The sequence below is a fragment of the Stigmatopora nigra genome, chromosome 16, assembly GCF_051989575.1.
Source record: "Stigmatopora nigra isolate UIUO_SnigA chromosome 16, RoL_Snig_1.1, whole genome shotgun sequence".
Classification (NCBI taxonomy): domain Eukaryota; kingdom Metazoa; phylum Chordata; class Actinopteri; order Syngnathiformes; family Syngnathidae; genus Stigmatopora; species Stigmatopora nigra.
The window spans coordinates 1,399,488-1,543,666 of record NC_135523.1 but is presented as its reverse complement, the minus strand read 5'-3'; the positions used below and the strand labels follow the sequence as shown (position 1 = coordinate 1,543,666).

The following is a 144,179-nucleotide window of genomic DNA, read 5'->3' as shown; positions in this document are numbered from 1 at the left end:
CGCCATTTGTCGTGAAGGGTCGAACTAGACAGAGCGGGCTCGTGACCCGGCGCCCCCGCAAGCTGCTAGTACCGGACCGCAGCGTAGGGCCCGTCGCCATGGCTATTATCAATTTACTAATGAAATTACGGCGTGGCCTATTACGAGAGGAGCATCTGGTCCTTGTAATAATGCTCATTTTTAAGCCACGAAGCAATTAACATGTAGCAGAAAGGCTAGAAAAGGTCCTTTCGCTCGTGTTTTTGTTGTTTTTGTTCCTACAAAACCACTCTAAAATAACAAGAAGAGCGCTAAAGGAAACTAAGCTAAGCTTTTAAGCTTTTCTCAATGACAAAAATTGAAATTTTTACATTGCAAGCTCAATAAAAGACATTCAAAACAAACCATGAAAACGGCACCTCATGAAATTAATTGTTTTAACATTGCAAAAATAATGTGAAGTCACTTACCGTTAATTTGGGTTTTTGACGGTTTCCTTAGACTTTCTGAAGGTTTTAAGGCATTTCCAAGTCACTTTCTATACATTTTGGATCACTGTACCAATGCCAGATCCTGCAGAAAGACAAAAAACTAGCGTTAGCGGTAAGTATAATAAAGAGCAGTGTCCATGTTAGCCTAGAGCAGGAGTGGGCAAAGTTTTGGGCCAGGGGGAGGGGCCACATTGACTTTAAAAATGTGACAAATGGGTGGAGTCAGCACATGATAGGATACATATAAAAAAGTGCATCCGTTAACAGTACATATGAAATATAAAGAGATAAAAAGGACTAAAGTACTAACATACTCATCATTAAAGTCAAAAGTATAAAGTACAATGTACAGTAAGTACAGGAATGTATTACTAATATTAAAATGTCATTTAAAAAATAAATAAAAGGGCTGTAAAACACCAAAAACTAATAAGAGTGGACACAGCTACTGCCACTGGCTTCTGCGTGATGGCGCCATCTTGGGGAAATTAAAATAAAATCAAATAAATTTAAAAATAAATAAAAAAACATTATTTGTACAATGTCGGTGGGCCAGATTAAAAATCCTAACGGGCCATATGTGGCCCGCAGGCCGTAGTTTGGCTTAGCCCTACCCTTTAGCAATAACCTAACCAACCAGTAGTGGTACAGATCCCTCTTTCAATTTAGTTTAATTTTTTAAAAATACTCACAATATAAACTAAAACACAAGGAGAGCTGAGCTATGAATTTAAATGCATTTATAGTTCCTATTTTTATATAAAGTTGTTTTTATTTCCACTTTTCCATACAGACCGCCGTACGCACTTTTAAAAAAAATATTACCATCCATTATTTGTGTTGATTATCCTGACGTAACAGCCGCGGGTGAACGCCAGCGGCGTTTCATCGGGAAAAAAACGCGGCGTAAACAAAACAAAACGAAGCGGGAGAAACGGCGAGCGGCTCCAAAGATGCGTGGCTACAATTTGCCGTTCCCTAATTGGCTCAAATTGGAACGGAGATTAAGAGTCATTAACCAGGAGAGGCATCTGCCGGTGACATGTCGATGGGATTAACACAAAAAAAGGCCAGCGTAAATCTTCTTAGCGGACGTCAGGTCGAACGGCGTTCGCCAAAACGTGGCTTTCACTTCACCACGACTTATTTAGATCGTATCATTGTTCTCTAATTGGCCGCTTAAGAAAGACAAGAACATGGATTGCGTAGTTGTGGCGGGATAGTTTTTCTGTCCTTGATAAAATGATTTTCAAAGATAACCCAAGTGCGATTGTTTTTTCTTAACAGGATGCAAAATATGTCAGGGTTGTTGTTGTTTTGAAGGAATAAAAATACAGTCGGCGCCGCTTGTTATGACCGTGGAAAACAAAAACAACCGCTTATTATAAACTGGTAGGGTTTAGAATATGTCCATTGAAATGTTTTTGTTTGACATGACTAAATTAAGGAAAATATGGCTAATATTTACTACATATATTTTGCCCAAAAGACCATCAACTACCCCCATCTACCTGGTCCAGCATCTACAAATACGGGTTCAAACTACTACTATGAAGACCCGAATAATAGTAGGCACTGGAATAATAGTAGGGAGTGGAAAATTCCAATTAGTAAAAGTAGGCACCGGAATAATAGTACTACTACTACTACTACTACTATTATTCATTATTTTTGGAATTTTCCACTGCCTACTATTATTCCAGTGCCTACTAATATTTGGGTCTTCATAGTACTTATTTATTTTCGTTTGACATGACCAAACTTTGTTAAATATGACCATCATTTTCTTCATATCTCTAGCCCAAAAGACCATCAACTACCACCATCTACCCCATCCAGCATCTACAAATCGAGGTTCAAACTTCTACTGATTCATTTTTGTGTGAAATGACCAAACTTTGGAAAATATGACCAACATTTTCAACATATTTCTTCCAAAAATGATAATAAACTTCCCCCGACCTACCCTGTCCAGCATCGACAAATCCCAGGTCAAACTACTACTTCAAACTACTACTTAAATATTTCCGATTGAAATGACCAATATTTGGAAAATATGACCAACATTTTCAACATATTTCTTGCAAAAACGATCAACAGCCCCCTACCTACCCCGTCCAGCATCGACAAATCCCAGGTCAAACTACTACTTCAAACTACTACTTAAATATTTCCGATTGAAAACACCAACATTTGGAAAATATGACCAACATTTTTAACATATTTCTTCCAAAAATGATAATCAACTTCCCCCTTCTTACCCTGTCCAGCATCGACAAATCCCAGGTCAAACTACTACTTCAAACTACTACTTAAATATTTTTGTTTGAAATGACCAAAATTTGGAAAATATGACCAACATTTTCAACATATTTCTTCCAAAAATGACAATCAACTTCCCCAACAAACCGGTGTAACATTGCCGAGTATTTTTTGCACTTAAAAAAAAATACACAAACTTTACGCATAACATTGTGAATTTGTTTTGCAAGGCTTTGATATGTTACTTTGATTAAACTTACTTACCCCAACTGTTATTTACTCTCATTTCCGACGCGGTGACGGCAAATTCGGTTTTTATGAGCTGCACATATACGAACGGATATTATGACCCAAATAGTCTGTTCCCCAGTTGGTCATATTAAGCGGCTCCTACTGTTTATTGAGCGTATTGCAATAAGCAATAAAATTATTACAAGCAGTGACGCTTGTGAGGATAAATGCAATGGAAAATGAATGAAAAAATATTCTGATATTAAGATTCCAGGCATGTTTGAGGATCATAAAAGCTGGTTTGTGTTCCAAAAATCCAAATTCATCCAAAAAATATACGTGCTAAAAATGTTTAAACGTACTAATTGGTGTCAAAGTATGATAAAGTATGACCATGACTCTCCAAAGTGGACAGATGGTTTTTCAGCCCTAAAAAAAACGAGCAAAAATCAGGAGAACAAAAGCAGCCGCCCGCCATTTTTTGCGCAAATCGCTGATCCGCGACAGATCCACCGACAGATTGCATTTGCGTGAGCGGCTGAGCAACGCGCTAGCGGCGTTTGGACAGACCTTTGCTCGGGAGTTGAACCGAGGACGAGCATTTGCTGGCGCTGGGGCCAAGGCATTGCGTAGGTGCGACCGGTCCACTGGTCGCCAACTATTGAAAATATACGACAATTCAAAAAATGTAAGGATTGAAAGTTTTTCTGATTTTTTGAGGGCTAAAACTTCTATAAAAATATATATATTGGTACTTTTTTTTGAATTTTATTAGCCTTTTTAATCTAGGCTCTAAATAATATACATATATACATAGACATATGTACATATATATATATATATATATATATATATATATATATATATATATATATATATGTATATGTATATATATATATATATATATATATATATATATATATATATATATATATATATATATATATATATATATATATATATATATATATATATATATATATATATATATATATATATATATATATGTGTATATACATATATATAAATATATACGTATGTGTATATATATACATATATATTTGTGTATATATATACATATATATTTATGTGTATGTATATATACATATATAAATATATATGTATGTGTATATGTATGTATGTACGTACGTACGTACGTACGTACGTACGTACGTACGTACGTACGTACGTACATACATACATACATACATACATACATACATACATACATACATACATACATACATACATACATACATACATACATACATACATACATACATACATACATACATACATACATACATACATACATACATACATACATACATACATACATACATACATACATACATACATACATACATACATACATACATACATACATACATACATACATACATACATACATACATACACATATATATATATATATATATATATATATATATATATATATATATATATATATATATATAGTATTGGCCTGACTCCATTTGCCCAACCTACTATTCATTTTTCTCAAGTCTGTTAGAAATGGCGGAGCCTCTCATGAGATTGTTAAAAGCCCCCCGATCGACCACCTCCGATCTCCTCGCCGCCAAGCAGGGGGAGTTCAACCATTAGTAAAAATCCGCCGACGCTTTGAGTGGCCGGCCGTGGTTGGCCTAGCAACAAGGGCCCGGCGCCGAAGCCGGCCGGCTCCAAAAGTAATCCTCCCCGAAGATGCCCCGCGGGCACAGCCGTTACCCGGGGCGCCGTTGCCCAATGATAGCTTTGGAACCAATTTATGAAAGTTAGATGGATGGCAAAGGCAGGAAAAGGAGGTCAATTTATGTTATATTAGATTTAAAAAAAAGTCTGACCATGACAGATTCTTATTCACTATTGTCTGAATCAGGTTCAGTTTTTTGATATGAAGACATGGCATCTCATAAGACTAGGCTTTCATTTCAAACTATTCCACAAAATGCAGGTTTTCATGAGGAGAAAAACTTTCCACAATACTAAGTGTCCTGCGAGTGCAATCAGTGGATTGGCATCACCTGCTTCTTGCAGCCCAACCCCCATAGCTTCAACTTTGTAAGTCAACTCAGTCAGTCCATGCTGGTCAATGCTTGATCGGAAAAAAAATGCCCCCACCCACCCCACAACATCCCTCCACACCATCCCAACCCCCATCAATTCAACTCTTCTCAGCATTGACCAGCATTGGCCGACTGAGCTCCTGACAAACTTGAAATAACGGGGGTTGGGCCACTGTGGGTGAGGATGGGGGAGCTTTCAGTTTGAGAAATCCGGCCAGGACCGTCCGAGCTGACAAACTTGAAGCAATGGGGGTTGGGCTATGACAAGCAAGTGATGCCAATCCACTGATTGCACTCGCAGGACACTTAGTATTGTGGAAAGGGTTCCTCTTTATGAAATGCTACATTTTGTGGAATAGTTTAAAGGTCTTATAGGATGTTATGCCTCTATATTAAATGAAAATTCATTTTTGTCATCATTACACAGCTGTGTAGAATGAAATGGGTGAAATATCATTCATAAAAGGTGCTCTTAAATGGGTCAAAATGGTCCAAAGTTTGCACTTTGATGGCCCACGTTTAAAATAGGTCAAAAAAAGTCTTGAACTGGCTTATGACAGTTTATACCAGGCAGGGGATGGTTTTGCAGAGGTGACAAAGGCCCATATATAGGTGACAATGTTGAATATATTTCCTTTTTTCACCAAATAAAAGCAGGAACATCTCAAGCCTGCTCCTCGCATCCTTTGATTTATTATATTTTTTGAAGGCGGCCCTGGGAGCCAAAAGTTTAGACACCCCTGCTCTCTATTTATGTTATATCTCCGGTCTTATTGCCCCAGTAGGTCACCCTTTTTGTCGGCTCTGGCCCCGCTGGCGTGTTGAGAACATAATACCGTCTGACCGAGGCATCAAAAAACCATTTTTTTGCGGTTCCCTCAAGGCATCGGCGTGAGAAGAAGAAAAAAACCAACCCACATGTGAATGAATTATTGAATTATGACCCAAACTGTGGCGAAAAAGTGTGTTAAAATTGAACGGTGATATCAGCGACTCGACAATTAGGAGATAAATCGACTCCCAGTGGCGAGCCGGGAAAAAAAAACGCCAACGTTGTCAGCTGGCGTCTCGGGGACGCCGACGCGTGTCTCATCTGTTCGCGACGTTCGCCTTGACGGGCGTGGGGGGGGGGGGGGTGGCGTTGGGGGAGGAGTTTGAATGTAATGTAATCGAGCCCGGCGTGTCAGTCGCTTTGACGGCCGCATCCGTCATTGTCAACGGACATCGGCGGACAAACCGTGTTTGGTTGAGGCGGCGGAAGAGTATCTGAGTGAAAGTGGCGGGACAAAAAAATGCGGTGGCGAGTGACCGGAGAGCTGAAAAATCTTAAAGTGAGAATTGCTTGGGGTGAGGATGGCTGATGTTAGATGGAAGTTGTATTGGAGTTTGGTGGGATTTGGGGGATGGATGGTGATAGATGTCCAATTTGTATATATACTCAATATACAAATATATATATACACATACTCAAACATAAACTAGGTTTATTTTTTCTACTGTGTTATAGGTCCTGTAACATATACTCAAAAACAACCTAGGTTTTTTTTACTGTATGATAGGTCCAGTAACATATACTCAAGTACAACCTAGGTTTTTTTTTAATGTATGATAGGTCCAGTAACATATACTCAAGTACAACCTAGGTTTATTTTTACTGTATGATAGGACCTGGAATATACTCAAATAAAACCTAGTTTTTTTACTGTATGATAGGTCCTGTAACATATACTCAAGTACAACCTAGTTTTTTTTACTGTATGATAGGTTATGTAACATATACTCAAATACAACTTAGGTGTATTTTCTACTGTATGATATGTCCTGTAACATATACTCAAATACAACACAGGTTTATTTTTTTACTGTATAATAGGTCCTTTAACATATACTCAAGTACAACCTAGTTTTTTTACTGTATGATATGTCCTGTAACATATACTCAAATACAACACAGGTTTATTTTTTTACTGTAAAATAGGTCTTTTAACATATACTCAAGTACAACCTAGTTTTTTTTACTGTATGATAGGTCCTGTAATATACTCAAATAAAATCTAGGTTTTTTTGCTGTATTATAGGTCCTGTACCATGTACTCAAATAAAACTTAGATACTTTTTTACTGTATGATAGGTCCTGTAACATATACTCAAGTACAACCTAGTTTTTTTTACTGTATGATAGGTTATGTAACATATACTCAAATACAACTTAGGTGTATTTTTTACTGTATGATATGTCCTGTAACATATACTCAAATACAACACAGGTTTATTTTTTTACTGTAAAATAGGTCCTTTAACATATACTCAAGTACAACCTAGTTTTTTTTACTGTATGATAGGTCCTGTAATATACTCAAATAAAATCTAGGTTTTTTGCTGTATTATAGGTCCTGTACCATGTACTCAAATACAACTTAGGTACTTTTTTACTGTATGATAGGTCCTGTAACATATACTCAAATACAACCTACATTTTTTTACTGTATGATAGGTCCTGTCCTGTAACATGTACTCAAATACAACCATCCATTTCTTTACATAACTATAACCTAAAAAATCAAAAGTATACTATTTGTGGTCAGATATAAACAGGTCGTAGGCCCAGCCATTATCTTTAAAAAAGAGCGACTTATACACCAGAAAATACGATATACATAACTGTATCCAATGCAATTTCACCAAAATATTACATTTTCCTACTTTTACATTGAAACAACAATAACTTAACACAAAAAATAATCACTGAACAGCAACACAGTGAAAAGTTTCCCCAAAATTCCCAACGCCACTACATCAAAACTTCCAAAGAACACCGTCAAAACGCGCAAAAAAAACACCTTCACAGCCTCTGGGATTAAAAAATTATCGTATTTCTTGTTTTTGACTTATGAAAACGTTGAGTGTATCATTCCCAAAAATTGATGTGAAGATTTAAACCATCCCCCCAAAAAAAACTGAAAAATAAACGAAAAAAATGTTGTTTGTCAGCCATGCGGGTATTGTGTGGGTGTTTGAAAGGCTTCCCTTTCCTTTTCAACCTGGCAGGGAGTCTATTATCGCTTGCTTATTGTTGCATTAACATTTTAATGAATATGAATGAAATACCCCCCCAAAAGGCCGTAATGATGCGGGTTGGACTAAATTTCCCGTTGAATGACGGCAAAAAAATGAATCCGAAGCTGAAAACCATCCCCACAATGCATTTTTTTGGTTTGCCATGCTTGAGAAGTTCGTTTTTTTGCCGCATTGGACAGGAAATTCAACCCGATAAAAATATATTAAGGCAAACCTCTCATTCAAACAGCGCCCGCCTTAAATGTCAGCCGTAAACAAAACAAACATTTTTTTTCCCGGAGTGGTCGCCGGGCAGTTGACGTTCAATCACGATTTGACGGATTTTATTAGGTGGGATTCACGTATCATTGAGCATAATTTTTTTGGGGGGAAAAATTAACTCTATATTGACTTAGGAGTGGAAGGAAGTGCCTGGAAATTGATGGACTGGGACGTCGTAAAATAAGGCCGTTAGCTTGATAGCTTAGCGGTTTGGTTGAATTTTTTTATTTTGTTATGGGGTCATTTTAAATCCTTAAAAACTCTTGGGAGTAGTTTATCAAGCGTAGTAGTGGTAAATAAAATTTGGTCTCTATGGACAGGATGCAGTTGATGACCAATCTAACTTCAAAAAGATTGGACGTCCTTCCAACTCAATGGAAGTCAACGAGTTGGGAAAAATAATCATTAAAAAAATTTACTATGTTCTTACTCTGGACAAAATGCTGACCTAATCCAATCATTTTATTACTTGTAGATGTCCAATCCATTGGAACTGAAAGGTCGCCAGCTAGTAAATAAGCGCCAAGCCTCCCACTTCAAAAAGATTGGACATCTTTCCAACTCGGGTTAAAAAATAATCATTAAAAACATCAAATATGTACTTCCCCTGGCCAAAATACTCACCTAGTACGATTTTATGGCTTGTAGATGTCCAATCCATTGGAACTGAAAGGTCGGCATCAAGTAAACAAGCACCGAGTCTCCGACCTGAAAAAGATTGGACATCTTTTTAACTCAATGGCAGCCAACAAGTTCAAAACTAATCATCAAAAAACAAATATGTCCTTCCTAAATGCTCACCTACTCCAATGATTTTATCACTTGTAGATGTCCAATCCATTGCAACTGAAAGGCCGGCAGCAAATGAACAAGCGCCAAACCTCCAATTTTAAATAGATTGGACATCTATCCAACTCAATGCCAGTGTAATTGAAAACAAATGAAACCAGCAATTGTCTACATTATAATTTAAGGTTTACGATTGGACATTTTTGTTAGCTAGCCTAGCATTTAGCCGCCAATTTTCTTTTTTACATCCCTTTTTTTGCAGCCACCGCCTCAAATATCCTTCACATCGCCTCCCCACGCCGGAGCAAATCTCACGTTTGCCATCTGTCGTCCTCGCCGACTGATGTCAAGCCTTGATTTAAAAAAAAAACGCAAAAAACGCAAAAAAACGCAACAAAAAAAAATCCTTTCACCCAAAACTCAAAGCATACCACCCTTTAGATATATTTTTTTCACATTCCCTGCCAGTTTCTTGCTCCAAACGGTAAAATAAATAAATAAAGACGGGATGTAAACACGGCGTACGCTAACGACACGTAGCCCAATTAGCATGTTCGTCAATAAGCCGCAGGGCAAAACATCTTTGGGTAGATTTGTGTGGTGGACGGATTGTAAAGATATTGTTTGGGTTCCTATATTTAGCATTCAAGTGAGCGATGGGGCTAGATGAGAGGCTCTCATTGATGCTAAACGCCGCACAAACGCCGTCGTTTTCAGAGGAGAGCAAAGGACTCGCGTCGATTATATAAACATGATGGCGGAGGACTCAAAGGAGCGCCGTTGTTTGTTGTTTTTTATTCATTTTTTTGGCTTGGATTCCATCTGTTTCCGGATATGGAAAAACTCTACTAGTTCTTGTTCTTAGTGGTTTTTGTGGGTATTTCTTAAGGGAACAAAATACCTGTTCGTCATTAGACGGATTTTTTTTTGGGAGAAGTTTTCTGGTGATGGAGAAAATGTTCTTTTTTGGTTCTCCTGAGGGTTTGTGAAATGTTTTTGGGGATTTAATGACGTGTGTTGAAGTGGTTTCATTTGCGAACTGGTGTGTTTGAAAGGGAGTTGTAAAGGTATCACATGGAAATATTTACGATAAAAAATTGGGAGAAGATATGACGATCTGAAAAGAAATGGAGACGAGGCTGGCGGCCAGTCATTGGATTGACAACCTCTTCTCAGATGACAGACGGCGTGGGAGTGGCACGGAAAACTAAGTAGCATATTTTTAACCAACCTAGCTTTGTTTTTTTTACTGTATGATAGGTCCTGTAAAATATACTCAAATATCACCTGTTTTTTTACTGTATAAAAGGTCCTGTAATGTATACTCAAATACAACCTAGTTTTATTTTTTTACTGTATAATAGGTCCTGTAATGTATACTCAAATACAACCTAGGTTTATTTTTTTACTGTATGATAGGTTCTGGAACATATACTCAAATACAACCAAATAGTATTTTTTTACTGTATGATAGGTCTTGTAACATATACTCAAATACAACCTAGTTTTATTTTTTTACTGGATGATAGGTCCTGTAAAATATACTCAAATATCACCTGTTTTTTACTGTATAAAAGGTCCTGTAATGTATACTCAAATACAACCTAGTTTTATTTTTTTACTGTATAATAGGTCCTGTAATGTATACTCAAATACAACCTAGTTTTATTTTTTTACTGGATGACAGGTCCTGTAACATATACTCAAATATAGCCTGTTTTTTACTGTATAAAAGGTCCTGTAATGTAGACACAAATACAACCTAGTTTTATTTTTTTACTGCATGATAGGTCCTGTAATGTATACTCAAATACAACCTAGTTTTATTTTTTTACTGGATGATAGGTCCTGTAACATATACTCAAATATAGCCTGTTTTTTACTGTATAAAAGGTCCTGTAATGTAGACACAAATACAACCTAGTTTTATTTTTTTACTGTATAATAGGTCCTGTAATGTATACTCAAATACAACCTAGTTTTATTTTTTTACTGTATAATAGGTCCTGTAATGTATACTCAAATACAACCCAAGTTTATTTTTAACTGTATGATAGTTCCTGTAACATGTACTAAAATACAACCTAGTTTTTTACTGTATTATAGGTCCTGTAACATATACTCAAATATGCTACTTTAACAGGTCTGTCATTTCCCTATTTTACATATAATATTTATATTGTTTATATTCTCCTTTCGTTATGCATCCTTTGGCTGATGTGACCTTATGAGTCTATTTCACACAGCAAAAATTAAAAATGTGCAAAGGAATCTCCCTGGCAATGGAGCATTAGCGCGAGACCAGGCCGGCGGCGGCCAGTTAACGGATTGACAAGCTCTCCTCGGGTGACCCGCAACCAGAGACAGACCGCGTGGGAGTGGCTTCGGAAAACTAAGTAGAATTGCCAGGGGTGAAGATTACAATGACAAAGGATTGCTAGCCCAGCGCCGCCAGATAGAGATGCTAATAAAGGCACTCCGGTGGATACAATAAAGAAAAGGAAGGAAATAAAAAACGCCCGCCGCCCAGAGTCTAGCGGGCGGCGTCTAAACACTTTAACGGCAGGATGGAGGACGTGTTAGCCATTTAAGTTTAACTCCAGGGGTCAAAATTTCGCTAGAGAGTCTTTGGTGTGGCGTTAGCGGCAGAGCGGGTTAGCTTCAGCTTTTTCAGGGAGTCAAACTTAAGGCCTGGGGGCCAGATTTGGGCCTACAATGTCATTTTGTGTGGCCGACAAAAAGCAAATCATGTGCAATTAATTTAGTTTTTTTCGATTGTATGGTATTGAAATTGAAATTTTATTCATTTTTTGTTCTGTTTTTAAATAAAAAATCCAATTTAAAAACCAGCTTTCTACCAAAAAACCCAGAAACATTGTTTTTTTTTGTCCTATCAAGAAAAATGTCTAATGTTTTTACTTGAATTAAAAAACAAATACTAGAACAAACAAAAGATTAATATCAGCAAATTTTTATCTTGTTTGTTTACTGAAAAATCTAAATTATTAAATAAAAACCCTAATAAATATAAACCCTATTTTTGTCAAGTTTTGATCAATGGATTTTAAAATTGGAACCAAATAGCAGCTAACGACTTTTAGCAACTTTAAAGGTATCATAGAAGCTAAACAGACCAAAAAAAATTGATAAAACGCAGTAAAATGAACATCCTCCACAATTTGAACCTAAATTGATCCAAAAGACATTTTTATGCAAGTGTTCTCTTCCTTTCCGGGGTTTAAAAATGGATGTCGACGTTTTTTTTTATCGAGCCGCCAACTGCTCAGCTGTCACCTGCAGATCTCTAATTGAATTAAGATGATGAATATTTTAATCAACATCTGGCAACAAACAGCCCAGCGAACGAACCTCTTGAATTATTTATTCATTTTCATTATCTGGCTGCTAATCGACTAATCATGTTTGACGTTTTGATTGAATCACTTGGCAACAATTGGCAGGTAAAAACGCAAGTAAAACGCTTCAATGTTTCGGCTTTATTGATCATCACCAACACTAATCGCTCTATTTCACGTTCGTTGGGAATCAAACGGTGAGTGGAAATCACTTTATTCGTTGGCTGCCTTTCACTGCAAAAGGTGTCCAATCTATTTTAAATGCAATACCTGACAAAAGGCCATTAAAAAATATATAGTCTGACATACTTAAGATGTGTTTTTCAGCGATTTTAAAGTATAAAATGCTTTTTTATTATGTAAATGTACAATTCATAAGTGGGAGGGATTAGGTTAAATAAAAATAATAATAAATAAAATAAATTATTAGCCTTTATTGATTTAAAATACCATTTTGTTCATTTCTAACCATATTTTTTTTACTGTATAATAGGTCCTGTAACAAATACTCAAATACAACCTTGTTTGTTAATATGCTACTTTAACAGGTCTGTTGTTCCCTATTTTACTAATACTTTTTACATATAATATTCGTTATTTATATTTTCCTCCTTTCGTTGTGCAATCTATGGCTAATACGACTTATATTTAAAAAATTATGGAGAAATATTGGGATTAAAATGAAGCTTTTGCAATCACAATCTTTTCTTTCACATTTGGGTCACGAATATTACATATTTTTCATTTCTGATAAGCTAATTTTTACGTCAAGCGTAATGGTCTAATTTAGCAAATTACGCGTCCTGATTACATCGTTTTGGGAGCGGCGCTTAATTTAATATACAGGTGGAAATTCATTTAGCGTGTGCGTCGTGAATGTACTGCAGTTTGTTCAAAAAAAAACTGTGGAAAAACAAGATGGAGACTTCATCCATCAAATTTTGTCAGCTGGAAACCTGGCGTACAATCGGCTCACTTTCAGTTCCACACTGAATGGAATAAATGTAGTTTATGTGTGTGTATGTGTTGTTTTTTGTTGTATTTTTTTTTGTGTCGGCCCGCTCTGGCGGAAGTTAAACCAATCAAATCGTGAAAAAGAACTTTAAAAACATTGCTTGACTTAATTCAAGATGGCAAAGCGAAGAAATGGAATGACGTCAATCCTGCCGCGGTTATTTCCAGAAACACTTAAAAACCAGTCAATGTGACAATTTTTGATTGCATTGGAAAAAATAGAAGCCGTGTAATAAGTCTCTCAAATTATATTTCTTTCTTATGGTTAAGTGGTGAGTTGACATATTCTGAAGATCGTGTTTTTTAAAAGTATAATGTATAAACGAGACTTTTAAATACATAAATTGAGATATTTAAAGCAAAACTGGGCTAATTCCATAGTTTACATCTTTTATTTTGGTTCTACAGCGACCATTCACAAGGATAGACACCCAATCTGTTTTGACAGGGAGGCTTTGGAGTGACCATTCGCAAATTTAGGTTAGGGAGACTGGTCTAACTCCATGTTTTTGGTCATTTTTAGGTCTGTAGTAACCCTTCAGAAATCCATACATAAATTGAGCAAGTTAAAGCAAAACTGGGCTAATTCCATGGTTTAAATTTTTAATTTTTATTCTACAGCGACCATTCACAATGATAAACACCCAATCTGTTTTGACAGGGAGAGTTTGGAATGACCATTCACAAATTTAGGTAACTTAAACTGGTCTAACTCCATGTTTTTGGTCATTTTAGGTCTGTAGTAACCCTTCACAAATCCATACATAAATTGAGCTAGTAAAAGCAAAACTGGGCTAATTCCATTGTTTACATTTTTTATTTTGGTTCTACAGCGACCATTCACAATGATTAACACCCAATCTGTTTTGACAGGGAGAGTTTGAAGTGACCATTCACAAATTTGGGTTAGTGACACTGGTCTAATTCCATATTTTTGGTCATTTTAAGTCTGTAGTAACCCTTCAAAAATCCCAACTATTCAATACTTGGAGTAAAATTGGTCTTTTCAATCGTAGATACCGAAAAACGCTTCAAGTGGAAATCAATATAAATAGATTGGTTGGTTTTTCATGTCTATAAAAGTCAATAGAAAATGAACAAATCAGATATTACCCATTTCAGTCATACATTATCGACTATCGCTAGGCAGAATAGATTTACCATCCTGTCAGGATTTTCTCAAAAACCTCAATTCTCGTCAACTCATGTTCGAATTAACGGACCCACGCCGCACTCGATAATAAGACCACCCAAAAAAAACACCCTCCGTCACCCCCAACTCGCCATCAGCTATGTCGCCACCCCTCATCAAGTACTTTCCCCAACAAATCTGTCAATTACGTCCTGGAACTCAATTGCACATAGCCAATAAGACACCCTAATGAAGCCCACCACCACCATCACCATCCTCCATCTTGTCCTAACGACCTCTCCTGGCCTCGTATTTCATGACGAGCATTTAAATATCCGCCTCAACGGATGCGTACCGCGGGTATTTTAATCAAGGGACCTTTTGTTTGCGGATTTCTTGATCTATTGGCTTTCACTCCGGGTGGACAGAGTCCTGATTTAAAGTCCCGGGGCCGTTAAAATAAACAGAATTGCTCAAAAGAAACACCCCCGTCCTTTTCCTAGGGGGTCTACGGTCCACAAAGACAAAGTATTTACTGCCCGGTGTCTTTTCAAGTGGCAGATCTCGGTCTTCATTTTGTGGTTTTTCATTTCCCAAGTGTAAGATATACAAGTCTGGGCTATGACTATATAAGGATACCAATAAATAGATGGGTAGTGCGGGTGTTTCGGCAGGAAATGATGTTCCCCCTGTTTGCGCTTTTGCTCGGCGTCAGTTATTAGGTCGGACGGGCGGTGTAGTCGTCGCTTTTGGAAAACCAATCGGCTCGCAGGAGTGTCTTTTGCTGCCTGGCGGGGAGCTTCGGGAGTAAAATGAGAGCAGCGATTAAAACCATCTATCTGAGGATAAAGCGGGCTTTTCAAAGAGTGCTGGCGTTGCCATTAGATCGCTGTCAAGCCTCAAAAGTTCAAATGGATTGGACATCAATGGTACTTTAACATGGAGAAATGTATATGAATTAATTAAATTTAATTTAGAGCAGTGTGTGTCTGTGTAAGTATGCAAAAAGGTTTTTTTCTGGATTGGTTGACTATGGATATAAGGTTTTATTTTATTCGTATTTTTAATATTTTTAAGCAAAAAAATATTATTTTTCCGATAATGCTTTGAGCAGCATTGACTGACTGAGTTGACTTACAATCTTGAAGTGACGGGGGTTGGGCAAGAGAAGCAGGTGATGCCAATCCACTGATTGCACTCACAGGACACTTAGTATTGAGGGAACTTTTCCTCTCTATGAAAGCCAACATTTTGTGAAATAGTTTGAAAGTCTTATAGGATGTTATGCCTGTATATTAAATCAAAAGCCTCTATTGTCATCATGACACAGCTGTGTAGAATGAAATGGGTAAATATCATTCAACAAAGGTGCTCTTAAATGGGTCAAAATGGTCAAAAGTTTGCACTTTGATGGCCCACGTTTGAAATAGGTCAAAAGAAAAAGTATTGAGTTGAATGTGTATCAATGAAATCAATGACAGTCCCAACTTGACGTTCCTATTGGTGCGTTCACCACATGGCTCTCTCACCACTGCTTTCCATCTTTTAACTAAGAGCCATATACACCCATCATAAGAGCCACACGTAGCTCCCGAGCCATAGGTTCCCTACCCCTGCTTTAATCTTTTAATTTATTAACCATAAAGGTTTTGGGATTGGTCAGACGACATTGAGGTTTTTCCTGAAAATGGATCTGGTCTTGGCGACTTTGACCTTGTGGAGTCTCGTCATCAAAAGGAAGTCCCCCGAGGCGATGTCGCTAATGAAGCACGGCGAGTGAATGCTAATGAAACACCTTTTCGCTTCTCAAATGACGCCGCCATTATGTCTAATTAATGGTATGGAATACTTTTGTTGAAAAACATGAAGTCATACAAAAGTTCTCTCTGGGAAGGAACCTCCAAGCGTCGCATAAATGAATGCGTAATAACGTGAAATCTTTAATAGCGGTCACGACTTGGCCAATTATTCCAGAGATAATCTGGAAGCTCACCCTGACATAAATGTATTTTATGCGGTTTTAAAATATATATAAATATATATATAGAGGAATTCCTTACCACTCGCAAATACACCAAGTATCTATGAATAGTTTATAGTGTAGGAACAATAATACAAACATGTTATGAGGGTAATTAAAAAATAAAGATTATTATTACTGGTCAATAGAAGGCTTTCAGTAGTTAAATATTAGTATAAAAAGGCTTTTAAAAGTCTAAATAATATTATTTTATTATTAGATGAATGAGGTTTTACTGTAATTTGTTCAAAATATGGGAATAAACTCAAGATTTGTACATGATAGAGGTTTTGTAACCCCTAAAAAATACTTTTTGAAAATGATTTGTGAATAAACTCACCTCAGAAAGTTTCACTTGATGATTTCCATCTTCAAGTGGATTGGAAGTGACTCTCAGTGATGGCCAATCATTTTTCTGATCTGAAATGAATTAAGATTGACATGATTAGAAGTTCAAAAACAATGTTTCGGTTCCTTGTTATCTCATTGGCTTCTAATGTGACCGGACGTTTGGTCACCGGTCTTTTGGTCCTTTTTGGTCGCCAGTTTTTTGGTCGCCGGTCAAATGTATATAGATATTACACAGTACTTAGATATGAAACAGTACTTAAATATGAAACAGTGCTTAGATATTAAACAGTACTTAGATATTAAACAGTACTTGGATATTAAACAGTACTTGGATATTAAACAGTACTTGGATATTAAACTTCTCCCTTAGATATTAAACAGTACTTAGATATTAAACAGTACTTAGATATTAAACAGTACATGGATATTAAACAGTACTTCGATATTAAACAGTACTTAGATATGAAACAGTACTTAGATATTAAACAGTACTTAGATATGAAACAGTACTTAGATATTAAACATTACTTAGATATTAAACAGTACTTCGATATTAAACAGTACTTAGATATTAAACTCTCTATTTTAGATATTAAACTCTCTCTCATGAATATAATTTTGAGAGCTGGTTTCAACAGTAAAATTTCTCTCACCATTTGACCGGCGACCAAAAGACCGGCGACCAATCGTCCGAGCACTGCCTGCTGATGGTGCCGCCATTTTAATTACTGCAGGGTGACAGAACCATGCAAAATTTGGGTTTTACGGCGCCATTGCCGTAAAAATAAAACAAATTTGATTCTGTATAAGCCTGTCAGTTGGTTGTGATCCAATAAAAATAAAGAAAATTAAAAAATAAGCCTGCCAAAAATGAATCTCAAGCCCCAATGCGTCTTCTAGCCCAAAAAAATAATACAGTAAATTGATTCCAGGCGTGTAAGAAGAAGGAACCATCGATCCGGTTTTCAGTGACACGAGAACTCGGGGAAGTAAAAGCTGGAAAAGACACGATCCGTCTCCTCTCGGGTGCACGCCAGACAGCGGTTATTGGAATTTGTCGTTGGCCAATTCGGGACGCTTTTTTAGACGGCCAGCTTCGGTTTTCAAAGTCGGGCAAGGACGCGTGTAACTGATCGTCTCCGCCGGGCGTTCGTATGTGCGTCCCGGTGCGAGTTCATCACTCTCGTCTTTTCGCACCTTGGTCAGACAGGATTTACCCGCCGGCCGTTGATATTAGCGCCGCGTTTCGTGGCGTGGCGGCGGCTAGGTGACGAGTCCTGACACTTTGTACAAGCGCCTGGCAATTTACAACCGCGGGGTTAACATCTCGCCTGTTGGCGTTTCTCATGTTTGGGATTTTTCCGCACACCAATTTGGGCCATCTGATAGTTTGCTAAGATTTTAGACCAGCAAACTATGGCTAATGAGCCACATCTGGCCTGTTAGGCTTTTTAATCCGGCCCACCAAAGTTGCCCAATTTTTTTTAATCCCCAAGATGGCGTCGTCACAGTAGCTATATCCACTCTTATTTGTTTTTAGTGTTTTACAGCCCCTCTATTTTTTTAAAATGACATTTTAATAATTCTTAATACATTTCTTTACTTACTTGACTTTGTACTTTATACTTTTGACTTTAAGTGATAAATATGTTAATACTTTAGTCCTTTGTTTCTCTTTGTGTTTCATATGTACTGTTAACGGATGCACTTTTTTAGATGTATCCTATCTTGTGCTGACCCCGCCCATCTGTCACATTTTTAAAGTCTATGTGGCTCCCCCAAAGTTTGTCCAAGTCTGTTTTAGCCCAATCAGTGTTGAAATATTCCTGTTCAGGATGGGCTAGTGAGCAATTATTTTGATTTATGAGTCTCTATGTAATGCATGTTTTTATACAAGGTTAACTCATTAAAATCCACTCACCTAAGTCCAACCTTTCCTTTCCATTTCATGTCAGCAGCGTATATTATCCTACAAAAAGAAGACATTAAGCAAAGGTAAGAATAATAAAAGACAAAAAAATGGTTTTCAAGTTAATAAAGGTCAGGTTTTTAATATAATTTCTACTTACAAAATATTTTACGGTTATAAAAATGGGGAAAACGATACAAAAAAATAATCCGAAACCTCGAAAACCTAAATAATGTGTACTTATGTAAAAAGACATTTGTTCAATAATGACTTTGCTACTTTATTGTGAAAAAGGGGATTTGTGATTTGCTTAAATCATCCTTCTATGAATATGATTAAAGACTTTTTTATACGAAAAGATACCGTTGCATTTTCCAAAAGGGACGAATTGACAAGCCCGCCGTTTGTCTCCTACAAAGACCGCTCTTTAAGCAGAGTCCAGCAAGCATTACTATGCTAATTCGATGCAAAAAGGCTAGCGGCGGCCAGCCAAGCATTGATTGGTTGGGAATTGACATGCTGTCACCATGCCCACTCACCCTCTCCATTGAGATAAACAACAACAACTCAAAGAAGGAATCGATCCCACAGCCTTTTAAAAGTGGCTAAAAATGATGATGTCTCATAAAGTTGAGGCGACCAATTAAAAGTCAAACGGCCCAACATGGCCATCGTTCATATTTAATTCATCTGAAAGGATTTGGGAGGGGGTGAAAGTTAATCACAGCTCTCCGTCGGACCGCATTGGAGCGCGTCTTCATTTTGTCGGCAGTTAATCATAAACATTTCCTTCTCGCCAGCTGCTTCAAGGTCGGATTTTTTTACGTAGCGTGTACGTGGGTGGCGCCGTCGGGTTTTGCGTCAATGGAAAGAAACTGAAAAAAAGATGGGACAAAAACGGGGGTAGCCCGCTATTCCTGTTAGCATATCGGTTCGTGACGGGCTCCCCAGTCGATGACTGGACGTTTGGTCGCCGGTCTTTTGGTTGCAGGTCAAATAGTGACTGTTGAAACCAGCTCTCAAAACTATATTCATGAGAGAGAGTTTAATATCTAAGTATTGTTTAATATCTAAGTAGTTTAACTTCTAAGTAGTTTAATATCTAAGTAGTTTAATATCCAAGTAGTTTAATATCTAAGTACTGTTTAATTTTGAAGTACTGTTTAATATCTAAGAGAGAAGTTTAATATCTAAGTACTGTTTAATTTTGAAGTACTGTTTAATATCTAAGAGAGAAGTTTAATATCTAAGTACTGTTTAATTTTGAAGTACTGTTTAATATCTAAGAGAGAAGTTTAATATCTAAGTACTGTTTAATATCTAAGTAGTTTAATATCTAAGTAGTTTAATATCTAAGTAGTTTAATATCTAAGTAGTTTAATATCTAAGTAGTTTAATATCTAAGTAGTTTAATATCTAAGTAGTTTAATATCTAAGTAGTTTAATATCTAAGTAGTTTAATATCTAAGTAGTTTAATATCTAAGTAGTTTAATATCTAAGTAGTTTAATATCTAAGTAGTTTAATATCTAAGTAGTTTAATATCTAAGTACTGTCTAATTTTGAAGTAATGTTTAATATCTAAGTACTGTTTAATATCTGAGGGAGAAGTTTACTATCTAAGTACTGTTTAATATCTAAGTACTGTTTAATATCTAAGTACTGTTTAATATCTAAGTACTGTTTAATATCTAAGTACTGTTTAATATCTAAGTACTGTTTAATATCGAAGTAGTTTAATATCTAAGTAGTTTAATATCTAAGTAGTTTAATATCTAAGTAGTTTAATATCTAAGTAGTTTAATATCTAAGTACTGTTTAATTTTGAAGTACTGTTTAATATCTAAGTACTGTTTAATATCTAAGTAGTTTAATATCTAAGTACTGTTTAATATCCAAGTAGTTTAATATCTAAGTGCTGTTTAATATCTAGGTACTGTTTAATATCTCAGTACTGTTTAAAATCTAAGTACTGTTTAATATCCAAGTACTGTTTAATATCTAAGTACTGTTTAATATCCAAGTACTGTTTAATATCCAAGTTCATTTGACCGGCGACCAAAAGTCTGGTCAAGCCCCAGGCAAATCGGATTGGTCATTTTGCACCAATGAGAGGAAAGCAAAAAATATCGGAGTAAGCCCAATCTTCCTGTCAGGATCGAAATTTGCAGTCAATTTATTAGCTTAAGGGTAACCTTGACGAATGCTAAGAAAGTCACGGGATGGCTTGCCTAATCCCCCCCACCCCCCCCCCCCCCCTCCCCCCGTCGCCCTCCAGACAAAATAAATTCAGGCTTTAGTTGCCAGCGTGTTGCGTCACCACGCGTTTGCATTTTTTTTCTCTTTTCGGGATTAGATTTCGCTTGTTGCGAAGGAACAAATAAACGCCGGGCGGATTCTTCCTTATCGAGTAAAGCACAAACAGACAGGAAGAACATCCGTTGCTCATTTCCCCACAAAAACAAAGACTGATGGATGTCCACGACTGCGGGAATGTTGGCGCTGGCGCCTTTCCGAGCCCGGCCTTTGATTTTTCACGATAGCGACAAAGCCTCATTCGTTGTTTGTCGTTAAAGCGCGTAATGGCGTGGCCACAACATCAATACGCCGGAGATGAATATTACGCTAAGCATTTAATATGATGACTTTGGGCTGTTGGCTGTGACGGAGAAAACTAATCGAGGGAAAACCGGTTTTGGAAGTAGCAGTGTTGACGGTTAGCTTGATAGCATTTGAGGAAAATGGTGGGAAATAGGTTTGGGTTTAGGTTTTTGGTTTTACTTTATGAATGAAGTTTTTGTTTTTTGTTTGGAAAAATGTTAAAGTAAACTTTTGTCGTTTATGGGATTCGATATTTTTCATAAATTCTATAAATATAAAGACACAGCTAATGTATGTGTACACTCATTTTTGTAACATCTTTTTGTGGTGAAGGGTCGCTTTCGGTTGCTAAAATGTATTTTTTAAAGCACTAAAACAATTGATTATTACATTTTCTTTTCTCAATCCTAAATTTTTGCACTGGAACAATTTAATGTTGAATTTTTTAAATTTTATTGTCTTAATAATATTTTTTTTGCACTGAAACATAATTAATTAAAAAAGAATTAAACTTTCTTTTCTCAATTCTAAATTTTTGCACTGAAACATAATTGATTTTTTAAAATGTTTACATTTCTTATCTCAATACTACATTTTTTTCACTGAACCAATTGATTTTTTAGATTTTTTTTGTCAATAAATGTTTAAGATTACTTTAAATTTTCCTTAAGCAATTAATTTATTTCAACAGCATTTCTGCACTGAAATTCCCAGCCCTCAAACTTAATCCCTAATTAAAACATGTTTAATTTTTCATCTCCTTAAATTAAAACCCCCTCCCATACCAACAAAAATCTACATAGCTACACATAGCATCCACATCGCTATCACCCAAATCAACGACCGGCGTCCAATCATAACCAAAAATGCGTCCGTTATAATTACGAGAATCCCTTTGGGAGTCGCCATTTGCTGTTGCTGTTTAATCAGCGTACGACATCAAAGCAAAAAAGGACGCCATGTTTACTGTACGCCATCGCCGCCTTGAATATTCAGCGGCGCAACATCAAAGCGCGCCTTCCCGGGGAAGGAAATATGTCGCCGTTCATGAATGAAGCGCCGTTTGCATGCCAGCTCAGCCATTTTTTTCTCAAACGCTGGCGCCTCTCGCGCACTAGCATTAGCGCCACGCCGGGAATCCTTGGCGACCCGTCACGTGTTGCTTTTCATCTTTTCCCGTGGAGCTTGTTACTCGACGGCGTCTAAAAAGATTGTGAGGACCGAGCCGCGAGGGCCCTTTAAGGTTAAATAACGAAAACGTGAAAAGAACAGAGCTATTTTAATAAATTCTTATCAATTATTCACAAGGTTGGCTGGCGCTAAATGTAGCAGACAAAGCTGAATGGTCCCTTTAATTAATAATAATATATGATATCATTTAAGGAGTGGGATTTAAAGGTTTATTTACCTAAAAACAACAAGATTTAACTCTTCCGGGCTTTAATGATGATGGACGTCCAATCAGTTTGAAGTGGGAAGGGCGTCCACTCGCTTCTAATCTCCCACTTCGAACAGATTGGACATCCAATAGAGATCAATTACTTAAAAATGACAAAAAATGGAATGAGCCATTTTAGCTAATCTTACGTAAAAATGAGAAATAAATGGAGTTACCTCTTTTTTTTTGAATGGTCTCTTTCAGTCCGCCCAGTCAAAATAGATAGGTCGCCAGCCAGATTCTGATAAAAAGACGTACAGTTCTAATTAGTAGGGACAAGTTTCAACAACTTTCAAGTTAAGGTGCTCAATTCTATAGTTTCAAGTCATTTTTACTACTATTTCTTACATTTTTATCAAATCTAGTTTTTTTCCAGTTTTAAAATCTTTTTTTTATTATTTATGTAATTTAGCAGGGTATTCTTTTTTAAACTAGGACAGTTTATCACAATATATATTTTCGGAAACTATATTCATCAAATATTTAAACTTCTAATTTATAAGACCCAAATTTTAAGTTAAGGTGCTCAAGTCTTTAGTTATAAAAACATATTTTTCCACCATTTCTTACATTATTAATTTTTTTGGGTGAGGAAACAAAGTACATAATCTATAAACCTGAATTTGGAATACTTAATACTTGAATACTGCCTATATCAAAAAGATTGGACATCTATGGATAGCAAAGTGTCCAACTGGCTAACATTTATCATTCATAAAGTCACTTATTTATTTCTAAAACCTGTAATGTCCTCAAATAATGCAGTAAGAATACTTTATTTACATGCCGGTTTTGTATCTGCACAATCAAGACAAGTGCTTTGAGAAAATAAAATGGCTAACAACTGTAAAAAGTCACTTCAATTTCCAGTGATGCAACATTTTCCTTGGAACGGAGTCGCCTCTGAAAAGAAAAGGCGGCGTGTTCCTTGGGCGCAAACGGGTTCTTTGAGGACACCTCTTAACAAATGTGAGCACGCTTCCCCTTCAGGGATTAATAAAGTGTTATTCCATCTTATCTTGCGTGGCGGAGGTTTCTCGCCGTCTATGGAAATGTCGCTTTTGCTCGGATAAAGTCGTAAACGCCACTCAATGGCTTCATGGGTATAGGACTAGGGGGAAAGGTGCTCGGATGTTTGGTCGCCGGACGTTTGGTCGCCAGTCAAATGGTGACAGAGAGTTTACTGTTGAAACCAGCTCTGAAAATTATATTCATGAGAGAGAGTTTAATATCTAAGAGAGAGAGAGCGTTTAATATCTGAGTACTGTTTAATATCTAAGTACTGTTTATTATCTAAGTACTGTTTAATATCTAAGTACTGTTAAATAGCTAAATACTGTTTAATATCTAAGTGCTGTTTAAAATCTAAGTACTGTTTAATAACTAAGTACTACATGTATTTAATATCAAAGTACTGTTTAATATCTAAGTACTGTTCAATATCTCAGTACTGTTCAATATCTCAGTAATGTTGAAAACAGTAGATATTTAGATATTAAACTCTCTCTCATGAGAGCTGGTATTCAACAGTACTTAGATAATAAACAGTACTTAGATATTAAACCGTACTTAGATATTAAACAGTACTTAGATATTAAACAGTACTTAGATATTAAACCGTACTTAGATATTAAACAGTACTTAGATATTAAACAGTACTTGGATATTAAACAGTACTTAGATGTCAAACAGTACTTAGATGTCAAACAGTACTTCTGGTTTCAACAGTAAACTCTGCCACCATTTGACCGGCGACCAAAAGGGACCAAAAGACCAGGGACCAAAAGACTAGCGACCAAACGTCCGAGCACCTTTCCCCCTAGTCCTACCCATGAAGCCATTGAGCGGCGTTTACGACTTTAAAAGAACTCCAAAAAAGTGATTCCTGTCCTGATCTGGACACTCGCCACCCCCAGCAAACTCTCTCAGATCACAACATTGATAAACTAGCGCGGACTAGAAATAATCAAGTCATTAATAACGCTATTTGAAAGCTGTTATGAAGGGGCGTCGGCCTTAAGTGGGTTAGACAGCCCCCAGTTCTTTCATCATTTACCTCATAGAAGTCCTAGTCGGCCGCAAGTCGGGCTCGGTATGGCCTTGGGGGGGCCGGGGTGGGGGGTTAGTGGGGGGGGGGGGTGATGCAAATTCAGCAGCGGCCCTGACCCACTCGCCGCTCGACCAATGGGAAGGCGAGTTGCAACGGGATGATTTATGGTTATGATTACCTGCTCTGAAAGTGTGCTTTTCTGGGCCATCACTTTCACACTCATGACTCTAACCGTGAAAGGGCGCCGGCTCGGGGAGGCTGCAAAATAGCGGCTTGATCTACGGCGCCACCGCGTCACATGGTTCGTGCTAACGCTCAAATGAAGGTTCTAGATTGAGAGTATTGACTTGTGGTGGCTTGTCGGTTGAGTGGTTAGTGTACTGGTCTTACAGTTTTGGGGCCCTATTTCACCTTCGTGACTGGGCGTTTGGAGGCCGGTCTTTTGGTGGCCGGTCTTTTGGTCGTCAGTATTTTGGTCGTCAGTCTTTTGGTCGTCAGTCTTTTGGTCCCCTGTCTTTTGGTCCCCGGTCTTTTGGTCCCCTGTCTTTTGGTCCCTTTTGGTACTTGGTCTTTTGGTACCCGGTCTTTTGGTACCCGGTCTTTTGGTTGCCGGTCAAATGAGTTTACTTTTGAAACCAGATCTAAGTACTGTTTAATATCTAAGTACTGTTTAATATCTAAGTACTGTTTAATATCTAAGTACTGTTTAATATCTAAGTACTGTTTAATATCTAAGTACTGTTTAATATCTAAGTACTGTTTAATATCTAAGTACTGTTTAATACCTAAGTACTGTTGAAACTTGCTCTAAAAATTATATTCATGAGTATAATATCTAAATATTTACTGTTTTCAACAGTACTTAGATATTCAATAGTACTTAGATATTAAATAGTACTTAGATATTAAATAGTACTTAGATATTAAACTTTCTGTCTTAGAAAGTAAACTCTCTCTCATGATATAATTTTCAGAGCTGGCTTCAACAGTAAACTCTCTGTCACCATTTGACCGGCGACCAAAAGTCCAAGCACCATGGACAAACACGAGTGGACAAAAACCACATTTTCCCCAACCAAACCCCCCCAAAAACCGCTAACCTCCGGCACTTCTTGCGTGAAATTGGCACCGTTCCAACGCTCATGTTTACACCTTTTTTCTGGCACGGGTTAATACACGGGTGCCATTAGCCTAATTGCTGCCGCGTTACACTGTCACAGGCGCGTAGCAACCGTCACCGCCGCCACAAGACGGATAGCTGACGAGAAAAGTGCTGCGTCGCCACCGCCGTTCGGCCGGCAAAGTGCTGACCGACTCTAGCTGAAACCCGGATAATGCAATTTCTCACAGAGGCGAAAAGAAGTTGAGACGGCGGCGCGAACGGCAATTATGAGGGGGTGTCGGACACCCCCAGGGGTCATTGGGGTCCTTTTTGATACGGTAAAAAAAAAAAAACAGGGCCAGTCATTGACTTTCATGGAGGAATGGATCACAACTTGTTTTTGTTGGGTAGTAAAAAGTATATTTTTGTTTATTTTTGTATTTTTCTTGAAGCCTAAATGAATGTTCAAGAAATATACAGCAAAAAATATTGGTAGGTGGATACATTTTTGGGATTAATTAAGGAAAATGTGGAAAATTAAAATGGATAATGTAACCATATAATGGGAAAGTCAAATTGCAAAAAAAAAAATTTGAGAAAATATGTAAAATTTATAGAAGAGGATTAGGGAGTAAAAAATAACTAAAAAATGGCAAAATATTATTTTTCTTGATGCCTGAATTCGAATTAAAGAAATATTCAGCAAAATTAATTGGCAAGTGGATACATTTTTGTGATTAATTAATGAAAATGTAGAAAATTTAAATGAAAAATGGAACCATAATATGGAAAATATAACCATAAAATGGTAATTTAAAATTGCAAAAAAATTAAATATGAGAAAATATGTCAAATTCATAGAAGAGGATTAGGCAGTAAAAATAGTCAAGAAACAGCTATGAGTTTATTATTTTTAGAATCCAGACTTCTGAGTTTTTAACGGAATTGTAAATGACGACTCTAAAAACATAATTCTGAGAATAACCTGATTTCAAAGAATTAAAGTTATACACTTTACACTCCGAATTCGAAGAATAAACTGAACTCTATCGTCTTACTTGCCATTTAACGAGACCATACTTATAAAAAAAAACATATTTCTACCCCCCAACAAAAGTCCATTAGCTCCCACTCTTCAACTTTCCACTTCATTGCCACTCAAGATGGAAAAAATGAACAATTGAGCCCTTAGTTTTTTGTATCCATCCAATTTAATAACCCACATAAATCCCACCATAGTTAACATCATATATATCTATCCCGAAATGGAAAACGACTTTCCCGAGTAGTGTCCAGAGTACCCGTTCAGTTTTCCCTAGTCGGAGATCATAAATTTGTCCTAATGCGCCATATGACCACCCCCCGTTCTTCACAATTTTAGCACCAGGTGTCACATTCTTGGCTGCGTTTTGGCGATAGCGGATTATTCACCGGCCTATCTGTGAAGCTTTAAGCCTTGCGCTTTCATTCCAACCGGAGTAAACTGGAGCCGCTTCAAATATTTGCTCGTTTCTAGACGGAATGAGGAGCCCGGGGGAGCTTCGGGTTAAGCCACTGTGACTCCGAGGGGACGGGAATCGTACCAGAAGACCATAGCGTACGTTCAAGTCTTTGCTTTTCCGTTAAATCCAGAGAAGGAGAAAACAAATAGTGGAAGAGCTTGGGTAAGAAATGACCCACAATGCATTTTGCTGTATCTTATCAGTTCCAAAGCAGACTGGCTGATGAGTATAGACTGGTTGAGGTGGGGAGAAAAGATAGCAGACTTTTTGGTTTTACCCAATGAAGGCGTTTATCAAAGAAAACACAGTCCTGATCAATGGCGATCAATGGAATCGGGTTGCAGTCTGACAAAGGTCGATCAATCCCCAGTAAGGGTCGAGAACAACTTTTTGGAAATGACTGTTTGGCAAAAGGCAGTGAGTGGTTAGGGAGCCAGCTTCACAGCTCTGGGGTCGAGGGTTTGATTCCAGGTTGGTTTAAATCAAGGGGTCGGGAATTTCTTTGAAAGAGAGAGCCATAAACAATTGCTATTTTCAAATGTTATTAAATTGCCACTAGCTATGATTAGTTGTCCTTTTGTCTCCTTGCAATTGTCTAGCCGCCGATTCAGGGATGTCCCACGCCTTGGATGGGATATGCTCAAGCACCCCCAACAATCCTTGAGGATAAACGGTTCAGAAAATGAAACGACAAGTTTGTATCAAATACCCTTACACAACAGGGTCGATTCTGTGGTCTGAAAATGATGTTAGCTTTAAACAAAAACAAATAATAGAGTATACAAAAATCTATATAAACACTTGCGCTCGGAATCAGGTAAAAACAGTCCTATTCTTATTTCTGGTCTAGTCGTAGCTTCAGAATTAAAGCAGAGTCTTTAGAGCGCACAGCACCGCCGCCATTAGGCTTATTGTATTCCCCCGTCAGGGAGCAGCTGCGTAATCGCCGCCCCGGGCTGTTTTAATCGACAGCAATACGGGACGAAAAACATGTCTCAAAAGCTCGCTATCGCTAAAGGTCTAAGACGGAAATGATCTCTATATTTCTCAGTTTCTGCCTTGACTGCCGATTCTCTGCTAATAGCTTTAGCCATATACTCTAAAGATACTTTTTGTCTCACTTTGCCCTACTTTCGATAGCCTTTGGCTCGGTTTCTGAGGAGAAACTGGGTTGCGAGTGGGTTGTGCAAGTCCGCCGGTCCACTTGACAAATGTGCTGACACCGCTAAAGCTGGAGGGTTTACCACATGGGTGTCTAAACTATTTCTGAAAGGGCAGCGGCGGGTGGAGGATTTTTTTCTAACTGATCAAATGTGGAGAGTTTAAGCAATGACCATTAAAAACTGTGGGTTTTTGCATTCATATTGCGGCTTCTTACAAGTTTTTTGTGGACTTTGTACTATGCGGTTCGCCTGTTACTTCTTGGTTAGTGTATATTAGCCTTTTAATTAACCCTAAAATACTACAAATACTACAAAACGAAAGAAACTCAAGGAGCTGACAAGTTGCAAACAGGTTATGTTGTTTTCAAATTTCAGACATCTGAAAAATAAAAAATAAAAACTTAAAAAACGGGAACAAAACTAGTGATAACCGTAACAAAACTGGTGACAGCATTAGCAAAGAAAACGGTAGCAAAACTGGTGACAGTAGTAGCCAAAAAACAGTAACAAAACTGATTACAGCAGTAGCAAAAAATAAACTAAAATGCAAACTACCAAAGTTAAATAAAACAAAGGACATTGATTGTTGTCTTGCCATGCTAACAAACAACCATTTTTCTGCTTTGGGCTAGTCACTTAGCGATAGCATGGAGTGCTCCATGGTTGTCTTAAGTTAAGGGTGCCCATGGTGTTAATAGTAGAGCTGCTAACTAGATGAATAATGCTAAAAATCCTATTTTGAACACTGCCCCATTAATTTGAGCATTCAGGTGACAGCGTCCTTACCATAGCTTAGACGCTACGCTAATACAAAGTAGCTCCATTTTATCAGGTAGTTTCAGTTTCAACTCCGGTCGCAATTTTTCCAGCTGTGCTGACAATTGCATCCCATCACCTCGAAAAATAGAAGCTTGTTGGTCAAAACTACTTTGGCAGATACACTCACAATCACCCCCACTACTCCCACCACCACCACCACCGCCGCCTCACCGCACGGTAGAGTCAACAAAAACTCCCGAACCGCATGCCGCAGTGTATCAAATCCATTCATCTTCCCTCCGACGGCAACTCGCCTCGCAATCTAGCCACGTACGGCTTAGGATACACGCCGAGCCCAGGACGTAAAGCGAATATGGCGAGGAGGGGGGGGCACATATTTCATTCTGAATCGTAGCGGTGACCTGCCGTGCTGTTGGAGGACATTCAAATCAGCAGGAAACAAGAGCAACTAGCTTGGCAAACTTTACCCTGTGAGTCTGTTTCCCTTAAATACCTGTGACGCTGCAATTTGTAATTCCAAAGGCTGCCATAGCAACAGCATCTTCGCCTTCTCCTCCTCCTCCTACCCCCTCCATCCCCCCCCGAAACCCTCTAAAGAAAGCATCAGATAGCTAGAAAAAACAAATAAATGATGCAGCGAGTCAGAAAGCAAATGGACCATTTCACAGCTCACGTAACCTGACGTACACTCGTCCTACCTGCGCTGTTTTTTTTTTGCGGGCTTCCGGATGGCTGACGGCCAGCTGCTGGGACGCTACGCTGGAGTGCACGTGGCAGCCGGTGGGAAAGGCTAAAGAGAAGGGCGCCGGCTGGCTGGCTGGCTGGTGCGGAGGTTGGTAAGAAGGGGGAATACTGAATTATAGATGTGTGATGGCGAGAGAGGGAGCGGCTTCTCTATGCTCATTCTACTCGCCAAAGTGCCAATCATCCACATGGATCAAATACTCCAGTCCAGATACCCACCAAGGCAAAAGAAGAAGTGGCTGGAACCGAATAGGAGCCGCTGTAGGACCCCCGGCGGACTCAGTGTCACATCTGTCGCCTGCTCATGGGAGTGCTTTTATTGGGCTTTTAGCGGCCAGACAAATTATTCCATGCTTGTCGCAGGTGTTAACGGGTAAACCGATGAGATGTTAACACGATAAGGATCCGGGGAGGTGGATTCGGGCCATGGAGGAGTTTGGGGATGCACCTGTTGACTGGATGTTAAAAATGGAGATGGGTGCTGGTCTTTTGGTTGCAGGTCAAATGGTGACAGAGTTTACTGTTGAAAGCAGTTATCAAAATTATATTCATGAGAGAGAGTTTACTTTCTAAGACAGAAAGTTTAATATCTAAGAGAGAGAGTTTAATATCCAAGTACTGTTTTATATCTAAGTACTGTTGAAAACTGTAGATATTTGGATATTATACTCTCTCATGTATATAATTTTGAGAGCTGGTTTCAACAGTACTTAGATATTAAACAGTACTTAGATATTAAAAAGTACTTAGATATGAAACAGTACTTAGATATGAAACAGTACTTAGATATGAAACAGTACTTAGATATGAAACAGTACTTAGATATTAAACTCTCTCTTAGATATTAAACTCTCTCTCATGAATATAATTTTGAGAGCTGGTTTAAATAATAAACTCTCGACCAAAAGGGACCAAAAGACCGGCGACCAAAAGACCAGTGACCAAACGTCGGTCTTGACTGTGGTGCCATGACTTTTGAACCCGGGAGCATCCTTAGCTTCCTATTTTTGGTCCATAACAAAATACAAATGGACCTTTTTTTGGTCTAGTGCGGTTCATTTTCAGTCCCAAGGTGTGGACTCGAACCAAGACCACTCATACGGCAAGATGCGGGGGTCTTCACCGGTTTTTTATCCCACCACCAACTTTTTTGGGTTAAACCAGAACCAAAGCCAAGTCCCGATTGAGGGGTTACAAAGTGCAAGGTAACTAGGATCTTAACCTATAAGACCGGACGTCCTATTTATCAAGCATCGATGTACTAAATTGGCTGGTGGATAATCTAGGCTAGCTAGCAGCTAGCCGGCCAACAACCCCGGCGGGAAATGATCTGCTCCTCAGCTGCAAAAGTCCGATAATGAACCGCTCTCCTCCCTGTCAGGAATCGATCCGTGGCAGCTCTGTGCTCAGAATCCGTGCAAAATAACAGCGTTTGGTGTAGCTGCGCCATGACGTGTAGCCGAGACCTCCCTTTAACACCAGGGGATCGATACACCATGTTCCCAGAATGTTGCTCCACCAATTTGACGCTAAGAGAAGGTCCTTTTTGCAACGGACGGGACGAATAATCTCAGAAAATGTGCTGTTGGAGGGCCATTTTGTCCCCATGGGACTAATTATTGGACTCGGGAGGTCTCTGTTTGTTCGGTTTCCAGGCTAATCGAGGTGTTAGCATGTATCTTGAGAAAATATAGAGATGTGGGACTTTAGGAAGAGTTCCTAGGTTTAGAAAAGGGGCGTGTCTACAAAACTCATTCCTAAATGCAAAGTAATATGTTTTAAAAGATTGCTAGATTTCGTTTTTTAGCAAAAAAACTGCTTTTTTGACTGATCTAGACTGAAAATAACTTAATAATTAAATCGCTTTATCGTTGGAAGGACTTCATTGATTTGTCTTCACCAAAAAGTCCTCCTAAGGTTTTGGTTTATGAGGACCAATCCCAGTTGGTTTTGGTTGAATAAAACACGGTTCACTTTGGACTATTTTTTTTTGACTGAGAGGCTCTTCTGGTAGGGTTTTATCCCGGTAAGTTTGAAGGATACAATCAGCGTATTCGCCGTGCGATAAAAGCTACAGTCGGCTGGTACATTGGGTGTCCGTGAGTGCAAGGCGAAAGTGATGTCCTTTATTGTCGGAGTGCATCGTAGATGACGTGCGATGGATGACTACGAGACGGACACGTGGCTCTCACCACAAGAGCATCGCAAGGACGTGACAGTCCTCGGAGGTGAAGTCGTCATGGGGATACAAACGGATTGCCTTAGTACAGGGGTGTCAAACGTTGGTCTGCGGGCCGAATACAGCTTAATTTGAGATCAAGCGGGCCGGACAAGTAAACTCATTGCAAAATGACATAGAACTAACAATAAGCCCACTATTTTCAAAACTGTATTAGTCACTAAAACTAATAATTAGTGCAAATTATCAAAATATTTATTAACAGAATTTGCCTTTTACATTATTATTATCTATTACTATTTATTATCTATTTATCATTATATTTGTTTGTTTCTGAGTCTATAGACTCAATTTGGCCCTGAATTCCTCAAAAAATTATGTTTTTTGGTGGAAAAAAATTGATTAAGCCTTGAAAATTCCACCTATTATCAGAAATGATATCTAACAATCTCATTTTCTTTTTAACATCTGCTCATTACTTTGTCTTTGTTTATTAGGCAATTCTCTACATTTCCAATTTAAGGATAGTCTTTTTTTGTGGCTAAAAAAGTGAAACAACCAAAAAACAAACAAACAAAAAGGCATTCATCGAACTGACAAAACGCCGGCGCGGTTGACCTTGAGCGTCCTAAAAAGAAGAAGAGCGCCACGCGTTGTTTATCTTTATAATTAATGACCAAAACGTGCCAAAAAAAAGACAGCCCCGCCTCCTCCTCCGCAGGGGAAAACGTCAAACCGGGAACGTTGTTTTGAACAAAAAAAACACCACCAATAGCTACATTAGCCCCCAAAAATGCACTAATACTCATTTTCCACGGCAGTTTATCTTCACACACTTGTTAATAAAAAAAATTGCACTCCAAAAGGTCATTAACGGCAAATTGAATTGTTTTGCGTTATCATTTACTCTCAAGATCCGTCATTATTTCGACAAACAGGGCGCACTTGTAAGCTATTTGCGCTTGAAATTAAACACTTTCTTAAAGCTTGGGGCTCGACATTCATTAACTTGTTTTCCCTTTGCTTTGGTCTTATTACTTTTTGTTTCTGTGGCAACAGCTTCCGGCAGGCCTAGAAAATTTATTGAAAACGGAGACGCTCATTAGTTAGCTTCTCGTTAGCGTTCTGCCAGCACTTAGCGTAAATGAAAAAGTAGGGGAAACAAGTCTATTGAAGGAATAAATCTGTTAGACTAGTTCGTATGTAAGATCATGTTTATAATTGTGGGTTATCAAAGCAATGTTTGGCATCGTGACATCTGATTGGGCGTCAGTTTAATGAAGTCACTCACCCCTGTGGGTAGGGGGAGGGGCTTTCTTTGCTTTTTGAGAGGATTCAAGAGTGAAGAAAAGGGATTTTGTGGGATAATTGTGTTTCTTTAGGGGTTGGGAGGTCAGAGGTTTGGGACTTTCCAAGGTTGGTTTTCGACATAGGAATGTAGTCAGGGATTCTAGTGAGACTAATATGATATTTCTATTATGGGATGGAAGAGGTGATTATATTGGGAGGTATAGGTCAAAGGTTACTAAGGTTTGAAGGGTTTTTTTTAATAAATATAAAAAAGTATGTAGTATATTGTTACAAATGAAGGGATTGTTCTAAAACTGGGCATAGCTTTTGAATTCCTAATTTTGATTAAAAAATAATGATCATAAGCATAATAATGGTGAACATTATTATGCTTATTATCATTATTTTTTTAATCAAAATTAGGAATTCAAAAGCTATCGTCTGTTTTTGCAGTTTGTCCAACCTCTGCTTGAAGATATTTTTTTAATCAAATGTATGATTATGTATGAATATATGTATAAAAAAGACGAACAAATGAATAATAGCTAAATCGAAACCCTTAAGGAAAAACTAAACAAGATAATTATTTAAACGAACAGGTTTTTTTTACAAATTGTCTGACAGTTTTTGTGTAAAAACCTTGACAATCTTCTCCCAGGGGGCGCTAACGGCGTGGAACATCAAGGACTTTCCGAAGCGTGGGTCAAAGGTGAAGACAGCTAGCGTCCTCGTTATCACCGCGGCCGGACCTGACCCGGATGACCCTTTTGGCTCCTCCCCCGCTAGGGCTAATAGCCGTGACTTTGCTCGACATTTCTGCGACGTGGAAAATTCCGGGGGAAGCCCGTCAAAGCGTTGCGCGTCACAGCTTGAAGAGGGTCAACGATGTCGGGAACGGAGCCGGGAAATGGCTTCCCGCGGATAATCGGATGGCGGCGCGGGTAATGGGGAGGCTTTGGGAAAGCTCAATTACCGGGAGAGATGATGGAAACGGCGGGTTTGCGTTTGAGCCGAGCAACAACGCCAAAGAAGGTCGAAAACCCTGGCGCTGATTGGCCTCAATCAATGCAACGTGTCGGTAACGGGGGTGATCTCCCCTGGCCCCGGGCCGGTATACGATGTACTTCAAGCGGATATTGGTGTAAATATAGAATGACCAGACGCAGGTTGAAGAGGGATAATGACACGGACACGTGGCACGGATAGCATATAGCATTTGTAAATTGTTTCCTGAAAATAACACAGGAAAAATTCCTCAACTTACCCGTATAACGTTTTGTTGACAAATTGGCTGTCACTGGTGGTACTGGGCGTCCAATCCATTTTGTCTGGGGGACATCCCTACAAAATAAAAACAGGAGAAATGATAAGAATGAATCATAAAAGATGCAAAAAGAAAAATACAAATACAGTAGTGAATAAAACTTGGCAGAATAATAAGAGTCAGAAGATAACAGCAAAAAAAAAATAATAATAATAAATAAAAGTATATTGCAAAGCATACGTATGTACCGTATTTTCACGACTATAAGGCGCACCGCATTATAAGGCGCACCCTCAATGAATGACATTTTTTCCATATATAAGGCGCACTGTATTATAAGGCGTACTGTCTATTTTGGAGAAAATTTAAGACTTTTAAGTGTGCCTTATAGTAGTGAAAATACGGTAAGTGCTAATGACTTCCAGGTATGAAGCACAGTCACCTGTAGAGCCAGCCATTGTTGATGTTTTGGATTTTTTGGTATAAAATCTTGCAGTGGGGGAGGAGCTATATGATGGAAGATTTTGTAAACTAAGATGGCATCTGCATATTTAACAGTAGTGAGTATTCAATTCAGGCGTTGGTGTTTTTTTTAATATCCGACAGTGGTGTTTTTTCGTTTTTGGTTTTCTGTTTTATTCCATATATAAGGCGCACTGTATTATAAGGCGCACTGTCTATTTTGGAAAACATTTTAGACTTTTAAGTGCGCCTTATAGTCATGAAAATACAGTAGTACTTTACTAAAAATGTAGACTATTGACAAAAACAAGATAAATTCCTTATACATTTCAAACACACAATTATTAAAGAGAACCACCCGCGTTATGCTGGCAGTTTCATGGGTAGCCGCCGTTATGACTGTTTTTTAAAGTAGGAATCCAGTCCGTCTGAGAGTATAATCCAACTGTCTGCTTCGCATTAGCATTGATAGCACGTCAACAATTTGGAAACGGGCTCCCGTCGCCCAGATGGCGTCTTGCAACGTAGCTCCAAGTCCAAATGGGACGGAAACATGTTCGCAGTAAACCAACGGCAATTCCCGAAGCCCGCCATGTGTTCTCCGCCTCGGTATTTAGAACCGGGCGCAAAACAAACGTCGCCCCCGATGGGAAGAAGTGGCAAACAAACGTCTGTCGCTATGGTTTTCCGGCCTCCGGAACCGACTCGCTAGTGAAAAACAAAACGATAAAAAGACGTCAGCTACTTAGGTGATATTTAAATGAATAAAAAGCACCAGATATGAGAAGCTTTTGCCGTTCAGCCAAGAAAATGATTTCCCAAATGGAGCCCGCTAGCGAGCCTTTAAGACCATAAAACAACTAATATCGCACAAACGCATCGGGATGCTATTTCCTTTTTAGCACGAGCGCCCGTGAAGGATTTTCTCTGCCAGCAGCTTGTTCGTGTCGAATAAACTCATAAATAAATCCGGACTTGGCTGACTGGAACACGCCGAGCATGTTAATTAATCAAGGATAACCCCAGTCGCATCTAATTAGCCGAGGAAGGTGCAGGGCTGGATTTGTACCCGTGTACTAGAATTTTGGGTATACACAAGTTCAAAGGTCACAGAGTTTTGTTGCCATGTTTTTATTGGGAATATTACATATGTAGCGTATTTTCACGACTATAAGGCGCACCGCATTATAAGGCGCACCCTCAATGAATGACATTTTCCATATATAAAGCGCACTGTATTATAAGGCGCACTGTCTATCTATTTTGGAGAAAATTTAAGACTTTTAAGTGCGCCTTATAGTAGTGAAAATACGGTAATTGCTATTGACTTCCAGGAATGAAGTACACAGTCACCTCTAGAGCCAGCCATTGTTGATGTTTTGGATTTTTTGTTATAAAATCTTGCAGTGGGGGAGGAGCTATATGATGGAAGATGTTGTAAACTAAGATGGCATCTAAATATTTAACAGTATTGAGTATTCAGTTCAGGCGTTTGTGTTTTTTTTAATATACGACAGTGGTGGTGGTTTTTCGTTTTTGGTTTTCAGTTTTTTCCATATATAAGGCGCACTGGATTATAAGGCGCACTGGAATATAAGGCACACTGTCTATTTTGGAGAAAATGTAAGACTTTTAAGTGCGCCCTATAGTCGCGAAAATACGGTATATATTTTTTTCTTTGCTGCCTTGCCTCGTTTTTCAATTTACTTGAGTATTTATTTGCCAATTTGGCAATTCTTGAGTCTGCCACTAGCGTTGTGTTCGTTAAAATCTGACAATAAACTGACAAATTGACCCCCATGTTAAGGCTCGTTTTCCCAGAGCGAGAAAGCAAGCATCCCGCCGTTTTCCGTCTATTTTTTTCTTAACCTGGCAGTCATCTAATCAGCTGCTGATTTACACCCGCTGTTATCCCCCATGGCGATGATGTGCAATCAAGCGGCAATGAGCGTGAACCCACGTTGAAGACGAGCGCAAATCAAGGCCTATTTGACCGACCTTTGATTGGATAATTTTCTCGTGGGCTTTTAAAAACATCGTCGCGAATTTCTCAAACACGGGAAGCGATAAATAGCAACACAACGTGCTTGTAAACAAACCCAAGACATAATGCTAGTCTTGCTAATGGGTCCAAAAACACTTTGTATAAACTCTTTTACCGTCTTCTTGATAGACCAGTGTCGTTTTCAGAGGGTGAAAAAAGATCGGGTTTTTAAAATCTCTTTAGTTTTTGTTAAGTAATAACTCAGCCTACCCTGTATGTTTTTTTGGAATGTGGGTGCACAGCTGAGTACCCAGGATAAACCTACAAAGGCCTGGGGAGAGCATTTAACAAAAAATGGCTGTAATTGGACCTACCGTATGCATGCATGTACATCTATGTGTGTATGTATATATATATATATATATATATATATATATATATATATATATATATATATATATATATATATATATATATATATATATATATATATATATATATATATATATATATATATATATATATATATATATATATATATATATATATATATATATATATATATATATATATATGTGCTTATATATGTGTGCTTATATATGTGTGTATGTATGCATGTGCTTCTATATGTATGTGTATGTATATATGTGCTTATATATGTATGTGTATGTATATATGTGCTAATATAAGTGTGTGTATGTATATATGTGCTAATATATGTATGTATATGTATATGTGCTTATATATGTATGTATATGTATATGTGCTTATATATGTATGTATATATGTGCTTATATATGTATGTGTATGTATATATGTGCTTATATATGTGTATGTATATATATATATATATATATATATATATATATATGTGCTTATATATATGTGTATGTATATATATGTGCTTATATATATGTGTATGTATATATATGTGCTTATATATATGTGTATGTATATATGTGCATGTATATATGTGCATGTATATATATATATATATGTGCTCATATATATGTGAATGTATATATATGTGTATGTATATATATATATATGTGCTTATATATACGTGTATGTATATATGTATTATATATATTTTTTTCAGCAACATTGTATTCATGTATTTATTTATCAACTGACTTATTATCTCTCTATTTATGTCTAAAATGTCTTTTCTGTCTGTATTCTCACCCTCTTGCTACAGTGACAACAAAATTTCCCAAAATACTGGATAAAGTTATCAAATCCAATCCAAAATACCCAAGTAGTGTTTTTGCACATGGGCAAGAGAGAAACGGCGCGCTGCAGAGAAGTCAAGAATGATGATGGATGGCTTCAACTGGAACTGTAGGCGAGGTATTAATAATAAAGAGAAGGCAAGCTGGGATATCGCTGTGGAAAATTGCTTGCACTGTACGCTAACATTATTTTTCTGGCAATCTACTTTGGGGGGGGGCTCTCAAGTCTTAATGGGTTTGTATTCAAAGTGGCGTTGTCAAACCCCCGCTTTGGTTTGTGGTTTATACCGACAAAACCCGCCTGGTAAAATAAAAACCTGTACATCTGAATTGTGGGTAGCCTGATTAGCAAAAAAATGCTAGGTGACAAAATGCAAGTGCTAAGGAATGTACCGAACCAAAAATATAGAGAAAATTTGCAAATGGTGACAAAACAATCGGAAAGAGAAACAATGGATTTGAAACGAACAAGACAAGAAACACGGGAAAACCCGAATGCAGACAATCAAACGGAATTCACCAAAAAAGAACAGTGAGAGATGTAAAAGTCTGCCATTTTGATCATTTCTGGGTCATTTGAATCGTTTCCAGTCCTCCTCAAGAGATTTCATCCAATTGTTTTCTATTTGGAAGCACATACACTAAACAGATGGATGATGCTAAATTGAGAAAATTCACAGTTTTGGCACTCGGTACCAGTGGAAGATTGCCGCAAAGTTTAATTCCTCTTGCGGCTTTAACTTTTAAACAATAATGATTGAACTTGGGTTATTTTATTTCATTTTTTGCGGGTTTTTGTGTCTGCATTTAAGGTTTTTTTGCTCTTTACAAAATACCCGCAGAAGAATGTTACATTTTAGAGCGGGCACTTGATCCCGCCTACTGAAACAGGAATAGAATTTTGGGAAAATCAAAACAACACAGTTTTTAAAGGACCCTATACACTAATTTGTGCAGAGAAATTAAAAACAGCGGGTTGAGTATCGGTAAAAACATGGGGTAACGAGGGAGGACCATGGCAAGATTAAAATTAAAGTAATTTAGCAACACTGATGAGGGAAAGCTAGCAACAATTATAACTAACGAATCTAAAACCTAAAAAATAACCCAGAATACATACTTTTGAAAACGGGGATATAGGATTTGGATTAGATAATTTAATTAATCTCGTTTTCGGGAAATTTCGTTGTCACAGTAGCAAGAGGGTGAGAATACAGACACAGAAAAAATACATTTTAGACTTAAATAGATAGGTAATAAGTTAATAAATAAATACATGAATAAATATACAAATAAATAACCGTGTCTCTGGTATATATACACACATATATACCCATGTATACCCATGTATCCCCATGTATACCCATGTATACCCATGTACACCCATGTATACCCATGTATACCCATGTATACCCATGTACACCCATGTATACACATGTATACCCATGTATACCCATGTATACCCATGTATACCCATGTATACCCCTGTATACCCCTGTATACCCCTGTATAACCCTGTATACCCATGTGTACCTCTGTATACACATGTATACCCCTGTATAACCCTGTATACCCATGTGTACCTCTGTATACACATGTATACCCCTGTATACCCATGTGTACCTCTGTATACCCATGTGTACCTCTGTATAAACATGTATACACATGTTTACACATGTATACACATGTATACACGTGTAGACACATGTAGACACATGTATACACATGTATACACATGTATTCACGTGTAGACACATGTATACACATGTATACACATGTATACACGTATATACACATATATATGTGTATATATACTAAAACACCCATTTCTTGAGGTTCTATTAAGACTGTATACACATGTATACACGTGTATACCCATGTATACCCATGTATACCCATGTATACCCATGTATACCCATGTATACCCATGTATACACATGTATACACATGTATACCCATGTATACCCATATATATGTGTGTATACATGGGTATACATGTGTATATATACTAAAACGCCCGTTTCTTGAGGTGCTATTAAGACTGTCCACAGATTTTCCCGTCCTCAATCAAAGTACCTTTTATTGATCATTTTAATAAGCGCAGCTGGGCTAGCGCAAGTTGTTGGGCGACATGGCGATGAATGGCCTTTATTACATCTCGCTACACCTTCCGCTTAGAACAGCTTTTTTTAAAAATTCTTTTATATCACCATCGTTGATAGTCCGCCACCACCGACCTCGGTGTCTCTAGGCCACGGAGGGGAAGAAAAAAATCAAAAAAAAACAATAATAATGTGCTCACTTTGCGGCGCGGCGCACTTTGTCACGCGGTGGTCGATGCCATGCATCATCTCGTCGGACAAATGCAGAAATAACGGCGGAGAATTAATCAAGGTCAGCGGAGTGAAAGGGATAAAAACAAACAAAAACGCTACTTGACACTTTTCATTACGGGAAATGGAATCATCACAAAGATGTTATTGATTCATTCTAGCTCGGCTAAGAGGTTTAAAGAATTATCTTTTTTAAAAAAATATAAGTGTAGACTATGACAAAACCTGTCAAAATGCTATTATATCTTTGTTTTAGTCGGGGTTTAAAAATCACTAAAGGTTGTGGAAACATACCATTAAAGTGTTAGTAAATTAGGCTAAATATGTTTCTGTTATAATAAGCTTTTTAGGAAAATATATCTTTTAAAAAAATATATTTTTCAAATGTTATTCCTAACGAGCCATACTCACTATTTAAAAGTCAAAATACATGAAGTTTTGCAGTCACTTTATGAATTTTAAAGTACTTTAGACAGTTTATACCAGGTAGGGGTGGTTTTGGAGAGGTGAAAAAGGCACATACATAGGTGAAAAAGTTGAATGGATGGGGGTTGGGATGGTGTGGGGAGGTGGGGAAGGATTTTTGCCATGAAGCATTGACCAGCATTGACTGACTGAGCTGACTTACAAACTTGAAGCAACGCGGGTTGGCCTATGACAAGCAGGTGATGCCAATCCACTGATTGCACTCGCAGGACACTTAGTATTGAGGGAACTTTTCCTCTCTATGAAAACCAACATTTTGTGCAATACTTTGAAAGTCTTATAGGATGTTATGCCTTCATATTAAATCAAAATCAATTTTTGTCATCATTACACAACTGTGTAGAATGAAATGGGTGAAGTATCATTCAACAAAGGTGCTCTTAAATGGGTCAATATGGTCAAAAGTTTGCACTTTGATGGCCCATGTTTGAAATAGGTCAAAAGAAAAAGTCTTGAATTGGCTCTTGACAGTTTATAGCAGGCAGATTTTAGTTTTGCAAGTCATTGGTTCAATTATAGGTAACAAGGTTGAAATAACGGGGGTTGGGCCACTGTGGGTGAGGAGGGGGGAGCTTTTGGTTCCAGAAATCTGGCCAGGATCTCCTGAGGTTTCAAACTTGAAGCAACGGGGGTTGGGCTGTGACAGGCAGGTGATGCCAATCCACTGTTTGCACTCGCAGGACACTTAGTATTGCTCTTTATGAAAACCAACATTTTGTGGAATAGTTTGAAATGAAAGCCTAGTCTTATGAGATGCCACGTCCTCATATCAAATCAATATTTCCATATTTTAGCTAAGAGCCATATACACCCATCATAAGAGCATTTATCTAATGAGTGTCAGTGATCATTTTACCATTTCTGGAATGTCAAATCCAGCCACAAAAAAACTAATAACACTCTCTTATTTTACATATTTCTTGATCTGATGGACTCTAGAATTAAGCCCCTCCCCCTAGAAAAACCCCCATAACGTGATAACTCCCATGTGACGGTCACCCCGTCACGTGCGTTGGCGAAGACATAAATCATTTTTGGCGGGCGCTACGAGAGTAGTATCTGCGAGCCAAAACATGCCAGGGCCGATAAGAAGCTAATTGACCACCTGACGGACTATTTGGCTCTTCGGCGTTTAGCTAACGTGTAGCACGCGTACATCTACTGTGTGTGTAGTGTGTAGGACGGCCATAGCCTTCAGCTGTTTACATATTATGACTCATGAAACATCCTGGCAGGTAATTGGAGGAGAGCGACTCTCAATGCATTTCTCATCGTGATTCATGTCTTCGGCCCGCCGGCGATAGGCCGGCTAAACACGACAAAAGACTCGCGCGCTGCCATGACATGTAAGAAATCGGGGTTCAAAACTAGCGACCCGTATTCGCCGTTTATAATACGCTGTATACAGTAACATTTTTTTGATTGAGAAAAAACATTAAAAACCAGGAATTAGCAACATGAAGTATCAGTCGGAAATATTTGCAGTTCAATTCTTCCCTAAAATTTTAGATTTGACACTACAAGACAAACGACTAGTCACGGAAATCCTACCCGGCTTGAATGGATTGGACTCTTGGTATCATCAGTGGTAGCAAATTTCGTCCAATCAGGTTTTAGTGGAAGGAAGGCAGTGAATGAATGGATACTTACTTGTGATACACATATCGGCCGTGACCGGACGTTTGGTCGCTGGTCTTTTGGTCGCCGGTCAAATGGTGACAGAGAGTTTACTGTTGAAGCCAGCTCTGAAAATTATATCATGAGAGAGAGTTTACTTTCTGAGACAGAGAGTTTAATATCTAAGTACTATTTAATATCTAAGTACTGTTTAATATCTAAGTACTGTTTAATATCTAAGTACTGTTGAAAACAGTAAATATTTAGATATTATACTCTCTCATGAATATAATTTTTAGAGCAAGTTTCAACAGTACTTAGATATTAAAGAGTACTTAGAAATTAAACAGTACTTAGAAATTAAACAGTTCTTAGATATTAAACTCTCTTTCTTAGATATTAAATTCTTTCTCTTAGATATTAAACTCTCTCTCTTAGATATTAAACTTTCTCTTAGAAATTAAACTCTCTCTCGTGAATATAATTTTCAGAGCCTTTTTTTAACAGGAAACTGTCACCATTTGACCGGCGACCAATAGACCAGCGACCAAACGTCCAAGCACTCTTATTGGTTGACATTGACGTCTATAAATGATCAATCCTTCACTCATTGCTAAAGATACACGTCCCTTATATATTTAAAGTGGGCGGGTCCTGCAAAAACAATCATTCACTTCCGGTTTCTCTCTCCAACTAGATTTGACATCCACTAGCAATCAATTTACTTCAATTCCCAGGCACGGATTGGACACCTATCATTGAAAATGGCACTGAAGACCCACCAATAGACGGTCAAGTCTCATACTATCTGGTTGACCTGTTTTTTATTCAATTGCCATACGGAAAACAATCAAAAAATCATCCCCATAAAAAAATGAGGGCACCGCAAAAGGAGGAAAGTGCACGGCAGTCTTGATTGGACTAAAAATAACTCTATAATAGTCGCCCCACGGTAGCCGATTTAGGTCAGCAGATTCTTTCGAGAGAAAAGAGAATAAATAAATGAGCCGGCGCATCATTGCGAGACAAACCTGAAAGATTCGTAACTCCACCTGAGAGGGGGTAAGGGGGGGGGGAATGTCCCAGCATGCATTGCAACCGCAACCACGAGAAGAAACGTGTCATGGCGGGGTAAAAGTTCAATCTGAGGCTGAAATACTGAGACTTTTTGTACTTTAAAAGTGATAAAAAGACAGCAAAACTTCATCTATTTTGACTTTTAAATAGCGAGTATGGCTGGTAAGGATTAACATTTGAAAATAGCAATTGTTTATGGCTCTTTCTATCAAAAAATGGACGCCAATCGCCATCTAATTGAGCTTCAAAAACTGTCGGCCATCATTCGCCAAGCTGCTGATTCAGCTACTTAAAAGTCAACTTTCCGTAGCTTCATTATAAGTAACTTGATAATCTAGTCTTGCTAATGTTCATAATATTCATCGATTTAAAGGCACACTTGAGTTATTTCAATATGGCTGAGCGAGCATGAGTTTGCAAAGAGAGCCATTTAGCAAAAACTTTAATGTGATCTTTAATCATCTGACGCAATTACGGCGCCCCGCCGTCCGTCCTATTGAAGATCATCGTTAAATGTTACATATCGGCCGTCTCGTTTACATTTGGAGGCTCTAAAAGTGCATTATGTTGATAGTCTAATAGTCCTAATCAAGTCTTAAAATTTAACACAACATTATATATTCAAATATTAAGGGTCATGATGATGTAATGGTTTAAGATATGACAAAAATTGGTTTCTATTCAAAGGCTCTTCATTGGGCTACATTGTATTTTTTAGATGTAGTTTTCTACTTGGCTCAGAATTTGTCAAATTTGATGATATTTTTACATATTGCAAACAATTTTGCTTAAAAAAAATCTAATTTTTTTAGCAAAATCTTATCTTAAATAAAATCGGACCAATTCTTTTAAAGCATAAATTCCCTTTTCCTTGCTTAATAATTGCCAAATCATATTTATCATAGCTCATGTGGCTAATACCACAAAAATTGTATTTATCTGAAATTTAAAATGTAAAAATCTGACAAATTCGTACATATTGTAAATCGGTTTGGTCATAGCTATAAATCTCAATAATTGCCAAAATCTTATTTGTCATAGCTCAGCTGGCAAATACTGCAAAAAAATGTCAAAATATGGAACATTTGGATTTACCTGAAATCATAAATGTAAAAATCGGATAAATTCGTACATATTGTAAATTGGCTTGCTCGTAGCTAAAAATTGCAATAATTGCCAAAATCTTATATATCGTAGCTCACCTGGCTAATACCACAAAAAAATTAAAAAATATGGAAAATGTGTACATATGTAGAATTTACAAAATCCAAAATGTAAAAATCGGGAAAAATTCGTACATATTGTAAATCAGCTCACCTCCTAGCTAAAAATCTCAATAATTGCCCAAATTGTATATATCGAAGCTCACCTGGCTAATACTGCGAAAAAATGTCAAAATATGGCAAATAATGTACTTACCGTGTAGAAAATTTACAAAATCCAAAAAGTAAAGATTGTACAAATTCGTATATATTGTAAATCAGCTAACCTCCTATCTAAAAACCACAATAATTCCCCAATGCGTACATATCGTAGCTCACCTATCTCATATCACAAAAATGTCAAAATATATCAAACAATGTCCTAAAACCAAAATGTAAAAATCTTCCAAATTCCTACATATTTTTAATCGCCTGGTTACTAGCTAAAAATAAAAATACCCCAGTAAAAAAATAGCATCAATGAAGGTATAACTGTATATATTAAAAACTTTGAAGTATGCTTTTTCCAAGTTGACCCGAATTGCGTTCACGTTGCTTTCAGGCACCTTCAATAATGCAGGAGCCGTCAGCGTCAAAGATGACGATGGCGTTTCATTCGATTCCGTTTTTTTTTTTCCGCACTAGCCTTCGTTTACGTCGTTTAATTATTCAGCTTTGATGAACGGTCGTCACGTTGCGCACGTTTTTTCCACGTGTCAATGGCGGCGTTGACACGCGCCACGCACGCCGGCGGCCTAATTATTCCTCTTTTATTTCTTCAAAAGCAGATATATGAAGTCTGTCAACGTGGCGTTCATCTAAAACATGCCAAGAGCGCCACTTTTTTCCCCGAATAAAAGCCGCCACCGAACTCCACATTCATCTCCACAAGTGTTCTCTTTAGAGCTGCTTTATTATTTTTTTTCAATCTTATTTTGCAGACTTATTGATGTCTTATTTCTTCTCTTGTCACCTCACACTCGAAGGAGCCGTAAAGAATATTATGTGGAGTAAATGTGTTTCTAATTTGGCGCTGACTGGAATGGTGTAAAACGTAGAAAAATGAGTTTTATATCTATATATTTTCTATATATCCTTATACCCCTATGCCCCTTCACCCCTATACCCCTTTACCCCTATACCCCTTTACCCCTATACGCTTTTATCCCTGTACCCCTATACCTCTAGATGTCTCTAGATGGCTCCAGAGGTCTCCAGAGGGGGCCTTAGAGGTCTCTAGAGGTCTCTCTGCAGAGGTCTGCAGAGGTCTGCAGAAGTCTGTAGAAGTCTGTAGAGTTCTGTAGAGTTCTGTAGAGTTCTGTAGAGTTCTGTAGAGTTCTGTAGAGTTCTGTAGAGTTCTGTAGAGTTCTGTAGAGTTCTCTAGAGTTCTGTAGAGTTCTCTAGAGTTCTCTAGAGTTCTCTAGAGTTCTCTAGAGTTCTCTAGAGTTCTCTAGAGTTCTCTAGAGTTCTCTAGAGTTCTCTAGAGTTCTCTAGAGTTCTCTAGAAGTCTGCAGAAGTCACTAGATGTCTCTAGAAGTCTCTAGAAGTCTCTAGAAGCCTCTAGAAGCCTCTAGAAGCCTCTAGAAGTCTCTAGATGTCTCTAGATGTCTCTAGATGTCTCTAGATGTCTCTAGATGTCTCTAGATGTCTCTAGATGTCTCTAGATGTCTCCAGATGTCTCCAGATGTCTCCAGATGTCTCTAGATGTCTCTAGAAGTCTCTAGAAGTCTCTAGATGTCTCTAGATGTCTCTAGATGTCTCTAGATGTCTCTAGATGTCTCTAGATGTCTCTAGATGTCTCTAGATGTCTCTAGATGTCTCTAGATGTCTCTAGATGTCTCTAGATGTCTCTAGTTGTCTCTAGTTGTCTCTAGATGTCTCTAGATGTCTCTAGATGTCTCTAGATGTCTCTAGATGTCTCTAGATGTCTCTAGATGTCTCTAGATGTCTCTAGATGTCTCTAGATGTCTCTAGATGTCTCTAGATAGCTCCAGATACCTCTGTATCTCGCTATATATCGATATGTATATTTTTTATTTTTATTTTTGATAACTATGATTTATTTTTTTATAATTTTAATATGCTTTATTACTTAGAACAGTTGATTAATTCATTCATTTTCTTTTCATCATCATCCCCAGTAATAATAAATTAACATCATCATCATAATAAAATAACAAAACAAGTGCAATAAGGAACAGTGAAATACATTCTTCATAATGGAATGTCACCATAATTAATCGTACGATAGGTAATTATGAGGTCGGTAATTCAAGATTAATTGCAGTACTAAGTACACGAGTCTGTTAATACATACCCATTGATCGAATATCAGGTTCCATCCAGTTCCTTCCACATGTGATTTTGGACCACGATCACACCATAAATCTAGAGATTAAATAGACACTTTAAAGAGTAATCTATAATAATCATTGTACATAGTTAGCATACAGGCAAAAGTCAAAAAGTATTTTTGTACTTGTCCCTTCGTCCTGCTATTAACGTTCAGCTATCTTCGCCAAAACACGATCTCTGTGGTGAGAAAAGCGTTATTCTAAGAATATGAAATTAGACTGATTTATCGATTTAAAACAGTTACAAATAATGTCAACGTTTAGCCCAAAAAGCCCTCATCACGTTTACAAGTGTACGTTTGTAATTAGTTTCAAGCTGACATCTTAGCGGACGTATGTTTGCTTAAAATTTCAAAATAAAATACAGATCAAATTGAACTTGGAAATGCAGATGTTTGCAGTTACTTGGATGAATTTTAAAAGATTAAAATTAATAATGTATGACTAATCTGATGCAAAATTGAAGAGATAAAATTCAAATTTGATAACAATGCATTAGATTTATGCTTTTAATGTTAAAAACTGTCGTCAAGCCAGCGGATGTTCGTGTTCTCGTGGTCAACTGAATTGAGGGTCAAAATTGGTGACTTTTTTGGGTTTATAGTAATTTTTTATTTTTTGATTATTGATTTATTATTATTTGTTTATTATGTATTTATTATTATTTGTTGATTGTTTATTTTAAGTATTATTTGTAGAATTTTAATTTATTATTAATATTATTAGTTTAATATTTTATATATTTTATATTATATTAGTTGATTATTTATTTATTATTATTAGTTGATTCTTTATTTATTATTATTATTTGATTATTATTATTATTTTTGGATTATTTATTTATCATTATTAGTTGATTGTTTATTCATATTATTATTTGATGAATATTTATTTATTATTATTATTTGTTGAATATGTATTTATTATTATTATTATTTGTTGTTGATTATTTATTATAATTTGTTGATTATGTATTATTATTTGTGATTTATTTATTTATTATAATTATTTGTTGATTATTTATTATAATTTGTTGATTATGTATTATTATTTGTGATTTATTTATTTATTATAATTATTTGTTGATTATTTTTGATTTGTTGTTGATATTTGTGCACTTTGTAGCTAGCCACTTTCTAAACGTAAGCTTTAGATTGCGAACATTTCGGGAGTTTCTCGTTGTTTACGAGACAAACGCTCATCTTGTCACTAAAGTGGGACACCGGGCTTTGAAGACGCCGCCACAATTCCGCGGGACTCCTTGAGGGACGCCAAACGCAAGAGACCATCTCTCCCGGATGTCACAACAAAGCCAAGGACTTGACGACGTTGAAAAGTGACATCGTTGATGTGCCTTGACAACTGTGAGCTCCCCAAAGTGGCGGACCCCCAAAAATGGCGCCGCTTTTAAAAGGACTGGCGCCGTCCTCCTTCCAGATACGGAGAAAAAAACTCGGCAAGCCGATTTTCGGGTGTTGCCGGCGACGACTTGAAGGTCAGGACGAGCCGTTGACATATTCGTCAAAAATTGCGCACCAGTCACTATGATAAGTCATCCTGCCACGAGTTGACCTTTCTGCTAAAATCAATTGACGGGGAAAAATCTCTATGGGGTTTTGGACTGAGAATGGGGTTATACTTTTGGGCCTGGGTGGGGTGGGGGGGGCACATTGACTTTAAAAAATTGACAGATGGGTCAGCACAAGATAAGATACATATAAAAAAGTGCATCCGTTATATGTGAGCCATCAAAGTGCAAACTTTGGACCATTTTGACCCTTGCTGTAGTGGGATAGACTCCAGGACCCCCCCCCCCTCTCCCCCCACGACCCTTGTCCCAATAAGCAGTAAAGAAAATGAAATTATATTTGCCCTTATCATCCTTGAAAGCTGCCATATTTTTGTCAATCCTGTTCACTGAAAACAACAATTGTAAAAAATAAAAACTCTCAAATGCCGATTCCCACCAGGGGCAATAAACACCTTCCAATGTGTTTAAACAGGTCTTGAAAAATGTTGTTAATTGGATTCAAGCCTAGGAAGAAACTCATTAAAGTCTCACAGAGCGCTAAAGCTAATGTTTGTCAAACAAATTTTAGTCTAACTTCACTTGAGATTTAAGAAGAAAACACAAAATAACAAGTCAACAATCGGCATCTCGGGACCACGCCCCCCGAGGAGGAACTCGCCATGTCAATCAAATCACGAGTTCGATACCTCATCCTCAATTGGAGGACATTTTCCTCCCTTCCCGGGGGGTCTTCCCTAGCCCAGAAGTGTAATTAACAAGCCAACCATGGCCGATCTATTCCTCCTATCAGAAAAATAATCAGTCTTGTTTATTCTTAAGAGTTCCTCAGAATCCACGGAGGGTAATTAGCCATCGGCGAGGGCCATCTGGATGGTTTCGGCGACGCCCGAAGCGTGCCGGTCCATCGAGAGAACGATAACAAGGAGGGTTTTGTCCATGTTTGGCTCTGGAAAATATTCCTGATTAAATTAAAACGGGGAACAAATGGAGGAAGAACTCAAAGCGGTCTTAGTTTGGAAATTTTGGGAATGAGAGAGCCATAAACAATTGCTATTTTCAAATATTATCCCAATTTGAGCCATACTTACAATTTAAAAGTCAAAATACATGAATTTTTGCAGTCACTTTATCACTTTTTAAGTACTTTTGATAGTTTATATCTGCAAATATACTTGTTTATACTTGCAAACTTGAAGGCCTAAAACAAAGCTTTTGTTTACCCCGCCAAGTGGGCGCCATAATGAGAAAAGCACCAAAGTGGAAATGTCGGCGGGTTAGCTTAGCGCCGAATAAAGTGGGCAATTTCTGGCGGACTTCATTCCGTCTTTGCGCCCCCCGCGGGCCTTTGGTCGAATCGGAGGAGAGGAAGAGCGCTCCTCATCAGTGAACAAAAGTGACAGCGTAATGACTTTGCTCATTTTCCACTCCTGCTTTTGGCAAAGTCGTTATTAGGCCACAACCTGAGAATTTAAACAAGTCCGCCAGTGGTTTGCCGGGACTAATCGCTAATCGGGACTCTTTGGGGGACGGAAATGGCCGCCGATTGCTCATTCGTGCCTGGCTATGGCGGTCCTGATTTCCATTGTGGATGTAAAGAATGCGAAGTCAGATGGGAACTGAAGAGAGATAACTATGTGGCTAATTTTCATACCTATGGCTAGCCATTTCTGATGAATAGATTGAGTTTTTTTTCTGTCTGTCAAGGATGGTCCAACAAGGAAATGAAAAGACGGATTAAAGGATTGAAGGGAGATGAGGAGAGCGACATTTAGAATAAAGCCTGATTTCATAGGTCTTAGTTGTAATTGTTTCCGTGGTTTTTAAACTCCACGGAATAGTCCTGTTGGCGGGTCCGAATGTCGTCAAACCAGTGCCAAATATGAACCAAACCTGACCCAATCCTGACCCAAACCTGACCCAAACTTGAAGCAATCCTGAGCCAAACCTGAGTCAGACCTGAGCTAGACCTGAGTTAGACCTGAGCCAAACCTGAGCCAAACCTGACCCAAACGTGAGTCAAACATGACCCAAACCTAAGCCAAACCTTACCCAAACCTGAGCCAAACCTGTACTTGACCCAAACCTGAGCCAAACCTGTACTTGAGCCAAACCTGACCCAAACGTGAGTCAAACATGACCCAAACCTAAGCCAAACCTTACCCAAACCTGAGCCAAACCTGTACTTGACCCAAACCTGAGCCAAACCTGTACTTGAGCCAAACCTGTACTTGACCCAAACCCGACCCAAACTTGAGGCAAACCTGAACTAAACCTGACCCAAACCTGACCCAAATCTGACCCACACCTGACCAAAGACCAGACCTTAAACCTGACCCAAATCTGACCCACACCTGACCCAAATCTGACCCACACCTGACCAAAGACCAGACCTTAAACCTGACCCAAATCTGACCCCCACCTGACCAAAGACCAGACTTTATACCTGACCCAAACCCTTACCAAACCTGACTGAAACCGAACCCACACTTGACCCAAACCTGACCAAAACCTGATCTTACATCTGACCCAAACCCTTGCAAAACCTGACTGAAACCTGGCCCACACCTAACCCACACCTGACCCAAACCTAACCAAAACCTGACCTTAAACCTTACCCAAACCCTAGCAAAACCTGACCTTTAACCTGACCCAAATCCTTGCCAAACCCTCGCCAAACCCTCACCAAACCCTAGCCAAACCCTCACGTCATATGTACTCCCTAGTCAAGGAGAGTCTTAGTCGGTGGCTAATCGCTAATGGCTTCAATTTCACACATCTTGGCTGACGTGGGGGACCTTCTCTGGAATGCAGAGTCGCGCTTCAGGCCCAGATGTGGCGTTAAATCCAATTTGAGCCACTCTGTACATGTCACTCGCTTCCAAATTGGATTTTTTCAAATGGCCGCTAGGTTAGCCGTAGCCATTTGATGACCGCGATCTGAGTCGGAGAGAAAAAAAAATCATCATGTCAGCGGGTTATCTTTCTGTGACAAAGGTTTCACGATTGGCCAAAGTGAAAAATACAGCTAGCGCTGCCGGCTTGACGGAACGCAATGAGTCGCCCCCGCCCCTCCCCTACCGGCAGATGCCGCCGCCCACCGCCAGACGTAAATACGAGCGTAATTAGGTTCGGAGAAGCGTTAGGGAAGGGAGACTGCGAGCGCTAGGCGACCCCGACCAATATTATTGGTGGTAATGGCATGCATGTTCCGTTCCCGCCAGGCAGCTCAGCTGCTTTCTTATTGGATTTAAAAATAGAAGCCACAATCCCTGTGTGAGTTTGCACACCGAAAAGACATATTTCTTATGATCGCATGTATTCTTTAATTGTTTTTTCAAATATGAGTAGGTTTTTAGTTCCATACTGGTTATTTATAGTCCTTGATTCGTAGGTAAAAATTCGTCTTTTATAAAGCTAATTCAATTATCTTGGTAAAGATGTCAAAACTTCACTTAAAAACACACTTCACTCTACAAGTACAAAAGTGTACTTAGTGATACTGTAACTGTCAATAAAGTTTTTTTTTCAACGTTTTAAGACAAGGTGTGTCAATTTATTTGAAAAACAATTATTTAGTCTTTTTGAATGGTTGGTGCATTATGGTTTATCCTCTATTTATCGATGATTTATTTTTATTATTTGGTGATGATTTATTTAGTAGTATTTGTTGATTTATTTTGTAGTATTTGTTGATTATTTATTAATTATTATTGTTATTATTGGCTGATTATTTAAATATAATTGCTATATGTTGATTCTTATTTATTATTAGCTGATTATATATTTATTATTTTTATTTGTTGATTCTTTATTTATTATTGTTATTTGTTGATTTTTTATGTATTATTGTTATTTGTTGATTCTTTATTTATCATTGTCATTTTTGTATTCTTTATTTATTGTTATTCATTTATTATTTTTTATTCTTTATTTATTGTTATTAATTTATTATTTTTGTATACTTTATTTATTGTTATTTATTTATTATTTATTTATTGTTATTTATGTATTATTTATTTATTGTTATTTATTGTTATTTATTTATTATTTATTGTATTTATTTATTACTTATAGTTGTTTATTTATTATTTATTTATTGTTGTTTATTTATTATTTATTGTTATTCATTTATTGTCACTATTATTTATTCATTGTAATTTATTTATTGTTATTTATTTATAGTTATTTATTAATTATTTATCATTCATTATTTATTCTTTAGAGAACCCATCCCGCTTTGGTCTGTTTTAAATTGTACTATTTTCCTAATTTCTCATTTTACTTTATTTTATTGTCTTGAAGTCAAATGTGTACCTTCTTCTGTCCACTTGAGAGAAGTTATTCGGTAATATTTCTACTAAAAGCCCCAAAATTTGGATTAAATGCAACATTTAAGAGACGACATGAAAGTTCCTTTGCGGATTAGTTTCTCCGTCATCCGCTCTAAAGTCAAATAAATACATATTTGTGTTTTATTGAACTCCCTGAGACGTCTTAAGTTATTTCCATGTAAATACACCTTAGCGGTTTTGCTTGGGCGCACAACAACCAGCGCTAATCCTTCCTTTTCGCTACAAATGAGCTTTGATAAGCGCTAAGTACACAATACGGGCCAACGCCACAGTCCTGGAAAATCATTTTTTTGCGTGTAATCCTACAGAAATAAAACATTAAAATACTTCAAAAGAAGGCTCCAACTCAAGCCGATGTTTTTCAATGGAAAACAAGGCCAGGTTTTTCAAAAAAGTAGCGAATCTTTGTTGTTATTTTGCCATTTTCGTGGAAACGCGTTCAATCCCGTCCAGTTTGGACGCCAACGTTTTGCCTTCATCGTCTCCCGGAGGACGAATAACACAAATTGCCGTGATTGACTTGCTGTTTTTGATTTTCTGGACTCGCTGGGATGGCGGGAGGAAATGCTAAAGCTGGACGATGGCGCTCGGCAGACGCTTGAAACCGATCCAGCGTAAACAGCATGGATGCCACTAGTCGCCGTTGCCAGTGTTTAGCGCCCCCGGGCTATTTTCCACAGAATGAGCCGGTCTTTTTCACTTCAACATGTCCTGGGAGCTTTCCTATTGGTGTAATGCTTGAGGATAGGCTCAATTAGTGTTGTGTTCAAAGTCATGAGTTTTTAGACACTAATTCGATTGTCAAATATCGTCAGTGTTTACTCAAATCCATTAGTAATTAAATTGTTGACTATATATGATATATTATGTTAAATGGGGGTATATTAAAAGGGGGGATATATTAAATGGGGGTATATTAAAAGGGGGATATATTAAATGGGGGTATATATTAAATGGGGGTATATATTAAATGGGGGTATATTAAATATACATCCAGGGGCTATTACCTGGGGGGTCAATTACATGGGGGTCTATTACTTGGGAGGGTCAATTACATGGGGGTCTATTACTTGGGGGGTCTATTACATGGGGGGTCTATTACATGGGGGGTCTATTACATGGGGGGTCTATTACATGGAGGGTCAATTACATGGAGGGTCAATTACATGGGGGTCTATTAAATGGGGGTCTATTAAATGAGGGGGTCTATTAAATGGGGGTCTATTAAATGGGGTCTATTACATGCAGGTCTATCAAATGGGGGGTCAATTAAATGGGGGGTCTATTAATTGGGGGTCAATTAAATGGGGGTACATTAAATGGGGTGTCTATAAAATTGGGGGTCTATTAAATGGGGAGTATATTAAATTTAATTAAATGTATGATGTTGACTACTATTTATTTATGTTGACTATTACTTTTTTGTTATGTAAAACCAAAATGGATGGAACACGAGCCTTAAAGGAGCACCAGAAACGATTCTCTGCCTCCCAGCAGTCTTTGCATTACGTTGTTAGCGAACACCTCTACAAGGACGGACTCCCTCCACCCCAACCCGGCTTTTCCTCCATTACAGAGACCCGGGATGGCTGGGCTAGTCGGCACAGGATTTATTCCTCAGGCGAGATATGGACGAAGGTCCTTTTGCGAGGATTACCAGGAGAACGCAACGTTGTACTTATCTGATGAACGACCAGGTAGCGACGAGGGGGCGTTTCGGAGGTTAATGGCTTCTCCAAAAAGGCCATTGTCTCAACTTGGAAGAAACTTTTAGCCGACACAAAACTTTTCTCAAGTGTTTTATTAAAGAAAAATGTGTTTATAACATGAGAGAACTGCAGTTTTAGCCCTAAAGTCTCTCTCTTGGTATTTTTTCGTTGTTTTTTTTACTCTAATACAAGTGTATCAACACGACCCACCTAACGGGAACATCCATTTTTAATTTTTTAACCTTCTAGAAAAAGTGTCTCTCCCAGAAAAATGATTCAAATGACGGCAAAATAAATAAATACATAAATTACACATAAATAGAAGGATAAATAACATTCAAAACATCTTTGAAAACGCCAAAAAACATCGGTCATGTGGCGCCGATTTCTTCCATTGAGGCACTTTTAGGGATGTTGACGGAAATGACATCATCTCCATGGACCGGACTGTATTTTTTGGTCCTTTTTGAGGTTTTTTGGGGGGCAATTGTGGGACATATCATGACAAGGAGGTAAAAAAAAAACATGGAAACCTGTACCTGGTGTATTGTTGGATGTCTGAAAGAAGATGGAGGTTTTTGAGGACCGTATCTGTCAGTTTTATTGAACGTAATGTCAAGAAAAGTCTTGGAGTGTCAGGAAGGAGGTTGTCATTTTTGCGGGAATGCGACACGGAGTTGAAAAAAAAACGTCAAGTCAACGGAATTACGCCATCGATCGACACGGGGGAACAGAAATTACGATGACGCTAACTCGATTGCAGTGCCAACGCGTTGTTATTTAGTGAAATACCGCCTAGGGGCCGGATTACAAAAGGGGGAGGAGTGATACTGGGTTTTTTGGGGAGACTAAAGGCTGAGAGGGTAAGGGAAAATTGATGAAGGGATGCTAATAAAAGGTAGGGTTAGCGGGCCGCGTTAACGTCAACTTGATTTCATGTGGGTTGGACTATTTTAGATATAATATTTAGATCTTTTTTGGATAAATGGATTAAAAGAACTGGATTAAAAGCCCTGAATATTCCGTTTTTTATATAGATGTAAAACAATGTTTATTTTGGGTTTTTTAAAATATATTTTTAGATTTTACTAAATGATTTTTGAACTGAAAACACAGGAAAAATGGATTAAAAAATTACAATTATTGATATAAAAGGGGGAAAATCAGGAAATTTAATATACATCTATACTTTTAATTTTAATTTGATCCTAAAACAGAAAGTCAATTTGCTTTCATATGGGCCGGACTATTTTAGATATAATATTTCGATTTTTTTTTATATAAATGGATTAAATGAACTGGATTAAAAGCCCTGAATATTCCATTTTTTATAGATCTAAAAGAATGTTGATTTAAGAATTTTTTAATATTTTTAGATTTAAAAAAAAAGATTTTTGAACTAAAAACAGAAAAAATGGATTAAAAAATTACAATTATTGATTTAAAAGGGAGAAAATCTGGAAATTTAATATACATCTATATTCTTCATTTTAATTTGATCCTAAAATAGAAAGTTGGCACTTATGATTTAGTTTCTAGGACCACAAAAAATGATGTGGTGGGCCAGATTTGGCCCCCGAGCTGCTACTTTGACACATGTGGTTCAAGAAGTGAGATTTGAATGGATTTTTTTGTAGTAATTCGAACTTGGATTGAAGTATGAAGATACTGGGCGTATTTTGGGGTGGTGAGTATCACAAGGGATGTTAGCTAGGATAAGATAGCCATTGACTGTCATTAGGACGGAGTCAAACCTACACTTTTGGGTTTAAAAACATGGAACAAGGAATAATACCCAGGTTATTTTGCCCAATGGGTTTGTTGTCAAGTCAAAACTCAAACTATAGACTCCTGATGTGAAAACCCCCTTCAAATCCAACCATCCATCTTTGTAGTCCTTTAAATTTCAATTGAATTAACCCAAAGACACCAGGGTGTGTTTTTAGCGGCCAATCACAATGCCTGAAAAATGCACATTTTGAGATATTGTCCAACCAAACAGATGTAAACAATCTTTTTCCTGACATCTCATGACTTTCACGCTAACGTCCAATAGCCTGTCAGAACAGTCCAAGAAACTTTTCAAGGACGTCCCAGGACATCCGGTGAAAAACGGGGAGGAGGATCGGCAAGTTAGCTCAGTGTTCCGGGTTCGAGCGCGTTTCCGACGGATCCCCGAAAATCCCCGCCAACGTTTTGAAACGGGGACCCCAATCGTTGAGGTAATCGTAGTCCTCCTCGCCCTCGACGGCCAGAGACTCGACGGAGCTGAGGGACTCGGCCACCGAACCGTCACCCTCGTAGGCGTACGTGGCGAGAGAGTCGTACGGCGGCGCCGAGTTATCGTGGTCGTGTTCCCTCAGCCGTTGCTCGATGAACGCCCGGATGTCGGCGCTGTCCTTGGAGGCGGGCGTCCTCGGAGCCCGGTTGACCTCCGGCTTGACGTCCCGGCGGAATAGGTTGTCCTTGACTACTTTGGGGTTGCGTAGCGTCCCCATGTCGAAGGCGTGCGTGTCCTCTTCGCCGCCTCCTTCGTCATCGTAGTGGATCACGTTGTCCCGGATGTCCTCTTTGGATGACATCAGCGTTTCCTTCTTCTTTTGGCGTTTCAGGCCCACGTAGAGGACCACGATGACTTGAAGGGAGACAAGAAAAACAGTTTCAGGTCAGGACACAGATTCTTTGCAGGGCCAAAAAGGTCAGCAGACGTTTGGTCGCAGGACAAGTGGTGACAGAGTTTACTGTAGAAATTAGTTCTCAAAATTATATTCATGAGAGAAAGTTTAATATCTAAGAGAGAGACTTTAATATCTAAGTACTGTTGAAAAACAGTAGATATTTAGATATTAAACTCTCATGAATATAATTCTGAAAGCTGGTTTCAACAGTACATAGATATTATACAGTACATAGATATTATTCAGTACTTAGATATTAAACTGTACTTAGATATTATACAGTACTTAGATATTGAAAAGTACTTAGATTCTAAACAATACTTAGATATTGAACAGTACTTAGATATTGAACAGTACTTAGATATTGAACAGTACTTAGATATTGAACAGTACTTAGATATTAAACAGTACTTGGATATTTAACAGTACTCAGATATTAAACTGTACTTGAATATTTAACAGAACTTAGATATTAAACTGTACTTGGATATTAAACAGTACTTAGATATTAAACAGTACTTAGATATTAAACAGTACTTAGATATTAAACGGTACTTAGATATGAAACAGTACTTAGATATTCAACAGTACATAGATATTAAACAGTACGGAGATATGAAAAGTACTTAGATATTAAACGTTACTTAGATATTAAACTCTCTCTGATGAATATAATTTTGAGAGCTGCCTTCCACAGTAAACTCTCTGTCACCATTTGACCGGCGACCAAAACACTGGCGACCAATCGTCCAGCCACAGAAAACCAATCCAACCAATCCTTCACCGAACCAAAAACTCAGACAACTTTCCCATTTTCATACACTCAAAACCGCTAACCCGAACTTTGTTGAGGACGCTCAGGCATGCAACATCTTGACCGACAGGTCTGCTGACTTCTCCGGTCGAAAAAAAACTCGGACAAAAGAGCTCCCGGGGTTGTCGCTTGGCCCAAACGCCGACATTCTCTTTGACTTTCACGCACGTTCGGCTTCGCTTGAACCCGCACGTGCGCATCTTTGACCCGCACGTCTACGCTAGCTGGGAATTGTACTTCTCCGTTCGCCTCTAGCGCTCCGTTAAAAAAAAAAAAAATACACATGGCCGCCTGCTTCTACCCGGAATTCACTCGGAGGTTAAACACGGTAGCGTGTACGGGTCGCGTAATGTTGTACATGTTGTGTACACTAGATTATTTCTTAACTGTGTGTAATTTAGTCGTAAAATGCCAGGGTAAACAGACACACTGAAACGGGAGATGTGTGCCCAATAAAAATAAACAGAGAGAAAGAAAATAAAGCTACTTCTAGTGCCAGTTCTTCTCTGTGCAGTGTCAGCTCCCCCTGGTGGTCAATGCTGGTTTTTAAGGAGCTGGACGGAGTCTTATCAATTGCTTGGCAATGCAAATGAGTGTCAGTTTATCTCTCTTCATTTAGCTCGTTTTGCTCGACCTCATCTAAGTTAATCCTGCCCCGAAATGCCGTCTGGTCTCTGTGGGAAATGTCTGATGAGTTATTATTAAATATGAAATTAAAAGATGGGTAAAAGGGCGTTCATGTTAGAGCGTGATAGGAGGATTGATTTCTGCTGGGCGGCGGTTGTAAATGTGTGCCGGGTTTGGTTTCAGTTGTACTGGTAACGGGGTATTGATGTTTTGGACTGTAATAGAGTGTTTTATGGGAAGTTGTCCATCTGGGGTGATACACGGTACCCCCGCATAGGAGGAAAGGCTGGGAATTTGGAGGGGAGTGAGGTTTTAAGTAGATTGATTTGGGAGAATATGATTTTTTTGGGGGGAAACTGTAAAGTGGAACCTATAGGAAAATATTTTTTGATGGATGCCTTACAAATTGTCCTGTAGTACGTAATTTTTGACTAATAGAATAGTTTTTTGTGACTTTAGTTACTTTTTAATCTAGTAAAAGGGATCCAAATTCTGAAGCATTAGCTTTTTTAAATGTTTTTTTTTAAGTGAGGGCTATTTTTTTGCTAATTGGGGTTAAATATTTTAAGTATTGAATAGTATTACATTTTGTCAAGGGTTCCAATCTCATGTGTTTTCACCCAAAAATTGAATTACTGTAATTAGAGCCTTTTAATAATATCATTTGTCATTTGGTGGTCTAAAAAGTGGAGGTTCAAACTAGATAGATTTGGGAAAAATGTTTTTTTTGAGTAAAACTGTAAAAGTTATAAGAGCCAATTCTGGGTAAAATATTTTTTGGTGGATACCTTCCAAATTGTCCTGTAGTACGTATTATATTTTTGTTGTTGAAAGAATTCTGTTCATAGCAAAATTCTTGTGAATGGTCTTATGATTTCCAGGAATTCTTTTTTGCTACTTGGCGGGAAAGCGGTTAGCGCATGTGTCTCGTAGTGCTGGGGTCGAGGGTTTGATCCCGCTGTGTGGCTCCAGTTGTCCTCTTCAATGTGTTTTTGGATTTGGCGTCTTGAGGTTTTGAGGTGTTTTAGGTGACCAATTTCTGCCCGATTTGATCAAAATCAAAATGAGTTTCATCCGAAAAATTTTATCTAACTATCTTGCTATTCAGAACTGATTTTTGGGGGTAATTATTCCACGGGGGAGTAAATAAAGCAATTTGATCTCCCGCCCTTGACTACCACGAACACATTAACTCCAAAACGACGGCCATCGGACGGTCACGCTTGGCGAAACGGCGCAATAAAGATGGCCGTTATCGCTCCCTCCTTCACATGCAAATGAGCTTGGACATTAACAACCGGGGATTAAGGAGTACCGCCGTGACTTTGCGGTGAATGCAGGCGAGGGGAGGGGTTTTAGTTCCGGGTCAGAGAATCCGCCGCCGTCTCGATTATCTCGTAAAGAAGCACGTTGGTGTACTCAAATGCCGTCCAGTCCAGCAAAACCAACCAGGGGGAAAGTACGAGACGATGTGGTTAGCCTCCTCTGGTGGCTATGTGTGGGTTTTGCCGGAGGGTTGCTATGGCGACCGGCAGTCTTGGAAAGTGGACGAAACGAAGACAGGGGTGTCTATTGGGAAGATTGCGAATTTGAACCTTAACTTGTTGGACTAAAGGTAAGATTAGAGTCTGATTGGCATCAGGCGTCGGGGGACAAAGTTTATTCGTGGTACTAATTTAGTTTTATTAAATACGTTGCTTAATAATCAGTTTGCAATGTTGTTTTTAAAAGAGGGATTTGTCATTCTAATATATTTTGAAGTGGACTGTGTTGCGGGTTTACTGTTGAAAGCAGACCTCAAAATTATATTCATGAGAGAGTTTAATATCTAAGTACTGTTGAAAACTGGATATTTAGATATTAAACTCTCTCAAAATGAATAATTTTGAGAGCTGGTTTCAACAGTACTTGGATATTAAACAGTACTTGGATATTAAACAGGACTTAGATTTTGAACAGTACTTAGATATGAAACGGTACTTGGATATTAAAAAGTACTTGGATATTAAACAGTACTTGGATATTAAACAGTCCTTGGATATTAAACAGTACTTGGATATTAAACAGTACTTGGATATTAAACAGTACTTAGATATTAAACAGTACTTAGATATTAAACTTCTCTCTTAGATATTAAACTCACTCTTAGATATTAAACTGTCTCTCTTAGATATTAAACACTCTCTCTCTCATGAATATAATTTTGAGAGCTAACTCTCTGTCAAAATTTGACCAGCGACCAAATGTCCGGTCACGATTGGATCAGGACTCGGGATCGGCAAATTCCCTAAACCGTACTGGGCCGGCGGACTGACCTAGCAAGATGACGATGCACAGAAGAATGGCGACCAGGGCTCCGGTGCTCAGTCCCACGGGTAAGAAGATGGCCTCGGCGCCGCACGTCAGCAAGGAACCGTCTGTGGCACAGCCGCACACCCGGATGGTCAGCGTCCCCGTACTGCTCTTGGACGGGTAGCCATTGTCCTCAGTCACCACCGGGAGGTAGTAGATCTCCTGCGAGCGTCGGCGGAAACCGCCACGCTTGGTCACGATTCCGGCCGTGTTATCTGTATAGAAGAAGAGAGTACTTCAAAAACTTGGGTGTGGACACTGAGGCGTAAGGTCGGGGGTGCCGGAGCCGCCGTTACGGGCCCTTTGTTCCCCCCCCGCGAGGCTATTGCGTCCTCTCGACAGAAGTTTTAGCACACCTGGCGGCATCCTTTCCTTTTCGCTCTGTGTACTTCGCAATGATGTTGACTACCTGTCCCGGCCAATCACGTCTCCACAATACGCTCCAAGCGAGGAAGGAGGCGGGGTCGAGAGGTAAAAGCCGGAATGCCGGCCCGGCTTTCGGAAGCGAGCTCGTCACGGACGGAGAATGCGTCGCCATCCCTCTGGCGGACCTCATCCCACCCGACACGTCCCATTTTTCCACTTCAAAGACCTGGACTGTCCTCCATATTGTCCGTCCGAGCACCTTTGAGCTATTTTGAGAAGCTGGCAGTTTGAGATCATCGCTATCAAAATAAAAAGGATTTTTTTTTTCTGAGAAATTGACTTGCTGAATAGTTTTGTGTGGCTTCAGTTACTCCTTAATGTAATAAAAGTGAGCCATACGTATGAAGTGTTAGGTCTTTTAAATGGTCTTATAATTGGGGCTAATTTTTAAAGTATAGAATAGTATAACATTTTGTCAAGGGATCTAATTTCATGTGTTTTCACCAAAAAAATGAAATATTGTAAATAGAGGAATTCAAGGACCAGCAGGGCTCATAATAATATGATTTGTCATTTGGTGGAGTAAAATTATGGCTAAATGTATCCTGAAAAATTGAATGTATTTCCCCATGTAGTTCTATTACAATATTGAATGACTTCTCCATGATATATGGGTTTATTCCTATTTTCTGTTTTGTTATTAACTGTCCTGACTGTTTTTTACATGATTTTTATGTATTTTCACGTTATGTAAATCACTTTGCTTGTTAAGTTTCTATTTTAATGAGATTCAACTGTTATACAATATACTATAAGTCATACCAGCCTAATAATGTACAATGTAAGGGTAAAACATATATGAAATAAGTCGTACTGGAGTATAAGTCGCATTTAGGGAGAGTAGAAACTGGGCACGATTAAACTTTAAAGTAAAATTAACTAAATGAAGTACAACAGGCTATATAAGCCACTCTTAGTATAATCTTTCATATTTTTTGGACAGTTATAGCCAAAAAAGGGACATTGGAGTATAAGTCGCATTTTAGGAAGGGCACAAACCAAGTATAATTAAACTTTAAAGTAAAAATAGTTAAGAGTAAATACGATTAACAGTGTTTTTGGACAATTATAGCCCAAAAAGTTACACTGGAGTATAAGTCGCATTTTAGGGAGGGCAGAAACCAAGTATAATTAAACCTTAAAGTAAAAATAGTTAAGAGTAAATAAGAGTGGACAACTGTAGCCCAAAATAAACAGATTTTCGGTGGTCAGAGTGAAACAAATCATATATAAGTCGCACCTGAGTTTTCGTCACAAACTAGTAGTAAGTACTTACTTCCAAAATCTCTGATAGTGAAGTTCTTATTCCTGATCTCATCTTTAGTGGCTCTGAAGGAGAACTGTTGTCCGGCATTGGGCAGATCTTCATCCTTTGCGCTGAACATTTGAATAACCTGCAAAAAAATACATTAGGAATTTAAGAAAATATTATTCATGGTGGCAGCGGGTAAAGAATTGAGAGCTCAAGCCAAATTTGCAAGGCGCCATCCATCAGGACGCCAAACGGTGACGGCGTGACCGTGAATTGGATCTTTGTATCACATAAAAATGTTTGCTCGACCAAGTTGTCGTCGTAAACTCTAAGAGACGCACTCGCTGATTCAGCCACCTTCCTTTGACCCGATAAAATATTAGAAACAGCTCGCTTTGATGCAGTACTCCTAAGAGTACTCCATCAGGGTTACAAGGAAATTGGATCGGCGCTTCGTACCGAGTCGTGTTTTATGACTTTAAGCTCTTGGGAATTTTGTGCCGGACAAAAAATCTGAAAAAGAAACTTTTTAAAGGCATTTAAAACCTTTAAATTTGAAACAAAACGGGAAAACAACAAAAAGCTGATCCATACATTTATTGGTTAATTGATTAAGAGCGAATACATAACATAGTTACCCCGTAGCCCTTAAAAATATGTTCCTATTTATTTTTTAAGGCTGCACGTTGTGTTATTCTACTGTCAACCACAAGAGAGCAGCAGAGAGATTAAAGTCGTAATGAAAATTTAGCAGAATGTCATTGAGCTCAGTTTTTATGGTGACATATTTTACTCCCAAATTTGTGGGCTAATGAAAACAGTGGCTGAAAATATTAATTTATGATGTATATCTTTAAGTATTACTATGAACATATATTTTGTTCCCATGTGCTAAAAGGGATTAAAGTATAAAAACACAAGATTTTAAGCTTTTAGAGGGGAAATATCCAGTATTTAAAAACAAAAAATTCACTTTTCTTTACTAATATACTTTATAATACTTTTACATATATATATGTATATTTACTGCCTATTTATTAGTATTTTTTTACCCAAAACATACGTATAAAAACACATTTATTTGCCAAGATTTTAGGCTTTTAGAGGGCAAATATCCAGTATTAAAAACTAAAAACCCACTTGTCTTTACTAATGTACTTTATAATTCTTTTACTGCCTATTTATTAGAATTATTTTGGCCCAAAACATAGTTTTTCTCCATAACTACAACCTAAAAACAGACATTTTGAATATTTCTTCTAATTTAAGTCAAACCAAAGTTTTATCTACCTTAAAATGTGGTCCTTATTGATGTTTATGTCATACAAATTACAAAATTTAGCATCTCTGCTAACGCGGAGATTCTAATTAAATGTTACAGTCCTCTCTGTGTTATTTTTAGGTCAATTTTAAAAATTCACAGTTTTAGACCAAAAAAACAAGCTTACCTGCCCCACTTTGGCGTTCTCACACACAAAACTCTCGTAAGGACTGGCCAATTCCGGCGGGAACTCGTTGATGTCCAAAACGTGGACCGCCACAGCAACCCGACTGGTCAGAACTGGACTATCTGGTTAGAAAAAAATAAAAAACACAAAAAAAGACATGATGAATCCTGTGAAGACTTCGAAATGTACAGTTTCAAACAGTTTTTTCCTTCACGGAAGCTAAGAATCCCCAGGAAATGTTCCTTTTATGAGTGTTCTAGAAAGGTAAACTTTACGGATTTGATGTGGGAATAGGCTTTTCTTCGCCTACTTAGGAGAAGATAGGTCGCCGAGGTTGGGGATCGGGCCGAGTCATCGCCAGGGGATTTGAGATGCAAGGCCAGAAGGCTTAGTTAGTAACCCTCCGTCGACCTTGACGCAAAAAAGCAATCGCCGTCGGATTTGTCCACGCCGCAAACCTGTTTTCAACAGTTTTTTTTATGACTGCGGCATCTTGTAATCCTAAAAAATCCACCAGTAGGTGGCGAAAGTGTACCGCGAATCCTCCAAGTCCTCCGAGTCTCATAACACACGCTCTAGTTGGTTTTATGAATTAGGATTCCTTAGAGGCCAGTATGCATTTTTTACTGGTTATCACTTCATTTTAGAGTAAAGCTTTTTGGATGCAAGGCTTTTCCAGGTTTTTTTGTGGTTTACTTTGGGGGTGACACACGGGAAATGATGCCAAGGGAGGACTAGTAAACGAGGAGAAATTAGTGAGGGATTGAAGATTATTTTGCGAGTACACGTTTCGGTCATGAAATGGAGTCTTGTAGGGTAATCGTGGTTTTGGGGTGTTGGAGATAGAAGCATACTTTAAGGTAGGAACAGATTTGTGGAGTATTTGTAAAGAGAAAAATATGTGGGGAAGTACTAGCAAGCCTATAAAGATAATGTGATTTGTTGGTTAATGGTTTTTGCAGCTTGTACTGGTTTAAATATGAAAATTAATTTGATTGGAAGTCACAAATCCCATAAGGGGACATCATATGTAGAAATAGGGTGCTCGGACGTTTGGTCGCTGGTCTTTTGGTCCCCTTTAGTCGCCAGTCTTTTGGTCACCGGTCTTTTGGGCGCCAGTCTTTTGGTTCCCTTTGGTCGCCGGTCTTTTGGTCCCCAGTCTTTGGGTCGCCGGTCAAATGGTGACAAAGAGTTTACTGATGAAACCAGCTTTCAAAATTATATTAATGAGAGAGAGTTTAATATCTAAGTACTGTTTAATATCTAAGTATTGTTTATTATCTAAGTACTGTTTAATATCTAAGTACTGTTTAATATCTAAGTACTGTTTAATATCTAAGTACTGTTTAATATCGAAGTACTGTTTAATATCCAAGTACTGTTTAATATCCAAGTACTGTTTAATATCCAAGTACTGTTTAATATCTAAGTACTATTTAATATCTAAGTACTGTTTAATATCTAAGTACATTTGACCGGCGACCAAAAGACAAGTGACCAAAAGGGACCAATAGACCAGCGACCAAACGTGAGTGTAAAAACCAATCATTTCACATAAAAAGTGAATGTTTGTACTTGTACTGTCAACCAATAGACAGTCTGCAATCCACCACACTAACAAGAAGGTCAAGCACTGGCCAGAACCCACAGCTTAGCATTTATCAGACTTCCTGTACTGAAACGGAGACCATCCAACAGCATCAAGCGCTTCCCAGCAGCTCAACTTAATTACAGCCAGAGCCTCGCATTTGACCAATCGGAACATCGCCAAGGGATTTGAATCCAAATTCACCAATTCCAGCCATCTTCCTCGAGATCTAGTCGGCATGTCCAAGCTGTTAAAAGTTCCAGATCATCCGAACCGTATGAAATATGTAACTCCCCCCCACCGCCATTCCCAGTTCTAGCACCCCCCTCCTCCCGTTACGCCGTGTCTCCGGGGCGCCATCCACTGCCACGTCTCTGGGGAGCTGCAGATGGCGCTCTCATTTTGCTGCATGACTGCGGCGGCCCTGCACGGCAAATCTCTCGGGAGAGAACGACACGGCGGCTGTCGGCGGTTTCTCTAGTTTCGCCTTGTTGAAGCGGGGGAGGACTAAAATGGGGGGCGAGATAGACTGGTACTCCACTGACCAATCTGAGATGAGTTTCTTGATTACTTTATGCTGTGATGGCGGCTGTCTTTTCCATTTTTTCACCTAAAAAATACGCCCAAAATAGGCCTCCTGACAAATAAGTAAAGATACAGACTAGAAACCCGGGATTCAAACCCTTAGCCATGTATTTATGGGTCAACTACATGTTGATTCTGGTAGATTTGCGGTCTTTTCTTATGGTTTTTAGGTCTCTGTTCATTTCTTAGCAATACAAGCTTCACTACTGTTGATTTTGAGTCTAATTCCAGTTCAAATCCTTTTAATTTTGGGCTACTTTCTCCTGTATGGTCCTCATGAGGGGTGCCTGAGCCCATCTGCATCTCTGTTGTAGTGCGTATAGGCTTCGGCTTGTGACGTGTACAGGATGTAGGCGGAGTTTGGCTTGGGTTAGTCAGTTGGGGCTGTTAGTGGTGACAAGCTGGGGACTTGCAATTGTGGACCAACCTGGATTCGAGCCCAAGACCCCAGAACTGTGAGGCTTAACACTTATCCACTGGGCCCTCCACGTGTATGTTTTTGGGATCTTTCCAGTATCCAAATCTTGTAGAGTGGAAACAATAATGTGGACTTGGCAGAAGTGCACTACAAGTCTACAAAAACAAGACGGAAGCGCGCACCGATCCGCACAAATCAATTCCCAAATAAGTCGAGGTGTCACAACACGGGTATCTGGCTTGGCACTTTACTCCCAGGAAGCCGCCGTTCGTATTGGTGGCGCCGTTCGTTGACTTCTGTCGACTTCCAATATCTGACAACGACGTGAGGGGGCGGCCAAAAAACAAGCATCCTATACCCTCCAGCTCCACCTCCCGCCAAATCTCGTTCAAGGTCAAGAGCGCATTTCCATTCGTGTCAGAGGAGTCCGTCGTGGCCGTCTGTGCTGTATAGCGCACGGCTGTTATTTTCCTCCTAACAGTCCCCGCCTCCCAATTTGACGGATATACGAGACGGCCAGGTGGAAACGAGATAAGAAGACAGATCCAAGTTTTTACCTGGTTTTGGACAAAAATGTACAATTCTGCTGTCATTTGAACCGTGACCGGACGTTTGGTCGCCGGTTAAATGTACTTAGATATTAAACAGTACTTAGATATTAAATAGTACTTAGATATTAAACAGGACTTAGATATTAAAGAGTACTTCGATCTCAAAGAGTACTTAGATATCAAACAGTACTTAGATATGAAACAGTACTTAGATATTAAACAGTACTTAAATATTAAACAGCACTTAGATATGAAACAGTACTTAGATATGAAACAGTACTTAGATATTAAACAGTACTTAGATATTAAACTCTCTCTATTAGATATTAAACTCTCTCTATTAGATATTAAACTCTCTCTATTAGATATTAAACTCTCTCTATTAGATATTAAACTCTCACTCATGAATATAATTTTGAGAGCTGGTTTCAACAATAAACTCTCTGTCACCAAAAGACCGGCGACCAAACGTCCAAGTACCCATTTGAACAAATCCTATTTAGAAATGAGACACATTTTTAACTCGCCCATTACGATTGGCCCAAAAATCTGCTTTAAACGAGGAAATACAGCTTGGATTTACCCCAAAAATGCACAGAAAATGACTCACAGGAGAGCAAAGCGTCCCCACGCAATTAAGTCTCCAGAAATTAATTTTCATGGACTCCTTTTAACGTTTTCTTCCGGAAGAAACGTAGGAAGTCCACGTAGCCGCCGCTAGCTTCCGTCGACCAATCCACGACGCCGAATCACCAGTGACCTTGATAGCGAGCGTTTGCCATTCGTTTCCAAGGTGACGGAGCTGACGAGAACACCGTATTTCACAGTGAGCTCTAATGAATATACGCCGTGGGTAATTTTGATTGAGCGCCGGCCTGCCTCCGGGATAATGACTTTGACGCTTCTTAGCAGGAATGATGACTTCCATGACCAAGGATTTGCTTACTTATCCGCAAATTTGCCGCAGTTCCTTCTCTCGGTAGGTAGGGGGGGTCGATTAATGGTTTCAAGGCATCTTTTTGGTAAAGACAGAGTTCGGGACGGATATTTGAAAAGGACTTACTTAGTTTAGTGGCTACGATGGATATGTTATGCCAAGATACGCTTTCTCGGTCCAGCATTTCGTTGGTAGAGATGGTTCCTTCTACCGGGTCGATGTCAAAGTAGCTATCCAGGTCACTTCTCCAGTCGATGGAGTACCTAGAAGACACAATAGTCACTTAGCCGCCATCTTTCTCGCAGGTTCGGGTAATAATCATGTTGTCCAAGTGTTCATTACTCATGGGGAATGCTCATTTCCAGTCGAGCCGGAGAGGATGGAGTATAAATTTCAATCTAGTAATGGGCCGCAGGGCACTTTGTGTAACGGCGAGTAAACCGTTTGTAGTGGAAACACGTCAGCGAATTACTTTTTGGGAAGGATTTGATTGAGGAGGGAGCTATTTCTTAGCCAATCAGCATCAAAAGGAGGAAATAGGGAGGGGGAGGTGAGGGTAGGGAGATGCTAAAAGGTTGGTGGGATGGATAAAGATGGCGGTTTTGGGCTATGGGAAGAGAGTGGGTGATTTTTAATGTTGGTTGTGTAAATGTGAGGGTTGTAGAGTGCTTCTGGATGTTGTTGTTGTTTTCAGTGGTTCTGGTGGAGTTTGTAAAAGTTGCAAAGTAGGGTTTAAATCTGGGGAGAGTTGAGATTGAATGTAAACATGGCTAAGCGTAAAAAACAATTTCATTTATGATCTTATTATTTAAGGCAAAATTCCTGAGATTACTGTATTTTGCTGTTTAATATACCTGGGTATATTACATTATTTTTGCTATTTTGAGCCTTCTGTTTGTGTACCATTTAATATACCCCTACCATTTAACAAACTTAGGTATATTAAATGGCAACTCAGCTTTTTACAACCTTGGTTTATTTATTTTTTTACTGTATGAGAGGTCCAGTAATAAATACTCAAATACAACCTAGGTTTATTTTTTTTACTGTAAATGTCCTGTAACATACTCAAACACAGCCTAGGTTTTTTTTTACTGTATGATAGGTCCTGTAACATGTACTCAAATACAACTTCGGGTTATTTTTTTTACTGTATTGTAGGTCCTGTAACATATTCTCAAATACAATCTAGGTTGTTTTTTTACTGTATGATAGGTCCTCCAACAGATACTCAAATACAACCTAGCTTAATTTTTTACTGTAGGATAGGTGCTGTATTCTGGCAGTCATATAGTCTTACCGTCAATGAGTCATTGGCCCACAGAGTTCATCACTTTTGGTCCGATCTACCTCGGATCGGTTACCATGTCGAGAAACTAAAGACAAGCAGCGAGCCTAATTCCGATTTGTACATTGAGTCCCGCTTTCATTGTTACGAGAGATTTTGAATTGCCAAGCATCACATCTGATCATCCCTAACAAACCCAGCGGTGTCAGAAAGTCTTCAAATATTGATCACCACCCACTCGCGTACTTCTGCAGTACCATCACGACATACCAGGAATGTGGTCTGAGGCTCTATTCCGCTGTATATGCAATACTTGTCATTTCTCGGGAGAATTCCGGCTGGACTTTTTAAAGGACCACATGGCTACGCCGCCATCTTTTTCTTCTTCTTCTTCTTCTTCTCGGGGGCGAGCTACTTGATCCTCTCATTCATATGCATCAAAAATTCTTCTTCTTCAGCCTTCGTTCCGACCCACTCTCCCAGTGGATTGGTGGAGGGAGGCGAGAAGTAGGAGGTCTGGCTTATGTTTTACCAGATGAGAGAAGTACTTCTCAGTCCGTGTTTTACAACTTTTGGTCTGTTTCCGTTTAGTTTTCGTTTGATTCCTGCAAGTTCTTGAGAATTGATTGGACTAGTTTGGAATAGGAAAGGTTAAAAGTCCAAATTTGGATGGAAAAACGTGGTTTAACTCGTTAGTTTTGAACCTTTTTACCCGAAGATCCGCCTACTGTTTAAGACCAGGTTTTCTACGAGACCCTAGCTAACCGTTTCCACTCATTTCTAAACGATTGAGGCGGACCCAAAGCGATCCGAGGTTGTGAAACCGTTCATCTCATCCATCGGGTTTGAAATGACAAAACGGGGAAACAGATGTCGCGGGTCCAACGCCGGGCTCAGCACGCCTTGTCGCGCATCAATTCTCCATAATTGGCAACGATAGCTTAGCGGTCTCTAGTCGTGACTCGTAAACTTAACGACATTGTTGATGGTGTTAATTGAGTCCAAAAAAACGCTACTCCGGTTAACCGAGGGGGACAAAAACAGAGCTAACTCTTTGCGCTCGCTAGTTTTTCAAACACAAAGCGGCAGCTGAGGTCTTTGGGGCCATCTTTTAATGGAGAAAATCCTCTTAAAACCTGGCCACCATTCAACATTTATGACGCCCTTTTGTTTCCCCAGACGCGGGTAACCGAACGGATTGTTGCTAAATAGCACAACGGCCTAAAAGCACGCTAGCATGCCCTTAATGTCGCCAGTACTCTATTGTTTCAGGTTTTATTTTGGGTACTCCAGGATACATATTTAACTCGCAGTAGAGACAAAGTGCCTTCTTCCGAAAAAGCAAGACCTTGTACTTTATTTTTTGTTGTTTTGTCCGAGTAAATGTCATCTCCTTGCTTTTGTTTTGTTTAGTCTCCGAGTAAAATATTCATTAAGGAACATCTCCGGAGCGTGTAACGCGAGGTGTCTTTGTCCGTCATGCTCTGACGGTACATCTCAACCCGATTTGCCCGTGTGGGTTAATAGATTTGAAGAACAAAAGGTTTCTCATGCATTTTTAAGAGCGTTCTATTGTTGGGGCACTCAATGGGGGGGTTTGTAGGAGGGTGCCGTGGCGTGAAAGTGTGAGGGCAAGCCGAGTTGAGCTTCTCGTGTCACATCCATAACGCTTGGCTGATGTTTAAACGTCTCCCCTGGTAATTACCACACAGAGAGAGAGAGAAAACAACACTAAAGTACAAGACTCGGGCTTCTATTAAGATGCTATCGCGCGGGTGGACAGTGTTTTACGCCGAGTGCTTGTTTACCCGTACACAGAGTAATCTACTTTTGGCTGAGAGTTATTTTTATGTCGCGAAAAACAAGGGACTTCAAGACCAGGGAGTTTTGGGGTTATAATGTCGTGGATATATGTTGTTTTGGACTACATGCTACATGCTATTAAGTAGTTAGTTTCTGCTATTGTGATGGTTAGTCCTGGTCAGGACCTTTTTAGGGCCATCATGGGTTTCAAAGAGGAAAACGGGGGTTATAGTTCAATGGAAATGAAGCTTAACATAGTGAAAACAATGTAGAATAGATATAGTTATCGATATGTTTATTCTAAACAAATTTAAAACTGGTTTTGAGCGCACTAAGACCCCAGTCTACAGCCAATGTGAAGATGTGTTCAGGCTGGAGGCGGAGTTTAGGTAGGGTAGTCAGGTGAGCTCATTGGTGGGGATAGTCAAAGTCAGTTTTTGGTTCACAAAACCTAAACTAAAATGGGTTATTTAACAAATTGGGTTCTACGATTGTAAAAACCTATCGTCTTACCCTTGTATTTGGACTCGAACAGTAAAATTTGAGTTCAGGTTACGTCTTGGAAGCCAGTCTCTCTGGGACTTCCCGTTTAACTTTAGTTTGCGAATAAATCAGTCGGCAAAACGGCTTCCCTCGGATTCATCCCTAAATCCTTCTTGTGAAAATCCACTGACGAATGGACGGAGATCCTCACGCCGTCTTTGATAAAGTCGTCACTCTCGCAAGGTCAGAACAAGTTCAGAGTCACCGTGCGATGACGCCGCCAAGGCAATCGGGACGCCGACTTTCCGCTGATTGATGGATTGTTCGGCCGGGGCTGATGACACAAGTCGTCTGCTCGCAAAGCGGCGATGGCGGCGGCAACGGCGGCCTTGATGAACAAGGACCGGCGACGTCTACGAGTAGATTAAAAGACGTAAAGGCTTCAATCACGCAAAAGAGGGTCGGGACGCGACGCCCAATCGCCAGCGGGCGCCTTGTCTTTGTCCCAATCAGCCTGGTATCGAAAGCACTTCATCAGAGCGCTTCGTTTGCGTTCATAATTATATTTTCAGCGCTAATCGGAAATAATTGTGTTGGGTTTTCTTTGTGTCTAACGATGTCTTTTGTTAGAAGTGGAAATGTGAAGACTTTATCGAAAAACATTGTTTTTTTCGGGAATATCGGAAAGGATTGACTTAGATTTGGAATTGACTTATTTTTATATTAAATGTATATAAATTATTTGCGGCGAATATGACTGAAGAAAGTGCATTTCGGGGTATTTATAAATTGTTATCATATTTTAACGAGAAAGCTAGTTAAGAAAATAAACCTAGGTTGTATTTGAGTATATGTTACAGGACCTATCATACAGTAAAAAAACTAGGTTGTACTTGAGTATATGTTACAGGACCTATCATACAGTAAAAAAACTAAGTTGTTTCGAGTATGTTACAGGACTTATCATACAGTAAAATAACTAGGTTTATTTGAGTATATGTTACAGGACCTATCATACAGTAAAAAAAAACCTAGGTTGTATTTGAGTATATGTTATAGGACCTATCCTACAGTAAAAAAAAACCTAGATTGTATTTGAGTATATGTTAAAGGACCTATCATACAGTAAAAAAAACCTAGGTTGTATTTGAGTATATGTTACAGGACTTATCATACTGTAAGAAAAATAAACCAAGGTTGTATTTGAGTATATGTTACAGGACCTATCATACAGTAAAAAAATAAAAAATCTAGTTTGTATTTGAGTATATGTTACAGGACCTATCATACCGTAAAAATATAAACCTAGGTTGTGTTTGAGTAGTTACAGGACCTATATACAGTAGAAAATAGGTTGTATTTAAGTATATCTTACAGGACCTATCATACAGTAAAAAATTAAACATAGGTTGTAGAAAGCTGAGTTGCCATTTAATATACCCGGGTATATTAAACAGCAAAATACTGTATTTTTTTGTTGTTTCCTAAAATGTTCATTCCACCCTTAAAACAAAAACTTCAGACTTTAGAGTTTTTACTGTTGACCCATTTTTCTCCCCTAACTTCATCTGACTCCATCATTTTTCAAGTAAATAATCCTTCAAAACTTGCTCAGCCAACATTCCTCAACTAAAATATAGTTTCCTTTCACCCCTACCTTCACCCAACCACACATTTGTTTAAAAACCCACCATCCTTCAACTTCTCTATCATTTTCTCTCACCAAAAAAAACAAAAACAAATACAAACACACAAGGACAAAGTTCAAAAAACGCACCTGACGGGACTACCCCCGGCGTCCAAGTCCTGCGCCGTCACCGCTCCGATGATGGTCCCCGCCGGGGTGTCCTCGTAGACATCCATCACGTAGGCGGGCTTATTGAACACCGGAGGCTCGTCCACATCCAAGACGTTAATCTTCACCGTCGCCGTGTCTTTGAAGGCCCCGAAGGTCTGGAATCGAGGATCCAGATGAGCATTGGAAGCGTCCACCTTGAAGGTATACGCCTTCTTACTCTCGTAGTCCAGAGGCTGCGGGACACAAAAATAAGACCGTCAAGTAACGATCAACCTCCACTAGCGGTTATTTGTCATTTGCAGCCATTATGGTGCCATTACCCAGAACATCCATTTTTTCTAACTGTTGTTTTTGAAAGTCTCGGTCCAGATGGATGGACCGCATTGGTAGCTGCTAAATGGTTCCATGCCCCGTATCCGCAGGAGTAATGGCCGCCACCCACGTACTAGTAATAATAGCGATAATTACAACCTGGTTTTTGGGGAAATATTGTCCTTTGTGGGTGGGTTTGGGGATGGTTAGCTTTTAGAGGGATATTTTGACGGAATTCCTCATGATAAGATGCAGAACTGTACAGTTTGAGCGCCATTTTTGGGGAAGTTACGGGATGTACCCAACTATTTTCTCTAGGTGTACACCTAATTGGTTGCAAATAACCCGGATATATTAGTAGTATTTCGTTGTTTAAAGTTGGAGGTTCTTTTCAAATATGACAAAACATTGATTCACATTCCCCCCTCCAAAAAAATGTCCATTTTTGATCAAAAACCTCCCTTTGTCAACATCACACTGATCAACCAACCTATGAACACCATCCTGGAAACATTTTCACAAAAATATTTACACAAATTTACACATTTTTCACCTAAAAAAATGATCAGATATGGATCTAACCAATAAATACACTGAAAAATGTTAATATAATTTTGACATTAGTCTATCATGATATAACGCTTCGACCTCTGAGGTCCTGGGTTCAAATCCAGGTCAGTCTACCTGTCTGGAGTTTACATAATCTCCCTAGGCATGCGTAGGTTTTTTTCTGGGCACTCCAGTTTCCTCCAACACTCCAAAAAATCATGAATTGGACAATCTAAATTGCCCCTGGATGTCCTTTGTCTTCTTGTGCCTTGCGATCACCTTGCCACCAATTCAGGGTATCTGAAGTCAGCTAGTACAGGCTCCAGCACCCCTCTTTGACCCTAGTAAGGGTAAATCAGTTCAGAAAATGACTAAATAACCTCTCCTACTCCCGTGTATAACCTACTTCTCCACCATATCCCCAAAAAACAGTTCAAAAACCCTCACAAACTGTAAATCCCAGGAACAAACTTCTAATTTCCCCTCCTTTGGCAGGTGACACCTCGAAATAAATCCTCCACCAAAAAACGCCTGAACTTTTCGCCCCCTGAGCCGCAAAGTTCTCGTCAAGAGAAAGCAGTCGGACATCTTGACGCATCAGCGTTACTCCACGGCTTCCGACACGTAGACTCAGGGTCAATTAGTCAACGCCAGCGGACGAAGGCGCATTTTCCCGACGCGTGAGGCGCGCCAACGCCTTGACAGCGGCGACACGCTAGCGTTCCGACCCCCGCCTGTCTGATACCCTCTCATGCGAGACCGCCGTCACGCTCCGCCGGCGCCGTAGTCGCACCAAAGACACGGACATCCCGTGTTCTTCAAATGGACTAACAAGGCGGTACCTTGGCAGTAACGTTACCTGCCGGCCGGCTTGCCTCCGTCACCCCGGGACGCCTGATTTCTCTGGCAGCTTGTTTGGAAAAAAAAAGGTTAAAAAGACCTCCAGAATGAGTGTTTTTTTGCGTGACCTCCCACCTGAACAGGACAAAGTACAGCTCGGAGAAGAGATTTTATGCTTTTCCAGCGACCTGTCGTCTTTGTTTTATCGGCTTACAGCAGTTTTTATTTATATATTTATTTTGGAGGGGGTTGCACCTGATGTCAACCTCAGTCTAGTTTAAAATAAATTCAAAATAACCCCTAGAACAAGGGGTCGGGAAGCTTTTTGATAGAGAGAGCCATAAACAATTCTTATTTTTAAATGGTATTCCTTACCAGCTATACTCACTATTTAGAAGTCAAAATACATGAAATTTTGCAGGCACTTTATCACTTTTGAAGTATTTTTGACACTTTATACCAGGCAGGGGTGGTTTTGAAGAGGTGAAAAGGGCACATAGATAGGTGAAAAAGTTGAATTGATGGGGCTTGGGGTGGGTGGGGGCATTTTTTTCCGATCAAGCATTGAGCAGCATTGACTGACTGAGCTGACTTACAAACTTGAACTGATGGGGGTTGGGCAAGAGAAGCAGGTTATGCCAATCCACTGATTGCACTCGCAGGACACTTAGTATTGAGGGAAGGGTTCCTCTTTATGAAAACCTACATGTTGTGGAATAGTTTGACGGTCTTACGGGATGTTATGCCTCTATATTAAATAAAATTCCATTTTTGTCATCATCACACAGCTGTGTAGAATGAAATGGGTGAAATATCATTCATAAATGGTGCTCTTAAATGAGTCAAAATGGTTAAAAGTCTGCAATTTGATGGCCCACGTTTTCAATAGGTCAAAATAAAAAGTCTTGAACTGGCTCTTTACAGTTTATAGTAGCCAGATTTTAGTTTTGCAAGCCATTGGTTGAAACTTAGGTAAGAAGGTTGAAATAACGGGGGTTGGGCCACTGTGGGTGAGGAGGGGGGAGCTATTGGTTCCAGAAATCCATCCAAGATCGTCCGAGCTGACAAACTTGAACCAACGGGGGTTGGGCTGCTAGAAGCAGGTGATGCCAATCCACTGATTTCACTCGCAGGACACTTAGTATTGAGGAAAGTTTTCCTCAATACTAAGTGTATGAAAACCTATGAAACCCATCTATGAAAACCAACATTTTGTGGAATAACTTGAAGGTCTTACGGGATGTTATGCCTTTATATTAAATCCAAAGCCTCTATTGGGTTAGGATGGTGTGGGGCAGGGGTCGGGAACCTTTTTGCAAGAGAGAGCCACAAAACCAGTTCTGGTGAGTATATCAAACACCCTTTAAATGTCTTAAACCCCAGATTGAGACTCCGTTGAGAGATTCCAATACTGTCCATCTTCTTGATTTTGCAGCTGTCTTACAGTGGACGGGCGTCCCTAAGAAAGACGGAAAGCAAGAGCGCAAAAACAAGTCCTGCCAATCCAAAAGCAATCACTGACCATCAAGCGCCGTGATTGGTTTGATTACAGCGTGGCAGATGCTACCGCTTCAGGGGAAAGTGCATCAGGAAATACACTCTGTCCTTTTTTCCAGGGCTTCGTCTCCACTTTAAAAAAAACGAGGACAAATTCCCGAGTTCCTAAAAAAGGCCAAAATGGCGCAAATCAAGGCCGGAATTGAACGTTGGATCGGGCGGTGTTTCGGGATCTGTTTTCGTAGAAGTGCTCTACTGATCAAACTAACACGAGGTTATAAAAGTAGTGCTTGAGTGCTTTTTTTTGTTGCCAAAAGCGAAGCAGGCCTTTGATGGCTAATTTAAGTGCAAGACCAACATGTACTCGTACTTCTTAGCGCGCGGTTAAAGGTTTTATTTTTGATTGCACGTAATATAGCAACCGCTAGCGCCAATAAATGTGTACAGCGAAAGCCTAAAGGCGGAATAGCATATACTATATAAATAGCGTGTATTTTGATTGGTGAATTTAATGGGCGTCCATTAAAAATGCACTGAAATGATTCTTTTACAAATCAATAACATTTCAATGTCACTTTAGCGTATAAAAACAAACTACTTCCAGTTCAGTTAGCATAAAAACAAGCTGTAAAATGACTAATATCGCAAAGTTATGTTATATTACAAAGTATGGCTTTAAATTTTATAGTACAGTGACTTTAATCTCTTAATATTTTTGATATTATTGTCATTTTAAGTTCGCTTTGTGAACGTGGAATGGAAATAATTTAAAATAAAACAAGTGGATGAATGGTCATTGGTCAATCCGTGCCTTGTACTTGACTGTTGTCAGCTGGGATAGGCTCTAGCACCCCCGGAGCACCTATTATGGTAAGCGATTTAGATGAATGAATGATAAAAAACGCAAAATAATAACAAATTTACCAATTTTTCTTGTGCTAACGCTCCACGCTAACGACAACGCCACCGCGTACGGTGTCGCAAGCTAGCAACGCACTTCAAACGAGGCCGTCATGTTTAGCTAAAGCGCAGGTGGACACGGGGCCCCGCCGGCGGCCGGGTGGTCGCTGGCGGGGTGCCGCGCGTGAGGCCTCATTAGCCGTCTAGCGATGGATCTCCGGCGCTAGCAAAACGAGAGAAATAGCTCCTCTCAGCGTGGAGCTCTCCTTCGCCTGTAGAGATCAGAGCTACCTTTGCCTCCTGCCCACTAATCTTCCATGTAGAAAGAGCAGATGCGATGACAGACAAACAATCTTTCAGACTGTATAATCGCAAATACATGTTCAAGCTAGGTTAGCGAAGATAGCCCGGGGGTTTGTTGGTTTTTCCGATGCCGGTAGAGGACAGAATGGCTTTTTGGGGGGTTTATTGTGTGGTAGAGGCATGTTGCTAGCATGCCTTTCAAGCTTGAATCCTTTATGATCAATGGTGGACATAATTGTCCACAAAAACGTCTTAGATCAACAAAAGTAGTCTAACAGACTATGACCCGGATGAAGAATAACCCGAGTAATAACCGTTTCATGTTTTAAAGCATATCGACAACGGTTAGAAAGGTAAATAGACCAAAGTCTAGCCCAGACATAGGCAAACTATGGCCCACGGGCCACATCCAGCCCACTAGGCCCTTTAATCCGGCCCGCCAACATTGTCCAAGTGTTTTTTCCCCAAGATGGCGCCGTAATGCGGAAGCCAGTGGCAATAGCTGTCTCCACTATTATTTGTTTTTGGAGTTTTACAGCCGCTCTATCTTTTTTAAATGACATTTTAATATTTCTTAATACATTCCTTTACTTACTTGACTTTGTACTTTATACTTTTTACTTTAATGACGAATGATGTTAATACTTTAGTCCTTTTTTTCCTTTTTTATGTTTCATATGTACTGTTAACGGATGCACTTTTTTATATGTATCCTATCTTGTGCTGACCCGGCCCATCTGTCACATTTTTAAAGTCAATGTGGGCCCCCCAGGCCGTAGTTTGCCCAACCTTGGTCTAGCCAGTTAGGGCTAAGTAGCTAGCATTATGCTAAGGGGTTGTTTACATTTGTAGCAACTAGCAACTCTATATTTATTAAGATGGGCTAATAGCTCCACGTGTATGCACCAGATTCAAACAAATGCATCATAAATCATCAATTAGGGTTACAAACCCCTCCCACAAGTGAGCAGATGGGCTTGATTGGGTCATCCCAGACCTTTCCTCATTATGCAAATGAGATTTCTGATCAAAGTGGATTTATTTGGAGCGCTAACATCAAAAAAGGAAGAGAATCGGGAATTCCAAGAGTGACGAGTTTAAATCAAAACATACCATCATTCCACTCTCATTCATCGCGACTAACATACCAACCATTAGGGGGCGATGAGTATCTTTCCGCTAATGAAAAGACGAGCTAATGTGTCAAAGCTTCAAATTTACAGGCCACAAGGGAAATACACCAAGAAGTCATTCTCCCACATTCTTTCCTTGACCTAGTTTGACGTGATTGGTTACCAGACGGCAGTTGCGCACCTGTGCTCGGATTTCAAGCCCCTCATTAGGATCCCCGAGTCCGGCGCCTGCGCCACCGGGAAAGCGTATCGACTGTAGAATTTCCGCTACCTCTTTCTACCTCTCTCGCACATCACAACAGAAGTCACTTGAAATTCCAGACATGTTCTCATGGCCTTTGATATGCAAATGTGCACCTTCAGTGCACCGCAACTGACGCACAAAAAAACCCGAGCCGCTCCACGTCGCCTAATGCCGCGAACCCAGCTAATGGCGCCATCCCACAGAACCTAGAGTCATGCTAGCCACTGATTATTCCTCGGACTCTAAAATACAGTCCAATATTTTACAAAAGACAGCTTGAGACAAAACAGAGTAGCCAGCCAATCAGGTTACAGCTTTTCTCCGGTAAAGGATTGCAAATGAGAGGCCAGGCCGGGAAGTCAACATGAAGCGAGCTTTCATTTCAAACCCGAGTCCCTGAAAAGCAGCACGCGGGATTCAAAAGACAGATTCGTCGCAGAATATTGAATGTTCTCCTCACACCTACGCCAGCCATTATACGAGGGAGAGGGGGCGGGGCTGGAGGGGGGTGGCGTTTTATGGCGCCAAAGGCCCGGAGGGGGGGAGTCGGCATCACTTGGAATCACAAGCAGGTTGATTCCATTTGTTTGCAATGCAACGCTAAAGGTGTTACGCGAGGAGATTAAAGAGAAGGAGAAAAACGGCAAAAAATATTGGATGTGTCAGGCACGCGGCGGAGCCGCTAAATCTGCTTAGGCGCCCCGTTATAGATTTACAAAGACACTTATGAATCATTAAGAACGCACGTCACGTGAGGGAAAGTCAAAGTCGAGCCAAGAAATGAATTCAATGACACGGGAGCAGGTAGCATAATGGAAATGTTTTACAGTTAGTATGCATGGACAATAGCCCCTCCTAGGGATTGGACATAAAGGGGATTATTGCCATCAAGCATTGATCAGCATTGACTGACTGAGCTGACTTACAGCGACGGAGGTTGGGCAGAAGAAGCAACTGATGCCAATCCACTGATTGCACTGGTGACACACTAGTATTGAGGAAAGTTTTCCTCTCTATGAAAAGTGACATTTTGTGGAATAGTTTGAAAGTCTTATAGGATGTTATGCCTCTATATTAAATCAAAATCGATTTTTTTCATCATTACACAGCTGTGTAGAATGAAATGGGTGAAATATCATTCATAAATGGTGCTCTTAAATGAGTCCAAATGGTTAAAAGTCTGCAATTTGAAGGCCCATGTTTGAAATAGGTCAAAAGAAAAAGTCTTGAACTGGCTCTTGATAGTTTATAGCAAGGAGATTTTTGTTTTGCAAGCCATTGGTTCAAACATAGGTGAAATAGGGTTGAAACAATGGGGGTTGGGCCACTGTGGGTAAGGAGGGGGGAGCTTTTGGTTCAAGAAATCTGGGCGGACCGTCCGAGCTGACAAACTTGAACCAACGGGGGTTGGGCTGCAAGAAGCAGGTGATGCCAATCCACTGATTGTACTCGCAGGACACTTAGTATTGTGGAAACTTTTGCTCTCCATGAAAAGCTACATTTTGTGCAATAGTTTGAAATAAAAGCCTAGTCTTATGAGATGCCACGTCTTTATATCAAATCAATATTTCCCTACCCCTGCCCTAAATAGTAATAAATGCTACCATACAGTACATTGCTGAATTGAACAGCTCTTTCTCAGAGCCAAACAAATGAATCCCTGTGTGGAGATAAGAAATACAAATAGCAGAAAGCAAACAACTTGCATTTTTAAGACCGGCATCTCCCCGGCACCCCATGTGCTGTTTTGGCAAAACCTGACAGGTGACTCCGACGTCTCCAGACTTCTCCCGGGAGTCGGGAACGAATCTTTTGAAGGGTGCCGTAAATGGAACAGTGCCCAAAGTATACCAGCTGCCTCAGGCGGGCGAACAAGCACCTGAAAATTTCCTCCTTCCACATATAGATGGAACCATTAGCTCAGCGATTTGTTTCCCCACAATGAAACGCTCCATGTTTTTTGATAGCCTTAAAATAAAAAACATCACGATGGGTCTAACGTTAGGCCTGAGAAACGATAAAGTGCATCAGGAGTCATCTCACAAAACGGACCACTCACTGAGAAAATGGAGAATGGAGAGTTTTTCTCTAGCTCGCCGTCACCTTGCTAACGAATTCACAGCAGAGATTTCTTTTCGGCCGAGTGAGCCCTGGGCGTCGGACTTCGCTCAATAAGCTCGTCATCGAGAGAGAAAAGATTACATGGCCCAAAGAGACCCCCCGCACTTTCCTCTCTAGCGCCATCAGCAACCGGCCAGGCTGGCTTTATTGTGTAGCCATCAATCACGTCGGTTTGTGTCCTCGCTTGCCTCCGTCACCCCCCCACGCCGGACCATTCTGAGTACTTGCCAGTGGCCCCGTTCTGTCCAGACCCAATTTGGACCGACTGTGACTGACTACAAATGCCGTTTTTAGGCCAGGAACACTTCAAGCTTGTTATTGTTACCAAATGTGGTAGAACTGACATAAAATGTGTTGGTTTTTTTTGGAGAAAATGAGATTTTTGGAGTGGTTTGCTATGAAAAGCTAAGCCAGCTACTATTTGCTAATTATATTATCCTCATAAAGAGGACAGAAAAAGGTAGAAGATAATTGAATTACAGTATTCTCAGTGAGCCTTATAATACAGTGCGCCTTATATATGGAAAAAACAGAAAACCAAAAACAAAAAAACATCACTGTCGGATATTAAAAAACCACAAACGCCTGAACTGAATACTCAATACTGTTAAATATGCAGATGCCATCTTATTTTACAACATCTTCCATCATATAGCTCCTCCCCCACTGCAAGATTTTATTCAAAAATATCAACAATGGCTGGCTCTAGAGGTGACTGTGTACTTCATACCTAGAAGTCAATAGCAATTACCATATTTTCACAACTATAAAGCGCACTTAAAATTCTTAATTTTCTCCAAAATAGACAGTGCGCCTTATAATACAGTGTGCCTTATATATGGAAAAATGTCATTCATTGAGGGTGCACCTTATAATGCGGTGCGCCTTATAGTTGTGAAAATACGGTACTTACTGTCAAAAGTTCCCTTGAGTAAGGCACTGCCCCTAGAGGACAGGCAGCACATTGCATGGTAGCAGCTACAAAGCACTTTGAGGGTAAAATCATGCAGCTAAAAGCGCTATACAAGTCCAAAAACCCGTAGACAGTCGAGGTCAAACATTGATTGGAAAAAAGTGGCGCCAATCTTAGCTCTCTATCATTTCTTTTCAAGGCAGTGGAGTGATTGACCGCTTCTTTCTAGTCTGGGGAATGATTTCCTCTCCAATCTGACCACTAATAACATTTATGAAGGAGGAAATGGAGCGCACGGTCACTGGCTGGCTTTAGTGAAATTAAGTCCTTAATTAATGGCAGGGAGGATGAAAAGGCTCCTCGCCTCAATACTGTCAATTGCTTTGACTGGAGAAGCTTAAACTCAGCTCATCCGGGATCAATAGCAGCCAGCACATATCCAGACGGCTTTTTCCACACCCACAGAATACTCACACACATCTGTACACACAAATGTACACTCGGAGGAAATGAAAATAACAGAACCGCTTCTTTAAGTCATTTTGTTTTCGGTTCATTTGCAGGATTTCGCTAGGTTTTCATCCGTTAACCAAATTCTGAGGAAAAATCCTGTACTTCTTTGTGCATTTTTTTGTCCATGTCAGATCGTTTACCCTTGTTTTCCCCCTCTAAGAAGATTGTTGACAACACAGTTCTATTTTTGTAGGTATTTTCAGCAGAGGAGGTAAAGTTACAGTAGCATCCGGAAATCTGAGATCAAACCTTGGACAGATGTAGGCAATTTTGTGACATTATCTGTGCATTAACCTCGTGGTTTTGCGCTTAAATGTTCGAAGACCATTCATGGTAACTTCCTTTATGGATTGTTTTTTGATTTGGTGTCATTTTGGTGTATTTATTTTTGTCTCTGAGGCCCAACCACGTCTCGTTACACTACCCTGTGTTAGCCTACAGATTTTCTACAGTCTTTGTGGCTCCATCTTCAACGTGACCTCGTTTTTGTCATGCCGAATACTTCCTTGCCTTAGTCTTGAGTTAAGACTACTTGAAAAACCTTCTCTTCTCTAAAGCCTAGCGGTCCGTATGGGGCTTGTGGGCCATAGTTTGCCCAAGTCTGGGCTAAGTACAAAAATGTACACTTCAGTAAATCTTAATTTGGCCTCATTCCGGTTGGTTTAGGCCTTGAAGACAGTCAGGTTTGGGTTTGGAAAACGACAGTGGCTTGGAGAATTGCCCTTAATTGTTTTTCTTCGAGGGTCCATAGGGGACAGAGGCCGTCTGTCCTTCCATTTGTCAACTGCTTATCTCGTTGCAGGCTAGTTTCTTGACAGAAAACCCTCCTGTTAGTTCAACAAGGCCTTCCCTGCAGCTATAAGACAACCCCCAATCCGCCAACATATCCAAAACATTTACAAAAAAAGGACCGCCCACTCCCAAAAAAAAAACGATAAATCGTGTGTTTTTCTTCACTGTTGTCCTACTTTGTTCCGGACTTGAGTCGGCTAAACATTAAGAGTATTTTACCATGCTACGTTTGATGGCTTTTTTGTACTTTTTCGTCTATTGAGTGAAAATTTGGGACGCCAAAAATGCTTTTAGACAAATGAAAGTGTTTTCTGTGTGGAGGGAAAAGATAGTCGACTTTGTTTGGGAAAATGCTTGGGATTAGCTTCATTTTATTGGAAGACGCAACCACTTCTAAGCTAGCTTTGTTAAATTGTGAGTGGCTTTTCAACGGGATTTTCATAAAAGAGGATCACCTTGCATTAAGAGATTGTCATAGGGCGGAGATTGCGGTTCATTTAACTCAAGATAGGTTTAATTACTAGGCGACCAGTCAGAGAATTTCCCAGGTGACCAGTTTTAAACTCGACGCTAAAATAACTACAAGTTAGCTCACGCTACAGGTTAGCTGACTTGTGTTTTGACATATGAGAGACATGTGAGGATCCCTGAAATAGAAAGCACATCAAGCCTGAGTCATAGCGTCTTTATTAGCATCACCATGGCAACACGTAGCGGCTTTACACCTTTAGGTAAAGATAAAACAATAAGATTCAGTGATGTGGATTGAACAAATATAACAAATCATTGATTAAGATAACCACTACTTGGACTTGAACTGTTATTTAAGGGTTTTTGTTCATGATATGCTTATAACTTTGAATGATTTACAGAAAAACATTCTGATTTTGTGGAATATTGTGGCTAGATAGCATCCTATGTTTATATGAGTAGGGGACGGACTGACCTACCCAAGGAAGGTATTGGATGACGTGTTTTTAGGCCAAAACGATGACGAACGAGAGCAGATAACTTTCATGTTGTTGACTGTGATGTTTTCAGCTTATAAAAGATGCCAAGGTTGGCTATAAAGCGGGTTTTTCCTCCTGTCTGGCATTTGGTTTAAACTCCAATACTCACATTTAGAGCTTACAATGCACTTTTTTCTTGGATGCAAGAGGAAATTAGTGTCCAGGGAAAACCCACGCAAGCCAATGTATGCGAACTTGACACAGCAAGGATGAAACCCACTCGGGATTGACCCCTCAATCTTAGAACTTGGCCACTGAGAAAAACCGGGACCCTAAAAATGAAGATTCAAGACAAGTCTAGTGAAAGAAAACACAAACAAATCTTTACTTATCTGAAAGTGAGACCTTACTGACTTGTATCACATTGTTCCAGTCCAGCTGCCATCGTGACCGGATGTTTGGTCGCTGGTCTTTTGGTCACCGGTCAAATGGTGACAGAGAATTTACTGTTGAAACCAGCTCTCAAAATTATATTCATGAGTTTAATATCTAAGAGAGAGAGAGTTTAATAACCAAGTACTGTTTAATATCAAAGTACTGTTGAAACCAGTTCTCAAAATTATATTTATGAGAGAGTTTAATATCTAAATATCTCCTGTTTTCAACAGTACTTAGATACTAAACAGTACTTAAATACTAAACAGTACTTAGATGTTAAACTCTCTCTTTTAGATATTAAACTCTCTCTCTTAGATATTAAACTCTGTCTCATGAATATAATTTTGAGAGCTGGTTTCAACAGTAAACTCTGTCATCATTTGACCGGCAACCAAAAGACCGGCGACCAAACGTCCAAGCACCATCTGCAATTGCCCAACCATACTACCTACTCTGCTAAAGAAATGTTCAAACTTGCCTACAACCATTCCGCATGAAACTCAGTTACTCAGTTCCTCTACACCCGTGTTATTCAAACATCTTCCCGCAGAGTGAGTGCGCACCAGGCAAATATTATATACCACACATGCCGTCTTCAAACAATACAGCCCCCCCTAACCCCCCTTTGGAGGCTGGCGGGAGCAGATTTGCACGACTTTGGGTTTTACCTCGTCTGTCGGGAGAAGGTAAATAAACAAACGGACAAACGCGAGACGTTTAATCGGGCGGGAAAGCCATTTTCGGCGAGTCGACCCGAGCCCCCTTGTTTGTCAGTACGTCCTTCCCCCGTACCGCGTGTCATCGGCCCTCACGGCTCTCCGGGAATTCTTTGTCGGATTTACCTATTGTCTCACGTAATCTTACGTTTAGCAGATGGGATGCGCCAGGTCCCTTCACGCCTTGTTTTTTTTTTTTCTTTCCTCGCCAGGCTGGGAAACAGATGATCATCCTTTGAACCCATTACTCAGCCTTGATCCTCTTATCGTAGCCAACCTTCCTCACTCTCTAATTTGGCTCGTGCCAAAACCCGGCTTGCTACAATGAAGCTCTCCTACTCGCAAGAGTGTGTTTTATGTGTGTGTGTGGAAAGTCAAACGGGGCCAGAGAAGGATTGGTCTCCAGGGGATATTGCGGCAATCCCGAATAAGACAATGGAGTGGGCGGGTCGGAACATAGCGAGGAGCTGGTGAAGGCTTTATCTAGGACTCGCTCTTGTCTTCATCACGACTCTTTTGCCTATTGTGTACTTTATTACTCAGCGGTCGACCGTCAATGACTCAAATGGAATGAATCTATTATTTACTGTTATAGTAGAGTCAGTCAATAGAAATTATATAGGGTTATTCATTCACTCAAGGTATTTAGATTTAACTAGTTTCTAGGTGGAACTGTGCTAAAGGGAATTTCGTACAATAAACAATAAACATCTTCTGTTATAAAGTTCCTCCTCCATTGCCAGATTTTGTACCGAAAAATACCAATACATAAACAAGGAGTTGGCTCTATAGGTGACTGTGTAGTTCCCTTCAAAAAGAGTACATTCACATAACTGGAAGTCAATAGCAGTTAGCATATGTCAAGTCTCGTTTCTGAAGCTCTCGGCCAATCATCTTAAAGCTTGTCAGACCAACAAATTTGCCATCATAATGCTGTCTAAAACCGTACTAGGTCTAAGTGTGTATTTCTTGTTGTATTTGTGTTATTGTTTTGTGTTATTGGTGTGTATTTATTATTGTTTACCTTCAAACTGCCCAAGGGAAATTATTCATATTCATATTTACATATATATGTTCATTTACATTAATATGAAAGAGTTCATTAATATATGCGGTGTCTTTATAAATAAATACAACTCGAAATACAATGATTACGCATTATTGATCCAAATACAAGGCACATTGGATAATAAGAGGAATTGCCTTATTTATGTTTTTTAATTAAAAAATCCGAGTGTTCAAAGTGCGGGTTTAAAATCAAAACAGTCCTGCAAGATTCTGTCTTTGCATATTTATTTTTTGTGGTAGTTAGTGCATCTACTTCCCTTTTATATCATTCATCCTCTCATTCGTTCACTTTGCGAACGTATAGCATACCCTCTTTTTTCAAAATGGCAGCCTCTCCACCAATTTTAAGCCACAGTTTAATTGAAGTGCATTAACATGTGAGTTTAGCATTGGCGCTACATGACTCGGACATTTTTAGTCCTGTCATTCCTGTTCAAAACCAACACCAGCAAATTGAAATTGGACTACCCAAAGGGGAATGTGTTGTGCACCAAGCGGAGGTTGGGGGGGGGGCTTGCCGTTGGAGGGCCGGCCGGGGATTGCGCGTGAGCACATTTACCCACGAGTGCCGGAACATCACACAGGTGCGAGTAGGAGGGAGAGCAGAAGCACTCGCGTGAAATGCTTTTGCAGTGGGAGGGCGCTTGCCAACGTGGGCGCCGGACGACCCACGCGTTGCTTACGTCTGAGGGGCTTTTCGCCGATGTGAGCTATTCCCAAATACTGACGGATTATTTGAGCAAACTCAACAATTCATGGCAAAATTATTTTCCAAAATAGTATAGTCGGGAATTTGAGGTAGTGGGGTACTCTGTGTGACCCTGTTGGTTTTCTATGGGTACTCCACTTTCTTCCCAAAATACTATGAAGACCCGAATAATAGTAGGCACTGGAATAATAGTAGGAAGTGGAAAATTCCAAATGAATTAATAATAGTAGGCATTGGAGTAATAGTAGGCAGTGGAAAAATCCAAAAATAATGAATATTAGTAGTAGTAGTAGTAGTACTATTATCCCGGTGCTTACTATTATTAATTCATTTGGAATTTTACACTCCCTACTATTATTCCAGTACCTACTATTATTCGGGTCTTCATAGTACTCCCAAAATATGGATTCTAGGCTGATTTATCATACAAAAGTGTCCTTGGTATGAGTGTATGTGTACATATTTGTTTTTTTAATTAATAATATTTTTTATCAGTGTGCCATACAATTGTCCAGCCACCAATTCGAGGTGTACCCCGCCTACTGCACCCTTGTGAGACCCTTGTGAAGATAAGTGCAATGGAAAATGACTGGATAGTGATTGTGTCACCTGACCAAGACTTACAAGACTGTTCCACCAAAATCAAGACTAGCAAAAACCAAATATCCCTGAAACTACATCCAGATTTTCAGGACTCAAGATCAAAATCGAGTCCCAGACAGAAACTACATCCTTTGACAACCTAATCCAAGACTAGACCAAAGACCATCAAGTGTGTGGAGACTCCTATCCTATTTATAATAGGGCTATTGTCCACTTTTTGTAGAACAAAATGGTGTCTCTAATCGTACATGGACCGTCCTCTCAACCCCGTTTCAAAAAAAGAAATAAGAAGACGCAGCAAAGCCTGCGGGAAGCAGCGAGTCTTTATTTGACTTGAGTGAATTTGGACATGATGGATGACATGCAAGTCCAAAGACACGCTGATGCTGACAAATTGGGGAATATCAGGCAATGAAAGATGTACACTAATGTATTTTATATGGCAACAAGGGGTCCGCAAATCACATTAATGAATACATTGCGTGAAGTGTAATAAGGTAAGTTCCTTCTTTTGTGTTTGGGTTCAGAATTCCAATCAAAACGGGCATATTTCCGAAGACTAGGGTCGCCAATCACGACTCTTGTCATTGGTTTTTGTTTTGCACGTTGGAGATATTGGTTTGTTTATTTTAAGGCTTGATTTTGAAGCATTATGCCTAGGGGAGTGTCCAACTAAGTTTGGTGCGCGGGCCAGATTTCTGCCCACAGACCAGTCAAAAAGTGAATTCACTGGTCGCCGTTGAAGTGAATTGGACAGCTATTATTGTCAGTGAGTTCACTACTTTTTTCCCATTACATTTTAGGGTACTTACAGGCCAATTTGGGTACATTTTGGACCATTTTCTCTTGGTTTTGAGGGACTTTCCAAGATGCTTCTTGTTCATTTGTCGGTTCCTGCTGGTTTTTGGTCATTTTCAGGTGACTCCTTGTTGCTTTTAAGGTACTTTAAGGTTCCTTTTGGAATCATTGGCTGCCATTTTGAGGGCAGGGGTCGAAAAAATGAAATAGAAATTGAGATAAATGCAGTAGTGTACGTAGTAAGGGGGTACAGATACAAAGTACTTACTTTTTTGAGTGTAACTACGTTTGTTTTTATGAGAATTAATGATTCAAATGAAACTTTAAGGAAGTTTTATTAAGGAAATGAGAATTGAGCAAATTGTACTCTCAATGGGAGGGAATTGTTAAGGTTATTATTGAGTAGATTGTACTCAACAGGAGGGAATTGTTCAGGTTATTATTTATCAATGTTATCCTACATTAGCTACCATACATGAATGTCTCAATAGTGCTTGACGTATCCTTTTGCCTGCTATGAACTTTCTGCGTCTACGACCTTTGGATACCTTTCACGTCTCCTTAGAGACTGGACAAGAGTTTGAGGCTGTCCAGAATCGGCGAAGTGGTTCCCACAAAAGTTAAAACAACGATAATTTACACCAAAAAGACTGAGACTGTTCGATGCAAAACAAATGCTCTGATTTTTGGAGACTTTGTACATACGCCCACTTATTCTTGAGAAATACAGCTGAAGGCACAGCAAGCTAGCGTTAGGAAAAAAAGAACAGACAAAGATAGAAAGAAGTCTGCTGCTATTTTGCTCTCAACAAAATAAGAGTATATCAAACATTTGTTCTTCAGTTTTTACAGAAAACTCAATTGGCAAACTTGATAAAAGTGAACCACGGACCGGATCAGACCTCTCACGGGCCACATCTGGCCCACACACTGTAGATTTGACAGCAACCGATGTAGGCTAAAGTTAATAAATCACATGTCTTATCAGGTTTTTGTAGATTCCGAGTGGCTGCTTCATTTCACTCCCTAATTTTAGTCCAGAACCGTAACGTCTCGCTTTGTTGGAATAAGAAACGAAAGACCTCCAAGGCTTCACCTCCACATAATTAATTGCTCTAATGTCGCTTCGGCGAAACGGCGTCGGAAATAAATTGCAACGCGGATCAAAGCAGGCCTCCGGGAGTCTCAATCGACGTGGGGCTCCTTCACCCTGGCCGGCCAGACGGCCGCGGGAGCCAGGTTCGAGTTTAGCCGACATGGGGAGAGTTTAATGAAAGTTCGGAGGTCGCGGAAGGCCACGGAAGGCCCTCGGCGGGGTGCCGTACTGCCCGCTGTTGCTATGTATTCGCCTGCAATGTCATGTATAATATATTAGTAATGTCTTCTGGGTTTCACCTCGTGGACTTGTTTTAAGGGCGGTTTTGTACCATGAAGGATCTATTTTTCGAGATACATATTTATATGTATATTTTGGTAGCAGAAAAATAAGTATGTTGGGTCAGGATGTGTGGGCTTTATTTAGGTTTTTTGGGCCTCGGGGTTGAGATTATTGACTGTTTTTTAATTAAAATTGCTTGTTTTGAATATTTGGTTGGGTTTTTTTCCCAATTATGGGTTTAGATAAGATTATTTAACATTACTGATGGAGTTCAACCAAAAAATATAGAACTTTGCCAAGTGAACAACCCAAATTTACCCAACAAAAGTACTTACAGGCTAATTTGGGTAAATTTTGGATCATTTTCTCCTGGTTTTGAGGGACTTTTCAAGATGCTTCTTGTTCGTTTTTTGGATCCTGCTGATTTTTAGGGATTTTCAGGTCATCTGTTTAGGTTTGGTGGTCCTTTGAGCTTGAGATTGACTGTTTTTTTTAATTAAAATTGCTTTTGTTTTGAATATTTGGCTGTTTTTTTCCCAATTAAGGGTTAAGATAAGATCATTTAATATTAATGGTGAAGTTAAACCAAAAAATATCAACTTTTGCAAAGTGAATAACCAAAATATACACAACAAAAGTCAAAATATCACCTTCTATACTTACCCGTTTCAGAATAATGACTCCATCTTGGTTATGTTCATTGGTAGCGATGTCAAACATAGCACCCCCGTCGCCTGGAACGATAGTGTACGCCACTTCAGCGTTTTTACCCACGTCCAAGTCGTGGGCTTTGATTCTGCCCACCGCCGATCCCACCGTCGACGACTCGGGAACGCGTAAGTGAAAGAAACCTGGAAAACAAACACAACCGGTAAGACATTCTCTCAAATCGTCTCGAAAAGCACATCCTCTTGTAATGCTAAGCTTGTCAAATAAGAACGTTTCAGAGGGCGGAATCTCCCAGGAAATTGATTTTAAAGCATCAGAACAAAAAAAAAATGGAATCCTGATTAAATATCACTCAGTCAGGCTTCTGTTGACAGGATTTTTTGGTTTAGTTTCGGGAAATAGCAGCTATAAAACGTATAAAAAGTCAATTTACAACACAGTGCTAGAAAGCAATGAGTCAACCTTGTCAGTGCCTGGTGCTAAACGCTAAATCTAAATATAGAAATGGACCAAAAAACACAGCCAGGCTTATTTACTGGAGCTTGTTGGGGCACTGGTGCGAAAACAAGTCGACCTTTCCATGCCATCGTGACAAACATTGCAATTATGAGTATTGATACGAGGGCAGAAAACACTGTAAATACCAGATTTTGCTCATTGGATATACTGGAAGTGTTCTGGAAATGCCCCAAAAATCCACTTGAAATGACCTCAGAATTGACAGTAAATTATCTCCCTGAGTTGCCCTAAAATGAATGGAAAGTGACCTGGAAATCTGCCAAAATCAAAGGAAATTGACCCAAAATAACAGTGAAAATACTTCTATAAATTGCCCTGAAACCAATAGAAAGTGACATGAAATGACTTACATGGTGAATTGGTCTAAAATCAAGTTAAAGTGACCTGGAATTGGCAAAAAAACTGGTGAAAGTCATCCAAAAATCAAGGAAAAGTGGCCCTAAATGCACCAAAATCAACAGTCAATGACCGACAGGAGTTTACTGACCATTGCAATTGCTGTGGAAATGTCTTTTTCTACACGACTGGTATTTAAAAAGACATTATGGGATGTCATTGTCCTTGTGAAAGTGGCAGCTGTTAAAAATGTCACTCAAAATGGATCCCCAATCTATTGCCGTCTTTCGATTCTAAGTCCTTTGTAATGAAGGATTTCCAATGTAAAAATAGTAAAGGCAAAGGCGACCTGACGGTGAAAACCGACTGACGTTTTGACGGAGCGTCTTTGAACTCTCAAAGACGGAACCATCACTCAAAGAGAGGCTTGCGTCAGCGTGACGAGTGACGAAAGAGTTCTCCGTTACTTGGCAATTTACATCGTGGGAGTCAAAATGACATCATTACAACAAGCGTACAGACGTTTAGAAGTTGAAATTGTTCATAAGTTGAAAGTGTTCATAAGTTGAAATTGTTCACAAGTTGAAATTGTTCAGGAGTTGAAATTGTTCAGGAGTTGAAATTGTTCAGGAGTTGAAATTGTTCAGGAGTTGAAATTGTTCAGGAGTTGAAATTGTTCAGGAGTTGAAATTGTTCACGAGTTGAAGTTGTTCACGAGTTGAAGTTGTTCACGAGTTGAAGTTGTTCACGAGTTGAAGTTGTTCACGAGTTTAAATTGTTCACAAGTTGAAATTGTTCACAAGTTGAAATTGTTGATAAGTTGAAATTGTTGATACGTTGAAATTGTTGATAGGTTCAAATTGTTCATAGCTTGAAATTGTTCATAAGTTGAAATTGTTCACAAGTTGAAATTGTTCACAAGTTGAAGTTGTTCATAAGTTGAAGTTGTTTATAAGTTGAAATTGTTCATGAGTTGAAATTGTTCACGAGTTGAAGTTGTTCACGAGTTGAAATTGTTCACGAGTTGAAATTGTTCACGAGTTAAAATTGTTCATAAGTTGAAATTGTTCACGAGTTGGAATTGTTCACGTGTTGAAATTGTTCACGAGTTGAAATTGTTCACGAGTTGAAATTGTTCATGAGTTAAAATTGTTCACAAGTTGAAATTGTTCACAAGTTGAAACTGTTCACAAGTTGAAATTGTTCACGAGTTGAAATTGTTCCCAAGTTGAAATTGTTCAAATTGAAGTTGATTCAGTGCTATATTTTGTATAATAATTTATGTTTAAGTATATGGAAGGTTTATATAAGTGCATTTGTATGTTTAAGGCTTGCTTTGGTTTGTACTTAAATAACATTCAATAAAATGGAGAGAATACATAGAGTACTGTATGTATACATACATTAGAAAGAGAAACATAAACAAGACACCCACTTTTAGAGAACCGAGGTGGGTTGTCATTGACGTCGCTGAGGGTGATGTTGACAGTTGTGGTCCCGGCAAGTCCCCCCAATTGTCCCCCCATGTCCTTGGCCTGGATTAGCACCTGGTACTGCTCCTTCACCTCTCGGTCCATGTTGGGCAAGGCCGTCTTGATCACCCCTGCGGCAAAACACAAATGTCAGAGAAGGACGGATTGACATTTAAAGGAACAGAACGCCAAGATGGAAAAAAAAAAAACCTGCCGACGCCGAGTGCATATTTTTATCTCGGGACGTGTCTCCGCCTGAGAAAACGGGAACGGAGGTGGCTTTGAAGATCACACGAGCTTTACGGGTCTGAAAACGAAGCGACGTTCCGCTGAAAGTTTGCCTTCAAAATCTCCAGGCGTTACATTTGATGGCGTAACCCGGAATCTGTATTTTCTTTCAAAATTTGACTCGATTCGGAAAGATTATTTCCCTACGTTGACTGTTAGTCGCTGGATTTTTTTGCCGCCGCGAGTGTTTGCGCAGACGTCCAACCGGGAAAACATTTACCCTCGCGGCGCCATGTGTGTTTGCGGTTGTCATCGTTTGGCCAAACTATCACAGTTGGCGGTACAAACAACGATAGCTTCCACCTGTGTGGCGTTTTTTGATATTTATGAAGATATTTTCATGCCCTGGAGAACAATTTGTGACTTTTTAACGCATTGACGGACTAGAAATGCTCTGAAAATGAATTTTTGGAACATTAACTACGTGGTAGGATTAGCATATTTGCTAGCAGATGTCCAATCTAAGTTAACTAGAGGAATTGGCAGCAATAGAATAAGGGTAATTATTTTTTGGATGATTTGATGACTTTGATTGATTATTCTGTTGGTCAATTTTGAGACTAGATTTGGGATGAATAGAATAATTCGGTACTCGGACGTTTGGTCACCGGTCTTTTGGTCCCTTTTGGTCACCAGTCTTTTGATCGCTGGTCTTTTGGTCCCCGGTATTTTGGTCACCAGTCTTTTGGTCACCAGTCTTTTGGTCACCAGTCTTTTAGTCACCAGTCTTTTAGTCACCAGTCTTTTAGTCACCAGTCTTTTGGTCACCGGCCTTTTGGTCCCTTTTGGTCCCCGGTCTTTTGGTCCCCGGTATTTTGGTCACCAGTCTTTTGGTCACCAGTCTTTTGGTCACCAGTCTTTTGGTCACCAGTCTTTTGGTCACCAGTCTTTTGGTCACCAGTCTTTTGGTCACCAGTCTTTTGGTCACCAGTCTTTTGGTCACCAGTCTTTTGGTCACCAGTCTTTTGGTCACCAGTCTTTTGGTCACCAGTCTTTTGGTCACCAGTCTTTTGGTCACCAGTCTTTTGGTCACCAGTCTTTTGGTCACCAGTCTTTTGGTCCCTTTTGGTCGCCGGTCTTTTGGTCCCCGGTATTTTGGTCACCAGTCTTTTGCAATAAATTGATCTGTTTCTCCATGAATCTATGTATTCTAAATTGGTGCTTTTGACTTGGAAACCTGAAAATGGCTTTGAATAGTTTACAAACTTCATAATTTCGGATAGAACGGAAAAAAAATTCAATTCAGACGCCAGTCCACAAGCTTTTACCGTCGTTCCGCTGCATTGACTCCAACAGAGCACGGGCATAAACAAGCGACTAAATAACAGCGGTAATGTTTCGCCATAATTGTGTTTGGTCATTTTCAAGCGGCGACCGTAAACAATCGTTTGCCAGGCAGCGAAGAATCGCCAGAGCGATGAAACGTTGAATGGAAACATCTGGATGATGCCAACTAACCCAAACATCAATTTGTTCTTTCCGTCAAAAGTTAGTGCCAAAACAACCGATCTTTCCATTGACCAATCATTTGTCTTTCTATCAAAATTTGGCTTTCTATCTTAATTTCTGTTCCAAATTACTAAAAAAAAGACCCAAATTAGGAAATCCTTTTCATTTTTTGGTGTTTTTTCACATCTTTCATTTACAATTTATACATTTTTATCATTTTAAAGGGTTAAAATTGATTAATATCGGTTAGATTTAACTTTTTGTTTTTAGATGGTGGAAATAATTCGAGAATTTACATATAATGTTCTACTTACGAAAAATCCAAGTTACAAAACCAGATCTAGAGGCAAATCATTTCGTAAGTAGAAGTACTACTGGAATACTTTTATCTGGGGGGAAATGTAGTTATTATCCTTCCCAAAAACGTAAAAACAATAATTGGTTACATTAATAAAAAAATCTGGATGTATGGCATCATCCTTCGAAAATAAACCAGCAAACAAACGTACTCCCTTAACGTAAGATCACATCAGATGGCATTTAACGAGTTATCTTGCTTATAAATCCTTAAAATTAGATAATATTACGGTCATCGAATAGTAAGTATTACCTATAGATCATCGTTCGCGGAATAAGGAGCGAATACAACTCGGGAAAACAACAAATACACATCCTACCAAATATGCGCCAAGATAACTTCCATACGACCCGAAACCGGGAGCAGAATTATAGTAGGCACGACGCGAGTGAGTGCGAAAGAGATCACGCATGACCTATAACTATCTTGGCCCAATTAAATAACCCTAAGTTCTCGGCGACTACTGAAAGGTAATTAGCGTTCGTTTTCGTCTCTTAACTCTAAAATCAAGAATAATGGTCGAAAAACGAATAAACAGTGAGAAAATGTTAGTAAACTATGCAGTTCAAGCGACGCTGGATCGAACGATGTCGTTTTTAACTACCGATTTTCACGAAATTGTCACAAACCTGATCTCTGAAAGTGTTGCGTCAATGGGTGCTGTATTATGATGATCGCAGCTTTTTCCCTTCCAAAAGACGATCAAACTATTGTTTTTAATTTGAATTTAATTCAAATAAACAATCAGACAAAAGGTAGGATTAGGATAAACAGCAGAAACTCACGATCTGTCTTGCCTAACTTTGTTTACTCTTTATATTTTGTCGATTTCAGTGTCCTGCGTTTAAATATATTAAATACGTTTTAAACTGTAATATTTGGACAGGAAAAAAGGCAATATGATGAAAAAAGTTGCAATATGACGGTTGATGATGATGATTTGATATCATTTAAAAACTAAGACTAACTTTATATTGTTAATATAGGCGACAGAGATCTAATAAATGTACACATTTTAAACTATCATTGTTGTTGGATCCATTTCTTAGAAAACATGCATTAACAATTTTTCTCATTTCCCAAAAATTCTAGGAAAAGAACAAAAATGCTGGCTGCTACAGCAATGAAACTTAAGGGATGAAAAAGTACTCGGTTGCATCCCTTTGGGTAAGTAAATCTTTACACAATATGCTTTAAAATAATATTCTAATAGAAGTCATAAAAATGTGAAAATACATGCTGAAATTTATCATCCCATACTACTACTACCACTCCTACCACTACTACTACTAGTACCACTACCACTCCTACCACTACTACTACTAGTACCACTACCACTGCTACCACTACTACTACTAGTACCACTACCACTGCTACCACTACTACTACTAGTACCACTACCACTGCTACCACTACTACAACTACCACCACTACTACTACAACTACCACCAGTACTACTACAACTACCACCACTACTACTACAACTACCACCACAACTACCACCACTACTACCACTACCACTACTACTACCACTACCCCTACTACTACTACTACTACTACCACCAAAACCACTACTACCACCACTACTACTACCAACACCACTCCACCACTACTACTACCAATACTACTACTAGCACTACTACTACTTCCAATACTACTACTACTACCACCACTACCAATACTACTACTACCACCACTACCAATACTACTACTACCACTACCAATACTACTACCACCACTACTACTACTACCAGTCCCATTACCACCACTACTATTGCCATGACCATTACTGCTCCCACTAAAACTACCACTACTACTAATTCTACTACTTCTACTATCACTACCCCTACCCACCACCACTACTGTTTTTTATAATCTAGTGCACCTTATATATGCCACAAATTGAACAAACAAATGAACTACTCCAGCAAATAACTCGGGGTGGGTACCAGTTTTCGGGTCCACCGAGAAGTAGGGCTGTCCGTGCAAGATGCTGTACACCACCCTGGCGCTGTTCCCGTACGTTGGGTCGTCCGCGTCCGTGGCCGTCACTTGCGTCACGTACGTTCCTGTGTGGAGAAAAAGAATATTAATATGCAAATGCGTAAAAAAAAAAACACAAACGGCCGATAAAGAAACGCTAACATATGGGAAAATCACAGTGTTATTTTCTCTCCATGTTTGCCAATGCTGTTAACATGGCACCCTTCCAAGTAGTGTAATTACATGTTGGATCCACCTTGCTTAACAATTATTTACCATGGATTTTCAATTATGAAACAAACATGCTTTTAATCGTTTCATCACGGTAAACATATGGACGCTCTGGAATGACTAGTGCGCTTACATATTGGAAAAAATTACCATTCAAAGACAAGATATCAAATCAAGCAGTAGGACGAAAACACCCACACAATTGGACATCTATTTTCGTTAACAATTGACCCTAAACTGTATTTTAGAGATTTATTTTATATCTACTAGCGTTCATATGCTAATTTTGTAACATCTAGCACAGGAAACAAGATTTACACATTAAGTTGAAGATGATTAGCGGCTAACAAAGCCGTCGTCGTGTGCGGCCGAGCAGAGGACAACCGGCGTCCTGGGCGGCTCTTGTGTTTGCACGTCTTTAAATAGAACATGTCTGCCCGAGGCCAAGAACACGAACGATCCCAAGCCAGGTGAGAGACCGGGAATAAAAGCTAGCATCAGTCCGTACGCCCTATGCTAAAAATAAGATTACTTCAAAGTCAAAAATACATACAAACCCTAATATAAGACTAACCTGAATATAAGACAAGTTTTTTTTTGCATTGAAACAAGATGGTCGGCTTACTTAGGACATTTTTACCCAGAAGTTATTCCCTTTATTAATGTGATTGTAGATATTTTTAGATATTAAGATGTGATAGACAGTTTTTTTGGATGATTTCAATGAGGCAAAATAACAGGCTTTTCTCTACAATATATTGTTATACTTTTTTCAGATGTACTGTAATTATTTTTTGTATGAAAAATTAATTTGGTGTCCAAAAAGTATTTTTTCAAACTGGACTAATGAAAAAGGGGGTCGTCTTATAATCAGGGTCGTCTTATATTCGGGCTAATACAGTATACAGTCATACTTTTACTTATAAATGCACATTTTTATATGCTTTATTAGTTTTAATACATTAATAAATAATTTCCTTGTAATTTTCTCTCATTTTTCTGTGTTTCCTCACATTTTTCATACCAAATTGGGACAATTTGACCAATTTTAAAGGCTTTTTTCAGTAGTTATGTGAAAACAATTAAACGAATAAGAGAATTGACATATACAGTACACTTCTACTTACAAAATGTTCAAGTTACTTAAAAAAGTTAGGGTAGAATACGTAAAGGAATCGTCACATATCATTTTCACATTAAACTGGTAGAAATAAATTGATCTGCTAGCAACAACATACGGTTAAAAAAAAAATAGCTGAAGCAAAAAAACAAGTGCTACGCCAGGTGGGCGTCTTCCTCTCATTTAAACGTCATTCCGAGAGACTTAGACGACTATTAGATTGGACGCGGCGGTCCACTCTGACACGCTGCCCACGCCGCTGACAGACCAGCCTAATAGCAGAGCGTGACACGCCGTTGCCGTGGCAACCGCAAGCCGCAATAAGCGCCGACACCTTTTAACGTCAGAGTGACACGTTGAGTTGTCTTGGTGTTTTTTTTGTGTAATGGCTACGTATGACAGTCATTTTGAAGGAAATGGTGGTATTTGCATTGTGATTAATTGATGTTTTGAATGTTCGTATTGCTCCTGATTGGTCGGTTTTGTACTATCATTAAAAACCATGATAAGGAATTTAAATGTTTTGCTAATGGAGCCGTTTTTCAAGTTTTTTGATGAATAAATTTGCACTAATTTACAGATTTTTAACCCATTTTCTACTTCTTGTTTCATTTCAGAATTGAGGCTTGGATTTTTTCTTGAAATTTGACATCCAGCAAATTTTTGTGTTGATTGGTGAGTATATTTTGGGGGAATTTAGTGGCGTTCATTTTTTGTTACTTTACAAAAATGTGTAGAGAAATTATTACATTCAATCAATCATTCAAAAAATGTAGAAACATGAACAGAAAATTTTAAAAATGAGTTTTTTGCAGGATCATCAAAAGAACACACCTTAAATTCAACAAAAAGTGTACTTTACCTTTTAAAATCTCCAAAAATTAGGGATTGTAAGGACAGTTTTTGAAATTTTAGTTTGTGTACTTATACTGTTAATATATAGTTTTTTTGCTATATCTGACAAATGAATGCCTAAAAATGAAACCTAAAAAAACCCCAAAAATCACATTTTCCCAAGCACCCAATTGAGAGATAATCAGTAAATTACTGGTTATGGTTTATTGTTCGTATCCAGCCGAGCGCAATTTTTAATGCCTCGTGTAAATAAGTCTATTATCATCTAAAATTGTGTCGATAACAAGATGGGGGAAATCCATCAGACGTGTTTGCGAGATCATCGGTTTCAGTTAATTAGCGTTCCGTCAATCATCTTATTAACCAGAGAGCTGTTGCCGTGGCGACGCCGGGCGGAAAACACTTGGCTGTCGTTCTGTAGAGAGGATGGATGCTATTTTTTTGTGTGCTCTCAAATGAACAGCTTCTATTCGCTAATTCTTTTATCCTCACAAGTGGATGGGAGAAGGTGAAAACTTGACTCCGAGACGATAAAATGGACAAAATCGAGTAAATTAGAAAATAAGGACCAATCACAGGACTTCAAATTAAATCTCTACGGTCAGTAACAGCTAAAACAAAAGTTTTTCTTGTTGCAGTCTCGTTTTTTTGCGAGTACCGTATTTATTCGAGTAAAACACGCAAAAATTTGTCCCAAAAAAAAACAGAATCAAAGTGTGTGTTATACACGAATCCCAGAGAATAACACTAAAGTCTGACAGCAATATATTTATTTTATAAATTGACATATTTATTTTGTACATTTTTAGGACTAAGGTCAGTAAATTATATATATTTTTCTAATAACTCCAGAATTAATAAAAACATTTTAAACTTGCATAAAATGTTAAATACACAATCCAAAATTGCCTGTTTTGCTTTCTGTTCTCAAGTCTAACAGCGATAGATTTATTTTCTACAATAATATAATTATTTTATACATTTTTAGTACAAAGCTCAGAAAATGATTATTTTTCCAATAACTACCAATAATATTTTCAAACTTGCGGCATGCATTTAGTCCAAATTGCTTGTTTATATTTTTCAGTTCTAAAGTCCACCATATTTACAAGTTCCTCCCTCAATTCACTTGGTGACATTTGTCGACAAAATGTTCTTTTCCAGTCTGCTAAAAAAACTACAGCATCAATGTGTATAGCGACACGTAATATTTTCCACAAAAGCCTTGAGGGTGAAAAACCAAGGCAGCCAGATTTCACTTGTTGTCTACAACATTAACTTCAGTATCTTTCAAAAATACTCATCATGTGTCATGTTGCCGGGTTACAAAACTCCATTCAACACATCAAAACAAAACAAAAAACCTGAAGGAAAGTTCACGCTAGAGATTAAGCCAATGACGAATGAGCGTAATTAGCGCTACACCGGGGGTACAGCTTTGTGTCGCGTATGAGCTATAAATGTAGCAATTTTTGTTGATAGCTTTCATAATGAAAGCACAGATTGTTTTTTTGTTCCGCAACAGTCAGCTCTCTTTGTTTAGCTCGTCATTTTTCAGCACCACTGAGTTTCCAGGAATTTGAATGGTCCTGCAAGGCCATCCGGGCCCCCAGAGGGCGCCGAGATAAATAATTCAGACGCTTTTCTTGTTTGGAATGAAAACATGGGGACATCAGTTGGCGAAAAATATTCAAAAAGAGTTTTTTATCCGAATCGGAGCGTACGGAACCGTCCTTTTTTTTGTCCGGCAAGGTCGACATGTGCTAAACGTGGCGTGCTTGCAGAGTGGGCAGAAAAGTTGAGTGTATTTATCATGTTGTCAGGGTTCGCTAATTCGGTAACAAGAGTTCAGGGTGAGCGCAAGGCGGCGCGAGGATTAGATCAGGCACCCCACAAAATATTGTGCTCCTTGTGTAAGTTAAGAGTGGGTGTTGATTGTCGGTTTCATGATGAAATTCAAAGGAATATTAGAGATGGAATCTAGGGATGTCCTGGATTAGAAATCGGACTGGGAATTCTCGGAAATCGGGATCCAATGGAGTCTTTTTTTGGAGAATCAGGTTACAAAGATTGGGTTTTTAAAATGGTTTAATTTCTATGTACTGTTTTATATCTAAGTACAGTTTAATATCTGAGTACTGTTTAAGATCTAAGTACTGTTTAATATCTGAGTACTGTTTAAGATCTAAGTACACTTTAAGATCTAAGTACTCTTTAAGATCTAGGTACTCTTTAAGATCTAAGTACTGTTTAATATCCAAATACTGTTTAATATCCAAGTACTTTTTAAGATCCAAGTACTTTTTAAGATCTAAGTACTCTTTAAGATCTAAGTACTGTTTAAGATCTGAGTACTGTTTAAGATCCGAGTACTGTTGAAAACAGTAGATATTTAGATATTAAACTCTATCATGAATATAATTTTGAGACCTGGTTTCAACAGTACTTAAATATTAAATAGTACTTAGATATTAAACCTTCTCTCTTAGATATTAAACTCTCTCTTAAATATTAAACTCTCTCTTAGATATTAAACTATCTCTCTTAGATATTAAACTATCTCTCTTAAATATTTACATAAAACTACTACATTTGTACAGTTTTCCATAAAAATTTGGATTCATCTACGCTTTCCCCCGAACTAAGACTTTAGTATTGTCGAGTTTAGAGTATAACAAAGTAAAATAAACCCCTCTAAGCTTCAATACTTTAGCACCCCAACAGATGGGAAATAGAATACTTTGTAAGCCAGTTTGCCAACACTTTCATTCAAGCATTCCAGCGGGATTTGTTTGGGACTGGGATTCACCTACTGTTGATTTGCGGTTACACCTCATTGCCACCGAAAATTAAAAGTGGAGTTCCCCAGGGCTCCTTTTGCATTTACTCGTAGTCGCCCAGGATAATGAAGGCCGACGGAATATCATTATTCATTCTGACGAAATGACAAGTCGACCCAGATTTTAACGCGGGTACACCGAGCAAATGCCTGAGAGATATCGTTTCAAGTCGGAGTTAAGTTGCATATGGTCATAAAACGCTACCCGTGCTTTTATGGCTTTATTATAACACGGTGAGTGCTTTGTAGTTTAAAATCTAGCTTCCATCCTCAGACTCCACATTCTTCTTTTCTAGAAGGCAGGTAATGAATCAGTGTTATGACCCACATTTTGGGAGGCTTTTGCAAGGGGGAGAATATGGTAGGAAATATTAATAACAAAGAAAAACTCCAGGTTTTTTTTGGACACATGCTGAGAACTGTATGGATATCACCAGGATCCTTTTTGTAAATGTAGTATTGTATTCAAATCCAGATGGAATAGTTGGATTAATTCTGTAATACTATTATGTATATATGTGTGTATTTAATCCTTTTTGTATGAAAGCTTCTTCAATTTGTCTCGGGATCGTAACATGTCAGTCCGAGGACTCTTTACTGGAAAATAGGACTGACCTTTACCCCAGAATGCAGACCTAAAAGGACACTTAAGTAATTGCTGATGCAGCGTGATGGCTAACCAACAACCTTTGTGATTACTGGCATATTGTCGTAAATGGTGATACTTTTTTGGCTTGATTAAGGAATTGTTTTGCCGAATTTAGGCTTTTTGGTTTAATTACCAATGGAGTTGTTTTTGACTTCCGACCTTAATTGGTTATTATTGATTACCTGATATGCGAAGATTCATTTCATAATTGCTTAATTGTAGCAGTCTAAAAACCCTAAAACCAAAACCATTCGGACGATTAATCATTCATTCACTTCCCATCATCACATCTCTAGAAATGATGGTACCAGGCGTCCAATCCACTCGTTCATTTGCCACCATCTTCCCAATCCTAAAACTCATTTAGATTCACTGAAGAATGAAGTTAGGTGACTTACCCACTGGCGACATCTCGGGAACGCTAGCCCGATACGGCCCCTCCAAAAACTTTGGCTCGTTATCGTTGATGTCTTGCACCTTGATGACGAACTCCGACTCGGGTTCTAGCGGTTTGTTGTTGTCCAGGTCCACGGCTTGTGCGCGAAGGGTGTAGTAAGGCTTCTCCTCGCGGTCTAGACTCCTCAAGGCGTGGATGTCTCCCGTGGTTTGGTCGATGGTAAAAATGGAGCCGGCCCCTTCGCCCGACAGCGTGTACTTGACTACGCTGTCGCCCTGATCCAGATCGGTGTGCAGCTGCCGTAGGGAAGAAAATAGAAAACCCTCAAAAAATCAGTAGATGACATATTTTTGTCCTGATTTTTTAGAACCTATCCATTCCGATCTGATCCCTCTAGAGCAGTGATAGGGAAGCTATGGCTCAGAAGCCACATGTGGTTGTTTTGATAGGTGTATATGGCTCTTTGCTAACCTGTGAGCTAAAATATGGAAATGGGTGGTGACAGAAATGAGATATTACATCTAGAACTGCTTTAATCTTCATTTTTTTGCAGTAGACTTCTGGAATGCATCATCTCATTTGATTGGCAGCAGCACAAGAATGTTTTTAAGAATATTGATTTTTTTACTCATTTAAGAGCACCTTTGTTGAATGGTATTTCAGCCATTTTGTCATACTGTATTGATGACAACAAAGGCTTTTAATGTGATTTGATATAAAGTTGTCACATTCCATAAACTAGGCTTTTAATTCAAACTATTCCACAAAATGTTGGTTTTCATAAAGTGCAATACTAAGTGTCCTGCGAGTGCAATCAGTGGATTGGCATCACCTGCTTCTTGCAGCCCAACCCCCATCGCTTCAAATTTGTAAGTCAGCTCAGTCAGTCAATGCTGGTCAATGCTTGATGGCAAAATAAAGTAATAAGTAACAAAATAAAAGTTCAGAGCAGGAGAATGAATACTTTATGAGTACTTCAGCGTTATTAAGACATTCATATAAGGTAGAAAATATATAACAACACTGATAAATGTTAGATGTGATGATAATAAACTCTACAAAAGGTCTTTAAGGACATAGTCTTAAGCACAGACATCAGAAGTTGATCAAAAGACGTCGAACTCTGGAATGAAGCTGCAGTTTGATGAACGATCTGAAGTAAAATGCAACGTTGTCACTTGGCCCGAGATGTATCGCCCAGCGTTAGAACGAATCCAACAAAGACAAAGTCAGAGGTCACGCCGGGCCGGTAGCGGCGGCAGAGTATTCCCTGGTGGGGGCGCTTTGAATAGAAGCGGCTCTTAATATCTGCGGCGCTAATGTATTATTTATGAGAGATTTATCCTCATTAGTCAAAGGAACGTTCTGACAGCGCAATCATTTGCTTTGCCTCAGAATGGAGTCTGGAGAGCTTTTGAGTTTCTGCCCACTGTCCCAGACCGTTTGCCGTCCAGGGAAATCTGTGACCGGATGTTTGGTCCCCGGTCTTTTGGTTGCTGGTCAAATGTACTTAGATATGAAACTCTCTCTCTTAGATATGAAACTCTGTCTCTTTGATATGAAACATTCTCTCTTAGATATAAAACTCTGTCTCTTAGATATGAAACTGTATCTTAGATATGAAACTCTTTCTCTCTTAGATATTAAACTCTCTCTCTTAGATATTATACTATCTCTTAGATATGTAACTCTCTATTAGATATGTAACTCTCTATTAGATATTAAACTATCTCTCTTAGATATTAAACCATCTCTCTTAGATATGAAACTCTTTAGATATGAAACTCTGTCTCTTAGATATTAAACTCTCTCTTAGATATTAAACTCACTCTTAGATATGAAACTCTCTTAGATATTAAACTCTCTCTTGGATATTAAACTCTCTCTTAGATATTAAACTCTCTTAGACATGAAACTCTCTCTCTTAGGCATGAAACTCTCATAGATTTTAAACTATCTCTCTTAGATATTAAACTCTCTCTCTCTTAGATATGAAACCGTCTCTTAGGTATAAAACTCTCTCATAGATTTTAAACTCTCCCTTAGATATGAAACTCTTTGGTATGAAACACTCTCATAGATTTTAAACTCTCTCTCTCTTAGATATGAAACCCTCTCTCTTAGATATTGAACTCTTCTGATTTGGAGAGTTTGTACATACACACAAAAGTCATCCAATCCGTCTTCCCTTCTCAAAAAAAACCCATACCGGCATCAGCTTCCGGTAAAGACAATTACCGCCCTAAGTCTTCATTTTGTTACTTCAAATCAAAGTTTTCCTCCTCCTACGGGCACTTTTTGGCAGTCGACCATCGAATTTACGATCATCTTAGCCCCCAGGTGCCCCCTTCAAAGCCGTGTTTGCGGGTTTGGTGGTTTTTAATAAAATTCAGTGTTTCTTTCGGGGCTCTGAACAGATTGCGGAGGTGCAGGCGTAGGGGGGAGCTGGGGGAGGGCTTACAAATTTGTCAAGCTGTTGTTTCATTTAGCATCTTTGGTTATGGACTGTTCTTTCTTTGCGCCGACTCGTCGGCGGCAGATGCTAATAGCCGCGTGGAAGCGCCTTTTTTACAGACTTTGCTGGCGGCGTCTTGAGAATCCCGCAGACGGTCCGTTTGCTAGCGCAAGCCGCTAATCGTCCTCTGAGCCAGTTTACAATCGGACTGAGAAAGAGTGGAACATCTGTGGCGTCTTATGCAATGGGGGGAGAGAAAGATGCAATCCAGGATGGAAATGTCACTTCGCAGAGGTTTTTGGGGAAGAAAACTCATTAAAAAAAGGTGGGAAGGTTAATATACAGTACCTCAAGTTCTGTAAGCAGGGGTTTTCAATGTAGAATCTTGTCAAAAGGTATTTCAAAATAAGAAATAAGCTATGGAATGGTTTGCTGATATGTGGTTGAAGGGTTTACGACTCAATAGTTGAGAATCATTGTGTTTATCATTGGATGAATAGCAAGATGAATTTGGAAAAGGCTCAAATGTCAAAGTTTTTCCATTTAAACTCATAGTGGAGGCTAAAAAAGCATGATTTTAATTGGATGACACTCAAAATATGCTTTCAACACTTAGTGTAGTCCACAATGGGCAAACTACGGCCCGCGGGCCACATCTGGCCCGTTAGGCTTTTTAATTATTGTCCAAATTATGTTTTTTAAAGTGTCCCCAAGATGGCGATGTCACACGGTAGCCAGTAGCAGTAGCTGTCTCCACACTTATTAGTTTTTGGTGTTTTACAGCCTCTCACTCTTTTTTTAAATGACATTTTAATATTTCTTAATACATTTCCTTGACTTATTTTACTTTGTACTTTATACTTTTGACTTAAATGATGAGTATGTTAATACTTGAGTCATTTTTTTCCTCTTTGTATTTCATATGTACTGTTAACGGATGCACTTTTTTATTTGTATCCTATCATGTGCTGACCCCGCCCATCTGTCACATTTTTAAAGTCAATATGCCCCTCCCCCGGGGCCCAAAAGTTTGCCCACCCCTGTTCTAGTCCTCTCCTTATATTACCTGCATAGTAACCTCACATTTTTTTCACCTAAAAAAGCAATATCAAACATGAAACTCAATCCCAAAGTGGCACCAACCAGGTGGGAAAATATATCCTCTCCACCATCACTCATATGTTTCCAAAACAAGCAATTTCAGGACAAGTAGGAGAGAATTCTTCCTTTTAGCAAAGCACAAAAAGCACCTCAACCCAGGCTTCCAATTTCCAGCAGCGTTTTGAGACCACTAAAATGTCTCAAGTTCAAACCCTGAACCTCAATACCGTGACGCAGCTGCGTTCAACGCCAATTCCTGCCCCGCCGCTTCCTCGGCAAGGCACATCCACAAATACCCTCTGGCTATGAGCCACATGCCGCCTCGCTATAAGCTAATTTCCTAATCACACACTCGTTTGGAATTCCTCTCACAGTTGACATCGCAAAGTAAAATGCATCCTGTGTGTTTTCGCCCTCGTCAAACAGCGCCCCCACCTGGGGGAACACTTAACAAGACCTTTCCAGACCCCCCATAGAAGAAAACTGGTCAGGGTTCTCGGATTCCCGTACTTTGGCGTTAAATCCCGGCAGCGGAAATCCAATTACGGCGTTTTCCGCGCAGGTTTGCTAACGTTCTGCGTTCAAATCAGTCAAATTAATCAATATGCAACCTTTGTGCATTGCAGATGAGATGCACACATCACACCACTGGAGCAATACTATATGCGAAATACTATTAATATGGATATCACGCTCATGATTCATATTCCGGGAGCATGGATAGTAGCGGCGGCCATTATGCGGATGCAACTATAGAAGAAAATTCCTTTTTTCATGGCAATCGCTGGGACAACCCGGAAAATGGGATATTAGATTAATATTTGGCGTGTTTTACGGATGACGAGTCGCATCAAAATATATATTTATATATTTTTTAAAAGGAAAGAATAGATATTTCTCATGGGTGATTGGGAATTTGTGAATATACATCTTTTCTTGTAGAGGACCAAATAAATTATGATAATTAGCAATAGAGAACCTGATAAATTATGATAATTAGCAATAGAGGACCTGATAAATTATGATAATTAGAAATAGAGGACCAAATAAATTTTGAAAATTAGGAATAGAGGACCAAATAAATTATGAAAATTAGGAATAGAGGACCAAATAAATAATGAAAATTAGCAAAACAGAGGACCAAATAAATTATGATATTTGCTATACTTAAGACCAAATAAATTATGATATTTGCTATACTTAAGACCAAATAAATTATGAAACTGAGCAATGCAGAGGACCAAATGAATTATGAAAATGAGCAATAGAGGACTAAATAAATTATGAAAATTAGCAATAGAGAGGAACGAATAAATTATGAAACTTAGCATGACAGTGTTGAAAAAATACATTGTGTGTATTTTGTAAAATGTGTAAGGGTTTAATAATACATCTGAAAGTTTAAAAGACAATTTTGTTTTTAATATTTCATTACAAAAACATACTGCCTATATTTGTAATCTTTAGGATCGTTTTTTTCACACAGTACCCACCAATACACCCACATAAAAGCCACCTGCACACACTAGACTGACACGGAAACATGAAATTATTTGCCATCTCTCGTTGTTAATTAATTAAATTAATATTAGATTTTTCTTCACAGAAAAATAAACCCGATTTTCTGAAGATCATCCAAACGCCGCCAGCCCTCCCAGTCAAAACTAATTGGCATTCATGGCCATCAATAGCACCAACAATGGATGCCAACTATCCCAGTTCAGAGATTGGACGCCTACTATTACTAATGAGGTATGTACACTAAAACTTTCCTTTTCAGAAACAACAGTAAGTCCAATTTTCTATCTTTTTAGCCCCAAAAATAACATTAATAATAGTTTATCTGAATATTTAACAATATTAATTCATGTTTAAATGAAAAACCTGCAACGGGAAAGTAGTAAAACGTGAAAAATGATATTTAAATATCATCCGCGGACTCGCATATTTTTCTTTGTTTACGCACTATGTACGCTAACCGTGTAATACCTCACCTTAGCATGTATTACATCATGTTATTCATCTGGCCGATCCAATTAACTTTAGCAAATTATTGGACGGAGATACAGCTTCAGCTGATACGCTAGCTAGCGCCCAAGTACAGTACGGCAGCGGTTATTATTGCTGATGTATATCGCCATTTTTCTCAGCTAAACCGAGACTCGTTTGAAAAAATACGCGCTATCAGTGTGTGTTTTCCTAGCCGGGCCACAAAATTGAAGAGATAAGACGAAGACGGGTAGATTTCCAGGTCTTTCCAGGTAGACTCGGATCACGTAGAGCGACTTGTACCCGGACCGAAAATGAAATAATCTTGAAATGGTAGTAGCCATCTTGTTTTCTTATACTGTATACTGAACCGGTTGGCAGCCATTGTCGGAAATGGAGGTTAAATGCACAAAAATAATAGTGGATTTGGGTGTTTGGACGTTTGGTCGCCGGTCTTTTCATCGCCGGTCAAATGTACTTAGATATTAAATAGTACTTAGATATTAAATAGTACTTAGATATTAAACTCTCTCTCTTAGATATTAAACTATCAAATGACGACAGTTTACTGTTGAATCACCTCTCAAAATTATATTCATGAGAGATAATCTCTAAGAGAGTGAGTATAAATATTAAACTCTCTCAGGAATTAAGTACTGTTTAATATCTAAGTGCTGTTTAATATCAAAATACTCAAAATAATTTTCAAAATTTTTCTTTTTAAAACCCAAAAAATCTTCTCAAGTCCTGTTGTACTAGAAAAAAAACAAAGGCTGACTTTTATCCCTGAAAATACAGTCAGTCCAATTACGGAATAAGCTGAACTCTTAACGAAAAATCGAAGTGACAATTGTTCACGGCGTAAAAATGGACTCCTGGCCGTGGTAGTAATAATCCCCGCACTACCGGTCTGCCATCGACCTTGGGAATGTCAAAAAAAGTCTACGGCGGCGGCGTGACGACCAGGTGACGCACCAACGCTTCTGACACTAGAAGACGAAAGGTCACTCATTTAAATAAAAGTCAATAAAGCACTTTTACGGCAAAGGGGGGGGGGGTTAGCACCACATCTCCTTCTTAGTGCTTTACCCCCTCCCCCGGCTCTCCGATGACCGTCGTCATCTTTTTATCGATCCTCGCGCCTCCGCAGAGATTTATTAGGAATCTAAACTTCCCATGAGTAGTCGCCAGGGAGGAAGTGAAGCACCTTTGCCGCCACGCTCCATTAAATGCGCCCCGGTTCAAACGCTTTGGCGTTTTCTTGTTTCTTGTCCGGCGGACAAAATGCTGTCGTAAAAGCTACTTTTCTCAAAGCTCTAAAGATCGTTATAGTGATTCTAAAAGAGCCATGACAGACAAATGGATTGGTCTCTTGTCATTAAGTAGTGCCTAGACACATGCCAGAACAGGGGTGGGCAAACTTTTGGGCCCGGGGGGGCCAGATTGACTTAAAAAATTTGACAGAAGCACAAGAAAACATATAAAAAAGGGCATCCGTTAACAGTACATATGAAATATTAACAGGAAAAAAAGTATTAACATACCCATCACTCATTTTTAAAGTCAAAAGTATAAAGTACAAAGTCAAGTAAGTAAAGGAATGTATTAAGAAATATTAAAATGTCTTTTAAAAAAGATAGAAGGGCTGCAAAACACCAAAAACAAATAAGAGTGGACACAGCTACTGCCAAAAATCATAATAATAATAAAATATATATATATATATATACAAAATAAAAAAAATTGGACATTGGCGCCGGGCCGGATTAAAAAGCCTAACAGGCCGTTTGTGGCCCGCGGGCCGTAGTTTGTCCACCCCTAGCCTAGCTACATGCTAAAAACAAGTGACGAAAATAATGTTTTGTTTAGTTTTTTTGTCACACTACCAGAACGTTTCAGACACTTAAACTTTAGACATTGAGGTTGATAAATGGCCAATCACAGCAATTTGTGTTCTTCTTAAATTAAATAACGTTGTCCAATGGCTGTCAGTCCTCCCACTTCAAATGATTGACAGTTTATCACCGCCAAGATGGTCACCATAATGACATACTTGCATCCCATTTTCTTTATTAAAAGAGTGCTCCTATTTCTACGAAAAATGGACAAATTTGCTATAAAATCAAAGCTAATGACATCAATTCATCTGTCCTGTCAAAAAAAATTAATAAATATACATTTTTTCGTCTACTTAATGGACTTTTCCGTCTCCTATTACTACGAAAATGTGCTGGCCATTAGTATCGCTTACATGCATGTTCGTCTTAACCGTACCTTGACATTCACGTGTCCGATTTTTGGGTAAAAAAAAAATGTCTGCCATGCTTAATTAAGTGTGAGATGAGAAAATGCAATCGACCCGATCGATATCGGTTGCTCAAGTCGTATATGGCGGCTGTGATAAGACACCGACCGGCAGATATTTGACCTTTATGTCCATATCGTCAATAAATACATAGTCGTGCAAATGGCAAGTGTACCGTGAGCTAACCCTGCCGAAATGGAATAATTAAGATAGCAAGTTTCTAAAAAAAAAAAAAGATTATTAAAAGGTCATCTCGTGTTATTCTGGACATATCGGAAAACTGTGACTGTTCCTTTAATGGATTGGACGTTCTTAATCGGTAAAGTAGACAGTCGAAAAATAAACAACAACACACTACCAAGTTAAGGTATGACTCTTTAAATTCTAGTCAAGCTGCAAGTTACTCTTCCTAATTAAAAATGCCTCAGAATTAACCACCGTAGGGAAACTATTCCACAAAATATAGCATTTCATGAAGAGCAAAAGTTTCCACAATACTAAGTGTCCTGCGGGTGCAATCAGTGGATTGGCATCACCTGCTTCTAGCAGCCCAACCCCCATCACTTCAAGTTTGTCATCTTGGACGATCCAGGCCAGATTTCTGGAACCAAAAGCTCCCCCCTCCCTCCTCACCCACAGTGGCCCAACCCCCATTATTTCAACCTTGTTACCTATGTTTCAACCAATGGCTTGCAAAACAAAAATCTACATGCTATAAACTGTCAAGAGCCAATTCAAGACTTTTTCATTTGACCTATTTCAAACATGGGCCATCAAATTGCAGACTTTTAACCATTTGGACTCATTTAAGAGCACCTTTGTTGAATGATATTTCACTTATTTCATTCTACACAGCTGTGTAATGATGACTATAGAGGCTTTTGATTTAATATAGTGGCATAACATCCTATAAGACTTTCAAGCTATTCCACAAAATGCAGGTTTTAATGAACAGGAAACTTTCTGCAATACTAAGTGTCCTGCGAGTGCAATCTGTGGATCGGCATCACCTGCTTCTAGCAGCCCAACCCCCCTTTGCTTCAAGTTTGTAAGTCAGCTCAGTCAGTCAATGCTGCTCAATGCTTGATGGCAAAAATTATGTATTAAACTCTCTCTCTTATGAATATAATTTTGAGAGCTGGTTTCAACAGTAAACTCTGTCACCATTTGACCGGCGACCCAACATCCGAGCACCCTTGAGTATATGTCATAATCCCAGTCAAACTATGAAAATACTGTAATTTATAGTCTGGAAAATACAGTAGTCGTTTCTACACCATTCTTCAGGGACTAATTTTTACAGACTACTTTATCAACAGCAGTTCTTCTACCCTCAAGACTTTTAAATAATCTCCACCTGAAGCCCATGGTCCGCCATCAAGCCCCAAACGCCGCACTAGAACGTGCTGACCACACTAAATAACGGAGTCCCCTCGCGTGCCAACCCCGGCGTGTGTGCGCAGCGTCCAAGCGGAAACTATTGGGGGCGATTCAGCAGACAAAATGGGTTTTGACTCGGGAGCCCGTTTGCTGGCCGATTCAAATCGTTGACTTTTACGCAGCGGCCCGAAGGCTACGTAAATTGTAAATTAATACGAGGCGACAAAAGAGAATGCGCGTGCCTGCCAGGTGGGCTGACACCGCAAATGTTGTCACATGATTATATACATGATACCATTACTTCTACTTAAAGTACCAGTCATACTTTCTTCACAATTTGTCTAAACCTGCGACCTATATTCAATTTTTTTTGTTGTTGTCAGACCTTTTTTGAGTTTTATAGGCTATAAAAACATGGATTAAACACTGTTACGTTACCTCAGAGGTAAAGAATCTATGGCTCGGGAGCCAAATGTGGCTCTTTGGATGAGTGCATCTGGCTCTTTGCTAACCTGTGAGCTAAAATATGGAAACAGCTGATGACAGAACTGAAATATTACATCAAGAACTGCTTTAATATTAATTTTCTTGCAGTAGACTCTTATGGAATGCATCTTCTAATAGATTAGTAACAGCATAAGAATATATATTTTTTAAATTTTCATTTTTTTACACTTTAAAAGTGGTGAAATGACCAAAAAAATGATAAGGCACTTGTTTACCTGTATATATTTTGACTTTGAAATTCGTAATATTGCTCACAATGAATAATATTGAAAAATATGAATGGTGTGTGGCTCAAAAATATTCCCGACCCTTGCGTTAGCTTACTTTATACGTATACATATTGTTTTTAGTCTGATTATTTCAATTAAAATGCGACTTATAGTCCAGTTTCCCTTTCAATCTGCATTCTTTGGCCTTTACATAAGCACAAAATAGTTAAAAAAGGTAGAAAATTGTCTCAATTAAACATTGACGCCAATTAATTCTTCGTTCACGCCCACCTAGACGCCAATTAGCTCCTGGTTCACGCCCACAAATACACAAGGTGGATTAACTAAGGCACTTTCAGGCCTGGTGATACCTTGTAAAAGGCCCTTTTAGCCAGTGGCCCAGCCGGTGGTCCACTTGGGCTCATTTATCCGTCTTTGAAAGGGGGTCTGTGATCTTTTCTGCTCTTTAAAGTCAACTTGATAACTGCGTCAGAGAGCGTGTCGCTGTCACCCTGCCCTCTCCCTCAGCGGGTTTCATCTCCGTGGCTTTTATCCCGCAAACTAGCGCCGCCATCAACATCGTTACTACGGCCCACTCACAACCCCCGGGACGCCGTTCATTAGGGAGTCGATCTACGTCAGGTTATGTACAAAGTGGCGTCCCGGTAAGACCCCGGTGATGACGGTTAGGAGTTTTACGTATGTAGAATCTGTGGGTAAAAAACACGGGTGTCATGTTTCTTGCTCATTTACATTTGTCTTCTTACTGTATAATACATTAAACCAGGGGTCGGGAAGCTTTTTGAAAGAGAGAGCCATAAACAATTCCTATTTTCAAATGTTATTCCTTCACATTTCCCACATGTGGCTCCCGAGTCATAGGTCCCTTACCCCTGCTCTAAACTATTCCAACTAATAACAATTGTAGTAGTTACCTTGCCCACGTACTGTGGGTCAGATCCCATGTACTCCTCCAGCACAAAGAACTGGTTCCAAACCCAGCCCCTCTTCACTCGTTGGATTGTGTTCCTGGCTGGGCCCAGCAAGTTCCTGGGGCGCGCCCTGGCCACCATCTTGCCGAGTCCCAGCGGCGAAGGGGGCGGGCGTAAAGGGGGCGGTGAGGCCGAGCCTTCCTCAAGGTGATACCAAAGGAACAGCAGCAGCAGGTAGTTCCTCGCTAGCATTGGCGGTCTGTGCGGGTCAGCTCTCGAAATCGAAGCGGGGAGGTGAGAGCCACGGTGAAAGTACTTTGGCGCCGGCCAATAGGGGGGAAGGAGGACGTCGGGCCTTTGCTCCTGGAGGACTTGCTTTAGGGCGTCATCACCTGAAATGCATAATGCAAATTATTTAAAATGGATAACTGACTCTAGTCTTTGTTCACAGAGGTTCCGATTACAACACGGCTTGCTGGGAACAGATTATGGCGTGAACGGACGTTTGGTCGCCAGTCTTTTGGTCGCCAGTGAAATGGTAATGAAGAGTTTACTGGTGAGACCAGCTCTCAAAATTATATTCATGAGAGAGAGAGTTTAATATCTGAGAAAGAAGTTAAATATATAAGACAGAAGTTTAATATCTAAGTACTGTTAAATATCTGAGTACTGTTAAATATCTGAGTACTGTTTGATATCTAAGTACTGTTAAATATCTGAGTACTGTTTGATATCTAAGTACTGTTTGATATCTAAGTACTGTTGAAACCAACTCTCAAAAATATATTCAATTGAGTTTAATATGTAAATATCAACTGTTTCCAACAGTACTTAGATACTATACAGTACTTAGATACTAAACAGTACTTAGATACTAAACAGTACTTAGAAACTAAACAATACTTAGATTCTAAACAGTACTTGGATATTAAACAGTACTTAGATATTAAACTCTCTCTTAGATATTAAACTCTCTCTCATGAATATAATTTTGAGAGCTGATTTCAACAGTAAACTTTCTGTCACCAAAAGACCTGCGACCAAACGTCCGAGCACCAGTTCGAGGTCCCCTCCAAATGCTGAACATGAATCAATTATGAATCTAGTCCTTCCTTCCTATAGGCCTCCCTAAAATACACCCTAATTTCTTCCCCCGGACACATGTGCCATATCTAAGCAACAATAATTCCTTTACTTTAATGGCGCTACAAGTCTGGCTGACAATCGTCGGGGTTAAAAAAAAACCTGCAGAATAGGCTTAAGAAAGTATAATCCGTCTTGCCGACGTGTAATTTAATACATAATCTGCGGCGTGTTTGTGTCCTTTGTGGCGAAACTGACGCCGCTTGTCACATGGCTGTCGCGTCGCCTTATTGAGTCGCATTCTGTACACCCGATAAAGTAAGCAAGTGGAGTCAAACCCTCGGAGAAAATGATCAAATGTCCAAAACGCCAGCACGCAATCATGTCCGGACACAAAAAGTAATTGTACAGTGACTTGGAAGTTGAAGGTTGAGTGAGGTTTGAGGCGTTTTTTAACTCACTCACTGTAGAAATTCTGTGTACTTTACGTAGTAAAATAACCCAAATAATCCCATTTAACAACAAGTTACAAGTACAGCCTGAGAAATAAGACATGGCTCTTAAAATCATCTGTTTAAGGATTCCTTTATTTATCTGTGCAAGGGTGCTGGAGCCCACCCAGGTTAAAATTGGATTGGATAACTTTATTCATCCTGTATTCGGGAAATTTCGTTGTTGAGGGTGAGAATACAGACACAGAAAAATACATTTTAGACATTATTAGATAGGTAATAAGTTAATAAATAAATACATGAACAAATATATAAAAAATAACCGTGTTACTGAAGTATAAATATATATATATGTATATACATGAGACAAAGACAAACAACCTTTTGCACTCGATCCTTCAGCCACGTTTCAGGATGTGGGAGGTAACTGGAGTACCCAGAGAAACCCCATCAAGGCTAAGGGGAATCCACAAACTCCACATGAAAACCCTGCAATTGAACCTCGGGTCTCTAAACTGCGAGGCAGGCACACTACCCACTTTGGCACCATTCCGCCTATTTAGGAATTACCAGCGATATTCTGGGAACATGTTTCAGGATGTGGGAGGTAACTGGAGTACCCGGAGAAACCCCACACAGGCTAGACGGAATACACAAACTCCATATGGAAACCCTGCAATTGAATCTCGGATCTCTGAACTACAAGGCAGGCAGGCTAAACACTTTTGCACCGTGCCGCCTATTTAGGAAATTACCAGCGATAATCTGTGATGTTTTCATCTGGTTTGTTGTTGTTCATCACTTAATGAGATCAACCAGCAAAGCAAGAAGCTGAGCCACTAATTTCATAAACGGCGCCCCCGTCAACTCGATTGTCTTTGATTAATTACCCGACCCGGAACATTGACTTCGGCAGGCGGATTAGGGAGGGCGCCGACCCCCTCAGCCATTTCCCTTCATGCGGCGTTATCTGAAAAGTCAAGACTGATCTGCAAAAGTTCTGGTGGCGAGAACTTGTTTGACTCGGGTCACGAGCGCTTTCTCCCTGCAGGTCGCGACTCATTTAACGGCGCCGTAATGGAAAATGACTCTTCTTGCAAGCCCTGCAAAATCAGGGACGCCCCGCGAGGGCTCGTCGCATATTTGATGGGCCAAGTTCATTAGCATGTGTCGGCTTGGCGGTCGCGCGCTTTGACCCGTCGCTGATGGCGCCGTCTTCGTTTTCCCAGCGTCGACTTCCATTCCCGGGAAACCACTAGATCCCGGTGGAACCGGAAATATCCGGAACCCAACTCATCTTCTGAGAAAATCTTTAGTTATGGACAATGTTAACTCTAATTTTTCATTGGTCTGGGCAGAAAGACAACCTCCCTGAGTGTACTGAGTACCAGAGTGAGTGACATCATCATTGTGCGCCATGGTGAAACCAGTATCACACATGCCATAAGCAGGTGTATGGCATTACACTCTTTTGCATGGATTTTCTCATTGATACTCATTGATTAGCAACAACTTTATGTAATGGAACTTGAGGCCACAACATAACTTTATGTTAAATTATTGTTAGGTCAAATGAAGGCGTGATTGTTTTTATCCAAATGCCTTAAAGCCCTACGCGAAATACTGTTCGAGAAGATACTTTTGAAGACATCCTCCCTTAAGGTTCTTATCTGTGATCCAATCTATTTAATTAAATGTCAATAATTGAATAAGATGTCTGCCTGCAGTTATTGATAATTACAAAGAAGGCTAATTATTAATGAACCTATCAGTAACAATGTATTTTAAGACAATTCGGAGACTTTTTGTACTTTAAAAGTGGTCAAGTGACTAAAAAAGGCACACATTTTCATGTATGTTGACTTTTAAATTCTTAGCATGGCTTTTAAAGATTAACATTTAACAAATATTAATTGTTTATGGCTCTTTCCATCAAAAAAAACCCAAAGACGCCATTATTTTCATGCCAAGTTTACCCCCAAATATTGACTTTGGAAACCCCTAACATGACAAAACCTAATTAGCACACCCGGAGTCCCCCAGGATAGTAAAACTGTGTCAAAACCAAAACTCCTCCCTCCATTTCTAATGCCATTAAATGTCAAAAGAAGGAAAATATGTCCTTCATTGGAAGCGCCATTTGTCCACTCGACTTTGGCGCTTGTCTATGGTCTGTCCTCCCATCTGTTGACGAGACGTTTCCCCAACAAATTGTTTGACGAGCTCGTCCTCGCTTGCCAAATTCTTTCCGAGCGAATTCCTCCGTCCGGGAGCGAATTAGAGAGAGAGACATATCGTCCCTGGCGATTATTTTTAAGTCCATTCATTGAGCGGTTTGTTTGAGACTTCATAGGATGAATGGACTCGGTCCAGCCGGGTTGAGAGGATGCCAACATTTTTGAAGGACCTGGAATGTCTTCATCCTTTCACCGAGTTCATTACGGAGAGACGGCCAACACGCAAATGTCCTGCCAATGTTTTTTTTTTTTTTTTTACGCTAGGAGGACGGGTACCATTCTGAATGTTGGTGTTTGAATTTGCCTTTCGGTGGTAATTTAGATGTTTGTGAGGGTGTATTGTGGTCTGGAAGAAGACAAGAACATTCAGGAAGACTTGGAGGAGCTTACATAGGGGATTTGTAATTAGTTTTTGGATCAAATTTGTACGTTTCTGATTGTATTGTGGTAAGGAAAAAGACAAGAACTTTCAGGAAGACTTAGAGGAGCTTAAATAGGGGATTTGTAATTAGTTTCTGGATCAAATTTATATGTTTCTGATGTGTATTGTGGTCGGGAAGAAGACAAGAATATTTAGGAAGACTTAAAGGATCTTTAATAAAATATTTTAACTGGTTTTGGACAGAATTTGACTCATTTCTGAGAGTGTATTTGGTCTGGAGGAAGACAAGAACTTTCAGGAAGACTTTGAGGATCTTGAATAAGAGATTTTAATTGGTTTTGGACTGAATTTGACTCATTTTTGAGAGCGTATTGTGGTCAGGAAGAAGACAAACATTCAGGAACACTTAACAGATCTTGAATAAGAGATCTTAACTGGTTTTGGACATAATTTGACTTGTTGCTGAGAGCGTATTGTGGTCTGAAAGAAGCCAAGAACATTCAGAAGATCTAACAGATCTTGAGTAAGACTCTTCAAATGGTTTCTGGACATAATTTGATTTTGACAAGGCGCTAAAGATGTCTTAGAGTCGAAACATCTTTTGTCCAGGACATTTTAACCCGAGGACTCACGCATGGATACACAATCCTGGTCTCACATTCAATTGGATTCAAGCTAGGAACCTTTTGACAGTCGTCTAGACGTACAAATGAGGTTCTCCACTATGACTTGCACCTCCTGTACAGGAACTTGATCAAAAATAGCTCAGATCAGAGCCTCTAGGGGAATAGCATTGCTCAGGTTTCCATGGTAATGACATCAACACTGCCAAGTCTGCCAGTTTGAATTCAAGATGTTTTTTCCGACTATATTAATCAAGTCTATTTAAATTTGTCCTATCCATTTGGACTAAGAGGGTTGGCAGTATTGTTGTACTTTGTCATTTGGTTTTGTCCCATTTTAGTTTTAATTTTTTAAATTGGATTTATGGAACTGAGATTTCACTCTGATGGTCAGACACGTTTATGAAAACCATTTCAATTACTTTAATTGACAACATTTGATTTAGTTCTCATTCTAGGAATTCATTAATTGAGTTTGTAAACCTAGATTCTATCTGTTAATGTCTTTTAGTTCGTCACTCTCTCAAATTCATTTATTTAGTCGCCATTTTGGAAGGCTTGTCCGTCCCTAGAGTGTGTAGACGGATTCAGGGTGTCCCAAAGTCAGCTAGGTTAGGCTACAGCACCCCCGGTGACCCTAATTCGGATATAGCAGTTCAGAAAATGAATGAATGACCAAGAAATTTGCATTTTGTCTACAAGAAACAAAAAAATCAGTAATATTTGTTACTGGATCAAAGATCAGATAGTCCTGCATCTCGTACTTCAACCTTGACTCCTCCCCTAACCTTAAAAACCACCCCCATTTTAATCACATAAACCCTTCCAAACATTGTCTTCCTCTCATTACCCCCCTTGAATAATAACCCACGCGTACCCACAGTCCACGGCCGCCATTACGAGCGCCATTACGCCACCTCGTACGCATTTCCTCTTAATTAGACGTCGCTAAATGTTAGCGGATAAAACGCCGGTCGTTTGGCGGGAGGATTTAAAGCCCGGCCGAGCAGATGGCGGTAAATTAGATATGAGGTTGGAAGGGGGCGGGGATACCCGGACGATACATCCCACCAAACGCTCGTTTAGCGGTGGAAGGGAATCAAACCGCCGGCTGGACCTTGGCGTCACGCTCCGTTCGAGTTCAGATGTCGAGAGAAGTACGCCGTCATGGCTGTGATTAAAATTTTATCCATAATTTAGAGGGTGACATTTTTAACTGCTAATATGAACATTTTAGTATTTAAATTGTAAACTAAATTATGAACGCTTTCTCACTGTAAAATTGGCTTGGAAGGGACAGATGGATTTTTGGTGGAGAATTTGGACAGAAATGAGTTTTTGGAAGAGGAATTTAGACCCTGGAATTTGGTGGGTTTGTTGTTTTAGAGTAAATGTACAAACAAGTACGGGAAGACTGATATTTTGGTTGAAATTGGTTACTAAAGGAATATTTTAACCATTTGATGTTGTTTAAAAGAGTTTGAAAACTTTTGGTAGATGTCATCCTGTAGAAAAGCCTCAACAAAATATTCCCAAAAAAATAAAATAGGATGTTTGCGATTTTGCTTTGAGAATTTAGGCTGATTTGGACAATGTGTTTAGTTATTTTCAACAAATCTTTGGAAAAAAATACTCCAATTTTACTGGACAACATGACTTTTTTTGTTTAAACAAGATCTACAATGTCTTGTGTCAACTGCTACCAAGAAATAACCCAAAAAATGTAATTTGCTAAACATATCTTACAATCAGACCCACAAAAAAATCTCTCAAACTACAACCTTAAGCTAGAAAGCCTCAACTGAATTATTGCACTCATTCAAACTTTTCAAAATAAAGTCAACCCCCGACAAAAAAAGTCATGACATTCAGTTAAAAACAGTTACCAAAAATGCATTCTCAATACCTGTACAAAAGTTACAAAATTCGAAATGATGAAAAACCATATAAAAATACAGGAAAAAAAACGAATAAGTTGCCAGGTTTGCATTCTCCCGATTTAGTCATTTTCCAACAACTTACCACGTTGACAACCTGTGACAGTCAAACAAAAAACACTAATACGTATTTTCAAGTGCCCTAAAAAGGTTTTCCAAGCTATGTGTTGCACACCTGGTCACATAGCCCGATTCCGATTCACACCAGAGTGTTTAATTCTGCACTTTTGTTCCAAATACAAGCACATTAGCTCAGTCTGGGGCGCCAGATTCATCACCGGGCTTTTTTTTCTATTACCGCACTCATCTAAATGCAAATGGGAAGTGTCCCTTTTTCTCCAACGGGAGGACGCTCGGGTGGAATTGAGACGCCGTTTCAGCCTCCCGCGGAAATGCCATCTGAGCTAAAAAAAATGCTTATCGTGTTGACTCAATCGCGGCATTTGTGGGGGTTGTCGCTGATGGAACAAGGGTGTTTCTTCGTGGCCCGTGCCTAGTCGAAACACCCGAGTTTTTTTTGGTGAAATGGCGCTGTAAGAAATATGTTCTACTAAAAAGAAATATAAAACATATTTAAGTTATATTTTTGAAGGGGCATTGCTAAGAGAGTTAAATATAGTGATGAATATACTCTTTCTAAATCATAAGTAATTTTTGATACATTATATATAAGTTGTACAACTTGAAAAAAAGAAATATAAAACATTTTTAAGGGATTTTTTTGAGGGGATTTTATTATATGAGAGAGCAAAAGCAAGTATTGTAAATTATAGTGATGAAAATATTCATTCTAAATTATAAACCATTTTTAATACATTATATATAAGTTGTACAACTTGAAAAAAGAAATATAAAACATTTTTAAGTAAAAATTTGGAAGGGATTTTATTATATGAGAGAGCAAAAGCAAGTATCGTAAATTATAGTGATGAAAATATTCATTCTTAATCATAAGCAATTTTTAATACATTATATATAAGTTGTACTACTTGAAAAAAGAAATATAAAACATATTTTTTGGGGGGATTTTATTATATAAGAGAGCAAAAGCAGGTATTGTGAATTATAGTGATGAAGATACTTATTCTAAATCATAAGCAATTTTTAACACATCATATATAAGTCGCATCAGCTAAAAAATGAAATAAAAGCATATTTAAGTCAAATTTTTTAGGGTATTTTATATGAAAATATTCATTCCAAATCACAACCAATTCTAAAGACATCATATATAAGTCGCTCCAGCTAAAAATCAAATAAAAAACATATTTTGTCGGAAATTATATTATATTACAAACAAAAATCAAAAATTCAAAGATGGTACACATTCCAAATCATAACAAAAATTTTAAAACATCATATATAAGTCACACTATCTTAAAAAATAACAAAAATATTTAACTTACATTTTTTTAAGGGCAGTATTTTTGATTTTAGACCTAAAGCAAAGACACTCAATCCTAGTCATGTAACTCCTCCCACCAAATCATATATAAGTCGCCCCTCTAAAATTCCCCTCCCTTTTTTTTCTGCAAAATACTATTTAAATCAAAAAACATGACAATTATTCTCAATTACAATAATTATTTGTCAACCCAGAGTCAAATCTATGCGCAAAAAAAGTCCCTCATAGCCAAAAAGTGTTTTGTACTCCAAACATTTTCCAGCATAATCCGTTAATTCCGTCAAAAAGCCTCGTGAGTTTTCATCAAAACCGAGACGGTTAGCGCCGACTTTTATCGGCGCGCCGCGTCTAGCGTCGGGTTGTTTAGCAACATTTTAATCTCCGCCAAGCATCGCCGCCGCCTCGAGTAGCCGATAACAAACCGACAACCCGCCATTTTTTTTCTCCTAGTTTTTCGTTCTTCCCTCCACCAGAGGCTAATTAAATAAATTTCCCGCCTCAGCATCGCCGCAACGTAGGGGGAAGATTTAATGCCGCAATTAACATTTTGGCGCCGGCCCGCGGGGGCGTCGTACGTTCGTCTCAAGCGCTCGTCAGGTGTGTTTGTATTAAAGAACAAAAACAAATACATTAAACATTTTTTTTGAAGAAGTCAAAGGAACTGACGATGCGGGGGATTTGTTCTGGTGAGAAGATTGAATCAAAGTCCTTTTGAAATGCAATTAAAAACGCTGTATAACGACATGAGGGGTGTTCAAACTTTGACCTGCGGCCCAGTTTTATTCGTTGTACAAATGGGTTCAGTTCAGTCTACATTGCAGTTTTTACTAAATGCATTAAGAGGGTTTTTAATGGTGCTTTTTGTTTAGTTGAGGGTGGCAAAAAGTGCTAAAAAATCTTTATATTCCGTTTTTGTAAATATATATATATATATTTTTACATTATTACAATGAATAGGGAAAGAGTAAAGATTATTAGTTTTATTTCTGGATCGAAATTTTTGATTGAAACATTTTGGGGGGGAAAATGGCCCAAAAAAACTCTAAATTCTGCATTTGAAACCTCTCTCAATTATTTAAATATAAGATATATAATTTTTTTTACATTAAAAAAAGATAAGAAAATTGTAAACATTCTGTTTTATTCTTGGATCAACATTTTTGATTGAAAAATATTTTGAGGGCAAAAAAGTGCCCGCAAAACTCTACATTCTTTATTTGTAAATATTTTTTGAAATTTCATAACGTAGGAAATTAGAAAACATTCTTTGCTTTATTCCTGGACCAAAATTTTTGATTGAAAATATTTTGAGGGCAAAAAAACTTGCCCAAAAACCTCCCAGAACTTTTTATTTCTAAATAATAATAATACATTTACATTAAAAATAAAAAGTTAAACTATAAACATTCTCTGGTTTATTCCTGGATCAAAATTTTTGATTGAAAAATATTTTGAGGTCAAAAAAGCGCCCAAAAACCTCCCTGAATTTTTATCTTGTAAGTATATATATTTTTTAAAAAAGGGAAATGAGTAAACATTCTCGATTTTATTCACTTATCCATCAAAAAATATTTCAGGTGATAAAACGTCCCCCAAAAACTCCCCAAACAGGCCCCAATCTAGCCCCCGATCCCCCTACTTTACTCCATACAGACATCAGTAGTTTTTCCAGTACTTATTGTTGACGTTGATGATGTCTGAGAGCGCCTTTGCTGTGGTCCAATAAGCATTTAGAATAAATCATGTGAACCAGTGTTGCCCGGAGCTCTGCTTAATTATTTAAAAGATGAAAATGGCTTCAGTCGTGGACATGAAAGGGAAAATATTCCATCATTTTCTAATGACAAATTCATATCATGATTAGAACATCATTCCAAAATTTAGAAAAATAATTCATAATAATGACAAAAATCTACTAGTTTTTCCCTCAAATCCCGACCTCTCGTTTTTTTAAAGAACGCTTAGCCACAACATGACATAAACAATATTTATACAATTTCCCCAGTTATTGATTTTTGCGTAAGTCTTGATCATTTATTTTGAAATCCCTCCACATGGTTTTTACCATTTAATTAGTCCATAAAAATCCACCAAAATGAGACTTTTTAAACCACCTTCCATTCGTCATTTTTACAATCACTCCATCATATTCTCGGTTCCGTATTTACAACAAAACTCGAGTCAATAACCCGTCAACGATAAAAAAAACAAGAGCAGGTTAATTTATGAAAACAATCCATTGTTAAAACCCTTCCACTTCCTCGTTAAGACGCCGTTAATAAATAAAGTTATCCAATTCAATCCAATACCGCTTCTCAGGTCATGCTTGGACATCGATTAACACGTAAAAAACACTCACCCTACAAACAAAAACCACCCAAACTAGTCAGCGCCGTCTCTAAACGTTTATAGCCCAAAAAAAATCAAGAAAAAACTAAATCATCTGCCTTACAAAGATCCTAATTCGAACCTTCCTGACTAAGCACTTTCCAAAACCATTTCATTAGCCACTTTTGCAGCGTCAGTTTAGAAAAAAAATGCATTGTGGGCTTATGAGGGGAAGGGGGCGGAGCCAGGGAGGTTCACATCGGGTGAATGCACCTGGGAAATTGTTTTTTATTATTATTTTCTTACACAAACTGCTCATTATCTCAGTTGTCCGAGTCCAAAAAGCGCTAAGGTTCCGCAACTATGATCATCGCATTATGCTATGCTAATATCTTCCCGCGTGCTTAGCATTGCGCTACACTGCCGTGTGGAAACATGCTAATAAGGCAATGTGTTTTGGCCCCGCCCCCCCTGAGGCGGCACGCTAGCTCGCCGTTGCGTGACATCTTTCGTTTCGCTTCAACGTCATTCAAGATTCAAACGTCGGACTTTTCTCGGAAGTTGTCAGATGTTTTCTTTGTCTCGAGACTTGCCCCGCCCCCCCCCCCCCGCCGGCGAGGCGACCGGCGGTTTCTACCGCCCACGCCGTCCGTGACTCACGCGGGGTTTTCTTCCCGACACGAGTAAACAAAGCGAGATGTAGAACTCCAGACTTTGATTGACTGTTAAATCGTGGGTTTATTGTTTTGGGAAGTGGTTTTCAAACAAGATAAAAATAACAATGACAATAAACACTCATTCTGTTTTATGAACTGAGTGAGAAATATATTTGGGGGATTTTAGGTGCTTTTTAAGTATATTTCTTATATTAAGCAACAATTATATTCATTCATAAATGCTTAAAAATGCTTAACTAAAAATAAAACTTACTAAAAAATTGTTTTCAATACGCAGAAGACTTGCAGGGTACTCGGACGTTTGGTCGCCTGGACGTTTGGTCGCCAAGACGTTTGGTCGCCAAGACGTTTGGTCGCCAAGACGTTTGGTCGCCAGGACGTTTGGTCTCCCGGACGTTTGGTTGCCCGGATGTTTGGTCGCCGGACATTTGACACCATGACAGAGTTTATTGTTGAAATCAGCTCTCAAAATTATATAAAAATTATATACATGAGAGAAAGTTTAATATTTATATGTCTACTGTTAAAACAAGATCTCAAATTATATTTACCCAGGCAACCAAACGTCCAGGAGACCAAACGTCCAGGAGACAAACATCTGGCGACCAAATATCCGCTCACGGACATCCAACAGACAAAACCCGAGACCAGTCATTTTTTCTGGGTACTCCGGTTTTCTCCCGCATCCCATAAACGTGAACACTAGGCTAATTATAATCCGAATTCCCTGGATTTGTTTGTCACCATGTTCCCTACAATTTGGGTGTCCAAATTTAGCCAGAATGAGCTCCAGCACCCCTTCCTTCGGGTGAGTTGTAGAAAAAAAATGACTGAATGAATGTTAGAAGTGGCTAATGGCAAGAACGTGAGCGAAAAGGGGGTCCCCTACAATAGCAGGTTGATATTCGGCGGCCCCCCCGGCGACATAACGGCCTTCTCCGGCGCCCCCCCGGCGACGTAACGACCCTAATCAAGCAGTTATCGTGCCGGAGGCCAGAGGGAGGCAGAGTAATGAGAAAGCAATATCCAAGATTAAGAATTAGTCTTTTCTGTAATGGCTCTGTCTCGACGGGTCGATAGCGCCGCGTGCCGCCGCATTCGCAAGCGGCTCTCGGGAAAACAACAACAACATCATCAACGGCGGTGGGGGGGCCGGTGGAGGGCCGGTGGAGGGCCGGTGGGGGGGCGGTAGGGGGGATCAATGAGACTTTTTTTCACCTTAGACTGATTTCAGGCCATTTTCCAGGTCATTGGGATGATTTATATTGGGTAGGTTTTAAACTAAATGAAAGGTTGAAACGGATTGGACGCCATCGGGACCAGTCTTGGTGGAAAATGGTTTTTGAAATATTCTATAGAAGCAAGAATGTCAAGTGAACAAGACCTTGATTCTAATTTAAAAGATGAGATTTTGCCGATATGAAGTGATCAATCGTAACAAGGTTGGGCTTTTTGAAGGTACATTAGCTGATTTCAAAACGCTTCTCCACCACTTTATATCCATTTTTGAGAGATAATGGGATTATGGTGCTAATGGCTAACTCAAAACCGACATTCGTTGAACTTAGGGGGATAAAAAATCAATGGCATTTTTGTATAATTATAAACTCATTGGCAGACATTTATTGATTTGGAATGGAAGACTTTTTTCTCTGCCAACTCGCCCTGTTTACACAGATTGGCCATCCATCACTGTCAGCATATTAATAAATATATTGAGGCATGGCATACTATTTTTAAAAATTATATTTGCTGATTAAAAAAACTAAAAATAGATTATCTATATTTTGGTTGATAACCCAAACAAGACTTCCATTTAAAAGTATGTCAAATTATGATTTACTGATTGTGTATTTTTTTTCAAGGTCAGGTTTATGTTTTTTCAGCCCTGAGAAACATAGCGACCAATCAAAAAGGAGGAGACAAATTTTGAATTATTTAGTTAACCCAATCTTGTGAAAAAAATATCTTACCTATACACACATGGTTATTTAATTATATGTATGTATATATGTAAGTATATTTATATATATGTATGTATAAAAATACAGTAACCATGTGTGTAGAGGTAAGATGTTTTTTTCACATACAAATATGTAAGTATATTTATATATATGTATGTATATATATACAGTAACCATGTGTGTAGAGGGAAGATGTTTTTTTCACATACAAATACATATAAATATGTATATGAATATGTATGTATATGTGTGTGTTTGTATGTATATGTATGTGTGTATGTATATGTATGTTTATGTATGTGTATGCATATGTATGTTTATGTATGTGTATGCATGTATATGTATGTATATGTATGTATGTGTGTATATGTGTGTATATGTATGTATGTGTGTATATGTGTGTATATGTATGTATGTGTGTATATGTGTGTATATGTATCTATATGTACGTATATGCATATGTATAGGTATGTATATACCTATACATACATAGGTATATATATATATATATATATATATATATATATATATATATATATATATATATATATATATATATATATATATATATATATATATATATATATATATATATATATATATATATATATATATATATATATATATATATATATATATATATATATATATATATATATATATATATATATATATATATATATATATATATATATATATATATATATATATATATATATATATATATATATATATATATATATATATATATATATATATATATATATATATATATATATATATATATATATATATATATATATATATATATATATATTTATGTATACTTTGGGGAAATGAAGTGGCTGTTGAGATGTATTTTCGATGAAATTGCCAATTTCTGAGTTGTCAGTAATACAAAAAGTGTGATTTCTCAAAACAGAAACAACACCTATCGCTCAGGAGAGGTGCGACCATTCAACATTTTAATATGAGCTAACCACATTCACTAAAGATGACGGTATGTTTACCGAAGGTGTCGCAAAAACAAAGCGTGACGCCAATCTAAACAGATGCCACGCCGTGGCGTGTTGATTATGAAAATGATATCCAACCCGGCGAATGTCAAGGGCGCCGTTTCCTTTCCGATGAGGACGGTCGGTCGATCGGGGGCGCTAAACGAGCTCCCCGTTCAGCCGCCCGTCGGCGCTAATTGACGTTATTTCCGTGACAGGTGAAAATGAAACAAGTTCGCGGTTTGCGTTCATTGTGGCGCCGAGGATCCACCTAGTGGCAGGTAAATGTAAATGGGTAGAGCGTATAGTGGTGGTTTTTTTGGGTGTTTTTTTTTGCATAGAGTGATTGACATATGTGCGGTAATTACACAAGAGAGAGAAGTGGTAATTAAGCTTCCGTCTTTGGCAGTCTGCGCAAAAAATGTCGTTTTCGACAGACGCGGATCTCGTTTGTAATTAACTCGTCTGAGTTGTGGCAATCAAGGATTTTTGAGGGAGGATGTTGTATTTTGTTTCAGTTTTGTTTTTTTGAGTTACACAAGGAGTAAGCTTAATTCTAATTGTACTACAAAAGTTGATTTAAAACAATGTGGATGGTTTTTTGCCATTTAAATGGTTCATCTGAATTTTAAAAAGTTGGAATTTACAGTATAGGGTAGGGGTGGGCAAACTTTTTGGCCTGGGAGGGCCACATTGACTTAAAAAATGTGACAGATGGGCGGGGTCAACACAAGATCGGATACATGTAAAAAAGTGCATCCGTTAACAGTACATATGAAACATAAACAGAAAAAAAGGACTAAAGTATTAACATACTCATCATTAAAGTCAAAAGTATAAAGTACAAAGTAAAGTAATTAAAGGAATGTATTAAGAAATATTAAAATGTCATTTTAAAAAAGATAGAGGGGCTGTAAAACACCAAAAAACAAATAAGAGTGGACACAGCTACTGCCACTGGCTTTCGCGTAATGGCGCCATCTTGGGGAATAAAAAAAATATTTGGACAACGTTGGTGGGCCGGATTAAAAAGCCTAACGGGCCATATGTGGCCCGCGGGCCGTAGTTTGACTATTTCCGGTATAGCTGTTTGCGTTTTTTGCCCATTTCTCGAAAAAAAACCCATAAAAGTCATCATTCTCATCATTTTTAAGATTGCATGAAAAGGTTTTTGTCAATGTTTAGCAACCGATACAAAAAAATGGCTTTTCCCAGGTGAAAAATCACAGATTTTTTACTGTGAAATAACGTTTTTTTTTTGGAGAGTGCGCGGAAATGATTGAGACTTGATGAGACGGCGGCGGCGTCACGTGACGGCCGTCTCGCTTCCCGAGAACGCCGACGCTGATTTCCCCGGAGTGTGTGTTAATTATGTAATTCATGCTCATATCCAGATAAATCGGCAGGAGCGCCTGTTACCGGGCGGATCGCTTTGTTTGCGTCCTTTCCGATTTCTTTGCATGGCGGACTATTGAGATTGGGATTGGCATCTGGTGTCAGATTATTTGTAAAAATGGGGTTATAAAAGTTATATTTGACCAAGTGGATGGGCAGGTTGTTTTGTTCTCAAGAAGTGACAAACTGTTCATTTTTGTCATTACAGAATTTTGAGGATGCTAAAAGTGGAAAACCCGAATTTTCTGGCAGTTTTGAGAGGTATGGGACCCTGTTTTCTAAGTACTGCAATATATAATAACTGAAGTAATCAGATTTGTAATGACTTGGAGAACTGAACTCAAGTTTGAGCTGATTAATTTATTTGAAATAAGGGATTGGTCGCTATTCATGGTCTATGGAAGACTGATTTACATAGATAATGGTAACATTTCTGTCTTTAATATAAGAATTCAGATTTTAATGTCCGAATTTTGACTTTAATCTCAGAAATTTGAGTTTAATCTTGGAATTTTTATTTTAATCTCAGAATTTTAATTTTAATCTCATAATTTTGACTTTAATCTCAGAATTCAAAATTTCATTTTTGACTTTTGACTTTAATCTCAGAATTTTGACTTTAATCTCATAAATCTGATTTTAATATCAGAATTTTGACTTTAATCTCATAATTCTGACTTTAATCTCAGAATTTTGACTTTAATCTCAGAATTTTGACTTGAATCTCAGAAATCTGACTTTAATCTCAGAATTTTGACTTTAATCTCAGAATTCTGACTTTAATCTCAGAATTGTGACTTTAATCTCAGTATTATGATTTAAATTTTGGATTTTTTGTTTTAATCTAGGAATTGTAACTTCAATCTCAGTATTCTGACTTCTCAAAATGCAGAATTTTGATTTCAGAATTCCAATTTTGATCTCCAAATTCCGATTCATTGTTGAATTCCGGCAATTATCTCAGATTGTTTTACTTTGATCTCAGTATTCTGACTTGAATAATATAACCTTTATCTTAATTTAGGAATTTAGACTTTAATCTCAGTATTCCGACTCCCTATAATTCAAACAATCATCTCAGAATTCAGATTTCCATCTCCATATCCCAACATTCATCTCCGAATTCCTCATCCCCTTTCCCCGCCCTCATTGGCCCTACCGCCCATCTCCAACCCAACCCCAAACCATGTTTTAATCTCAACACCACAAACGCCCATCACCAAGACACCCCGAAATCTCCCCTTTGTCCCGCCCCTTTTTCTAAGTGCCATTCATCACCGTACCAGCGCCCCGGGAAAGCACACTTGACCTTGAGGAAGTAGCGCGGGCGCTACTTCTCGCGCCGGTCTTGTGTCAAGATGATTTCTTAGTCTATTTAATGGAAGCAACGCCACGCTTTATCACTCTCTAGTTTTTTTTTCTATTCGTCAACAATGCGACGGAACAGTTTATGTTGTGCGCAACAATAAGGAACAGATGATGCGCACCCCCCACCCCAACCCCGCCCCCTTAAACGCATACCCAACAGCCCCCCAACCATGACATTTTATGTCAGGCATTTGTTGTTTTCGAGATAAGCCGGGCGAGTGTCTCTTTGTCCTTCTGCTCTCTCGCATCAGCCTCAAAACAACAACATCGTGTCTGTCGGTTTGCCCGTGTTTTGATTATTGTTATTATCATTATCAGCTCTGGGGTACACTCGTTTGCTTTTTCTAATTTATTTTTTTTAGGTCGTTATTCCGCCATAAAGCGTTGGGAAAGTTCAATCTGTCAGCAGAGAAGGAATTGCCACAGGTGACATACATAATAAAGGTTTTAGATTGGTAAACTTTATAATGAATGGAGAAGGGGGGGTGCTAGAGGCTCGAAAAACAACATGCTTCTATTGTAAGCGGTAATGAAACTACAGTTTGGGAGTGTTGTGTGGTTTTATCTTGGTTTTTTGACTCCCTAAAGTCTTGCTCTAGTCTTAGTCTTGATTTTTTTACTCCTCAAATTGTTTAAGGCCCAATAGTCTTGTTCTAGTCTCAGTCTTTGTCTTGGACTTGTCTGGGTTTTGGCACAAAAGAGTCTTGATTTTGTCTGGGTTTTAGCACCAAAGAGTCTCTGGTATTTGTCTGAGTTTTATCACCAAAGAGTCTTGGTCTTGTCTTGGTTTTATGATCAAAGAGTCTTGGTTTTGTCTCAGTTTTAACCCCAAAAAGTCTTGGTCTTGTCTTGATTTTAACACCAAAGAGTTTTGGTTTTGTCTTGGTTTTAAGACCAAAGAGTGTTGGTCTTGTCTCGGTTTTAACACCAAAAATCCTGGTCTTGTCTCAGTTTTAACACCAAATAGTCTTGATCTTGTCTCGTTTTTTACACCAAAGAGTCTTGATCTTGTCTCGGTTCTGCTCCTGTTTCTGTTTTAACTTCAAAAAACAGTCCTGGTCTAATCTCGGTCTTGACCCTCCCAATTATTGCTCTGGTTTTGGTTTGTGTTGTCTTCGTCCCCCCCCCTCAACTCGCAATAGTCTTGGTATGGTCTCAGTTTTAACTCCCAATACGTCACTTCTTATAGTCTTGTTTTGTTCCTATCTAAACACCAAATAGTCTCAGTCTACTCTTTGTCTTTTCTCAATTTTAACTCCCAATAGTCTTCCTATCGTCTTACCATCCGTACTAATCCAATCCATTTGAATTGGGAGGGTAGCAAAAGCATCCCTTCCCTTTAAAATGAATTGAATGAGTTAAAAAAGGAATATTTTACTATTAAAAAAACATAACCATGCTTCAAACCATGATTAAATTCAAACTTAGATATCAAATAATAGTTAAAGACTTAAACTTTAATGCTGGAATGTAAATACTCGCCAAATGGTACAACCAATTGGGAGTGAAATAGTCCACAGAGAGCAAGATTATGCCAAATTTCCAATAAATATGGATGTCAGCCGTATATATCATGCATTGACCCACTAGTCCACCGCGCCACTCTAAAGATATCCAATGAAACGAGCTGGAAATCATTGGGGGTCACCTGTAGACTCGAAACCGACTAAACATCCTTCTGATGTATGACAGCCAATCTTTGCCAGTTGTAGAGAAGGGGGAGGAGCTTAGACTGCTTCCAACCGACTTGTTTACAGTCAAGCCGAGTTTGTTACGAAGTTAAAAGAGAATCCACGAGAAGAATCTCTGAGGCGAGCTTCTCACAAGAGACCCCCAAACCAAAAAGAAACCTCAGCAGGCCTCGTTTGGGGTATTTCATGAAAGAGCTGACTTTAAAAAAAACTCTGTTTCTACCCAAAACGAGCAGATTTTGGAGGTGCCCGTGCGGTAAACGCTTGTGAAAGTCATCTAAAGCCGTTGAAAGCTTTATTCATGTGCCTGAAACGGGCCAATGGGTGCCGTTTCTTCTTTTGAAGACAGGTGTCAAAAGACTTGAAATGATTGACAAACATGTCTACGGTTGTATGACTTTTTAAAAAATGTTATGTCGCTGGGTAACTGCTTCCTTCCCGTTGTTTTACAACACCAAAGCATTGCTTGGGCACAGCAGGGGGGAGGGCTTCTGGGGGCTGGGATTTGGGGGGGAGGGGCTTCTAAAGAGTACCGATATAACAACGATATACCAAACAGGAATGATAAACACACTAAGGCCAATTCGACGATTCTAACCCGAAACAGTGAAAAATGAGAACCTAAACAGAGAAACACAGGTAGTGGCAATTTAAACATCCGTGGCCCAAAGCAGGAAACAAAATGGTGGTCCGGTTCTTGGATTATGGCATTAAGTAATGATTATTTAATAGGATTTTTGCTAAATTAATCTGTTTTTGACTTAAATGGAAAACGTAGTGCAAATGACAAAGAAATCACGTTTTTTCTCCAGATTGAGCGCCCTCTAGTGGTGTAAGACACAAAACCAGTACAGGAATTATGAATAGTGACAACTAATGGGTTTATTGAGTTGATTATATGAGTGGGGGGTTCCACGGACCCCCTGCAAACCTTAGCACAGAGACAAGAAGGCGTCCAGGGAAAACTTAAAAACTGTACTATTAGAGTTTTAATCATCATAGATTATTTTCAGGACCCTCAGTTCAGAGTCTTATTCTATGCCAGACAACTACTAAGATTGAAGGACGTTTTGGTGTCCTTTGGGGGACAAGTTTTTCACAATAGTGGAGGTGACCAGTCCAAGGTGACTCTCTCTACAATATTGATTAATTCATGTAAACTCCTGATGGATGCAGAGTAACATTTTTGGACCAAAGTCTGGACCACAATCTGCTAATCGAGATGGCTTAACATAGTAGACATCAGAAGACGCTGGTGGCCAATGAGGTTTGAGCAGTAAAATGGGTAAAGTTTCTTGTCTTTCAAATACAAAATTAAATGTTAATAACTGAACTGTCAAACAAAGGCAAATATAATTTTTTACTGTTTTAAAAATATGTGAAAAACTGTTAAAGTACATTAACAGAACAGTTTTTTTTAAAGAAAACATCAAGTGGATTCGAAAAATGAGTTTCATACCCATTCATAACAATAACTCGATATTAAAAGGAACACTATTGAGCCATTTTTACAGTTAATTAATTTGTATTAATGGACTATTTTACAACACAAATGATAGGTTTCATGAATTATTAAAAAAATAATAAAATTAAAAATAAACCCAACAACAAACCACTGTCAAATACTTTACATTTCCTGCTCAAAAACTGGTTCCACTCAAACCAAACATTTATCTTTCTTTTTACCCACCCAACTTCAGTCAAGATTGCACTCCCCCTACTCCGTCACCCCCCAACCACACAAGCGTTTCCCCCTCACGCACAGTAGCGTTACTGTCCCTCCACCCCGGACTCCCTCTCATTTCTATTTCCCCTAGCAGGTGTTTGCTGCAGAAACCCGGGAAGACTTTTAAACGACTTCTCAACCCTTGTCTTCTTGGCTTCCATGCGAAAACCCTGACAATAACCACACATGTGCATGCTTATCCCATATATCTGTGTACTCTCATTAACTCTAGCGAGGATACAAGCAAAGTAGGAGTACCCAAGTCATCCTGATAGGAATCTGCTCCCTTCAGAAAGGGAAACGTCGCCATTCATGATCCCTTGTTTCTCTACAAATCAGATTCCATCAAGCCGGCGGGATTGTTGACTCTAATCCCGGTCCGCCCGCCCGCCCGCCAACGGGAGGCGGCGAGCACTCCCCTCGCACGCCGCCCGGACTAAACAAACGCTCCGACCGCCTTTTTACAGCTCACGCCATCTAGGTCGTCCCTCCCAACTTCCTGGGATCAGAGTGCCAAAATCGCTCCCTTCGGGGTCAAGCCGATCGGCTCAATTAACGCCGAACCGCGAACGAGGAGGCGGGACACACCGGACTTACCCTCCTCAGCGGGATGTTCGTCCTGTCCGTTAAAAATCCAAACGCTCCGGTTCAGGTTTTCCGTCAAAGTGTCCTCGGAAACGTCCCGGACTCTCGTTTCCTTGTTTAATTCCCGAGTCGGCTATCCCGCCGCTTTGGCTGTCATTCTCATCTCTACGCGGCGGACGGCGCCGCCACAGTCGCCACGAGGGTACGCGGAGGGTGTCGTGCCTGAAAGCGGCGTGCTGCACTCGCGCTCTGCGGAGCGACTGAGCCACAGCGCTAGGCTACGAGTGTGGAAGTGAGAGAGGGATGGTAACATACACACACCTCCTCTGCGGGTGAGGTAGCGGTGGTGGTGGTGTAGTGGTGTAGTGGTGTGTATAGGGGGAGCAGATTAGAGGATACTAGAAGCATAACCGTACCCTCCCCCCTCTTAAGCGAGTAGCCGTGGTCATCTAGAAGATTGCCTTTTGTCACAATCCGGGCACTCTCGTTATTAGGCGGACCGTCCCGGCTATTATTCCAGCACTCGCCGCTATTTAGAACATGAGATGGAACGTTGGGGTCAGGGTAATCCGTAAAGGTCGACTCAAGGCAAATGGAGCGCTCTTGTTTTGGTGGAGAGAGGTTTAAAAGACAGTTAAAATGCTGAGTCAGATTGGGTTTTTTTGTGGATTTGACAGGATGGGGATTTTGTAGTTTGCCGGGGGTCCAGATCAAGATTTGACCATTAAATTCTGACGCTAATTTTGGCTTTTTGAAAGTAATTTTAAGAATAAAACATGAATTCTTGTTCATATGACTTGTATTGTCAGAACAAATCTGGTTGTCAGTTTTTCGTTCTATGTAAAACTGATGTTTGCAGTACACATTTCATTTTAAAATACTTCAATACTCTGCCATGTTACTTTTCATGTGTACTTAGATCAGGGGTAGGGAACCTATGGCTCAGGAGCTACATATGGCTAAAAGAGCTAAAATATAGAAACAGCTAATGACAGAACTGAGATATTACATCTAGAACTACTTTAATCGTCATTTTTTTCGTAGTAGACTCTTCTGGAATGCATCCTCTCATGGATTAGCAACAGCATAAGAATATTCTTTAAAAATAATCATTTTTTTCCACTTTAAAAGTGATGAAACTACAATTTTTTTTAAATACACTCATTTACATGTATGTATTTTGACTATTATATTCAGAGTATGGCTTACAGGGAATAACATTGTAAAATATGAATTGTTTTTGACTCAAAAAGGTTTCCGACCCTTGCGTTAGCTGGTGGCTAGTTTTTTTTGTATGTATACATAGTGTTTAGTCTGATTAATACAATTAAAATGCGACTTATAGTCCAGTTTCTCTTAGAGAATGGCTTACAGGGAATAACATTGGAAAATATGAATTATTTGTGTCTTTCTTTGTCTAAAAAGTTCCTGACCCTTAACTTAGATTAGTCGCAAATTCAGATGATTAAAAAAAAACATTTATCAGTGCTTCAGTCTTACGACGGGTGACCAATCTTGCTGTATGATCAGTCTCCTCCTCTCATTGGACGGCAAAACGGGTTACATCATAAAATCATCAAAAACCCGAACCGCTTCTCTCAAGTCGGTCGTCTCGATTCTTTTTATCTTCGTTTTTCTCGGCTTCTTTTTTTCCAGCAGCTCCGCTCTCGGATAATCAGAGCGGTGACCCGTAGCTTTAACCTTTAAAAAAAAAAAAATGGCGGAGCTGGACATAATGCGCCGGCACACATCACTCATAGCAAAAGGTTACTTGGCCATTAGCATTCTGGCTATTTTATTTGGCCTGTCACAAAGATGTCAAATTCTTCTTTGCCGTGTCGTAAAATAGCAAAAAAAAATGCAACAATTCCGGCCATTTTTGTTATTATTTTATAACTGTTCGCTATAGTTAGCTTCGTTAGTGGTTCTAATGTCAAAAGATGGGAAAAGTACTTCAATAATTTAAGTCATAATACTTTCCAAGCACGGAAAGTGGATTTTTTTGGTCAAACTTTAGGGTCGGTCCTTAATTGAAATGTATAGATGTCCAATGTATTTGAACTGGGAGGGATAGCAGTTGTTTGTCATTTATCGGCGTCCAATCCATGGTAAGTGGCTATTAGTTCTTGTGGTAACAAATAGGTCATGATATAGTTGACGTTAAAGTGTCCAAATGCTATTTTTTGAACCTTTTAATCCAACATATGTTCTATTTAATTTCAAAAACTGAAAACATGGAAATTGGCCTGTTCTTTTGGTTGCCGGTCAAATGGTGACAGAAAGTTTACTGTTGAAACCAACTCTCAAAATTATATTCATGAGAAAGAGTTTAATATCAAAGTACTGTTTAGAATCTAAGTACTGTTATATATCTAAGTACTGTTATATATCTAAGTACTGTTCAATATCTAAGTACTGTTATATATCTAAGTACTGTTATATATCTAAGTACTGTTATATATCTAAGTACTGTTCAATATCTAAGTACTGTTTAGAATCTAAGTACTGTTGAATCTAAAAATTATATTGATGAGAGAGTTTAATATATAAGAGAGTTCAATATCTAAGTACTGTCTCATATCTAAGTACTTTTGAAAACATTAGATATTTAGATATTATACTCTTTCATGAATATAATTTTGAGAGATGAATTCAACAGTACTTAGATATTAAACATTACTTAAATATGAAACAGTACTTAGATAAGAAACAGTTTTTAGATATGAGACAGTACTTAGCTATGAAACAGTACTTCAATATGAAACAGTACTTCAATATGAAACAGTACTTCGATATGAAACAGTACTTCGATATGAAACAGTACTTAGATATTAAACTCTCTTTTAGATTTTAGACTCTCTCTCTTAGATATCAAAGTCTCTCTCATGAATATAATTTTGAGAGCTGGTTTCAACAGTAAACTCTCTGTCACCAAAAGACTGGCGACCAAAAGACCGGCGACCAAAAGACTAGTCCTGATGCACATGCTCCGTAACAACCTGGCATCTATCTTTTATTTTTCATCTCTGTCAGAGTTCCTTGTTTCACAGCGTGCTATTCCCGCATCCTCAGATGGGAAATAACAACGCAGATGAGGCCGCTTTCCCCCGCCGCCACGCTATTTGCACGCCGGTGCAATCACCAAGAAAATAAATACCAATCTCACCGCCGGGCGCTCGTAAAACGCCGAGCCCCGGAAGGAAAAAAAAAAAAGTAATACAAAAAAAATAGAGAGCTATGAAAGCTGTATTTAAATGTAGCCGTACGGCTTTTAAACGCCGCCGCGGGATCAGGGACGTCCAGATGGCTCGCCGTGGCCCGAGAGGACTCCTGCTTTTAATCCTCTTGGCACCGACCGGGTGGACTAAGCCAGAGGTGGAACGGATGCTTGTAGTCAGGCGCCGGGCGGACAAACTCGGGCCCAATACCGCCTTGGCGTGCGGCCACGCCGGGGATTGACGGACATTTTCTCTCAAGGTCGTCAAACGCCGCGGCGTGCCGCCAAATAAGGGGTCGGTGATGTAATCAAGCACCGTTTAGCACCGTGTTTTTAAGGGGGGTGATTGGGTGGGTGGGTGATGTCACCCATATGTTAGTATGGTGGCTAAACTGTGGTGGTATTTTGGTGAATTTGTGGTAATCGGGATTGGTTTGTGGGTTAAATCTGTTCCATGTTATTTTTGTGTTAGGATATTTTTGCATTTTGCATTGGTGTATAGTTTGTATAGTTGGTCAAAATTAGTGATTTCGACCATTTGAGAGCACATTTGTTGAATGATATTTTACCAATTTTCTTCTACACAGCTGTGTAATGATGATAAAAATGGATTTTGATTTAATATAGAGGCATAACATCCTATAAGACTTTCAAACTATTCCACAAAATGTTGGCTTTCATGAAGAGCAAAAGTTCCCTCAATACTAAGTGTCCTGCGAGTGCAATCAGTGGATTGGCATCACCTGCTTCTTGCAGCCCAACCCTCTTTGCTTCAAGTTTGTAATTCAGCTCATTCGGTCAATGCTGGTCAATGCTCGATCAGAATAAAACGGGGGTTGGGCCACTGTGGGTGAGGAGGGGGAGCATTTGGTTCGAGAAATCCGGCCGGGATCTTCCGAGCTGACATACTTGAAGCAACGGGGGTTGGGCTGAAACAACCAGCTGATGCCAATCCACTGATTGCACTCGCAGGACACTTAGTATTGTGGAAAGTTTTTCTCCTCATGAAATGCTAGATTTTATGGAATAGTTTGAATTGAAAGCCTAGTTTTATAGGATGTGACAACTTTATATCAAATCAAATTAAAAGCCTATGTTGTCATCAATATAGTATCATGAAATGGGTGAAATATCATTTATAAAAGATGCTCCTAAATGAGTCAAAATGGTCAAAAGCTTGCACTTTGTTGGCCCATGTTTGAAATAGGTCAAAAGAAAAAGTCTTGAATTTGCTCTTGGCAGTTTATAGTAGGCATATTTTTGGGTTTTTTTGGGATTTTCGGGAACCTTTTTGAAAGAGAGAGCCATAAACAATTCCTATTTTTCTAATTATGACAATAACTCTGTAGCCTTTTCCTCTAACATCACCATGCACAGAAATACTCTGCCATAAATTTATGATGCAACACCTTAATTATATTTTTCCCATTCTTAACCAATACACGGCGCATAACAACTGGCTTCCCCCTCACGTACGAAGACCCTGGTGGACAGACGCCTTCCCCGTGACCCCCCTCGCGTGATCAAATGCTCCGGCAAACCCTTGAGATTGCCGCCTTGAAATATTAATATCATATCAGAGGAGGCGCCAATAAGTACGGCTAATCCTCAGAGGGAGTATTTACACTGCAAAATTCACGCACGCGTACGATTGGCCGCTAATTGTGTCGGCTTTATCTATTAATTGACCGCCGGGGGAGGGCGACGTTTCTCGGCGGGCGTCCATTCCGCTCGCCTTGCGTCATCCGGCCAGCGGAAAAGCGCTGCTGAAGCACCCTCGACAGGTTTTCGCAGGCAAAGTCTGCTTTTAAATGTTTTGGTGATAGATTTAGGTTGACTATGTGGAGATGTCTAATTGAAATTAGATTGTAGGTGAACCAATGAACTGGAAGCCAAATTTTGCAATGATTAATGATGCTGATTAATCTAATTTAATCTCTGTTTGAGATTAATCTTGGAATTATAATGATACTGAGTGTGAATGGGTCAAAATTAGATTAATTAATGAATTATTTTGGGGTTGGTCAATCTGCAATGAATCTATTTGGTGATTAATCTCATTTTGGAATGTAATCTGTGATTGAGATTAATCTCGGATATTTTTTTGATAGTGAGATAGTAAAAAAGTTCAAAATTAGATTAATTATTGAATTATTTTGGGGTTAGTCAATGGATTTGGAGAGTTTAACGTCAAATTTTTGACTAATATAATTTTGAGATTAATCTCTGAATTCAATAGTGTCAATGAATTGATGGGATTTCAATACAATTTCAGACTAATATAGTTTTGGGATTAAAATACCAATGAACAGGGTCCCAATGAATCAATTTCACAAATAATCTCATCGTAATCTCATCTCCATTTGAGATTAATCTCAGAATTATAATGCTACTGCGTGTAAATAGTCCAAAATTAGATTAATCATTGAATCATTTCAAGGTTAGTCAATGAATTTAACATCAAATTTCTAACTAATATAATTTCACGATTAATCTCGGAACCCTACTCATCTCTCTTCCTCACAATACATCCATAATTTACTCCCAAAAGTCAACTATTGATCTTTATCCCTTTGTCCTCTCAAGCAAATCTTGCCTTTGGCAATTTTGGGGTGGGGCTTTGCAGTCTATTTATCTATTATTTATTTATTTATTTATTTTTGATAAGGGCTCAGGTGCAGCTTCCATTAGCCAACGTGGCACTAATGCAATCAGCGGGATACCTCTCAACTCTGCTTGGCCAGGCTTTAGACAAGCCCAGTCCGTCCCTGGGGGGGGTTTGAGACCAGAAGGGGACACTTGGACACAACGTTATATCATTAGTGCTTTGTCCTTAAGATAACCCAAATGTTTGTATTCTTAATGTTGTTTTAGTGCTAATATTTCAAGACTAGGGTTTGTTTTTGTTAAGTTACATTTCATACGTAAAAATGGCGACTAGAAATGTGTAGTCAGGCTTGAGCATGTAAGCAATTCGCCATCTTGTCTTCCCGCCTCGTCTTTGTCAGTCCAGATGCGAGCTGGAAATAAAAGCTCAGCATCATCCCGCCAGGAGATGATCGGCGTCAGCACAAACCGGTCGCCGCACCAAATGTTTTGCTTCAAAACGGCGCCGACGGTGTAAGTCCGCGAAGGTGCATCCAGGTGTCCAAAGACGTAAGCGTCTGCTCCGTGTCCTTCGGTCTGTGTAAGCGGCAAAGGTTTTGCTGAGGTAGTGTTTGTGTGTTTTTTGCAGTTTTTTTTGGGTCACAAAGACATTATGTCGGCAATAGTCAAAGTCAAAGTACTTCCTGGTTATGTGAGGACCAATGAGAATAGTTCTGTTATGAAACGGTTTGTGTTTATGGTTAATGTTTTAATTTTATAATGTGGACATGTCAAGGTCGGTTTTTCTGGGGTGTCCCTAAACGTCTCACTTCTGTGAAAGAGGGAGGAGTTACTCAGTTGGTTTTGGTTTACTTAATCATGTTGTTTACGTTAGATTTTTGTAAGTTTTATACGTATATTTTGGCTAAATGGCGAAATTCGGTGAGTAGGAACAGAACTTCCCTAAATTTGCAGTTTGTCCATCCTCCAGAGGGCGCTAATGTGCGTTTTTTTGCATTTTTTTGGTCATAAAGACATTATGTCGGCAATAGTCAAAGTCAAACTACTTCCTGGTTATGTGAGGACCAATGAGAACAGTTCTGTAACGAAACAAGTTGTGTTTATAGGAACAGAATTCCCTTACATTTTTACTTTGTCCCGCCTCCAGAGGGCGCTAATTGTTGATTCGCCTCATACGATTCTATCAAAACTTATTCTAGCTCACAAATATTCTCGACCGCTATTTAAGCCGGCCTTTTAGAAAAGAAAAAAAGTCATTTCACGGATGAAAAATATCTTTCCGACGGGAGGAAGAAGACGAGCAATTTGATTCGGAGTCCCATCAGACCGTCTAAATCGGGCGGCAGGCCTAAAAATGAGGTCACGTCGGCTGCAGGTGGACCCCGCAGGCCGAAGGACGTCTACCGAGTTTGGACGGTCTAGCCATGTGATGAGCGGTTAATCAAGGAGAGTAAAACCAGGGTATATTGCTTCGGTTTTGTTCAGGTAAAAGTGTGGGAGATAGTCATGAGCGAGGACGGCCTGTGGGTGGCGCTGGGTGGGTGAATATTCAGTGATAGGACGTTTGGTCGCCGGTCTTTTGGTCGCTGGTCAAATGTACTTAGATATTAAACAGTACTTAGATATTAAACAGTACTTAGATATGAAACAGTACTTAGATTTGAAACAGTACTTAGATATGAAACAGTACTTAGATATAAAACAGTACTTGGATATGAAACAGTACTTAGATATGAAACAGTACTTGGATATTACATGGTACTTTGATATTAAACAACACTTAGATATCAAACAGTACTTAGATATTAAACAGTACGTAGATACCAAAAGACCGGCGACCAAAAGACCGGCGACCAAAAGACTGGCAACCAAACGTCCAGTCACGAAATGTATTTGCTGTCAACATTATATTCAGAAAACAATTCCATATATTCCTACATACAAAACAACATCCAATACTCGACTTGAGTCAGGTAAATTCCAAGTCAAATCTTAACTTTAAAAAATAAAACAATTCAAGCGTATTCCCCAAAGAACAAAAGTCAAATTGCCATTTGAATTGAAGAATTATACGGGAATGGGCAGAGTTCAAAGGTCGCTGATTGTAGCGGCAGATCAAATATTGGCGAGCGCCGTTTAACAACGTCCGTGTAGGGAATTTCAAGTTAAAAGCGGCTCTAATGACGGCACCCTACCATCAAATATTGATGGCCCGCCACCAAAAAAGT

The 144,179-nt window shown here is 38.9% G+C and overlaps 2 protein-coding genes and 2 long non-coding RNA genes across 7 annotated transcripts in view; 1 reads left to right on the top strand and 3 right to left on the bottom strand.

The window, feature by feature from the left end:
- LOC144209474 (cadherin-18) overlaps nucleotides 1-9,097 on the bottom strand; it is a 91,853-nt gene extending 82,756 nt beyond the window's left edge. Inside the window, exons 1-2 of the mRNA XM_077735804.1 lie at nucleotides 9,014-9,097; nucleotides 450-552 (exon numbers count right to left, since the gene is read on the bottom strand). The gene's annotated coding sequence lies outside the window, so the exon portion shown is untranslated. The remainder of the gene's footprint in view (nucleotides 1-449; nucleotides 553-9,013) is intronic.
- A 14,073-nt stretch (nucleotides 9,098-23,170) lies between these two features.
- On the bottom strand, nucleotides 23,171-48,134 carry LOC144209764 (uncharacterized). Its single transcript, XR_013329231.1, has 4 exons — nucleotides 47,945-48,134; nucleotides 47,783-47,853; nucleotides 35,073-35,149; nucleotides 23,171-23,239 (listed from the first exon to the last, which is right to left on the bottom strand). It is a non-coding gene; the product is annotated as an uncharacterized LOC144209764 (long non-coding RNA).
- An 8,121-nt stretch (nucleotides 48,135-56,255) lies between these two features.
- On the bottom strand, nucleotides 56,256-136,440 carry LOC144209545 (cadherin-12-like). 4 transcript variants are annotated; one of them, XM_077735924.1, is made up of 12 exons: nucleotides 136,140-136,440; nucleotides 115,283-115,671; nucleotides 104,403-104,697; nucleotides 98,277-98,396; nucleotides 94,196-94,363; nucleotides 91,900-92,087; nucleotides 74,439-74,692; nucleotides 69,214-69,350; nucleotides 65,009-65,130; nucleotides 63,585-63,702; nucleotides 61,846-62,097; nucleotides 56,256-58,046 (listed from the first exon to the last, which is right to left on the bottom strand). In XM_077735924.1, the coding sequence occupies exons 2-12, from the start codon at nucleotides 115,529-115,531 to the stop codon at nucleotides 57,550-57,552; spliced, it is 2,400 nt and encodes a 799-aa protein (XP_077592050.1). In that variant the 5' UTR covers nucleotides 115,532-115,671; nucleotides 136,140-136,440; the 3' UTR covers nucleotides 56,256-57,549. The 4 variants fall into 4 exon arrangements, with proteins under 4 accessions (XP_077592050.1, XP_077592054.1, XP_077592052.1 ...); XM_077735928.1 differs by lacking the exons at nucleotides 98,277-98,396; nucleotides 104,403-104,697; nucleotides 115,283-115,671; nucleotides 136,140-136,440 and adding an exon at nucleotides 96,647-96,731; XM_077735926.1 differs by lacking the exons at nucleotides 98,277-98,396; nucleotides 104,403-104,697; nucleotides 115,283-115,671; nucleotides 136,140-136,440 and adding an exon at nucleotides 96,580-96,632.
- LOC144209546 (uncharacterized) lies at nucleotides 96,598-100,336 on the top strand. Its single transcript, XR_013329165.1, has 3 exons — nucleotides 96,598-96,797; nucleotides 97,420-97,494; nucleotides 100,279-100,336. It is a non-coding gene; the product is annotated as an uncharacterized LOC144209546 (long non-coding RNA).
- Nucleotides 136,441-144,179: the final 7,739 nt, after the last annotated feature.

Excerpts from the sequence above, each read along its gene's own strand:
- LOC144209545 (XM_077735924.1), bottom strand. The coding sequence starts at position 115,531 with ATGCTAGCGAGGAACTACCTGCTGCTGCTGTTCCTTTGGTATCACCTT. Across the intron at positions 94,364-98,276 it reads CTCGGTGGACCCGAAAACTG|GGGTGATCAAGACGGCCTTG; the intron begins GTACCCACCCCG and ends GTTTTGCCGCAG. Across the intron at positions 74,693-91,899 it reads GAGTCATTATTCTGAAACGG|CCTCTGGACTACGAGAGTAA; the intron begins GTAAGTATAGAA and ends TGTGTCCCGCAG.